This window comes from Talpa occidentalis, unplaced genomic scaffold (assembly GCF_014898055.3).
Source record: "Talpa occidentalis isolate TD23 unplaced genomic scaffold, MPIMG_talOcc4v2.1 talOcc4.14, whole genome shotgun sequence".
NCBI classification, from domain to species: domain Eukaryota; kingdom Metazoa; phylum Chordata; class Mammalia; order Eulipotyphla; family Talpidae; genus Talpa; species Talpa occidentalis.
Window position 1 is genome coordinate 45,696,125 of NW_023601433.1, and position 144,179 is coordinate 45,840,303.

General features: G+C 39.9%; 3 protein-coding genes across 6 annotated transcripts; 2 read left to right on the forward strand and 1 right to left on the reverse strand.

Moving 5' to 3' along the window:
- The first annotated feature begins 465 nt into the window (after positions 1–465).
- On the forward strand, positions 466–19,791 carry FAM89A (family with sequence similarity 89 member A). Its single transcript, XM_037510428.2, has 2 exons — positions 466–741; positions 17,363–19,791. Exons 1-2 carry the CDS (start codon positions 466–468, stop codon positions 17,624–17,626), a joined length of 540 nt encoding a protein of 179 aa, XP_037366325.1. The 3' UTR covers positions 17,627–19,791.
- Positions 19,792–28,397: 8,606 nt separating this feature from the next.
- On the reverse strand, positions 28,398–43,036 carry ARV1 (ARV1 homolog, fatty acid homeostasis modulator). Its single transcript, XM_037510429.2, has 6 exons — positions 42,800–43,036; positions 38,508–38,627; positions 36,099–36,252; positions 33,058–33,282; positions 32,168–32,314; positions 28,398–29,637 (listed from the first exon to the last, which is right to left on the reverse strand). Exons 1-5 carry the CDS (start codon positions 42,971–42,973, stop codon positions 32,172–32,174), a joined length of 816 nt encoding a protein of 271 aa, XP_037366326.1. The 5' UTR covers positions 42,974–43,036; the 3' UTR covers positions 28,398–29,637; positions 32,168–32,171.
- Positions 43,037–43,211: 175 nt separating this feature from the next.
- On the forward strand, positions 43,212–106,860 carry TTC13 (tetratricopeptide repeat domain 13). Of its 4 annotated transcripts, none has more exons than XM_037510430.2 (23): positions 43,241–43,511; positions 58,642–58,736; positions 60,391–60,466; positions 64,276–64,346; positions 73,285–73,350; positions 74,841–74,933; positions 77,536–77,652; positions 78,616–78,726; positions 84,212–84,294; positions 86,409–86,550; positions 86,981–87,155; positions 88,544–88,700; positions 92,276–92,406; positions 92,950–93,082; positions 93,667–93,759; positions 96,019–96,102; positions 96,815–96,899; positions 98,656–98,765; positions 100,414–100,549; positions 101,573–101,652; positions 104,170–104,248; positions 104,386–104,465; positions 105,914–106,860. In XM_037510430.2, the coding sequence occupies exons 1-23, from the start codon at positions 43,241–43,243 to the stop codon at positions 106,026–106,028; spliced, it is 2,583 nt and encodes an 860-aa protein (XP_037366327.1). In that variant the 3' UTR covers positions 106,029–106,860. The 4 variants fall into 4 exon arrangements, with proteins under 4 accessions (XP_037366331.1, XP_037366327.1, XP_037366328.1 ...); XM_037510431.2 differs by having other exon boundaries at positions 98,659–98,765; XM_037510434.2 differs by lacking the exons at positions 73,285–73,350; positions 74,841–74,933 and having other exon boundaries at positions 43,212–43,511; positions 98,659–98,765.
- Positions 106,861–144,179: the final 37,319 nt, after the last annotated feature.

Below are 144,179 nucleotides of genomic sequence, written 5' to 3' on the forward strand. Positions count from 1 at the left end.
CCTTACTGGTTAGCCTTTAAAGTGGGGGCCCCCTCGGTCATCGCGAGCAGCTTTGGGGTTGGTCCCTGAACCTCCCTCGCGGGGCCTGGGGCCGCAGCACAAGATCCAGACTGGCGCCGGCAGGTGAAGGGACGTGCGGGGAGGGTCTGGAGGTGGTGGAGTCGCGGGGTTGGGCACCCGAGCGGAGGGCCGGAGTGAGGGGCGGGGTTGGAACGGAGTGCGGGGCTCAGGGGTGGGCGCAGGTGGGCGGGGCGGCGGGCAGGTGGGCGTGTCCAGAGGTGAGGGGGCGCGGTTGGGGCGCCAGGGGGCTCGGGAGCCGGGCCCGAGGGGGCGCGCGCCGGGAGGCGGGGAGGCGGGGCGGCGCGGCGGGGTGGGGCGTGGGCGGGGCGCCACCGGGAACGGGGAGGGGCGCGGAGGCCGGGGCCGGGGCGGCGGCCGGGCGCGCGCGTGGCTGACCCGGGCGCGATGAGCGGGGCTGGGGCGGCGCCGGGCGCCGTCCGGGGGCTCCGCGTGGACGGGCTGCCTCCGCTGCCCAAGAGCCTGAGCGGGCTGCTGCACTCGGCGTCGGGCGGCGGCGCGTCGGGGGGCTGGCGGCACCTGGAGCGGCTGTACGCGCAGAAGTCGCGCATCCAGGACGAGTTGAGCCGCGGGGGAGCGAGCGGCGGCGGGGCCCGGGGCGCGGCGCTGCCCGCCAAGCCCCCCAACCTGGACGCCGCGCTGGCGCTCCTCCGCAAAGAGATGGTAAGGGGACTCTGCGGGCCGGGGCGCGCTGGGGGTGGGGGTTCTTTCCGGCGGGGTTCGCCTTCTGGGGAAAGTTCGCTGCAGCGCGCGCTTTGCTCCGGAAGTCTCCGCGCCCACCCGCCCCTTTCTGGGTATTTCGCGGCGCGCAAAGAGGGGGGCACGGTCCCCATTTCACTTGTCCTCTCCGTGCCTGCACGTGGACTCTCACCCAGGGAGAGGTCCCCATTCTCAAAAGGCAGCTTTGGGGAGCCCGGGCGCCCCAGTTCAGCCCCAACTGGCGGCTGGAGGTGCAGCGCGGCGTTTGCGCTGGACCCCGGGGCGGAGGCGGCTTTGTCACCTATCTGCCGAGTGGAACGGATCTCCCAGTCTGGGAGAGGCTTTCTCTGAGCCCAAGGGGTCGGGAGCGGTGTGCGATGGTGTTTTCCTGCCCCGAAGAGGACAGCATTTTGTCCACGCGAGTGCAGACAGCAGATTGGAACAGTCTGCGGCCCCCTCCCCCGCGCCCCAGGCGGCGGGTGCAGAATCCGATTACAGCCGGAGGGCTCGTGCCCACGGATGGCTGCGACCGCGAACCCTCACCCCTCAGCCCCCCAGAGCTGTAAAGCTGATTACCCAAACTCGCTGGAAAAGGAGGGGGTGGGTGGTGCCCTCCCTGTTCGGGTGAAGCCCATGTGGTTTGTCTGGGCTCCAAACAATGGGGCTTAGCTTTCCCGAGTTCTCGGGATGTACATTAAGGGGTTTGTGGACTGGACACGGAGATTTAGGGTGACCCCAGAAGCAGGGTCAGGGAAGGAACTGGGGTGGCGTCTCCAGACTTGGAGCCAGAAAAGAACAGAAAAACTTCCTCTTTTCTAACCCCTCTTGCTTGCCGCGTCTCCTCCCCCCTGGTCACCCTCTCTCTTTTTTATAATCTGGCCTTTCTTTTTCATCCACTGCAGGTTTTTTCTGTAGTATAGGAGAATACTTGATAAAGGAAATCTAACATACGAAAGCAATTTTTCCCCTAAGAATAAATTTTCCAAAAATTTTGCCATAGGAATCCTTTCAATATTCATCTAGTGCATGAAGATATTGTTTAGAAAATTCCAATTAATGCATTCATTTTTTTCCCCCAGCAGTGTATCTGTTGTGACATCTAAGACTGAATTAAATCCAGAAAAAACGGTCTTAACACTTGTTAATCAATTAGATACTGTGCCTTACTCTGTTACTGGATTAGACATTCTGATTTCCATTTCTCTCTGAATAGATTTTCCAACCTTCTTATAGAATGATTTAAATTCCAAGCCAGATGTTTTGTTTGTTAATAAGCTTTGCCACCAGCATTGCACAGCCAGTGACTGCATTTTAATTCAATAAATCTACACCTAGTGTGTTTACAGTCTGAACTGGACAGTAGCATAAATATAGGAGTGAAATAGTAAAAATTGTGCTTGGTTAAGTACCATACTTGAACAGGAGTCAGGAAAACCTCAGACTGCTCTGTTGTGAAGTTCTGGTTTCTAAACATGTGAGGGAGTCAGGCTGTGGTGACTTGGGAGTCAATGCCATTCCCGAAAGTATTTTTCCAGGTCCCTCCTGGTGTGACTAAAGTGCATTCACAACCTTATAATTATGCCTTGGACCAGAGCTGTTGCTAAGCCTAACTATTTGAAGCACAAGGAAAATAAACAGCCATCTTTGGTCTTGCTGATATTTAACTGAGATAAAGATAAGATGTGGCTACAGGCCTTGACAAGTCCCTTTCAAGAAATGTCTCAAGGTCTTTAAAAGTATTTTGGCCTTTAAAAAATAGTGCTGTAGTCTCACAGCTTTTTAAGAGAATTACTAACCATGGCAATGGGGCTCTGAATGGTCACATACAGCTGAGGCACCCACTGGGGCCATCTTGAGAGATAAGAACTAGAATTCCTGAATTATCTGCAAAATAGTCTGTGTCCATCTATTTAATTGGGAAGATTGAGGTCAAATCTGTGTCAAGGCACATAACTAGATGTTTGGCAGAATGTGGCTAATCTCTTTCTGAAAAAGTCCTATCTGAGCACTGAGGGGGGACCCCCTTCCAGCAGTGGTGGTGTGGATGGCAGGGAGGGATTATAAAATAATGAGGTTGGTCAAGGGCGCTAAGAAAGTAGCTGCAGAGTGGAGCTGAGTGGTCTAAGTAGATCAGCTGGGGAAAAGCATATTAAACTGAGAGGGAGGGTGCAGGGAAGGTGCCTGTAGGGCGTTGCCAAATGCCTTTTGTTGCAAAGGATGTAAGCAGGACAGTGGCACAGAGTTGGACTTTGAGGGATTAATTGGATAGCAAGGAGATGCTAGAGGTGAGACTGGGGGAGTCTCCAGCAGACCAGGGGCAGTGAATGTGAAAAGTCAAATGGGGGACACTTTGCTGAAGCAGAACCTGCAGGAATTGCTGATTAAATATCAGTATCAGGGTAAGGAATAGGGGTCAGAGATGACTTAAGCTTTTTTTTATGGAAAATGCAGCAAAGTGAAACAATGAAAAAATGACAGTTCCAACATCTAGAGGTAATCAGTGTTAACATTTTGATGTATCTCCTCAGTAGACACAATTTGAATGCTTTCCGTACATCATTTTAATTTAATTCTTCTATCTTTACGAGATTGATGCTCAGTCTATTTCATATATCTTTTAAAAATCACTGACAATTTCTGTAACTCTCCTGAGGTCACAAACTACCAGGTGTGTCCCACTCTGAAGTCCTGTTTAGCCATTGCACTCTCCTGCTTGCATGGGTGTGCATATGTGTGCATGGATCACATCATACATTCTGGGTACCATATATACTGCAAACGTTTTCTGGGTCAGTATACAGTTGACCCTTGAACAACATGGGTTTGAACTTTGGTTCACTTATATGCCAAATTTCTTATAAACAGACAATATAAACTTACAGTATTGATAAATACAGTGCAGTAATGTGAGTGCATTTTCTCTTCCTTATGAATTTCTTAACATTTTGTTTTCTCTAGCTTACTTTTTTGTAAGAACACATATATAATGTATGCAATATGCAAAATATATGTTCATTGACTTTATGTTATCAGTAAAGCTTCCAGTACCCAGGAGCCTATTAGTAGTTAAGTTTGGGGGGAGTCAGAGTCATATGTGGATTTTCGTCTAGGAGGTGAGCACCTCTAACCCCTGCATTGTTCAATATACAGTTCAAGCGTCAATTGTGTACTATAGTGTACTATAGTGTCTTCAATAACTACACACTATGGCATTGCATGGCAGTATCATAAGATTTTTGAACCTTGGTAATCAATCCATCATTGGAAAGTGGGCTCCACTGCAGCAATAGGGGAGTCAGAAGAAGTGGCTACTTTAGGGGAGAAGGTGGTTTGCCATTACATCAGGGGAAGCGTGTATTAAACATTTCAGAATGTAGAGCTGGAAACTGGAAGAGAGATTTTGGCCTGGAAATAACCTCTTGAAGGAAGGTGTGAGTGGAACCTGGGGGAAGTCTGAGGGGGAGCCTGTATGTGTAGAGAGTTCCCCAGGGTGACAATCTGCTTTGCGAGACATGATTTTCACTCCAAGTTTCAACTCTTCCTGTTCTAGTAACTGCTCGTGAAATTCTGTCCTGTTCCACTTCTCTATCTTCTCCCCAACAGGCCCATTTGGCAAGCTGTAGGGGCCATGCAGATGGTGATTGCTCATGCAGATTAGGTATAGACCAGAAAAAGCCCTTTAGAACAAGGAGTTGCATTTGTTGTGTGTGTTTAATTAAATATTAGACACTATTTTTGGAGCACATTCATGGGGAGATCAGTGTTAGCTATATAAAGTGCTGTGGAAGATACAGGGTGAATTAGAACTAAACTACCTAGATATTAAGGAGATTATTCCATGATTGCTGTAGTTTAGGCAATTATTTTATTTTTTTCCCCTGCATTTTGAACCTTGGCTGCTAATAGTGTATAGACTCAGTTTCACCCAAGCTGCTTAGCTCCAGTTTGTAAATAATGTGTGACAGGATGCCAGTGGGCCCAGCTTGGGTAGCCAGGGTAACCTGGGCCACCCACTAGTGACCCAGGGTGGGTGGTATTTTACTAAGTTGGTGTGACCATGTGGATGGGATGGAGAACTGGAGATTGCCCAAAGAAAGAACAGTTTGCAGAAATGGAGCAGGATACTCCCGGACAGCTAAAATGCTAGATGCCCATCACGGACTTCTTTCATTTAGAAAGAATACATAGAAATGATTTGCCCTCAAGGGTCTGCTAAGTTCACAGGCTAACTTTACTAATCTAGCTCTCAGTTGCTCTTTCAAATCCTACATGTTATTTGAAGGGTGCCCTTGACCTGGATGCCCACAGTGTTAGTGGGACCCTGGCATACTCCTTTCCTTGCACAGACTGCCTGCCCTTCCCAGTGGCTCCGTGAGATGAGTGCATCGAGCTTAGGTACCCGAGTCACATCAATGTGCAGACATAGAAAGAGAGACTTAGATGTGGGGGCAGGGGATCTTTGTGGGGCAGCATTCCTGGGGCGGGGGTCCTACGTTCTACTTCTAAAATCCATGGCAGCAACTTCTGGTAGCTCTGATTCGGAACCTCTGTGCCTCATTTTTTTTTTCCTTCAAGCTGTCAAACTTATTTTGGTCACTCACTTGTGCATGAGAAATCATCCATACAGAACTTTCGAATTCCTGAGCTGCAGTGATATAAGTGAAGAATGTAATCTGAGGGGAAAGTTTGATTTGTGAGAACAATGACACTTATCTTTCCTGCATCTTGGTTGAGACAGCTGTGCCTATGAGCTTGTCTGCGAAGCTGTATTCCAGGAGACAGCCATTAGCTTGAGGAGCCCCTATCCCAGCAGAGTTCTCATTACGTGTAACACCAGGGTCTTAGAGAGGAGCTTTTAAAAAGGCTTATGATAAAGGTCTAATCTGGAATCAAGCCTGTGAAATGCCATCTGGAATGAGAGCTTTAGCTCCCAATGCAGTGGTGTTCATGATTGATCAGAGGGCTGAGAACGTGCCATGGCCTTATATATTTTTTTGTTTTCAGTGGTCTTACCACCAGCATGGTTTATCATGGTGTTCCTCCAAAGGATGATCATACTCTTACCCCGAAACGCCTGCCCAGTCCCAGAATCCCCTAGGTGACTTGCTAAGATGAGTATTTCTAAGCTCTTTCTTATACCTATAGAATCAGAATCTGGGATATGGCAGAATCTGCACTTCTAACAAGTTCTTTAAGAGCTGGGAAGCTTAAGAGCCAGCCATCAGAAACTATATAATACAATTTAGAAAAGTCACACTGATATTTTAGGCTATAGATCCCTTACTGGAAGAAGGAGATTTAATACTACAAAAATCAGGCTGTATACAATGGTTCTTTTTTTTTTTTTTTTTTTTGGTGGGACCCTCGACCGTGGCCGGGGAGGCCCTGTATACAATGGTTCTTAAAGTCTTTAGGCCATAGTTGTCCTGTGTGGTAATTGTCTTTGCCCTGCCCCCTGTCCCCACAAGTTTCCACCCAGTGAAAGCCAAAACTAAAAGTTTGAATTTGTACATGTGAAAGCACATGTGTGTCTCTGGGCTGGGATGTGGGGCAGTAGGGGCAGACTGGGTCACTGGCCTCCTTTTGCTCACTTTTGAGCTTATGTCTAAGAGAGTTATATTTAGGTTCCCAAGATTTGAAGCTGTAAAGAACTGAAGATATTTGTTCATGTCAGTTTGAACTTTTGTCTGTTTCTCTACTGACCTGTGGACCTCCGTAGATATTTTCCCTAACCCATGCATTTCTTACAAATAACCCAAGCCTTCTACTCACTCCCCCCACCCCCCACACCAGCTTTTTGGCTAAAGACCTTCATCTGTTAAATGTCAAAAGTGCCCCAGTTGGTGGCACTTAGGTCAACTCTTCATTTACAGAGGACCTCAGATAAGAAAGTGACATTGGTACTATTCCCTCCACCCTCTACCTCCTGCCCCTTCCGGAACCCTGGAGCAGGTGTTACTATAGATCTTAGAGGTGAGGTGGGCAAGAATGTTCAGGGAGGGCTAGGACCCAAAACCTTTCATTTCCACCAAGCAGCACTTAGAAAGGTTGGTGGGTTTTTTCCTGGAATGCCAGTCTAAACTCCACAGAGACTTGAGACCCCAGTTTGAAGAGCTAAGTTTTCTACAATCTTGTGTGAATTTTTTTGTGTCTGAAAAAATTCACAGAAATTTCACAAAACCCCACAGAGAGACCACAGACTCCAGGAACAGGAAACCCTCCCTGAGACTGGCTAGGCCAGATATTTACCCCCTCTTGCCCAACATCATTCCCCACAGTCTGACCTCCTGTTCACCTCATTCTTTGCCCACATGCTCCAGATGTTTCCAGGTGATAAATATGTGGGACTCAGAAAGATTGTTTCTTTCCTGTAACTCATTATCCCACTAACGATGTTCATTCTCCTCCAGGAATTTTGGAGACAGGAAAACCCTGAAACTCCCTTATAGGAATTCGTTGACCATTAAAAAGATTTACAAAATATTATTATTCATAAAAATTTTGTTGTAAAATACATCAATATTAAAATTTTACCAATTTTAATTGCTAATAAGGTAAATATTGATAAGTATAACCCACATAAGCAAGTACTCAGAGTCTCAATGATATTAAAGAGTATGAAGGAGTCCCAAGACTGTTTGAAGATTACTGCTTTAGAACATGGAATTTGGGACCTCCCCGTTGGTGCAGCAGGTTGAGTGCAATGCTGTGAGGCTGTCCACAGCCTCTGCAGCATGAGTTGACTGCCCAGCCGGCCAGGGAGATACCCACATGGTGCGGCAGACCTCTCCTGTCTCACCCGCTCCTCCCCTCAGCAGTGTTTTCAGTAGTCTGCCTGAGCTGTTCCCCGCACTGTCTCTGGTAAATTCTTTTGCCCTCCTGTGCCTCTGGCCTGTACCCCAGTTCTTGTATAACTAAATAAATCTTTAAAAAAAAAACCAACATGAATTTGGGCTGACCCGTTCATCTGATTAGGAACCACTGGCTTTTTAATACGCTTAGGATGTTTTCTTTTCATAATTAAGAAAAAAGTAAGAGAATGCAAAAAGCCATTTCTTAAAGATAGTGGTCAATTGCTTTTCTTCTATGCCTAGTACAGAAGAGAAAATGCACTTAGCTGTACTAACATCAATAGGTTAGAGATAAACAAGAATTCTTTATGAAAATTGTGGACTTTCAGAATGGATTTTTATCAGCATGGATGCCTTCATTTTAAGCAGAAAATCCAAATCTAACTGCTTTACCAGTACAGAAGAATTTATGGGATAGTATAGAGATAGGGTGAGCTTTGGCACTAGGTTAATCTGGGGGTGCAGTTATGAAGCCTCATCTATTTTCTGAGTCTGAATCACCATGACCCAGAAGAGTTCAGTCCTCAGCTGTGTGAGGGGGTTTCTAGTGTTCACCTGAGATGAAACTGACCAAGTAGCATAAATGCATTTCCACCCAGGAGAGAATGTTGCGTAAAAGATGATACCATGGAGCAGAAGCTTGCTCAGTGAACACAGAATTACCCCCAACAGGGTTGCTCAGAGGTCCTTGAGGAGCATTTCTGTCAAGCTTGGGCAGCTGAGTTAATACCCTTCCCTGTAGATCAACACTGGTGAAGTCTTGTCTTTGGGCCTCCTTCTGTCAATACATCCTTTATTCAGAAATCAGGTTACGATCCATTAAGTCATTGCTTCCTTTATTACATTCCAGTCCTGCGGATACATAGTAGACACCTTGATTAGATTTGAGGCATTTACGAAATCGTGTCTAAAATAAAACCTGTATATGCTTATTCATTCTGTTTTAAAAGGAAGACTTTGCAAGCCTTTAAAGGTTCTTTCATGGTAAATGAGTAATATTAATGCTAGAAAATTCAGAAAAGCAAAAATAAAAATCACCCATGATTTTAGCAGTAGTCTGCGATAGCACAGTGGACACTGTGCCACCTTCCCGCCTTGTTGTCTGTGTAGGCAGTGCAGATTAATGGTCAGAGCCCCCAACCTCTGAGCTGGTGTGTTATGAACTTGGCTGCAGCCCCTGGCTTAACCACGGACTGTGTTTAGTGCTGTAGTTTCCCTACAGCATAGAATCATTGCCTACCTCACAGAACAACAATGAGGATTACTCAGTTGTATACAGCTGAGATTTTTTCCTACAGTTCCTAAAAATGAACTAGTCAGCTAGGAAAGTTATACTCTATAGTAAGATTTTTGATACATTGCCATTTTGTCTTCCAGAGGTCTTACTCGCATGCAGCATGCATCTGTTTTATACTTTATTATTACCAGTTTTTCAAATTAAGAATAACATGATTGTTAAGGGGAGAAAATTAAGCTTGTAAATACCCAATCTCACTTTCCAAGGGTTTCCAAGAGTTCTGCTGACAAATATTTTTTCTTCCAGTCATAAGCTTGCACATGTGTGTGCATGTGTGTATAAAGTAAAATCCTACGACACGTACTATTCTGTAACATCAACTTTTGTGCTTACGACAGTACAGGGACACCATAGAGATATTGCAGGCTTGGTTTCAGACCACATTAAAGTGAATATTGCTGTAAAGTCAGTCATGCCAATTCTTGGTTTTCCAATGCACATAAAAATTATGTTTGTAGTATACTGTTGTCTGTTACGCGTGCAATAGCATTATGCCTTTAAAAATGTACATACCTTAGTTTAAAAACTCTTGCTAAAAGTTACCAGCCTTTATCTGAGTCTTCCCTTAGGTGTAGTCTTTGACTGGTGGAGGGTCTTGTGTTGCTGGCTGCTGGGTGATTGGGGTGGAGGTTGCTGAAGGGGTGGCAATGATTAAAATAAGGCAACAATGAAGTTTGCAGATGATTCACTCTGTTGATTCTTTGTAGCATAAGATGGTGTTTGACAGCATTTTATTCACAGTAGAACTTCTTTCAGAATTGGAGTCAGTCCTCTTAAACTCTGCCATATCAACAACTCTGCCATATCAACAATATATGTAATATTCTAAACTTTCTGTTTTCATTTTAGTGATGTTCACTGCATTTTCACCAGGAGTAGATTCCATCTCAGGAAATAACTTTCTTTGCTCATTCAGGAGTAACTCCTTATGCATTCATGTTTTAACATGATGTTGGAGCAAGTCAACCATATATTCAGGTTCTACTTCTGATTCTAGTTTTCCTGCTTTTTCCACATCTGCTGTTACTTCCTCACTGGAGTCTTGAACCACTCCCCTCAAAGTCATCCATAAGAGTCAAAATCAGCTTCTTCCAAACTCCTGTTAATGTTGATATTTTGACCTCCTTTTGTGAGTCACACATGTTAATGACATCTGGAATGGTGATTCCTTTCCAGGTTTTCTATTGTCTGCCCTGATCCATCAGAAGAATCACTATATATGGCAGCTGTAGCCTTACAAATGTATTTCTTAAATAATACTTGTTAGTCGAAATTACTCCTTGATCTATGAGCTGCAGAAAGGATGTTGTGTTAGCAAATGTGAAAACAACTGTAATCTCCTACATCTCCGTCAGAGCTCTTTGGTTTTAAGGTGTATTGTCAATAAGCAGTAATCTTTTGAAAGGAATCTTTTTTTCTGAGCAGTAGGTCTCAACAGTGGGCTTAAACTCTTCCATAAACCATGTTGCACACAGATGTGCAGTCATCCACGCTTTGTTGTTCCATTTATAGAACACAAGCAGAGTAGATTTGGCATAATTCTTCAGGGCCCTAGGACTTTCAGAATGCGCATTGGCATTAGGTTAACATCATCAACTGCATTAGCCCCTAACAAGCGAGCCATCTTGTCCTTTGAAACCAGGCATTGACCTTCTCCAGCTATGGAAGTCCTTGATAGCTCTTCTTCCAATATTAGACTGTTTCATCTACATTGGAAATCTGTTGTTGAGTGCAGCCACCTGCATCAGTGATCTTGGAGATCTTGGTGTGACATTGGCATTTGTTGCTTCACCTTGCATTTTTTGTGTTAGGGAGAAGGCATCTATTCTTAAACTTCATGAACCAACCTCTGCAGGTTCCTCATCTCTCTTGACCTGCCTAGAATTTGAAGGAAGTTAGAATCTTGCCCTGGATTAGGCTTTCATTTAATGCTGTGTCCTGTATGACCTTCAGTCCAGACCACTGAAACTTTCTCCATTATCAGCAATAGGCTGTTCTGCTTTCTTATCATTCATGTGTTCACCGCAGCAAGACTTTTAATTTCCTTTAAGAACTTTTCTTTTGCATTTACAACTTGGCAAACCTGATGCAAAAGGCCTCATTTTCATCCTATCTTGGCTTTCAACATGCCTCCTCACCAAGCCTAATCATTTCTTGCTTTCTGATGAAAGTGAGAGGCATGCAGCTGCTTCTTCCATTCACTTGAATGCTTGGAGGCCTCAGAAGGGTTCTTCATTGGTCTGATTGCAGTATTGTTGTGTCTCGGGAATAGGGAGGTCGAGGAGAGAGAGAGAGATGGGGAAAGTGGCTAGTTGGTGGAGCAGTCTAGACACAGTCACTGATTACATTCACCATCTTATTTGGGTGTAGTTTATAGAGCAAAACAATGACAAAGTAACATCAAAGATCACTGACCACAGATTATCACTACAGATACAATAATGATGAACACATTTGAAATATTGTGAGAATGTGAAAATCTGACACTGAGACACAGAGTGAGCACTCGTTACAGGAACACCAATGCCAGATTTGCTGGATGCAGGGCTCCCACAGACCTTCAAACTGTAAAAAATGTTTTATTTGTAAAACACAATAAAGCAAAGCGTGATAAGCAAGGTTTGCTTGTAAAGCTTGGTTGCTGTTCCACTCCAGTACATACAGAAATGCTCTTTCTTTTAAAAGACTGCCTAGTTTTTGTCGACTTGCTACACTATAATTTTCTAAACCAAGTTTTTGTCATCCATTGTCTCCATCTCAGCTTTCATTGTTAACACACTTTTTCTTCGTCTGTCCCCAGATTTGGGGGCCTCCATCCCTTATGGTCCTAAATCTGTAGCTTAACTTTGGATCTGTGCATCCCTCTCAACCTAGGGAAGGGAGGGTATTTTTGGTCTGAGGTTGAGGAATTGTAGTGACAGGAGACAGTGGCTTGGGTGGCGGGGCAGGGTGTGGAGGGAGTTTGTCTTTTCAGAATGACTTACTGAGACAAACCCATTCTGGCATCCTGATCTGCTCCACCCAAAGATAGACTGCAGTGGGGAGCCAGGCACAAATAAGACCATTTCCTTTCCTGTTTGTTTTGTTTTGTACTCATTGCCTTATCTGGGAAGAAGTTGCTTTTGTTTATGTTTCTTAAACGTGCTGGTGAGATACCCCAACTTTCAGCTTCTTAAAACAGACCATTTTTCTTAAATTTTTATTCCCTCAGAATGTCTGAAAGTTTTTCATGATGCTGTGTTTTGAATCAACAAATATTTCCTTTCGAAGGTTCCTTTCATCTTCTGAGCTTGTGTCCTAATGGTGATGTTCCTATTATAATTTTTCAAGAGCTGGGAGGCACTCCCTCCCCTACTGCACCCTCTGGAGACATTCAGAACTTAGGAACTGAAACCCAGCTGGGGAGCACCACCCTGTCTGATGTATATTCCTGTAACCAGACTATTGTGAAGTCTTAAAACCATCTCAAGGGGGATGTGGTTGTTTGGCCCCCTTGTTGGAGATGCTGTGAATTGCTGAGCCACCTGTGTGTGCAGAGGGGTGCAGGGTTGCTCAGGGTCCGGGGGAAAAAGAGAAGGATCCAGAAGGAAGCAGGAAGCCTGAACAGAGAGGGGAAGCAGTTGAAAGCCAGGGAGACTAGTTGATTATTCTTAATTGCCTTGCTGAGCTAGAATAAGGGGCTGGATCTTAGAATTGTTTTTTGCTTTAACGAGCCTATCTGAATTTTTAAAAGTATGCTTTCATGAAAGAGTTGTATTTTATGAATCCAAGATTAGGATGTGAATCCCAAATTAGCTGTGAATTTGGACATCAGCAGTACTTCAGGGACATGTGGGAACACATCACAAAGACAACAGGATCCCCTGCTTGTACAAGGGGGACAGTGCTGGGGTCGCAGGCTTGCTGAGGGTGCCCTCTCCTTTTCTGAAAGTTCTTATTTGTGGGTGATTTAATCACATCCTGAAACATAACTGCACTTCAGTTTTCTTGGATGGTGCTCCTCACTTCCCTCTTCCCAGACCCTCCTCTCTTCAGTGTGGAGAGACTAATCTCTGGGTTTGACTGCTGTGAATCTCTCCCAGCTGCTGAAGGCTTGATTCTGTAACTTGCACTCAGAGAGAATGCTTGGTTTTTTGTCTTCCGTTCCTGCCAGGCAAGAGGTGAGTGTGTGTCTGAAGCCACGAGAGGACCATGTGGTGTGAGGCTTTCCTCAGGAGCCCCCTGGGCTTCGCTGGGCACAAAGCCTGCCTGTTTAGTCTTGGTGCTTCTGCGTCTGCCTGTGGGGTATAGTAGGGGCTCTGTGACCCCAGAATGACCCCACTGCCAGGCTGCCTCTGCAGCAGATATTTCTGGGAGGGTGCCTTGCTTTCTACAGTGAGTCTCTTTGCTGGCCCATGAGGAACTAAAGGGAAATGTGTCTCTGCAATACCGGCTAGTCCTACATTAGGAGAAAAAAAGCCCCCTATGCATAGTATAGTATAAGGTAGAGAATAAAAAATAGTGTTAGGAGGGGCTGAGAAGTTAGGGAAAATTAAGGAACACGGCGTGGCTCAGCCAATGGAAGTCTATTAAAGAGTGGAGAAGCTGGCGTTGGGCCAGGTGAGCAGGAGGCTTTGGTAGATGTATTGGGGACAAGCAGGGGACAGTGTGGGTGAAGCCACCTCAATCCATGAGCTATAGTTGAGGACAATAGATTCAGACCAGACTGTGGGATGTGGGTTGGTGAATGAGTTTAAGCAACCACAGCTGGAGGAGAGGTGTCTTAGCTGAGAAGCCACGTTTGTTTGCGTCACGTCACTACTTACCTCATGTCCTCCTAGTGAATTTGGAGGGTTTTTAATAAGCTAGAGGAAGTTTAGTCTAGTGCCAGAAGAAGGAGGCGTTGAGAAGCTGGGATATGTGTAGGTGTGTGCATGTGTCTGAATCCCTGTTAAATTAGTCTAAATCCTTGGCATCTGTTCGTTTGTGTAATCGGAGTGTGCTGGTCTGCACAGTGTTCTAGGCGGGTCGGACCTTCGTTTCTAGGCCAGCATTCATTCCACCTGATGACAAGGCAGCTTTGTGAGTCATCTGGCTGCTGCAATGCAGAAAGGTCCAGAACGCCATCTGATTCCCAACCTGGTGTGGATCCTAGGCAGGCCTGGGATACCTTGGAAGGGCACATTGGGAGAAGAGCCTGGAATTGTAGCATGGGGTCATAGGTCTTTGACTAGCATGGGGTCATAGGTCTTTGGGTAGCTAGGGGTCATGGAAAGTCAGAACCTCTGAAACCTGGCAGGGGTTGTACAGTCAAGGAACCCAGGCTTTGCTTTCCCCAGCTCCCATCTCCAACCCAGGAGCATACAAGTCAGACTTCTTCCTGGCTTTGTCTTTTTCCATTATTTGTTCTTGAGGTGGGAAATAGTGTTTTGGAATCACCCAACCCTACTGGTATCAGAGTGACTCAGTAAAAGTTTCTACAGGATTCTAGATGAAATCTTTTTTATGACTTTGAGCAAATATTGGTGTGACTCTGGGAAGGTGTGGCTTTGTTTAGTGAAGTTTATATTCCTTGCATTAAACCCTGAGTTTGCTGAGTCAAAATATTGTGGAGTGGTTATTGTTTTCAAATTCTATAGGAGTTTTGGAAAATAGAAGCAAGTCTAGAAGAAAGTGCTGGGTGGTTATTGGACCAAATTATTATCATGAATAGTTGGGCTCTGTCAGGCCAGATCAGCTCAGGAAACTCTCCTAAGTGCTTGCCATTCACTAAGGACAAAAGCCATCGCTCCGTGATGACCCAGCGTTGACCTGGGGGAAAAGGAATGACCTGGTTGGTGGCTGGTGGGCTCTCATCTGCAAGTTTCAGAATTCAAGACACCATCCAAAGGCAGACACAGGGCCTCCCCGGTGACCTCTCCTGCCGCCCGCTGCTCCCCTCAGCAATGTACTTCGGTCCTTCTGCCTGCTCTGCTCCCTGCTCTGGCTCTGGTGAATTCTCTCACCCTCCTGCACTTCTGACTGTACCCAGTGCTTGTATAAATCAATCAATCAATCAATCAATCAATCAATCAATCTTAAAAAAAGAAAACCAACAACAAAGGCAGACACACAAGAGAAACTAAAAGGTTTTATTTACTCAGGGTATAACGCAAAGGGACAGGGAGAGGGCATTGGAAAAGAAAATTTATTGTTTGACACATGCCCCAGCTGCTGATTATCCTAGGCCAGGTAGTATCCACTCTCCTGAGCCCAGGGTCCAAGCAGGAACCCTGAGTGGCAGGTGGGAAGCCAGCCAGGAGAACCCGCAGCCACAGGCAGGGAGCCAGCAGGAAAGCCCCAAGCTCAGCCTGCCTGTTCTGTCTTTTAAAGTCCACCAGCCAGCCCTGCTCTGTCCCTCAGGCCCAGCAACCCACCAGGAAGTCTGAGGGTGTTGCTTCCAAGATTTACTGCTTTCTTACTGAGTCACAAAGTATTTGAGCTAGCATCGGTTTATTCAGTAAATGCCTTGTTTCATAGGCCATTTGAGGGCCCTGGCTTCAACATGACCACCGAAAATGGCAGAGCTGGGCTTAGGGACCCTGTCCCCTGACTTGTTGAGGTGTGAGTTCTTTTCCTAAGAAAAGCTGCTCTTAGGGCCTTCCTGGTGGCCTAGGGGTTAAGTCTCAACACTATCACCTCTATAGCTTGAGTTCGATCCCCAGCAAGGGAGCCAACCCATGCATGGTGCGGCAGACGTCTCCTGTGTTGCTCGCTGTCCCCTCTGCAGTGTATTTCAGTCAGTCCACCTGTTCTGCTCCCCACTCTGTCTCTGGTGAATCCTCTCATCCCCTCCCCCCACCTCTGGCCTACACCCCAGTTCTTCTGCGCAATGAAAAAAATTACCCCTCTGTAAAATCAATAAAAATCTGGCTACTGTCAGAATTAACTTAAAAAAAAAAAAAAAAAAACCTGCTTTTAGGAGTTCTGGCGTAGAAGGAATTCTAGAATAAAGAGTTTTGCCACAGAAACAACAGAACTTGCCTGTCTATCTGGAGCTGCTTTAGCAAAATATGCTAAGTAAACGTGACTCTTCCCTATTTTTATGATGGTTTCAGCTGTCGCAGAGGGAGCCGGTGGTGTTGGGCAGTTTAGAGTGGTGGAAGAGTGTGAAGATTAACCTGAAACTTAATAGTTTTGTCATAAAATGAATGCTTCTTTCAGCTTTTTTGTTTCCAGCCTCTCTCATGTGAAATTTGGACTGTCTCATGTGGAAAATCTCATTGCTGGATAATTACAAAGACTGAATCCGCTAACACCTCTGTGTTTTCCTTCGTGCACATTCTCAAATATCTTCAGTGCTTTTAGCCCTGTGCTTGGTACACAAGAGACATTTGATTACTGTTTATTAAAATGGCTTGAGATTTCACTTAATCTTCCCAATCACTGTAAGAGAAATGATTCTATTTTGTCATCAGCTGAGCCTTAGCATGACAGATAACTTCCTTGAGGGTCAAGAGGCAGAAGGCAGGCCTGGCATCCTGTGCAGAACAACTCCCCTGGCCCGTCACAGCAACGTCTGCCACCCAGCACCATCACCTGTGACCCCAGACCTGCTGAGTCAGAATCTGCTCAGTGAACAAGACCTCTGGGTGATTCTTGAGTAAGAATCACCTTGCAGCTCCAGGCTGCATCTCCAAGTGGATTAACCCCTCTCTCTTGGGGTTAATGGAAATGATGCATTTCCTGTCCTGGCTGTGCTGGTTCTCTTGGATTAAGCTTGGGGGAAGGGAGGAACTTAAGATAAACAAATAACATGACTTTAAAATGTGCCTTATTCTAGCACCACTTGTGAAAATTGTTCCCCAGAGGCTCTATGGAGGCTCCGCATCTTATGAGACTGGTTCAGCCCCCCACCACAATCTCAGGGTACACTTTGCCCTGTCCCGAGGAAAGGGTCTCACTACTTCTTCTGAGAGCGTGGAGCTGAGCTGGTCAGGGGATGGGTGCTCCAGGGGGCAGCATGTGAAGGTGATCGATGAGCCCATCACAGCAAGGGGACTCTGTGGCCCCAGGGAGTCGGAGAAGGGGTGGCACATGTGGGTCTTCTCTGAATCTGATCGTGGCAAGAGGAAATGACACACTTCTGCCTTGGCATCCCGAGTGAAACCGGCTGGGGCTGACAGAATGTGCAATGCTGTTGCCTCCCAGGGTGTGCCGGGGAATAAATTCCGCAGGCTGGGGCCCGTGCCTGGCAGGTGTGCTCCTTTCCTGACGTGCTGAGCAATGTCTGAGGTGTGGGCATCACGCAATGAAGGTTTTCTCAAAACTGGAAACCCAAAGCATCTGAGTGATGCTTTGAGTCACTCACTGTATGGAAAGAATGTGCTGGCACGAGCAGATTGCTGGCTGAGTGTTCAACTAAAATTAAACTTGAGTGCTGACTTCTTGTTTTTACCTCCTCTCCCCTCCCCTTCAGGTTGGTCTCCGACAGCTGGACATGTCCTTGCTCTGCCAGCTATACAGCCTTTACGAGTCCATTCAGGAATACAAGGGAGCGTGCCAGGCAGCATCCAGCCCTGACTGCTCTTCTGCTCTGGAGAATGGCTTCTTTGATGATGAGGAGGAGTATTTCCTGCAGCAGAATGCCCTGCCTGATGTTGGGGAGCTAGACCCCCCAAGGGACCTGTCACTGTCCATCTCCCCCAACTCCAGCAGTGATTGGATTCTGGAGTCCATCTAGAGGGTCTCAGGAAGGAGGCAGCTTTAGGGGACATGCTGAGAACCGGACACACCCATGGACATTTGCTTCTTTTGTAAGAAAGCACCTCAGCTCTCCATGGTGGGCCATCCGCAGGCACGTGGCGCCAGTGCCACTGGTTTAATTTATAGGCAGGTTTAATTCGTGGCATTCTCTCTCAATGACTGGTGTTTCTGCTTGGGTGATCCAGAGGTGCTCAGCGAGGTCCTTGACACTCTAATCCTGGGGCACTTTAACCTCGGATTTGCCATGAGAACATAACGAGAAGATCCTGGAAGAGACCTTGGCTGGGATTTCATGCTAGATTTTTTGCTGGTTACAGCCTTGCAGCTAGTGGTAGATGATTTGTGCCCTCTTTGCAGAATGTGCGGTGGGAACATTTCACTGCCTGCCCTTCCTCAGTATGTTTGTTCCGCAGCCATTCTTGCTGTTTCCTGAACTTTTCAAACCTCTTGGTAGAGCTTTATTTATTTGTCAGCTGCATTACTAGCTGTCCAGGTGGCTCAGTGAAAGCTTTTTACTGAGAAAACATTTCACATCATGCCAATTAGCTGCATTCTAGTAATCCCTCAAAAAAAAAAAAACATTACAATGCTCTTTGTCCATCAGATACACGAAGAAAGAAGATAATGTGAAGATGTGTTGAGTGGTAGGGAAACAACTGGAACAAGCTAGTGTTTTGTATCATTGACTGTGAGATAGCAAATGTTTTTGTTTTTAAAGATTCTGAATGTAAACCAGTGTTAAAAAGCAACCCCCATCCTTCACTCAAAATAGTGATCACCTTAAGCCTTAATATATTTATTAAAATACTTTATGAACACTTTACACTGTGCAGGCTTAAAATGAAGATAAAATGCCAAACTGTAGTTGTGTGTTGCTTTGGTCTGAATTCAGAATCACCAACTTTTGTAACTTGTGTGTATTGAATCTAATCAAACACTGAAAGAAAATTCACTGCCCTTATGCATTTGAAAGCAGCTTTATTCCTGTTGGCTTACACTTGGAGATGTCTGAGCCTCAATAGGCCACTGCTTATGGGGCGCTTGGTGCTGTTGGCTCTGAATGCCCCAGATCCTTTTCTCCCCTTCTTTTGGTGTAACAATTCCATATTAACGGCCCTTTAGGGACAGTGAAAGGAAGTAAAATTCATCATTGCGAACCAGCCCGTGGACAACCTGTTATGTACACAACCCTGTTTCAGGAACTGGGGTGAAGTACAGAGAAGGAAGAGCCTTTCCGGCATATTTCCTGTGTTGAATATAGTGAAGTGAGGGCTGGCAATAAATTGCCTTCAACATAGGATATAACTGTTAAGTGGTGACAAGAACATTGCAGAGGGGACCAGAAAATTGCAAAAACCAGGTGACCTCTATGAGGAACCTACCCTTTTGAGGGTGGACCCCTGTCTAACGATGACGAGTGGGGCGTTTAGGTTAGCTGTTCTCAACTGTGACCATATTGGAATTGCTTGGGGGGATTTTAGAAAATTATTGAGCCTGGCTCAGTCCTTTACCTCCCACCCTCCTAATTTATTCTAATTTTTAAAAATATTTATTTATTTATGCATACAAGAGCTGGGGTGCAGGCCAGAGATGTAGGGGTTGAGAGAATTCACCAGAGACAGAGTGGGGAGCAGAACGGGCAGATTGACTGAAATACACTGCTGAGGGGAGCAGCGGGCGAGACAGGAGATGTCTGCTGTGCCATGTAGGTCACCTCCTGGCTAGGATCAAACTCATAGTGCAGTGGCTGCAGATAGCTTCACAGTGCTGCATCTCAACCCTTTGTGCCACCAGGGAGGCCCCCTCCTACTGATTTAATTAGTGAGAAGTGAGGCCTGGGCATCTCTGTGTGGTTCTAGGAATCCTCTAGATGATTCTAATGCAGATGTGGTCCATAGCTAGTGTTCAAAATATAGTCCATGGAGCAGGCATCACCAAAAACATGTTAGAGATAGAATGGAATACCCAGCCTACGTCAGGCCCTGCATCTTCACAAGATACTCCCGATGACTCCATTGTTTGGCACTTGGGAAGTGCAACTTAACATCAGCCCAGCAGATACCATTAAACAAGAGTCTGGCTGCCCTAGGTCCCAGACAAGGATGGGGAGACCAGGCCTTTTAGGAAGGGCCCACAGTGGCCAGGGAGGGGTGCTTGCAGGGGTGGGGCAGGCTTGAGGGTGCCCTCTAGCTCCGATTTCCTGCTTTCCCTGTGTCTGTCGGCTCTGGCCTCTTCTGGAACTGCAGTGATTCACCATGCCTTTGAGTTTTGGTGCTTTTGTCATTGCAGGATCATCTATCAGAGTTTGAAGTGGAATTTTAATCAAGGCAAAGCGAGGGGCTTCCCTTACTGCTTGGAAGGGCTGGTACATTCCTCACTCCTGCAGTGAAGTGGCATATATACATAAACGCAGTTTTTAATACTCTATTTGAAATAACCAAACGTTCTCTTACTTGATACATAGTGTAATGTTGTAAATACTGCTTGGCAAGGAATATTAAAATTTAGCGAACCATAAAGTGTTTTCTAATACATCTTCCTTGCGAAGGTTCCACAGATGATTAGAAAATAAATTCCCCTGTGTCCTTTATTGCTACCTGGCATAAATCTTTGCCACTAAGTTTGGAGTGGGACAGTCTTGCTACTCAGTGAACAATAGTACACCCAATGGGCGAGGCTGTCCAGCATTAGCTGATGAAAGATGAAGACTCTGTGATGTGCTGTGTGGCCACACACTGGAGGGCAACGCTCCTGTGCCTTTCTCAGGCATATGTGTGGGGAACCGAGAATTGTTGATAATTAAATTTTGCTGTTCACAAATGATAGAGTTCTCCTGTCTCCAGTGGAATTTATAGTCAGTTTACCAACATGACTCTTTGCTTTCATTGATCAGTAGCCTGGGGTGATGTCTTTCACTCGACTAACATTTATTTAGTACTTTTCTGGGGCATTTTGAGCTGGACACAGATGAATAACGGGAAGAGCCTCTGGCAGATGTAATGAGGTTAAGGATAGAGATTGGGGCAGTACTACCGAGGCCTGGGAGGGAATTCAACAAGTACTTGAGGACGTTGGCGGAGAGAAAACCTCAGCTGGCTTTGAAGGGTAAGCAAGTTAACTTCAAGAGGGAAAGTGAGGGGCCTCCCTGGTGGCACAAGGGGTTAAAACTCAACCTATGAAGCTCCTTGCAGCCACTGCAGCACAAGTTTGATCCCTGGCCAGGGAACTACCCAAATAGCGCAGCAGACCTCTGCTGACTTGCCCGCTGCTCCCCTCAGCAGTGTATTTCAGTTAGTCTGCCTGTTCTGTTCCCCTGTCTGTCTCTGGTGAATCCTCTCACCCCCCTCCCCCACCTCTGGCCTGTTACCCCAGTTCTTGTATGCATAAATAAATAAATCTTAAAAAAAAAAAAAGAGGGAATGGCATAAAACAAAGTCCCCAGAAACATGTATAGTAATGTGCTTTCTATTATCAAAACTAGTTAAGTGATTTGCCGTAGGTCAACGCTAAATAGCAGCAGAGTTGGAGTTCTCCGATGCCAGGTGTGTCCTCTATCTGTTTAAGGAACAAGGGAGAAGGGGAAACCTTTGGGGATTACCTGATACAGCCCCTTAATCTTCTATTGCTGTGCTTTATAATTTAGTGCTTTGTTGTGCAGCATTTCATATTGGATCTTGTTCTGACTTTGTTTACAGGCCTAATTTCTTTTGGAGCCTGTGATTATAAACATGCCAAGTCTATGGGAGGTGGAAAGACTAAGCAACCATCATCTCTTCACTGTGGGCAATTCAAATTCATCTTCCTGTCCAGGGAAAACTTGTTGACTATATAAGCCCAAACCTGTCCAGTCTTCTTTTCACGGAGGTTGTACTATGAGTTCAGAGAGATGAATCTGAGTTTATTCTTTATGGAGGTGGTAGAGGTTATGTCACTAAGGTTACACTTGTAGAACAGGTGACACCTGCTGGTTCAGTGTTTCTTGGGTGAAAATGCTACAGGAGCGTGTGGGTGTCCCAACCACTTAGAGTGGGCTTTGGAAAAGTGTCAGCTGCCTGCCTGATGCCTTTGTTCTCACCCGCTGGAATAAGGCTATTACCTTTCCACCTCACTTCTTCGGCTGCCGGTCAACTTAGGACAGGTCCCTAGAAACTGCCTTTCCTCGCTGGTTCTGCTCCCTGGGGAACGTGTGCAGACAAGCTTAATATCCACAGAATGTTGAGCAAACACTTTTATTAAGTACATGGACAAAGTGACATCAGCAAGATGAAAGTATGCAATAACAGTGGATAAAGAAGAGCTACAGTTCTAGAGAGGAGAGGATAAGGGCAAATGCCAACTCGAGCAGCCAGCATTGCTGATCTTAAGCAGAAGCTCAAAGACGCTCTCTCCCCGCTTCCCATTCCATCTCCAAGACACAAATTCTAAGGAAAGTCAGTGACGTAGACAGCCTGAGCACCACAAAACCATTGTTACTGGGAAGGTGATTTGGTGGGAGGAACACTTGTATTAGAAATAGATGTGGTTAGGGGCCTCCCTGGTGGTGCAAGGGGTTAAGCACCACACTATGAAGCCATCCAAAGCCTCTGCAGCACGAGTTTGATTCCCAGCCCACCTGTCTCTCCCGCTGCTCCCCTCAGCAGTGTATTTCAGTTAGTCTGCCTGTTCTGTTCCCTACTCTGTCTGGTGAATCCTCTCACCTTCCAGACCTCTGGCCTGTACCCCAGCTCTTGTATGCATAAATAAATAAATCTTAAAAAAAAAGAAATAGAGGGCCTCCCCGGTGGTGCAGCAGTTGAGCGCTGGGTTGCGAAGCTGCCCGCAGCCTCTGCAGAGCCGGTTCGATCCTCGGCTGCTCCCCGGCCACCAGAGGAGGGTCCCACATGGCACGCAGACCTCTCCTGCCGCCCGCTGCTCCCCTCAGCAGTGTACTTTGGTCCTTCTGCCTGTTCTGCTCCCTGCTCTGGCTCTGGTGAATTCTCTCACCCTCCCGTGCTTCTGGCTGTACCCAGTGCTAGTATAAATAAATAAATAAAATAAAATAAAAAATCTTTAAAAAGAAATAGACATGGTTAAAGCACAGTCACCACATGGTCTGTTCTGTAGGAGGGCACAGCCTGAGAAAGGGGCAAGATGGACCTTAGTTCACCTCAGTTCTGGGACTTAGGGACAAAAGCACCTCCTCCTCCATGCCCTTTCTTTTCCTCTTGCCTTCAGGATGATAAGCTGCCAGAGGGGCTCCAGTTTTCGAAAGGGTGAAAGGGAGGACGATTTAAAATGATCTTCAGAGCATCATTTGCGTTAGAGACAAGAAAATTCCTAAGTCCTAGGATGGTATGAAAGGCAAGGGGATCTGAGGGTGAAGGGCAGATTAGTGATACTGCCCACTTATCAGGTGCCCCTAAGTGTAGATGTCTTAGGAATCTACATAGAGATGAGTTGGGAGATGAGGAGGATGCTTGCCCACAAGACTCAACTTGCAGTTACTGTATGTCACCAACACCTGGCTGCCAGCGATACTCCCCTGGACGCTGGTCCTTGGTGTGTATGATCTGATTGCCCTTCTGGCAGAAACACCAGAGAAGGCAGGTAATGATTAAACTCAGTGCCCCTGCAGTCATATGCCATGTAACTTCTCTCAAGAAGCTTCTATCAGTCACACCCTAAAGGACTGCCTCCAAAATCAATAAATAGCTGTTCAGGCTTATCCACCCTCATCAAGGCATTTCCACTGTGCTGGGGCCTCAGATTGGACAGGCTGACATAAGACCTGGAAGCTGCAATTTATCTCCCCCTGCTGCAGAATAAAGGATAGAAGTATTGGGGTTCAGATGATGAGGTTTGGTGTGTGGGGTTCTTGGGCCCCTCTGAGAAAGAATTCAGCAGATGATCCTATTCATCAGCACACAGGAAGAAAAGAGAACAGGAAAGAGACGCCTGCATAGACATAGGCGGGCAGGAGAGTGGCATTTTGCTAGAGCAAGGGGTGTTCTTTGATGGAATTATTGTGGAAATTATCGCCTTGTGGTTAGTTGGGGTTGGTCTGCCTCCACCTCTAGCTGATAATCTTTTCTGACTCAATTGGGTTTAGTTTAGGATTCATTCATCATCCTTATCCCAACCTCTGGTGTTTGTCTTTGTAAGACCGTTCATCCTAAATTTTTCTTCTTGCAGCTTCCATCGGAAGCATACCCCACTTTCATAGACATGTACCTGGGCGTATACAATTACTGACTTTAAATGGAGTGATATGGTTTATAGACCGTGCTTTTTCCAAAAACTATTTAAGGTGGCTTTATAAACATTCACACAACGCAATGAACTGCAATTTTCTAAGAAGTGGATTTAGAAATCAGCAAATAGGGATTATAAGGGCAAGACAGAGACACTGCCACCAGATGTCAAATCAGCGCAGGAAGCATCTGCTGTGAGAAAAGACAAGTTTTATCTGCTTGCAGAACACAAATGTGGCAGATTTTACTTGGAGCTCAATTTAAGGGCATGCATAGATAGTGAATGCTCAGCTCTAGGGCAGGTATTTGTCTTGGTATTTTCCTGCCATATGTGTACAAGCAAGGTGAAGGGTAAAGAAAATGTCAGGCTTTTCTGCCCTTCCGCCATCAGGATAGATGATGGATCCTTGTCCTGAATGCATGCCTGATGGCGGGCACCTGGAATAGGGTGTGGGCAAATGTAGATGGGATTCACCTGGGCTGAGACTGGGCTTTTAAGGGCGGCGTCACGGGGACGCCAGAAACTGAGAAAGAAGCCGATGAGAGAAGCAAAGAAGCAGAAGCAGAGAACGCCAGAGAGCCCAAATAGAGTGAGGATTTGCTGGGGGCTGGGAGGACTGCCAGCCTCCCAGCCCCCCAGCACCCCTGCCTGCCATATGCCTGGTGGACCCCAATAAAAACCTGCAAAACCACTGAGGACGCTGACTCCTCCTTTACCTGGTCTGCATGGGATCAGAAAACCTGCACTCTGTCCTGTCCTGCCTTATACAAGGTGACTTCTGGAAAATATGAGGAAGTGTTAGAATGACATTCTTCAAATGTTGCCAGGCACTCTTAAGGGTCACATGTTATGGACAGTGTCACACATACCCATCCTAGAGCTTTGGCACCAGTAGTTCCAAGAACCAACCGGTCTCCATGTCTCCAGGTGCCCCTCAGAAGCTCTTTGTAGTGCCCTGAAATCTGCCTCCTTGTGATGTCAGTGAAATTAGAGATAAAGGGTTGTTTCCCAGGAGAGCCCTTCTTAGTTTGGGAGGTGTGTATACATGTGGTGGTGGTTGGAAGTGGGCTGTTATTAGTCAAATGATTTTGTGGTGGGCTGAATTATCACCCCTCAGAGATATAATCTCCAGACTTGAACACTACCTTAATGGGGAAAAGGCCTTCACAGACATGATTAAGTTAGAGTTCTTGAGATCACTGGATTAGCCTGGATTACCCAGGTGGGGTCTGAATGCGATCACCAATGTCATTCAAAGAGAGGCAAAGGCCTCTCCACACATATGGAGGAAGTGATGTGATGATGGAGGAGAGACTGGGGTGGTGTGGAACAAGCCACGGAATGGCAGCAGCCACCAAAAGCTGGAGAAGCAAGGGATGGATTCTCCCCTGGCCTCTGGAGGGAGTATGGAGCTCAGACACCTTCATCTGGGCCCAGTGAAATGCATTCTAGACCTCTTACCTCCAGAATTGTGAGAAATTAATAAATTGGTTGTTTTCAGCCACAGGAATGAATACAGATTTTCAGGCAGTTTTATGGTCTTCCCCCTTCAGCTACTTAGTTATCCATGTCAGGATGGGACGTTATAATTCCATCTGTGGGCTATTAACACTGTGGGTTAATGCTCCCGCCTTTTAAAAAAGATTTATTTATTTACTTAACTTGCGGTGTAGGCCGGAGTTGCAGGGGGGCTGGGGTAGGGGAGTGAGAGGATTCACTAGTGACAAAGTGGGGAACAGAACAAGCAGATTTATTGAAATTCACTGCTAAGGGGAGCAATGGGTGAGACGGGAGAGGTCTGCTGCACCATGTGTGGGTCAGCTACTGATACTTAACCCCTATGCCACCAGGGAAGCCCTGTGTTAACCCTTTCAACACACTGAGGATACACTTCCTGATGGCTCTTAGCATCAACAGGCACTTTCTAGAATTATGAGTTAGTTATCATAATGTCCTTAACACAACAGGACCCGGCAGAAATTGAATGTTAAATAGGAATAAAGAAATAGAGCCCTGTTTGGTGTACTAAGGTTCTTGCTGTTATGCCTTTTTGTCTCTTCAAGAATCAAAGACCATTTCAAATTTAGTCCTGGGGTAATTTTTTCTTTCAAAATATATTTCCAATTTTATAAGAAGAGGTTTTAGTTAGATGTTAGATATCAGAAAGATACAACACAACTTTTCAGGACCATGACTGTGGGAAGAATTCAGTAAATGCTCATTTTTTTTTTTTCCTAGAGCTTGGAGAATTTTTTCTATGGTTCCCTGGAAGTGCTTATATTAATCTGGGTCTAGTCTTTTGAGTTCCTTATTTAAAATCTCTTGTTCTCTATTCCTAATTGTATTTGAAAGACGGTTAATTTCCTTATCCAGGGATCCTCCATTGGACTAGATGTGGAGGCGGAGATTTTAGTCCCAGTTCTGTCACCATCTGCTTGTGTGACCTTGAGCAAAACACTTATCTATTCTAAGCTTCCTGTTTTTTATATACAAGACTTATTAAGAATTTTTAACTTTTCCAGTTGCTTATCTTATAAATATCTTTAAAGATGCCCTTTCTTTGGCTTTTATATACACCTCCATGTTTTCCTCCCAAACGAGTTCAAAGGGCTTCACACTTCAATAGAAAATCTCTTAACAAAACACTTGTCTATTTTCTATGTGCCTTACTGGTCTGTACTGTGCTCTCATAAATTGAGTACTTTCTCTTTGGTTTTTGGCTTGTTGAAAACTCCAGAGCCAGCTGGAGTGGGGTGATCACTGTGGGGTGATCCATGCTTGTGATTTTCAGGCAAGTCTTCTAGGGGGGCTTGAGTGCAAGTGCTTGTCAATAAAGGTGGCGATACCAAAAAGTGATTTAATTTTTATACTTTCAGCTACATTTTTCTATAAATAGCCTTCTTTGTTGTTAGATCATGCCTCAATATTTTCTATGCCTTGGAAAGCATAAACCTCATTTTAAAGCACTGAGCACCATCACTATCTTGCTAGTGTTAACAGTAGTTCTCTCATCTTAGCAATCATATGTAAATCAACTTTAAAAAAGTCACCAAAATTTAACAACTGCAAAATCTATGTGGTTTCACTGTACAATTCTGTCAATAGTTTCGTCTTTGAAACTTTTCATTAAAAAAAAAAATTGAAAAAATGGCAGGGCCAAAAAAAGAGGTAAGATGGAGTCCCTGGGCTGGACAGAGGGGGAGGGAGAACTAGTCTCTCTCTCCTAGTGTACCTCGTGGCCACTTAACAGGCAGCCTCTGTTTTCTTCTAGAATCTTACACTTTCTCTTTACACTCTGAAGAGTAGTGCAAAAACACTGAAGGGAGTCTAAGATGAGAGCAGGAGGGTTTCCTTCGTGGTTCTCTATACACACGCCACAGCCTGACTCACTACCACTCACAGACAACTCACTGATACCCAGGAAGCATTTCCAGTTGTTTTTTTTTTTTTTTAAAAGATTATTATTATTTTTTTAAAGATTTATTTTCTTTATACAAGAGCCGGGTACAGGCCAGATGCGCAAGAAGGTGAGAGGATTCACCAGAGACAGAGTGGGGAACAGGCAGACTGACGAAATACACTGCTGAGGGGAGCAGTGGGCGAGACAGGAGAGGTCTGCTCGCCATGTGGGGTTGCTCCGAGGCCAGCGGGGATTGAACCGACACCACAGAGGCTGCGGACCGATTCAGAGCGCTGCGCTCAACCATCTGCACCACCAAGGAGGCCCCTTTTGTTTTTTTTAAAGATTATTGACTACCTATATGGTGCTCAAGATAGACTGAGGATGTACTGAGTGTGAATTTATAAACGGGTGATGTGGTTCTCTTCATTTGTCAGCAGACTGAAGATTTGAAGTTATGACTGATGTGTTTTTTGTCATTTTCTCTAACACTTGTTTTGTTCACTCCCTCTGGTTGCATGTCATCCAACATGTTTTCCCTCTTTTTAATATTTATGGCTCCATCTGGTGGTCAACAGTCCCCTCCATCCTGTGGCTAGTCTGTGACGTTACCCCAGTTGGTTTTGTTCCTGTGTTGGTTTGACAGTCTTTGTGATAAATTACAATTCACAGGACCTTTATGTAACTTCCTAGTACAACTTTTAAAATTCCCATTGGCCACCCTGCACCTAGATGTACTGTATACTTCCAGTAACTGCACACATATTACACGTTCTCTACCCCGCTGGACTTCGCCAGCCTTCTACCAGAGACACTGGGAAGTTCTTTTATTTTCTCTTTCCCCTGGGTAGGTCTTGACTCCTGAGACTTGATTAGATGTTCCAACTCTGTTTCCCTAGGCCTTAGACTGGCCCCTTTACTGTTCTTGTCACCCTATACTGCAATTACCTACTCATTTCTAAATCTATTACAATTTAGTAAACTTTCAGAGGGTCATGTCTTATTCACCACTTTATGCAGTTTCTGATATAGAAAAAGTAGGTGCTTAGTAATTATCTGGTATAAATAATGAATGAATGAACAAATGAAACAGGGTGAGAAAAAAGGGATATTTTATCTTTTTTTTTTTAAAGATTTATTTATTTATGCATACAAGAACTGGGGTACAGGCCAGAGGTGCAGGGGGTGAGAGGATTCACCAGAGACAGACTGGGGAACAGAACAGGCACACTGACTGAAATACACTGCTGAGGGGAGCAGTGGGGCAAGACAGGAGAGGTTTGCTGTGCCATGTCGGTAGCTCCCTGGACGGCCTGGGATTGAACTCATGCTGCAGAGGCTGCAGACAGCTTCACAGTGCTGTGCTTAACCTCTTGTGCCACCAGGAAGGCCCATTATCTATTTTTTAATAAAGGCTTTATGGAGTAACAATTCACTCCTGTAAGGGAACAATTTAGTGGCTTTTAGTTATTTCTGGATCAGCTTATTTTATTTATTTTTTTTAAAAAAGATTTATTTATTTATTTATACAAGCACTGGGTACAGTCAGAAGCGCAGGAGGGTGAGAGGATTCACCAGAACCAGAGCGGGGAGCAGAGGAGGCAGAAGGACCAAAGTACACTGCTGAGGGGAGCAGCAGGCGGCAGGAGAGGTCTGCGCGCCATGTGGGACCCTCCTCTGGTGGCCGGGGAGCAGCCGGGGATCGAACCGGCTCTGCAGAGGCTGCAGGTAGCTTTGCAACCCAGCGCTCAACCGCTGCGCCACCGGGGAGGCCTCAGATCAGCCTATTTTAAAGAATAGCTGTAAGAGAGGGAAGATACTGAATTGAAAGTTTATAAAAGCTGAGATTATTTTGACTTTACTAAGAGAAAAGTGTTCCAATTGTTGTAGGAAAACAACATATTATTTAAAATACATTATTTGAAGTCAATAACTTAACATTTAAATTAAAAGCTATACAAAGGTCAAAGGAATAAAACACATCTTTATTATGTGTGAATCTAAATTCATGTTCCTCTTTCAATTCAAATGACTGAAGTTGCTAATATATAAATATTCACTTGTGGCATATACCACTCCCTGTGTTTGAGCAACATTCCCTGTGTTTGTGCAAGTGTTTCTGTAAGTGAATGTGTGTACCTGTATATGGTATCGTTGTTTCTTGCATGGGCGTGAGGGAATGGGTGGGCAGGAGTGGTAGGTTGGGGTTTCCAATGCCATAACCATTGCTTTCTTTTTCAGGAAGAGTATCCAAATCTTTGCTTCATTCTGCCCAACAGCAATGAGGAACTTGGTTTATATTTTGTCTTCTCTTTTTTGGGTACAGCTGGTCATGCCACAGGTAGTAAAGAATAAAACTGTGGACAATAAAAGATATGGCACATTAGAATGGCACATTGTGCTGAGAATCAAATCAACACACACTTATTAGGGCAGGCCCCGTATGATGGAAGACACAGAGTAGTCTCAGGCCTGGTTTCTCTTGGCAGCAAACTTTTGACCAGATTGGGAGAGTCAGGCATTTGAAGCACAAGGGGATGTTAATATAAGACACAGACAAGCATAAAAATATGAGATAAAATGAAGGAGGAGAATGGTTTTCAAATGGCTGCTCGATAGATGACTTTGTTTTTGTAATCAGAAATGATTAAGGGAGAGCCTGACCATAGAAGCACTTCTGAAGATGGGGCAAAGTATCGGGCACAGGACTGTCTGGAAGGTCCTAGACACATGACTTCTGTGGCTGAGCTGGCACTGGGAGGTCAACAGAAGTAGTGAACACTACAGACAAGTTTTTGGAAAGTCTTCATTCCATGGAGGAGGAAAGGTGAGTGTGTCTAATTAAGAGGGGGAGGGTAAAGAAGCTCCAGGCTGGGGAGAGCATAAAACATGAGATGAGGAGAGGGTTATAGTCAAGAATGTGGGTAGGAACATGCCTATGAGGAAAAAACTAGGGCCACAAGACAGAGGACCACATAAACTCTTAGGGACAGTTAAAGGATGTTCCCAGGAAGAGACTAGAAACTACTGTGTCAGCAATAACAGTGAAAAATCGGAAGGGACATCAGAAATGGCACTTTATGAAGATCTACAGGGCAACATGGGCTGTAGGCTGGTGGGGAGTTATTATAAGCATTTAGGCAGGGGACAACGAAAGCTGAGCTGGGGTCTGAGTGAGAAGATGAGTGGGGACTTTCCAGAGAAAGGTGACAGAAGGGGTTTCTGTTTGGGTGGGTAGCGGGGGATGATAGTGAGTTCAGTTTCCAAGGTGCTGCAGGGTAGTGGAAGGGCACATGGGACCAGCGGGGCAAGAGCTGGAGCTATGGGATCTGGAAGGAACAAGTCATGAGAGAGCAGTCCCAGTGGTGGCACTGCTGCACCTGAATGTTTATGCAGCAAGAGAAGGAAGAGGGTTGAGGATGATCCCTGGAACAGATGGAGAAATCAGTGAAGAAAGACCCAGCAGACAGGTAATAGGTGGTGTGTTTCAGAAGTGGGGATCTGAGTGACCAAGTGGGGGAATGGAGCAGAGATAGGGAGATAGAGGGCTCTGAGAATTTGGCAAATGGCTGTTCTCTTGATTTTTTTTTAAGAGTGCAGATTCAAAAAACTATGAGAGATTATGTTTTACAAAAAGAAAAAGTCTTGGGGAAATAGGCCAAGGTCAACTGTTCTAGAATAAAGAGCTGAGCGTGTATGATGGCACAGGGGAAGAGATACTCTAGAGGAGACAGGATAAAGAAGAGACAGTGTCTTTGAACCTGGAAAGGAAAAGGCTTAACTGAGTGGGAAGGGAGGCTGAAGAGAGGTAGAGAAGGTTTAGAGGTGCCATCAATAAGAAGTATGTATAAGTGAGGAAGCAGTGGCCAGGACTACACCTCAGCTTTCCCTCATGTGCTCAGACAAGCCTGTTTCCTTCTCTGTGTTTTCCTCACCACCTACATCCACTCACACCCCAGCTGAGCCTTCCAGAGTTGGCTCCAGGATCCTACATCCTAATATAGGCTGCAGGGAGAGATGGGCTGCGATTCAGAAACTGACTGTAACCAGAGGGAGGACATTTACAGTTTGGAAACTGTTCCAGAAAGGAAACTGAACACAACTCTGAGATAGTAGGGAGGAGAGGGGAAAGAAGACAGATGATCATAGGTGTTCTGAAATGAAAAGGGAGGAAGATCAAAGAATTTTAAGTCTTAATTCTTAGCTAAGTGAGAGCAGACATAGGAGTAAGGAGCATGAAGACCGCAGAATAGCAGCTTTACGATGATTTGATGGAAGAGGTAATGGCAGACAGAAGGAACACAGAGGTCCAGTGGTGGTTTTGTGCAAATGCAGGATGGCCTGCACCAGCAACGCTTGCCATGCTTGATGGAGGACACAGATGGTGAGGCTCACCAAACAGATCTAATGAGGCATGTCTGGTAGGTAGGGAGGAAGCTGATGGATGTCAAAGGACTGATGAAGAGTAACAGCTGCCTACAGCTTCCAAGTGTGTTTAGAAGAGTGGCGTGAGAAAACTTAAGAGGCAAGGAACTAGAGCTAAAAAAATCAATAAAAGCAGGGATGGTGGAAGGGAGGGGGGAGAATGGTTGAAAAGGGTAGGAGACAATTGTTAGTGGGACAGACTTCAGTAGGAGTGAGTTGGTAAGGAGGTGTTAGGGAAACTATGAGACAAGCAACAAAAACATTGATGTTGCTCACATGTGGATGACAAAAGAATTAAAGTGAAGGGTCCCGGGAGACATGTCCTTGAGGGAGATGGAAGTGACCTAGAAGCAATGAGATGTCAGGTAATGGGTATGGATAGCTCCTATTTGTTTTACCATGACATCTGTCCAATTTGAGGACACTTTGTCCAAATGCATGGGCACTAAGATGCTTTTGTACCTATTCAAAAGTCTTGAGATTTATAGATGCCACAGTCACTTCCAACATCCCATTCTATCCTCTGGAAGAAGTAGACCATGGTGCTTTCCAGCAGTAAGCCGCATAAGATGGCCAAAAAGGAGAGCTTTCGGCTGATGTTTAGGGTCACTGGAAAAGAAAAGGGAACTAGTAAGTTCTTAAGAGTTTAATTAAATGATGTAAATTATGTAGTAGTATGAATGAGATTGTTCCATGAAATTGTTTTCAGAAAAGTCTGTCTTAATAATTTCCTACTTTTCATCTGCAAATCTTCAGTGAATCAAAGCATCTGCTTATAACAAAAACACCAACTTCTCCTCAAATTGAAAAAGAGTCCCATGAACATTAAAAGGGAAAACAAGAATAGGTCCTAAGGTTATAAAGAGAAGAAAAATTTCTACTCAATGACAAAAAAGTATTAGACAATAGGTTCTTTTAAAATTGTACTTCTTACAATGTTTGGGGAAAATGAGGACACACAGGATGGGTTGTACACTTTCCTGGTACAGTGGGGGCTGCCTGGAGCCAGGGGCAGACACCTGGCATCCTATTCTGACTTGACAAGTGGCTAGCCATGTAACCATGGACAAGTCACCATGAGCTCATTGGTAAAATGGAGGTAAGATGACTACCCTCCTCATCCCACAGGACAGACACCAAGCATATACAAGCACTTTGAAAAGTAAAAAGTACCATTTGGATGAATGGAACAAGTACTAAATGTGTACTATGTATAAGGCACTATAGAAATGTTAAGTCTTTTTACTATTCTATGAAGAATATCAGTGTTTGACAGTTTATATAAAAACCAACACAAGGGTTTAGGTATTTTAGGTTGAAAGCTGAGAGGACAGAATAAAACACAAACATACCTCGAATTGCCTGAAAATTTGACGTGAGGACAAATAATTTAATGAGTCTGAGGCACAGGGGTGTGTAGTCGTGTTCCCAAATGACAGCTGGAATCAGCAAGAGTTTTCCGTAGCTAGATAATAACAAGGCTTTCAACAGCAAAAGGAAGTCGGATTTTTTTTTCGCTGTAAAGGATCGTTCAACCCACAGGAAAGTAAAAATGCCAATAAAAAAGGCAGTTTGTTCTAAGAAGGAAATGGAAAATAAAAATATGAATGTTCCTATCCAAACCATAGTCCCTTAAAAACAAAAAACCACAATTCCAAAATATAATTTATCAACTGACTCACAAGAAATGCTTTATGAAGATTGAATTTTCCTTTTTTCTTTTAAGAAAAAAAAAATAAGCCCCTGCCTTTGTGTCAATTTCTGCTGGTATGATTTCAGAAGCTATTAGGTTAAGGAATGGGTTCCACCTAACTACAGCTGCAGAAACAGAAATATTTTTGATGAAATATTTTATCATCCAGTGAAGAAAAACTCCATTAGAATTATAATTATCAACATTCTAATGTTCCTTCTAGGAGGTAAGATTCTAGAGATCTTGTGGCAAAAATAAAACAGGAGATTGGAGGTTTTTCTGAGAGAAAGAAGGGATGCAGGGCCTCCCTGGTGGCGCAGCGGTTGAGCGCTGGGTTGAGAAGCTGCCCGCAGCCTCTGCAGTGCCGGTTCGATCCCCGGCTGCTCCCCGGCCAATGGTGGAGGGTCCCACATAGCACGCAGACCTCTCCTGCCGCCTGCTGCTCCCCTCAGCAGTATGCTTCGGTCCTTCTGCCTGCTCTGCTCCCCGCTCTGGCTCTGGTGAATTCTCTCACCCTCCCGCGCTTCTGACTGTACCCAGTGCTTGTATAAAATAAATTAAATAAATTTAAAAAAAAAAAGAAGGGATTCATCCAAAGAATTACACATGAAGATGTTTTACTTTGTTCATTTTTCTACTATGTACCGAGTGTCTATTATACAGAAGCTTTTGAATGTTCTTACCTACATTAAAAACTTCCTTTATTCTTTTTAGAATTATTTTATTTATTTATGCATACAAGAACTGGGGTACAGGTCAGAGGTGCAGGAGTAAGAGGATTCACCAGAGACAGAGTGGGGAGCAGAACAGGCAGACTAACTGACATACACTGCTGAGGGGAGCAGCAGGTGAGAAAGGAAAGGTCTACTGTGCCATGTGGGTAGCTCCCTGGCCAGGGATGGAATGCATGCTGTGGTGGCTGGCATAGCTTGATAGAGCTGAGACTTGGATAGATAATCTAACCTGACTAGATTTCCAAATATAGGTGATTAGGATCTGTAAAAATAATTTAGGGTGGTTAACCTGCATGAAAGTTGATACATTATTCAGGAAACATACATTATCTCTCTTCAAAATAACTGGCGGACTTATCAACTGCAAGTATCTGCTCAAATAGGCAGATCTTACAACTTGGGTTTTGGATAAGCCAGTAGTAGAAGTAAAAACTGTGGTGAGTTGTCTCTGGTCCCAGGAGCTACTCTTACAGGAATTTAGAGCAAAGATTTCCTGCACTGGATAGAGGGACACGGGATAACCTCTACATCTTCCCATCTGATAACCTGGGAGAGTCATGAAAGTACACCAGCCCTCAGATTTTGCAAAACTGTCCACAAAGCACATGTTATGGCCCCTTCTACAGGTTTTCTTTGGTCAGGTGAACTCAGTAGGAGCTGCCTTCTAGTCTAGAGTGCTGCAGTGGAGAAAAAAAGCGACAGGCAACCAAGAGACAAGCCTTGGCTCAGTGCTGACACTAACAGTCTTGTGGGACTTTGCAAAAATGATTTGTCCTCCCTATTTGTTTCAACAGCTGTAGATAGGGGGGAACCCCTAACTTAACTAACAAAGAGCATAGTTGTGAACATTATGTCGATAATACTGTAAAAGCAAGTGTTTAAATTGTAACATGCTATAGTTAGGTAAGTTATTCTAGATAAGTTATTTTAGGGTTTTATAACGTAATAATTAACTTAATTATTATATTAAAACACAAAAAAATAGTAGAAAAATATTTTTGATTATTAAAATATCCACTATAGAGTAGGCACTACAGGAATGCCAAACAATTTGAACACAAGCTTGTATTTTTTAATATTAAAAATTATGGACATAAAGCAGATCATCTTCAGAAATTTTAAGAGGCTTTGTTTTAAAGCTTAAAATTATACTACATTCTAGTTCTTCGATGAGGTGATCTATTCAAGGATGTTTTAATATTATTATGTACATTTGGGAATTCGCAACATATAGATGAATTTTAAAACCATGAGACTAGATGAGAGGATCTAAGGAGTAAGGGCAGAAGAAAAGAGGTCTAGAGGATGAACGGTCCAGAAACTTGGTGTTAGAGTGGGCTGGGGACATAATGTCACTAAAATAATGTTTCACTATAATCAAAGAATTTTAGAAGCAGAGCCAGCATGAAAAAAACCAGTAAGTAATACACTATTCATAGAAATTAATTCAACATAATTTTGACCTATGTCACAAATTCAAATTCTCAAGAAAAGCAATTTTTTGAACTTAAGGAATTCTAGGGAGTAGCCAGTTCCCCTGCATGGTGTCCAATCAATAATAAGTTTTCTCTGAATACAGTGCATTAATACAGTGCAAGCAGTACAGTACATTGGATAATCTGACAACAATAAATCTCTTTTAATAAAGAGGGTACCTAGATAATCTTCCACTTGGATGAGAACTTAAAAAATTTTATCAACAATGCTATGTTTTAAAATATTTTATGAAACTCTAATCTGATAAGCATAATTACTTCCACACTATCTGTGTGATAAATTAAAAAGTAAGAAAGTAGATAATTTAGACATGCTCACCTAGCAGGTCAGTGGTCGAGTTAAAAATTCAACTTACCAATGATTAAGTCTTATCAAAACTCAGTCTTACCAATGATTAAGACTACGCATGTTACTTTCAATCAGAGTAGTAAATGTGAGTTAACTAATTGAAAGTATGGCTTGTTCCTACCTAGAGAAACAATTGCAAACATTTTATAGAAATCCCACTCCTTAGCGTATCTGATAAAGTCGTCGGGGTCACTGTTCTGGTTTGAATCTTGAAGCTGCCACCATCTCAGGTATGCCTCACAAAGCAAACAAAATATGCAGAGTTTTCCATGCATCTGGTGGTCAAAAGACATCGCCATTCAGTTAGATAAGAAACACTTAATTGTACTTAATACCCACTGGCACAGGCATAGCTACTTGTTTATGGTCTTAAAAAATGTCCCATCCAGTAATTTTTCAAATTCATAACTTCCCAATTAAACCTATAATCACACTGAGTTTGCAAACCAGTGCTTCTTTTTCTGTGCAATGTCCACTAGAACTATCACATGGGGGGGATTTTTCAAAATACAAATGTCTAGGCCTTAATAGTGACACAAAATCTTTGGAAGTAAATCCTAGATACACCTAATTTGGAACAGTCCTGGGGGAAGGAGGATTCTAATACATATCCCTTGTTAAGAATCACTTTTTTAAACAGTAAGTCTCTTTTCTTGCTATTTTCAATCCCAGTCCTATACACAAAAATCAAGAACTTTTGTGATTCATGGATGGGTGAAAGCAACAATAAGAACAGATTTACCCTAAGAAACTATTAGTCTTTGAACTAGTTGAAATTTTAAAAGCTTCTAGGCTGGATGAATATTAACTAACATACTGCAGTTGAATGGTGGTAAGCTGAAATTCTAAAAGGTATGAAATTGTGGCAAAGAGAGAGGAGACCAGGGAACATGATTTGACATTTTTCTATTTATTTTTCCTATAGGCTGACCTTTGGCAACATAAAGTGTGTGCAAGCACAAGGTAGTCCGGGGACAGGTAAGGGCATCAGCTGCTGAGGCCCTTCAGGTAGTACACTGGTTCTCAGGGCTGCACTATGGAATCACTTGGGGAGTTTTAAGAAATACAGATACCTGAATTCCATCCCCAGTGATTCTGATTTTACTAGTTCTGGGTTAGGCCTGGGCTTGGAAGATTTAACCACTGTCCTCTCCCACCCCACAAGGAAATTCTAATGTGTATCAAAGTTTGAGAATCAATGCTCTAGTAATTATAATCTACCTAAATTATTTACCTTGGGTATGGGGAGCTCAGGGATAAATAAACTGTACTGTTATTGTCCATATTAGTCCAAATTTAAGGTTGCCAAATTTAGCAAAGAATACTAGCCCCAACCAAACCAATAATACTCAGTTAAATATGAATTTTAGATAAACAACAAAAGTTTTTTTATATACATGTTGCGGGTATTTGGAACATATAAAAGTAACCATTGTTTATCTGATTTTCAAATTTACTTGGGTCAAAAGTTCACAATTCAATATGCTAAATAAATGTGTATCTTGAAAAAGCTAACTTCATTAGAACTTTTTTTTAAAAGATTATTTATTTATTTATTTATGCATACAAGAGCTGGGGTGCAGGCCAGCGGTATGGATGGGGGGAGGTGAGAGGATTCACCAGAGATAGAGTAGGGTGAACAGGTAGACCGGTAGATCAACTGAAATACATTGCAGCAGGCAAGACAGGAGAGGTCTGCTGTGCCATGTGGGTCACCTCCCTGGCCTGGGATCAAACTCATGCTGCGGTGGCTGTGGATAGCTGCATAGTGCTGAGACAACCTCCTGCGCCAACAGGGAGGCCCTAGAACGTTTTTGTTATTCTTGGGCCTCCCCTGGTGGCGCAGCGGTTGAGTGCTGGGCTGCAAAGCTGCCCGCAGCCTCTGCAGCACCGGTTTGATCCCGGCCACCAGCGAGGGTCCCACATGGCATGTAGATCTCTCCTGCTGCGCCCGCTGCTGTCTCAGCTGTGTACATCGTCACTCTGCCTGTTCTGTTCCCTGCTCTGACTCTGGTGAATTCTCTCACCCTCCTGCGCTTCTGACTGTACCCAGTGCTTGTATAAATAAATAAATAAATCTTAAAAAATAAATACATAATAAAATTAAAAAAAAAAATGTTGTTATTCTCCTCCTGCATTCCCTCAACAGCACAGTATAAAATACAAAAATTATGTTTTAAAATATTCTCTTTTAATATTTGCTTTTAGATATACTTTCTGTGCACATGTATATATTTAATTTTATTTTGTTCAAAATAATTGATGTCTGCTTTAAAAGAAGACATGTTAAAAGGTGATCCAGATTATGGCTTACAGTTTCCAGCACATTCTTAAATATTTACTAAATATTGTGCACCTTTTTAAAAACCAAAGTCAGCTATTTCTAGAAACCTCTAGAAATTATTGAGAAAAAACCCACTCATTAAAATTTTTTAATAATGATGTTCCTTAATTTTGTTCCAAAGTATTATTCTTTCATATACAAAAACATCAAGTAAAATTAGAAAATAAAATAATTACCACAACTTACATTTATTTTGGTATTGAAAAGAATATGCCTGTAGGCCTGGGCTTTACACAGAATAGCATTAATCAAGATAATGACAGGATCATACTCGATATACTTATCTACAGGTTTCTGGCATGATTTCTGAAATAAAGCAAGATAATATTAGAACAAGCAACTGAAATCTTTTTTAGCAGTAAGACTGTTTCGACATTTAAATAATCTTCTATTCAGATACAAAATGTCCATCTCTGTAAGACTTGACTTCAGAAATGACTAATACAACTTTGTAAACTTAAAATATTAATCTTGTGATCTCATATTTAATTTGATTTAAAGACTTATTTTAGGCAGTAAAGTATCCCAGAAAATTCTGTTTTCAATTTGTAGGAATTGTTGGAAGACAATTTTATAATGTACTTTCACTGATAAATTGTTGCCTGTTGGTTCCATGGCCCCTACTTCTATAGTGCATGAAATAACTGTTATCTAATGTTTTGGAGAAAAGGATTCAGAAGAGTCAGTCTGCACCGAGAGATTCTGAGAGTTACAAGCAGGTGTGGCACAATGCCAACAACTGTGGGGTGGAGATACTAACAGAAGCCTGTTTTTCCCTCCAAAATAAGAACTATGTAAGAAAAATGGTCTTTCTCTGGTACAAAAGACACTGGCAAATGCTGGACTGTGTGTAAGGAACTGGGTTGTGCCACCTGGTTCTAGGTTACCATTTTGGGGTGACCTACAGGCTCAGCTCCCTAGGTTCTCAGCAACTTTTTTTGTTTTTGGGTGGGGGCATGTTATTACAATGCTGTGAAATCCCAAAACCAACAGAACATATAAATTGCTGATAAAGTATATAAAGTCTCATTAGAACTATGTAACATTTGAAACATCACTTACAGAACTGCATCAAGGCTACTATCTACTGCATAAACTAATGGTTATGATTCAAAGTTTTTTGAAACTTTGAGAGGATAAAATAGAAAAAGTGATGGATGTGCAAACATGACAGAGTGGCCCTTTAATTACATCAAAGTGCTAGAAGAAAAATGAAGTTCGCTAAAGAATATTAACTCTGAACTCCAAGTGTAATGAAAAATTAATTTTCTTCCAATTCAAGGAGTATTTCTACTTCATGTCATTGCAAGAAATGGGTGTTTTTCCAGCCATCAAGTGAAAACAATGAAGGCAGATGTGCTATACCTCAAATTTAAATCCACCTAATAAAACTGAGGTATGAAAGCTTAATAAATTTAAATCCACCTAATAAAATTGAGGTATGAAAGCTTAATAATTTTGCTGCTTTTTACCTGAGCAAAGCCAAGGTCTAAATACAAATCACAGAATCAGAGATTTTATATTCATGAGAAAGAGCTGTTTAGATTCTAGATTCCCTGCCTGTGTTACCCATATAAGACCAATTAGGTTACTTCACTTTAAAATGAAACCACTGACGGGCTTAATGGTTTTTTCTTTGTCTTCTAGAAGGTCTCTAAGACCCATCTTCAGACAGCATCGCAAGTCTAAAACGGGATTTGCACAATTTTTAGGGGGAGGTGGGCAGAAACTAGCAGCAGGAGACACAGAAGTTAAGCTATTCTGAATGTAATCACTTGTCCAACAAATGTTTTTGGGGTGGCTATTACATTCGTAACAAGTTACCTTTACTTAGCCATTTCTATGGACCAGATACTTCCAAGGTGCTTGCTATTCATCTTGTGACACAAATCTCTATCCTCAAGGACCTTACAGTTTAGCAAGGGAAGACCAACATGGCACTAACTAGTGCTCCAATGGAATGAGCACAGGGTGACTTACACCCAAATGGAAGCGGCAGCGTCTGGATTCAGGTGAGATGCTATGCACTAGACTCTTCTCCCCTTCTTAGCATTCTCAGTATAGTGTAACCATTGACAATTCCTTCATGTTTTTTGGTTCCCTCCCTAATAACAGGCCAATTTTATCTTATTCTGCCTCTATTGTTTGCTGTTCCTTTCACCTTGAATGTAAGGAGAAAAACCATAAGAACACAAAACAAACATGGTAAAGCATTTTATTGGGAGATAGCTAAATTCAGTAGGTACATTTTCTTCTTGGGTAAAATTGTTACATTCAATATTACTTACTATTTACAATATCCTGAAAAAGAAAGCTGTCCTTTAAGAAATCCTAATAGCACAGAGACCTTCATACCTTGGGAACTCCAATACTGCTCCTCCTACCTCAATCTTTTTTTTTTTTTATTAAAGATTTATTATTTATGCATATAAGAACTGGATTGTGGGTCAGATGTGTGGGGGTGAGAGGATTTACCAGAGACAGAGTGTTGAGCAGAACAGGCAGATCTACTGAAATCCACTGTTGAGGGGAGCACATGGGTGAGACAGGAGAGGTCTGCTGCGCCATGTGGGTTAGCTCTCTGCCCGGGGATCGAACTCATGTCACAGAAGCTGGTGATAGCTTGATAGCACTGAGACTTTAACCCCTGTGCCACCAGGGAGGCCCTACCACCTCAATCTTAACATGGATTCGACATACTTTCTGCTGCTATGTTCTGCAATTCCATAAAGAATCACATGTCTTTCAGATTATAAAATGACCTGACCAACTTTTTCATGAATCTTCTTGTGTTTCTGCCTTCTTGTCATCTCCAGAACTAGGCTCTCTCCTCCAATGCCTCATACTCAAATCTGTTTTGTTTTAGCTCTACAATAAGCAAATACCTATCCCACAAATGAACTCACTAGACTTTAAGCTGCTCTAGGGCAGGGCTGTGTCTTATTCACTTTGCACCTACCATCCAGCACAGGAAACTGAATACTATAGTACTGAACAGAACAGAAACTTAGGAGAAATCTCTAAGGAGTATTGTTTTAAATTTATAAAGTATGTGAACACTTAAAAATAGACCAGGCAGTGTAGAATATTAAAAATACTATATCTTTAGGCATAATTATTAGTAAATTGTGCAAAGCTAAAGAATAGTGACTAAAAGCAAGGGGCTTTTAGTTTCCATTCAATGGAGGGAACCAGGGAAACACAGAAAAAGGAACTGGGAGGAATGGCAGGGGCTAAAAGAGGAAGAGCAAAGGGAAAGTTGTTAAGGATGAAAATACAGATAGGAGACCAGGCTATTTATACTGCTCACTTCAAATATGGCAGGGAAGTATGGGGTACCTGTTGTAACCGCCTAGAACTTTTGTTATTTTTTTTTCATAAAATATAGCCTAAAATCTAAAAGCTTTTTAATTTTTAATCTCAGGACTCAGAAAGCCTTTTAATAACTATTTTATGGTTTAACTGTAGAACCTAGAATCAATTAAATGATTTTTTTTCTGTGTGATGCTATCATTCATATCACTATGCATTAGCATAACAAAAACAAGGATATTACATAATTTCAGCAGGGAATGACTCTGTACAGCAGTGTATCCATAAAGAACTGCACAGCCATTCAATAGTCCAAAATCTAAAATCTCTCCTGGATGAGAGAAAAAAGGTGTAGCTATTTACCTAAACAGTGAGCCAATAATTATTCTGTCTTTCCATCAGAACAGGGACAGAGAAATCAGCATCTGATAATTAGAAAGGCAATTTTGGTAACTTAATGCCAAAAATTAAAAAAAAATTAATAAAAGGTTATTTTATATTACTACAGATTAACTAAAATGGATAAACAAATACTAGCTTTTCTTTGGACAAAAAGCTTATATTCACGATGACCAAGAATATGATTATCTTAAAAATCCAGAAGTGGATCATTCATTCCACATATATTTATTGGATACCTACTATGTGTCAGGCGCTTTTCTGATTGGGTCAAGCTACATTAATGAATACGCAATAATCGCTGGCCTTGGGAAGCTTATATTCCAGTGGTAGGAGACAGATCATAAATAATAAACAAATTACAAAGAATATTAGATGACAGGTGCTATGTATGGAGAAAGATCAAGAAGGGAGGGTGATAAGGAGTTCAATTTGTCTAGCAAAAGGACAATAACAATCATGAAATAGCTATGGCGTCAACTCAAATTTCAACCTAATCTGATCTTCACATTTCTTTGCAAAACCTAGCCCCACCTCTGCCCTAGGATCTGTTCGCTTAGGCTGGGTGTCACCGGTATTCCTGCAACGACCAGACAGACCCAGACCAGGAGCGTCAAGCATGGAAGGGAAGACTGCATTAGCGGGCCCTGACATTCGCTGATTTTTATCGCTCTAAAAAACTGATACAGATTGCATCCCTTCTCGCAGTCCCCACATGCCCCCCGAGCCATTTTCTCCCAAAGATCATCCCACAATGGAAAACTCACGCAGATGGTTATCTTCAGCACGCCGTGTTTATAGTCTCGGTACAATTCCTCCGCCTCTTGGTTGCATTCGATGCACCTGTACTGGCAGGATGCCGACGCAGCAGTAGGAGTCGCTGTCACCTCATCCGTGTTTCCCTTGCTAGCCCGAAGCCCAGTCCGCCCACCAGTGCCCATTTCCACGCAACTTCGGCCGCGAACTTCCGATTCTGAGGACGTTAGACGCCTGGCCGGAAAGCCTGCGCCACGCAATGCTTGCTGGGATTTGTAGTCCCAGCCCCGGAAAGAGGGCCGAGGGTGACGGAGCTGGGACTACAACTCCCAGAAGGGACTGTCCCAGTCCTTCTCCCGCCCCTCTGGCTAAGGCCCACCTGCCCGCCGCGGGTTAAGTCTGGGAGGCCGCAGCGCGCGGCGCGGGCCGCCGCACATGCGCCTTGAGGGAAGATGGCACCTGCCGGCTGCTGCTGCTGCTACTGCTGGGGCGGAGCTGTGGCCGCTGCGGGCGCCGCGGGGCGCGTCCTGGTGGTGGTGCTGCTGCTGGGGGTCCTGTCCCCCGGGTCGCGATCGGGCGCCCTGGCCACGGAACACTACTCGCCACTGTCTCTGCTCAAGCAGGAACTGCAGCACCGGCAGCAGCAGGAGGCCCCGGCGGGCGGTGGCGGCTGCAGCCCGCCGTCCGGGGACTGGGGGGACCAGTACTCGGCTGAGTGCGGCGGTGAGTGGGCGGTGACGGGCGGGCGTCCGGGGCGCCCCGGGCCTTGGGGCCAGCGGGGCCGTGGGGGCGGCGGGCCCGGGGACCGATGTGCGGTCACCTGGGCTTCGCCGCTGCCGGCCGCGACGTGCAGTCCAGGTGGAGCCGGCTTCGCGAGGTGTCACACCTGGGCCGCTTCCAGCCTCTCGTCTCGCACCCACGCCGCTGCGCGCCCTCCTCCTCCCTGGCCGCCGTGGGCACGGCTGTGGATGCAGAAGAGAGCTGACAACCTGCTCTCGGGGCCAGGGTGGCCTCACCGGAGTCCTAGCAACTGTTGAAAGGGTGTTGGATGGTCGAGGAGATGGCAGGTGGCCCGGAGTAGCCCCTGTTCCCGCTCTTTCCCTTGAGCAGGCCTAGGTAGTGAGGGAGGGACGGAAGGACTGGAGCATACTGAGGAGGATCAGGCCCTAGGGCGCTGCTTCTTGGGGCCCAGAGGAGAGGTGGGGATGTCCAGTCCGGCTTTGGTCTGGAAATCTTGTTTCCTGACCTTCCAGGTTGAGGTCTTGTTTTAAACACAGTCTAAACATTCTATCCCTGGAAGGTAAAGGAAATGAAAGAGTATGCCTGTTTTATCTGCTTGTTGATATTTTGTCTCCAGTTGTTCAAGATTGACCTGTGATCTGTCAGGTGTCTCCCTGATTGTAAAAAGAGCCCCGCAGGCAGTCCTCGAGCCTGTGTTGGTCACAGCTGTGTGCGTATTGGAACTAGGCCAGTTCATTCATTAAGATAGGGCACGATTGGCTTCAGTTTAACCAGTCATGACAGATGCCTCAGGGACAAAATACGTATGTGTTTTTTTGTTTGTTTTGACGTTCTTTAGTGGATCTTTTCATCTTTCAATCCCTTTCCTTTCTTCTGTCCCTAGGTGAGTTCCCTTAAGGCTTGCTGTTGAAACACACCTAATCACTAGGAGCTAAGGTGCATTTATGGCCTGGCAGCAGTGTTCTTTAGCATCTTGTACCTGGGAAGACAAAAAGTATTTTTTTGGCTGTTGGATGTTAATCTGATTTCTCGAGGAAGACTCACTTACTGAAGTATATGTGACTTTTTTTTTATTTTCCAGTAGACCTTGGCTAGTAACAGCATAAATTACATGGCCAGCATTACATAGTGGAAAAAGAATGGCTTTTACCTCTATCACTTTCTGTGACTTCAAACAAGTTAATAATCTGTCTTTGCAAAGTTGCCTCCTCTGTAATTTGAAGACACTGTTACCATTAACTAATTACAGGTTTTTTTTTTTTTTCTTCACAAGGGTGCTATGGGGAAAACTAGAAACAGCTAACATAAATGGAGTGCTTGTATGCCAGGTGCTGTTGTAAGAACTTTAGTTTCATTAACCTAGTCTCCTGGTCTATACCTCATCGGATGGTAGCACCTTTTCTCAGATCAGGAAATGGAGGCAGAATGAAAGTATCACTTGCCTGAGGTCCCACAGCTGTAAAGGGACAGCTGAGGTGGCAAAACTTTGTCTTAAGCTCTGTTTATAGGTCGGAAAACACATCTGTAGTATATACTAGCATATGTGTGTAAATGTTCCTCTCCCCTGCCTTTTTGTAGTCATGTGATCTCATTGGTTGAAAGACCCAGATTCTGGACAGTGGAAAATACGAATTGATTCATATTATGAGGTCCACAGATATTATTGCTTTAGATGACTCATTTTACTCTGTGACATCAGACTTATGCCAGTGTCTAAGAGTCCTAATTTGGGCCAACTCGACCTGTATTAAACTTTTTTCCGAGATAGGGATAAATATAGGTTTTTATAAACTAGGCATTTGGAGGAATCTTCCTATCCATCTACCCTTTCTCAGTGCCTCACATACGGAGACCATTATCTAATGTTCTGTCCTTCAAAGGATAAACACCATATAATGAAGGATGATTTACTTAAATGTTTGAACTTTCTTTTTATCTCCCCCATGTAGTACTTAGTGTCTTAGTTTGGAATTAAAAATGTACTACTGCCAATGAGTGGCATGAGTCTTTCAGACAGGCTCCCCTGAGCTGTCTTGAATGTCCCAGTAGCTGCCAACAGGTGCTGATGTGACTTGGGTGCTGCTGCCTTGAGCCCCAGTAAATAATTCCCAGAGCCAACTACTTATGCTATGTGGGGCTCTCTTAGATTTACTGGCCACAGTATGTGACAAAAGCCATCTCTCATTGTGGAGACTCCAGAAATGTCTCTCATTTCTCCTTCTTTCTTTGGATGACTGGGTAGAAACTGGACCCTATGAGACCTGCTCTAGCCCCTCTCAGTCCTAGGGAGAACAGTGTAGGAGCAAATTCATGATTTATAGCTAACTGTTTTGTAGCCTGAGAGGCTCATATTCTGTATCCAGAGCCCCCATGTGATTAACTCAAAGGTCTAGATAAGTGCCAGGGCCCAGAACTAATAGTTCTTCAGAATCGAACAGACTTGTCCTTACCAACTATTAATCATGTCATCACTTACTAGCTCATCCACCCACAAGCCAGCCCCTATACAGAACATGGAAACAGCAAGTACAGCCACTTTTCAAGTCTTCTCACAACTTTTGGATTCAAATGCTTGAGTTGATGTATGCTCGAGTCTACATCTGCACATCTACTGAGCTGTATATGTATCCTCTTAAGACACAACTCCCAGTGATTGCAGAACCAAAGTCTGAGGCTGGTGGCAGCCCTGCTGTCTGAATGGTGCACTGTGTGGACCACCATCAAAGGAAATCAGGCCCCCAGGGAGCAGCTCACTGAGCTGCAGCTGTATAGACCACAGCCTGGGCTTTCCCTAGGGCCTTGAGTCTCAGCCTGCACTTTCCTGTGCCACACCCCTCCCTCTGACATTTTCTTCTCCTTTACATTTTTACATCTCGCTTTTTATTTGAAAGGCGTGTTGTAATTACATAGCTCTGATCTTCCTTCTTTTTCCTGTGGTGGAAATAATTTACTCTTTTAAAAATATATAATGTACATATTTTTGAAACAAAAATAAATTTTCCTTTTCCTTACTGCTTTTGCCTGTTTTTAGCTTGGGATTATGGAAAGAGATGATGAACACAAGTTTCCCCACAATTATAGTTTATTGTTGTAAACACTATATATGTTCTTAATTAATCCTGTTGTTACTGAAATAGGTGTTGTTTTTATCCTCATTTTACCTAAGGGGAAACTGAGGTAAAGAGAAGTTAAGACAGGTGTGTAGTGAAGGGTAACTTGAACCTTCACTTGAACCTGCCCTCTTGACCATGTGTGTGTTATCTCCCCATTAATATTTGCACAGTTTATTAGTAATATTAATGATAAAGTCCTAAACCCTTAAATTTGTTGAAAGTGATATTCTTAACTTTTAGAATTTTATATTTACATGCATGCAAGGATGCTTCACTGAACCTAATATTTTGAACTTGAACTACAGTGGATCTATTCTTTTTCTGAAAAGCCATTTGTGTGCTTATTAGATGTCACTCAGTGTTTTAGACCATGGGGAAAGAGCTGGAGTAGAATTCGGGTGGGGGGAGGCGGTTGCAGGAGAAACCAGCATAGGTTAGACTGGTGATAAAGGCTTTCAAGAATAAGAGTAATGTTTTCAAGAATAAAGAGTAATGTGGGAATGCTACTCTGAGAGGTGGCCAGGTGACCACCTTTGGCAAGGTGGTATGAGCAGAGACCTGAATAGAAAAGATTTGGAGAGATCTTAGCTGTATCTTAATTTGACACTGTAATGTTACAGATCTGGTAAATTAAGATTTAGGTAAGTTATAGCCTGCCCATTGATTTAAATTTAGGACCTCGGTTCTTTCTAGCAAACCTAAACTGCGTCTCATTCTAGTGTGGTCTCTGTCTGTATTAAGTAGGTTGTTATGTGCTCTTTACAGGCAGTCTAAAGTGTATTTTAACAGTTCAAACACACACATTTTTAGAAATTATTTCAAAATTCTTTTTTTTTCCTTCTTTGAAAATGTAGTATTAATAACAACAATTGGGTTTATGAGATTTTTCCTTTTACTGCTGTCTTAGAGACTTTTTGTCTGTCTCTTAAGTCTGTACTTGATATCTTTTTGGTAGTTTGCAGATAGCTACCTTCATTAGCTGAGCACATTAGCGCTGTCCATGATTAATACCTCAGTCAGTTCAATTATTAATTTGCACCCTGAAAGAGTATTTTTAGTTTATTGAAATTAATAACCCCAGGTGTGATTTTATTTTTCCGTAGTTCTTTGTGGATTTAAGAACATTAATGTCTGTCCTGTTAGGGAGTTGTTAACTGTCAGAAAGATATAGAAATAGCTAGGAATCTTGCTCAGCAATTTTTGACAAGGTCAGTAAGACTTATGGTCATTATATATAATTTTTTCTTAATTGAGTAATCAGGCATTTAAATATATGTAGTTGATCTTAATGCACACAGCTCTTAAATCATTGCCATGCCTTCAAAGTAGAAGGCAGAAGTAGAAGAGAGAAACTTTTATAATGAGAACTATTTCTTTTTTTGTTCTGGATACAAGGAAATTGACCAAATTTTATGCTGGAGTAACAACTTTTCCCCTAGTGTTTGTTACATATATTTTTCTGGCAGACCTCTACTGATCTTTTTTTTAAGGCATCCATGAATAATTTGCCAGTGTTAAGTATCTTGCTTATTTTGATCATAGAGATGGAAGCATGGAGTGATAATGATAGCCATGTATTATTTCCTCTCAGTTCTGGCTACTCTGGATCTTTTGCTAACTGAATAGCATCTCTTAGAAAGTTCTCGGGTTCAGAATTCACATATTGTAGCATGAGCTCCATGAAGATGATAGTTTTTGGCATTTGCTTATTCAGTAGCTTTTTAATATAGCTATATTGACTTTAGAATTACATTTATTTCTTGGGCCTCCCTGGTGGCACAGGGGTTAAAGTCTCAGAACTATCAAGGTATTGAGCCCCAGCCAGGGAGCTAACCCACATGGCACAGCCGACCTCTCCTGTTTCACCTGCTGCTCCTGTTAGCAATGTATTTCAGTAGATCTGCCTGTTCTGCTTCCCACTCTGTCTCTAGTGAATTCTTTCATCCCCTGCACCTCTGATCTACACCCCAGTTCTTGTATGTATAAATAAATAAATCTTTTAAAAAAAGAATTACACTTATTTCTTAAAAGCTATGTACTGGTACTAGTGTTCAACTTTGAGTAATAGGGTTAATTTTTTTACTCTCTTGGTGAGGGCAAAAGATACATGACCTGGGTGTTAGAATCTACTCTGCATGAGCCATGACTGCATGAAGTGACAGAGTACATTCTGTATAAAGATCACTTGGTATCAGTATGCATTGGTAAATTGTTGGTCAACTGACCAACTTTTAAAACTTCCCCCCTTTCACACCATGACATTTTAAATAGGACATCTTGTTTACTTGTTTGGGTGTGTCTTGCATGTAGAATAAATTAAGAAATGATTAAAGCAGAGTTTTAATGTTTTTCACTTTGGGTGAATGAATTTTCCTTTTGTTATCTTTTTATTGCAATATGACATATATGCAGAGATATGCATGTATCATAAGTATGTATCTTGATAAATTTTCACAAGCAACGTGTGAAACCTAAAAGGGCTCCTAATCAATAACTGATATCTCTTTTTTTTTAAAGATTTATTTATTTATGCATATAAGAACTGGGATACCTGCCAGAGGTGTGGGTGGTGAGAGGATTCACCAGAGACAGAGTGGGGAGCAGAACAGGCAGATCTACTGAAATACACTGCTGAGGGGAGCAGCGGGTGAGGCAGGAGAGGTCTCCTGTGCCATGTGGGTAGCTCCCTGGCCAGCCGGGTATCAAGCTCATGCTGCAGAGGCTGCGGATAGCTTCACAGTGCTGTGCTTAACCCCTTGCGCCACCAGGGAAGCCCAATAACTGATATCTCTTTTTAAACTTCAGAATAAAATTTCATTCTGTGTCACCCTACTTTCATTTGGAAATATTTGGTCTGGTTTTAGTTTTGATTCAAGAACCAGCACTGTGCAATGGGCCTACTCTGCTTAGGGGCTGGTGTTCTTTACTTAGACCTTCAGGATGTTGACATTGGAAGGTCTAGCCTGTATTGGTCTAGCCTGCTCAGCATCTCTTTTACACAGAAGACCAGTAGGCTTCTCTTGAAAATTTTTCCTGCTTGTGTTTGGTATGTTCGAAGTGACTCAATTCTCATGCCACTGATAATTTCACATCAGTGCCCGGATGTTTTAACTCCCCCAGTAGTGGGTATTTGACAGTATGTATGAGTTTATGAGAAGCTCTTCAGATTTTAAAAGTACATGTTCCATTTTGAGCATTTGATGCATCTTCAGTCCGGCCTCTGTGGGTAAGGCCGCTGCCCAGTCTGTTGCTAAGGCACACTTTTCTGTTTGTGGATAATTTGTTTCTGGACCACTTTTTTCATTTGTGTGGCTGACCAACTCCTTTCAGTTTTCATCATTCTTTACATGTGTTCATGCTTTTATGTGGGTTAATACAGCTTTGACTAGATCACATTCATGCTTTATTAAAAAGCCATTCTGTCTCTAAAAGCTGGTTTTTGCAGATTCTTTTTCTAAAGGAGTAACTAGATGTTGACTTTATAGTCTAATTCTCATTGGGAAGCCTCTATTTTCAAGTTGTTTTATGATAATTTTAAATGTCAGGTACCAAAGAATAATATTTTCTTAGAATTAAAATATTTATTTTTAAGATTTATTTTTTATGCATACAAGAGCTGGGGTACAGGCCAGAGATGCGGGGGGGTGAGAGGTTTCACCAGAGACAGAGCGGGGAGCAGAACAGGCAGATTGACTGAAGTATACTGCTGAGCAGAGCAGGGGGCGAGTCAGGAGATATCTACCTCGCCATGTGGGTTGCTCCCTGGCTGTCTGGGAATCGAACTCATGCTGCAGAGGCTGCGGATTGCTTCACAGTGCTGTGCTTAACCCCCTGTGCCACCAGGGAGGCCCTTCTTAGAATTAAAATAAATAAATCATTCAGAGGAAAGTTTTCCCTCTTATTTTCCTGTTATTCTAAAAGAAATATACCTCTTGGGACCATCCAGTGGTCCGGTAAACTGCCCTCAACAGTGGTAGTCTTACAAATGCAGAGATTCGTAAAGGCAAAAGGCACTACACTTGATGGCTGCATAGCAGCTACTTGGCCTCAAGTTGCTGTCTGCTCTTCCCAGATACCCTATACCTAGGATAAAAAATTTTCAATACATATTGGGCACCTGATTTCCAAATTCTAGCCTGTTCATGGGGAAAAGCCCATTTATCCTTGTTTTCAGGTGACAGGCATACTAGCCATATAACTGGAGCAAGGTGGTTGGGTGATGAGTATGACCAGGCAGCTCTTGAATTCCTTATAAAAATTGTTCCTTTGGAGGTTGGCCATGGGTTTTCTGTTTGCAAACTTTTATTTGGTTTTCACTTTCAGAATGAATGTGAGACAAATATGTCCACTTCCAGTGCCACCTCCTCTTTTCACTTGGAGGCAGTAGCCTCCCTCCTCTTATATGGCTGGGAAAGAAGCAATTGAAGAGAACTTTCATGCACCCCCCCCCCCACACCCCCATCCTAACTGTCAGCCTGCCTGCAGCTGTACTGATAGCCTTTGGTCCTGTTGTGGTGAGTTGTCTGTGCTCCTTATGCAAGGGACTCCATTCTCTCTTGTCTTCCATCGGCACATTAATGGTTGTAAGAGCGCCCATCTTTATAAAACAAGCAACAAAGACAGGACCACATGTCCTTCCAGCCACACCTCATTTTTCTACTTCCTTTTGCAGCCCAGTTCCTGAAAGGAGATATTTATATTCATTGTCTCCATGTCTCCACTTCTCTTTTGAACCCTGTCAGCTTCTCATCATTTCATCAAAATTGCTCTTCTTAAAGTGAGCCTCATGAGGGATTTAAGAGGGGAGGAGAGAAGTTTGGTCACATTGCTGTATTTAAAGTTTATTATAAGGACCAAGCTGTGGCAGAGTGAGCAGTGACAAATGGACCAGGGACCTTTGTTGATTTGTCCTGCAGCACAGTTGTGGCAAGTATTGTCTTTGCTATTTCTTTGTTTTAATGACCTAAAACATGTCCTTTAATGTTGGGCTTATTTCCCTATGTGTACAATGAGTCTAAGGTATACTCTGCCTATCTCAGAAGATAGAGACCAGAAGAAGTAATGTTTGTTAAAGCATTTTTAAAGCTGTATAGTACTTTGATGACCAAAATAAACTTAGGAAGCTCAAGAACCTCCCTGCCCCGCTAGCAATTTTAGCCTATATGTATACTGACATTTAACAATCAATTTTCTGTGAACTGTGGGCATTATACCTTTCCCATTATATTAATCCTGTGAAGCATATATGAGGGCATTTGGTGGTAATTATTCCTATTTTACAAATGAGAAAACTGAGGCTAAAAGATATTGATGAACTTGGCACACAGTTAAACAGCCAGTTAGGCATCTGATCTGAATCAGTCTGGCTCATGACCTGTGCTCTGATCCACTCTATTTATTACTTTGCTTCCAAACTAATTATATTTGAAATCAGGAACAAGTAGAATTAAATGTAAGGGCTGGTTCATTGAAATTACTGATAAAGTTTAGAAAATTATCTAGCAAGACTAATGAAGAAAAAAGAGAAGAAACAAATATTTGACTTAAGGTGTGAGGGGGTATAATGAAAAATTAAAATCATTATAATCATTCTGTGTATAGCTTTATGGCAAAGATGGAGAACAGTTCAAAGAAATGGGTAGTTCTTTAGAAAAAGGTGAATTACCAACTGGAGCACCCCTTGCCCTCCCTTTAAATATCTTGTCTCCACCAGGGTCAGCTCTTTCCTTCTCATTAAATTCTAGCTTCCTACATTTTCTTAGAGATCCAGCCCACATTCCCTGCTTTATCATCCACCATAAGTTAATGATTATCAAAGTCATGTGTAGCTCTTATCTTTCTCTGGAACTTCCTAACTACAAACAAGACATTGACAATTTTGAGTCTTAATGAGCAAGTGACTTAAGCCCAAGGTTCACCCTCCACTTCCTATTAAAACCTTTCTCCCTCTTAAGCTTCCATTGTAATTCAGTCCTTTTTTTCCTACCTGCACAAATTAAACGATGGTGCCTTTTTCCTGTTTTCATTCCTAATCTTTTTCAAAACTCTGTCTTTCTTGTTTAACCTCATGTATCTCTTTAGACTATGACCCTCCATTTCAACCCAGTGGCCTCTCCCTTTGTTTGGACTTTTCCCATTTTTTAACTGACTACAGTCTCTCACTTGGCCTTCTCTCCTCAAACAGCTGTTGGTGATCTTTTTTCCTGCTTAAGGCTTTGCGGCTTCCTAGTATTAAAGGAGAAAGGGAATAAATGAACTGGAGATTAACTCTGAAAAACAAGAAGAGGCAAGAAGGGCACTTGGAAGGACTAAATAGAACAAAGCCAGAACAAATGGATTAGAAACAGAACAATAGAATTCATAAATAGTTCTAAGGGCTAGTTAAAAAAACAACAAAAAATATAAACAAACTAACACATAAATAGGACAGCAAATGTAAATGTACGTTAGAAATCAGGATATGTGCAGTTATAGAAGTGCTTAGGGTTAAGAGACAACTGTAGAAATCTCTGCTAATAAGATTAAAAATCTGAAGTAATAAAGAAATGTCTGGCAAAATCATAATAAGAAAAAGATGACATTTTGTAATATGCTTTCTGCAGTAATCACTGTTAATTTTACTTTTATGAGTTAAGCAAGGAGGAAAACAGAATTTTCTTATTTTCATGGAAATCTATACCATTTAAATACAACTGATTGGATTATTGTAAAATATTTGAAGCCATTGTACACGAGATGTTTTTAGACTGAAGGGTAAATTTAACCCTTTCTAGACAATTCTAGTTAACAACTCCTATTCTAGTTAACAAGCAATTTTCCTATCACAGACCTTACCAAATCAGTGAAAAGTGCTATTACCAGAATCTAACACAGTTTGGGGTGGCAGGAATAGAAAGGTGTAAGAGTTATAAAAATCCTAAGTAAAATATTAGTAAACTGAAGCCAGGAAGCAATTAAAAGAATAAAACAAACAAACAAACAAACAAATAAATAAAAGAAAATGGACAAATTCCATCAGCCATGAATTTCGGTGATATATACCAGAGACATGTAAATAATCTTAAATTGCAAAGAACCTCAAAAACCAGGTTCTTGAGGATGATTTAGGACTTGTTCTTCCCATGCTATTAGGACACAAACTATTATATATATCCAGAGGTTAAGTTGACTTGGAGAAGGGGATATGGAAAAAAACCTTGCAAGACTCTGGAAGTACTTCAAGAAATTATGTTAGTCTGACAGTTACTTGACTTGGTAGTCTAAATTTTTCCACTGCCTAGTAAAATGGGAAAAATTGAGAGCAACATAAGATTACAGAAAATAAAGAATCCATATTTTAATGCAAAAAAAAAAAAGAATTACCTGCCTCAATCAATTAAAATTTATTCCATAAGTACAAAGGTGGTTCAACCTTTAAAAAAATTTAATTACCTTAGTAGGTTAAAGAAGAAGAATCAAATGATTATCTTAAAACTGCAGAATCACTTGATAAAGTTCAGCCAATTTTCCTCATTAATTTTTTTTTTTTAATAAAACAAAGACTAGGAGAATACTTCTTGATAGAGTAAAACATACCACTCAACCCCTGGCCAGATAGAGCAGCTTCCTACAGAATATTTATAAATGTTAAATGAAAAATTTATCAAAAGTTGAGGAAATTTTGGGTCACTAGATGTAATATTAATGTCAGGAATAGCAGGAGTACCTTTTATCACTGTTATTAATGAATACTTTTGGGCAGGGGTAATATAAGATGCTAAATGAGAATAAATATTTCAAAAGCTTTGATAAAATCACATGCAGATGAGACAATTATCAACGGATAAATTGAGACATGAGTAACATTGTTAAGACTTCACTAATGTGGGCAGATAAACTATACAGCTCTAGCCAGTTAAGAATATGCTGTATTTCTGCCCACTCTCCTAGTCCTGCTAGCATTCTGTGGACTTCCACCTTTTAAATCCTTAACTTCCTTCAGCTCACCCTTAATCCTTTCATGTTATGAGCGAGAACTCCAGAACTGACTCCATCTCAAATGCCGCCTCTACTATTTTGCTAGAGAATGGTCACTGGCAAATTTCTGTGTTTCTCTGCCACATTTTCCTCACTGTTAAAATGGGAATTAGTAGAGTGCCTATACATCGTGACTTTATCAATATGTGCTGATGTTATTCATGCAGACAAGACCTCCCTAAGCAGGCACTTATTATGCATAGCTACTCCTTATAAGCCCTTGCTACCTTACATTTCTTTGTGTAAGTGATTACTATCCATTTCCTCCAGTGAATACAAGGCCAGTGCTCATTTCTGTTTGGATTGATCACTGAGGCTAATAGTGACTAGATGCTCAGCAAACATGTATTGAATCAATAATCAACTTTTTAAAAATTACAACAAACTTAAATGTGTAAATCCTATATAAAATTTCACCTGTTAATAAAAGACTTGAATAGACTAAATTTTGTAAGGAAGTAAATTGTTTCTCCCCTCAATCCATAATTTTAATACAATGATAATAGAAATTACAGAAGGTTTTTGTTGTTGTTGTTGTTCTGGAACCTTAACAGAAAGATTGAAACTTACCTGAAGGAAGAATGTTTATCCCAGTAGCCAAGAAATATTTGAAAAAAGGTTGATCAGGCTTTGCTTTACTAAAATATATACATTTATTGTAAGGCTACAATAATTAAAGAACTGTGATACTGAAATCTGAAGAAACCCTTACAAGGATTAGAAAGTCTTGAAATAGCACAATGCATTTTTTTTACAGAGAAGTGAAATTTTGCTTTAAAAATATTAAAAATGGTATATAAGGCCTCCCTGGTGGCACAAGGGGTTAAGACGCAACCTATGAAGCAATCCACAGCCACTGCAGCGCAAGTTTGATCCCCAGCCAGGGAGCTACCCACATGGCGCAGCAGACCTCTCCTGTCTCACCTGCTGCTCCCCTCAGCAGTGAACCTTGGTCCATCTGCCTGTTCTGCTCCCCACTCTGTCTCTGGTGAATCCTCTCACCTACCCTGGCCTATACCCCAGTTCTTGTATGCATAAATAAAAAAAATATTAAAAAAATTAAAAAAAGTGGTATATAATCTCACTGTTCATTTTTTTTTTTAACATTTATTTGTTTATGCATTCAAGAGCTTGGGTATGAGCCAGAGGTATGGGGGGTGAGTGGATTCACCAGAGACAGAGTGGGGAGCAGAACAGGCAGATCTCCTGAAATACGCTGCTGAGGGGAGCAGTGGGCAAGACAGGAGAGGTCTGCTACGCCATGTAGGTTGCTCCCTGGCCAGCCTGGGATCGAACTCTTGCTGCAGAGGCTGCGGATTGCTACATAGTGCACTTAATCCCTTGTTCCATCAGGGAGGCCCAATCTCACTAAGTTCAAATTTAAATAATATAGAAGAAATGGAATCCTCTGAGAAAGTATTTATATAGTTAAGTTAAAAAGCAGGCTACAAAACTGTGATTCTCATTCAGTTCTCACAGGTCAGTGATAATAATAGCACTAAACATTTCTTAGTTCTCCTGTGTGCCAGCAACTGTGTACCACCTGCTTTACATATATTTCCTTAGGAAATCTTACAACTACCCCATGTAGTGGATTATGATTAGGCTTGTTTTACAAATGAAATTGAAGATTAAAGAGGCTAGGTCAGTACTCGAGAGCTAGTAAGTAGTGGCAGAGAACAGGATTTTGCACTCCAGATCTTCTGGTTTCAGTATTACTACTCTTAATTACATACACCAAAATTTTCAGCCATTCTCAATGTGTGGTGATATTCTGAATTGCTTTTATTTATTGTTCGTGATTTTTCCATATTTTCTACAATGAATATGAATTATACTCCAAAGAGTAAATGTCCATGTATAGCATTGACAGTCATTTGTCACAGTTGCTGTAGAAGTTAGATTTGAATAATCTCAAAGATTCCCTTTTTAAAGATGTGTAGAAACAGACCCAGTGATACAAGGTATTATAAAGGTGGTGTTTCAAATTGATAATTTAGGACCTCCCCTGGTGGCGCAGGCAGTTGAGGGCAGTGCTGTGAAGCTGTCTGCAGCCTCTGCAGTGCTGGTAACCGGCTGGCTGCGAGGGTCCCATATGGCGCCGCAGACCTCTCCTGCCTCGTCTGCTGTTCCCCTCAGCAGTGTATTTCAGTCAGGCTGCCTGTTCTGTTCCCTGCTCTGTCTCTGGTGAATCCTCTCACCCTCCCGCGTGCATCTGGCCCGGTTCTTGTATAAGATAAATAAATCTTTAAAAACAAAAACAAAAAAACCAAATTGATAATTTAAGTGATACTGGGATAACCAGTTAACCATTTGGGCAATAGGTAATCGGATGACAGACTGACATTAATGACAGAATAGATTCAGATGATTTAAATATGAGCAAAGGCATTTACAAAAGAAGAGATGCCAATACACAGAAAGTTTACTCTTAGCTAGTACTATTTTCAGATTGGGAGCAATAAAAAGAATGGCAATATTGAGTGGAGGGAAATAGACCTTTTGTACACTGCTAATGGGAATGAAATTATTATTACATACTGGGATGAAAATGGAGTAACATTTGAATGGTTATAAAATCGTTTCCATCTTTGCCTCAGTAATTATGTTTTTTAGAATTTAATTGCCTAGTTGGGTATATTGCAAAAACAAAGGTCAAGGATACTTACTGAAACATATTAAAAAAAGAAAGGACATCCTAATTATCCAATGATAGAGGTCTGGTTAAATTCCATGCAATAGAATGTGATGTAGCTATTTAAAATTATACAATGCAATTTTATTGAAACTGACATGAATTGCACAAAGTAGAGGGATTATTAGAATACAATAAGACAACATATACTTAGTGCTTAGCGTGGTGCTTAGCATATGGGAAGTTCTCAAATATTAGCTTTTTTTAAAGGTTGGAGAAACATGTTATAGGTTAATATATTTCCAAAAAACCTTTCTTCAAATTAATCCTCCAAATACCTACCAACAACCATTATTGGTTCTTAATTCTCTTTTAGACTAAAGTATTTGTTTGGGTACAAGGCTTTCCCCAGTCTAATGACTGACTTTCCACCCTCATATTTTTATTTTCTAGCACCAATTCCCTTTTCTTGCCAGGACTATCTATTCACTGTCTGTTTGTATCTTGCTTCTGTGCTTTCGCTATTCATTTCTGGTACCCATTCTTTTTAATTGGATCATTTTTTTCTTGCACAAATTTATTCAGAACAAATATGTGTTCTGAATTCTAGAATCTGAGTGCATATTTTTAAACATTTTATCATGATTTGACTTTGTTCTCTGTGATTTTTTTTTTTTAAAGATTTATTTATTTATGTGTACAAGAGCTGGAGTACAGGCCAGAGATGCGGGGGGTGAGAGGATTCACCAGAGACAGAGTGGGGAACAGAACAGGCAGACTGACTGAAATACACTGCCAAGGGGAGCAGTGGGCAAGTCAGGAGAGATCTGCTGTGCCATGTGGGTAGCTCCCTTGCCAACTGGGGATCCAATTTGTGCTGCAGAGGCTGCAGATTGCTTCATACTGCAGTGCTTAACCCCTTGCACACCAGGGAGGCCCTCTGTGATTTTTTTTTTTAACGTGTGGTAAATGCTGCCGGATAGGATATGTCTAATAAAAGGATCTCAGCAATTCTATTAATTCCTTGTGTATAGTGAGAAGGGTATTGACTAGTACTCTTTCTGCCCTGTTGTCTTTAGAACAATTCTAACCTATCTAAACCTCATTTTACCAACCTGGGAAACTTGCCTTTGATCTTTTCCAGAATGGTTGTGAGATCACTGATGAGTGTGTAATATATTTGGAAGTTAAAATATTACACAGTTGTGATGGTAGAAGATAAGATGCTCCTTTTAGTGTTTTCTAGACTCGTCTTTATTTTGGTTATATGGATCCTTAGCATTCCAATATATAGTATAGAGCCATAAATTTAAGGTGAGGAGAATAACAAGGAATGTTTGCTTTTCAGAGTCATCCTTTTTGAACTTCCATGATCCAGATTGCGAACCCAAAGGATCGCCACCCTGTGACTCGTTGCTTTCCCTCAACACTGAAAAGATTCTGGTATGCATCTTCTGTCATGCCTTCTGTTTTTGTGACCTGAAGCACGATGACACTAACTCTAAATGTTGGAAGTCACCTCAGGTTATCAACTGAGAATTGGGTCTGATTTGGTTCACTGTGTATAAGATAAAGTTAGGTCATCTAGTATTTGCTCACATTGAATTATTATGACTTTTAAATTGTATGGTTGATCATTTAGATTCCAAAGAATAAAGGGGAGCTCATAATTAACCCATATGTCTAGAAATAGTATGTATTTGAAGTATGATAGTATAATCTTATTTTCCAACCTCTGCCTGTGTGGGTATCTTTTACATAGCTCTATTTTTTTTTTTTTTCTTTTCATCAGAACCAACTAAACTGTACAGGAGACCTTGCCATTCCAGGAATGACTATCTGACACTATGTCTGCATCTGCCAATTCATGTTAGCTAGCTGCCTCTTGAAGGATCTTCTTTTTATTTATACTTAACTTTATGAAACTGAGTTATTTTTTTCAGTACCCAAAGTTAACACATTTTTTCTCCAGGCCTTTCCTTTGACAACCACGTACATATTTTTGTGTCTTTGGTTAAAAATTTTCCTTATAAGATATTCTTTCTTTTCCAGACAATGTCTGCCTTTTCATGTAAGAATTACTGAAAATAGGTAGAAAAATCAAACTAGAGAATAATCAACTGGTTTTACCTAGTGAACCAAGTACAGTTAACTTGGAATATGGAAAAACTTTTTAATTAGACTTGTCAAAACCCAGAATGTTGTGTTGTAAAGTAGTGAGTTGATTATCATTGAAAACATTTAAGTAGAAATTGAACAATCTCCACCTCAGGTAGGCAAGTGGATTCTTAGAGTGATGAGAAACTAATTTTAAACTATTCTTACTAATAGCAATTCAAGAATTTTCCACTAGTTACATTTTTAGTTTGAAATTTTGCTATCTAGTAGCCATTGGAAGAAAGCTTATAAAACTTTTTCCATAGGTTTAAAATATGGAAGTCATTCATTCTCCAGATATTTATTTAGTACCTATTATGTGCCAGTACTGATGAAGAAAACTGGTGAACTAGATAACCTCTATCCCTGTGTGCTCTTTACTCCTACAATCACTAATCAAATAATTATTCAAGTAAACATAGAAGTACAATTGTGCAAATCATACCAGATCTTACCACCATCCACAAAAGATGTCTATACATGCAGTATTGAGAATAGGAAACATGATTTTTGCTGAGGAATTTATTTGTTCATGCTATGCTTTTCCTACTCACTTCTGTTAGAGATTTTATTTCTAACATAATAAAAACTTTTAAATCAGATATGCCCTTCAGTGTACTCTTGATGTTACTTTGGAAATGATTTCTTTTTATGGGATTTCATTTCTGTCCTCTGGCCTACATCCCATTTCTTCTACACACACAAAAAAAAGAAAATATTTACTCCTGGAAAAACAGACCTGCTAATGATAAGGGGGGAAAAGCAAATAAATTATGCCACAAACTGTGCCCTGAAGTACATAAATGTTATGACTTAAAACGAATATTTTCTTCCATATAAATCAAATGTAGCTTTAATTTTTTTAAATACAGGTTTGCATTTTAAGTTTTCACTTCATTTGTGATAAGCTGAAATGTGTGTTTATTTGTTTTTATTTCAGAGCCAGGCCAAGTCTATTGCAGAACAAAAAAGATTCCCGTTTGCTACTGATAATGACAGCACAAATGAAGAGTTAGGTGAGACTTGAACCAGGATATTCCTGTGGTATTTTCTAGAATTTATGCTTATATGCAGAGCAAGTTGGCAGGATGGTGAGGCAGAAAGAACACAGCCTTGAGCCTGCCAGTATGAGTGGCATTCAGCCCTTGTGAGAGTCCTCCTTGAGTGTATGTCATGAAGTAAAAGATTTGGATGGAATGATTGGTAGGGATTGTTCCACCTCTGCGTTCTAGTGGGAATTAATAATTATGCTGATGAGGTCTTATGAGCTGCTATCATTCATTTAAAGGGTATTTATATTTTGTCATCTATTATGAATAATATAGAAATGAAAACAATAGAATCATACCTACTTTAGATTTCTGTGTAATAAAATAGCTAGATTTAAATGAATTTTACTCATGACACCAGTCAGTTATTGGATTGGGTCAACAGAATATGGGTGTAGACAAATTGAATGATTTCACATCTGCAAATGGGTCATGCTGTTTGGCTTGTTCATGGTATGTTTTAAAAACAGGCTGATGTCACCAGTGTCTGTATGGTTTGGGTGCCTCCCTCCCTGCCTTGTCAGCTTCCATTTGAAGGCGTGAAACAACATTGGGTGTGCAGGTGGACTGACTTCATATAAGCACATGCTCCCTTGAGGGGCCTTGTCACCTAAAGCACATGCAGAAAAACGTTTCTGATTTTCAAATAATCATTTTATCCTTTCTGCAGGCATATACACTTCCCATTGAGACCAAGCTCTTCTTGTACTGACTCCTTTCCTCTTTTAGTGCAGGTAGTTAAGAATTGACCCTTTGAAAGTATGAATTACATTTTGGTGGTACTCTTTGAGTAGACATGAGACTTAATTACCTGTTAATGCATCAGATCTTGGTCTTTCCTGAAATCCTTGGATTCTGTCCAGCCACGTATTTGTGTATTAAATAATTAATTAAGGACCTGATGTGTGCCAGGCTGCCTCTACATTCTAAGAACATTTCAAATGGACACTATGATAGTTTAGACCCTGAGCTGGCTTAGGATCTTTTGTATCATAGCATTTTTTCTTAGAAAAACAACTTCTATCAACATGTATGGTGCTGGGAGATGTGGAGTAGATGTGAGTAACAATTTCTGTGAGAATTCCAGCTATACAAGTTTATTCTTTTTCTTTGAACTCTGAACAACAAAATATAGATCCAGGTCTTATTTTTATTCGCGCAACATTTGGATTAGAGCTTTTTTGAAATGGCACTGCGGGGGTTTTCTCTAAAAAATGTTTACTTTTAAATGGAAAGATTTGGGAGTGACATTTGATTTTGAGTGGAATTCAGCAACCAAAACATGGGCAATGTTCAGTATTGATCTCCTACAGCTGTTATTTCTTCCTGCATTCAGAAAGTACAAGTTTGTGTTTCATTCTCTGCTGATCTAATCATTATGGAATCCAAACCATTTTTCAGTCCAGCCCAGTGCAGAGCAGTTTTGATCCAGCCTTGATTTATTTTGGTGTGTGTTGGTTAGAAGGGTAGGACCCAGGGCCTCCCCAGTGGCGCAGCGGGTTGAACGCAGTGCTGTGAAGCTGTCCACAGCCTCTGCAGTGCAGGTTCAATTCCCCTCCTGCCAGGGAGATACCCACATGGTGTGGGCCTCTCCTGTCTCACCTGCTGCTCCCCTCAGCAGTGTCTTTGATCCATCTGCCTGTTCTCCCCGCTCTGTCTCTGATGAGTTCTCTCGCTCTCCCATGTCTCTGGCCTGATACCCCAGTTCTTGTATAAATAATTAAGTCTTGAAAAAAGAAGGGTAGGACCCAGAGCTAGGAAGCTAGGTTCCTTTGTCTCACTGAATGCATGTTGTTTTTGGACAGTTTGTTTAATTGCTGCTTCATTTCCTTATCTACAAAATGGGGATAATAATTGTAACTACCTTCTTGCAATAATGAGTTAATATGTGTAGATGATTAGGCCTGTGCCTGGCACATATTAAGAGTGCAATATCAGCCAGAAAGAAGAGGAAAAATACTGAATTGTCTCACTCATAGCAGGACTTTAGAAAACCTAAATAAGGGACCAGGAAAAAGACTAATTATAATAAAGAAAAAATCAAAATCAACAAGCAACTATAAACCAGAGACATACTACTGAGGGAGGACAGGGGAGGAGAGGAGGGATTAGGGCCAAAATAAGGGGTGGTGGGAATTATATGGGGAATATAACCAAAATGAAAATTCATACATTGTGCAAAAATGAAAAATGATGTAAGAATTATATAAAATAAAATAAAAAAATAAAAACAAAAAAAAGTGCGATACATGTAATTATTCATGTTGCTCTTTTGCTGCTAATGATTCTGGACCTTTCCAAAGATATCTCTGGTTATCTAAACAGATACACTTATCTGAATAGTGTCCATTCTTATTATTCTGAATATGCATTTGAACTTAATTTTTCTTTTTGAAGAACAAATTAGGTTAAAAACAGTCCTTTTTTTATTTTGAAGAATGCCCCCCAAAGCTCTTAGTATAATTATGATAATGAATGGTTTTGAACTTTTCCTGGGTTATTTATAGATAGTTTAAATCTCTGCATTTAGTATTTCTACTGCATTTATGTTTTAACTACTCTAATGTCAGGAAATTTAAACTCTATTGACAATAAAATTTCAGTTGCCCATCTTCAGAATACCTATTAGGGTCTAGAATTAGAGGGTTACAATAAAACTTTTTTGCAAAGAAATATGATCAAAATAGTATAATGTTGAGTGAGACATATAGTTTTTTTCAGGGTTACTTGGGGATTTAGGGAATTATGGCAAATATAGATGTAAATATGGTCTAGAGTATTAAAATTTGTTGTCAAGTGAAAAAGTCAAAATATTGCCATATTTTAAGAGGTAGTCATGACTAACTTAAAAAATACCAGTTACTTGAACAATTTGATCAAGTTATTTATTTATTTATTTTTAGTATATATTTTGAGCATTGTTTTGACTTGTTTAAATACAAGAGGTAGGGAAAGGGCTACCATTGCATTACAGTAGTGTGCATGATCTACAGTTAGGCATTATATAAATATATATATTAATTTGAACCTCTGTTTTTGTTCTTTCTAGATAATTGGCAGTAAATTCAGCAACCCCAGGAATAGAGATTTGTGGTGCTATTTGGTTATTTCTCTTAAGTTTCACAGTAAAATCACATTGCCATGTTTTGTGTATATTGTTCAGGCTTATTACTAGCTCTTTTGATATATAGTTAGGGAATATCACAAAAGATTACTTGATATTTGAAAGTGAGTGATGGGCTTAGACAAATAGAAATAGTTCTTATAGGCTTTATAGGCAGATATTTTATAGATGACTTTAATAATTTAAATCCAGATGAAGCAGAAGATTGATTAGCAAGTCCTGAGTGGTAAAAGAATTAAGTTATATCTTTTTAATTTCTAAGTTTTCTTTTTCTACTTCTGGTTGTTGGAGTTGCCTTCTATATTTAGTAAAGAAATTAGTTATTGGGCCTCCCTGGTGGCGCATGGGGTTGAGAGCAGCACATTGGGGCTATCCATGGCCTCTGTAGCACGAGTTTGATCCTCAGCCAGGGAGATGCCCACAGGGTGCAGCAGACCTCTCCTGTCTTGCCTGCTGCTCCCCTCAGCAGTGTATTTCAGTCAGTCTGCCTGTTCTGCTCCCCACTCTGTCTCTGGTGAATCCTCTCACCCCCCACACCTCTGGCCTGTACCCCAGTTCTTGTATGCATAAATAAATAAATCTTTTAAAAAGAAGTTATTGATCTCCGTCTGAGAGCCTTTTTTCTTTAATGTTTTTGTATTTTGTTTCATAGCTATTGCTTATGTGTTGATTGGCAGTGGTCTCTATGATGAAGCAATAAGACATTTTTCCACAATGCTTCAGGTAATTATTTTTCTTCATTATGTTTATTTCATGTTTACAGTTATAACAAAAATGTAGATTTTTGTATAATGTGCTGCAATAAGACATTTATTTTAAGATCGGGCAAGAAAGTGAAGGACATCAACCCTGACAGAGCACATTCTTGGTACAGGGTTATGCCATGCTCTCATTTAATCTTTTCAGTATTACTTTATTTTAAATGAGAAAATATCGAAGAGACCAAGTAATTTGCTTCATGATCTCTGACCAACATGTGTCAAAAATGGGATTCAATGCAAGTTAAAAAAAAACCCCAAATTAATTTTTGTTCACTTTTCTCTCTACCTTGTTATCTTCCATAAGTCATAGACATTAGAAATGTTGGAATTCCGGATGTTTACTTTCTGTGCAGGAGTTGATTTTTAGGGTTAACTTTTACTCTTGGATTTTTCTCACCTTAAAGTATAATTATGACAGTTTTTTAAATGGAAGCCTTTATTGATTGATGCCTGTTAAAATCTGGTTAAGATGAAATGGTTAAATAAATACACAAGTGCAAGAGTTGTGAAGAGACCCCTCATGCCGACTAATATTGTTGACATTATACCTCCCATCATTGTTGAACTATATGCTTGTTGATGCTTGACTGTTATCCATATTGATATGTTTGCCTAGTGGAGTACAGTGAAGAAAATGACTTTAGAGACACTGAAGTTCTAATGCAATCTGCTGCTTACCAGCAAATTACTAAACCTCCTGAATTATGGGACAATAATAACTAACAGAATCTTGTTAGATTTACGCTAAATGACAATAGGACCCAGTGCTGGGCGCATAATAAGTGTTCAGTAAATTTTTAGCTACTCAAAGCTACTCTGGCATATTTGTCTATGGGAGCCAAAAAATAGTTTACAATTAATAATTTTGAAATTTTTGTTCTGCTTTTTTTCCTTTTTAAAACATAGATTTAATTATGTTGATAATTCTTTGTTCTCAAAAAATTAATGGGATGTTTTTAGTTGTACTTTAAAGCCCTCAGATCCAAGTAACTGTGTGTTTGAGTGGCATAATAGTGTTCATTGGACTTTTAAGTACAAAGGGTAGATTTAAATAGGTTTAAAAATCACCTTTCTGTTTAGTATTGCAATATTAGTAAAGGTATAAAAGCACTTTTACACAGTTAACACTTGACCCTTGTTTGAAAGGGAGGTTTTGATGATTTATAGGAGTATGTGTCAGTTCATTTATGGTAACCAACAGCAGAAAATTATACAAGAGTGCAGATGTATTATCAGTTTATTTTTATTGAAAACTATTATTGATATTGTACTTGAAAGTAATATAACAATGTTAAAGAAAAACCTTGATTAACAAAGTTTCCTAATTATGCCATTTTACCATTATTAAAATTGTTTGTTTATGACCTCACAGTATGCATTTGTGTTCTATAATCTGAATTATATGTACTATTCTGTAATACTTTTTCACGTAATTTTATCCAATAAATGTCATTATTCCTCTACAATCTTATTTTGATGGTATTAATATGCCTTTGTTGTCCATTTGTTGTTGTAAAACATATTTATTGCGTAGTGGTATTTGGAACGTAGAACAGAATGTCTTTCTTTATGCCAAGAAATGGTAATATTAAAATTTGATATGTATTTTCATCAGTCTGTGATACAATGGGTTGCTTTTAAATGGGAAATTTTTCTTTGAGAATGTGTGGATTTGAAGTTGAGCTGGTTTTCTGTTGACTTGAGGTATTGATGGGGCAGGAGTATAAAGAATGGGAGAGCAGGAAAAAGTTGAAATACTGCTGGTCGAAAGAGGAAAGAACTGGGTGCTCCTTTATAACACATTTTTATGTGCAACAAGAGTGCCCTTTGGCTTTCCTGCGGGTGCTGTTTTTGGTTATGTCACTCTTTCCCTGTGTTTCAGTGTTTCCCAATCTTTTCCACATTGTGACTCCGTGGAAATTCATATTTACAAGACATACTGGCATGATAAAAAGGAGCAAATTTAGAGGCATGGTGATAGAGCTTGGTGAAAGTTTGGCACATTTTCTTTGTATTACATGACCACAATAAATACAAAGATAAATGTTAAAATTCTTTTCAAAAATTTTAATGAGAAGCTTGGTCCTGCTTTTCTGGACAGAACATTTCACTATTAAGACTTATGTTTGAAATTGATGCATCTGATTCCTATTAAAGAATTTTTTATTGATTTCTTCAAATGCTAGATAGCTGATCTTATCAAGAACCTGTGCAAATAGGTGGTAGCAAGTGTCCAATGAATAGTTATTGCTTTTCCCCAATTGACTAATACTCCTTTTTCAACGTGAATCAAAATTTTTCATACATTAATTTTATGTTGTATTTTAAACGTATTATTCTTTCAATCTGTTGGCTCTTTTATTGGCAAATGCTGTGCTATTATTTCTCACAATAATAAAATTAATCCTTATTCCAACAACACTGTTTCCTACCCAGTATTTCAGAAGAGTGGGGATGTGTTTTTGCAAGCTTGCAATGATGTCTCTCTCCTGCCTTTCACGCTTCAGGTTAAAACTGAGCTAAATATAAATATCACTGGGGAATAATTTTTTGTCAGGATGTGCTAATAGATATTAGCACCTGTTCTTTGCAGGTCCTTCCAAACATTCCCATACTCTGAATTTTTAAGCCAATAAATGTCCTTTTAAATCTGCACAGTGATGGAGACTCCCTGGTGACCCAAGGGGTTAAGTCTCAGCACTATCAAGCTATCAGCAGACACTACAGCATGAGTTCAATCCCCGGCCAGGGGCCTAACCCACATGGCACGGCAGACCTCTCCTATCTCACCTGCTGCTTTCCTCAGCAGTGTATTTCAGTCAGTCCTCCTGTTCTGCTCCCCATTCTGTCTCTGGTGAATCCTCTTACTCCCCACACCTCTGGCCTACACCCCTGTTCTTGTATGCTGTATGCATAAATAAATAAAAATAAATCTTAAAAAAAATCTGCACAGTGATGCTTGTTCCCACCCAAACCTTTTGGGTGTTTTGAGTTAACTCTTGACATAACTTTTCTTTTGGACAGTCTGGAACTCCAGTATGAAGCAGCAGAGCGTGGAATCTGATTCTGTTCTTAGGAAGCTGAAAACAAATGGCAACATGGGGGCTCAGAGTTTTCAACTAGATCAACCATTTTTATAAGATCGTTGAGTGTTAAATTTGGATCTATTCATGAGGGCTACTTAAACTCCAGAATGACCTTTTGATGTAAATCTTTTATACATTCCTGTTGTCTTAGGTGTACAGTCAGTCGACCATCTTATGAGATGGTTTCATAATCTTTGCTGTTTCAAAGTGTTTATTTGAATATTTATCCAAATATGGTTTGTTTAGTACATCTATAAAGGAAAAAAAATGTTCCTTGAGCACTAAGGTTTCTAACTGAGTACAATTTCTAGACTTGAGCCATCTGTTCATCTAAATTGTGAAAACTCCTGACTTTATATGTTTATGAGTTAGTGTTTTCTCTAAATAAGTGTTCTTCCCCATTTGTCAGTAGATCCGCATCAATGATATTATTTTTAAAAAGTAGAACCATTTCTTGATTTCTGTTTTTCTTTGGTCTTTGCCCATGCAGGGCTGGGTAACATAAATGCTGCAAAAGATGAGGTGATTAGACTTTGCTAATAATTGTGTGACCTTGAGCTCACCTGGTCCTGATCTGATTCTGGTAGAATCAAATTCATGGAAGAATTTTGTTTGTTTTACATTAGACAAAACATAAAACATTCCTCTGCACGTGATTTTGTTAACATCTTTATATAAGTATGTATGTTTGTCCACCACTTTGGCAAAATTTACTCCTCATCACATTGCTGTATAGTCACTCTTTGCCTTATTTGTCTTTGACCCAGTGTCTTTTGAGTTTTAATCAAAAAGCCAGACTTGTGGAAAAATAAATATTTGTAAAATTTAAATTCATTATATAACTAATACTGAGAATAGTATATAAGACCTTCTTGGATTTTAAAGAGCTGATAGTTTGAGAATTGAGACATCTAAGTGGATATGACTATCTTACGCTATGATTTTGTGTTTGCCTAACATAAGTAATATTGAAAGATTGAAATATTTACATTTAAAATTCTGAAAACTTTATAAAATATAAACATTAAACTTGTATTTTCAGGAACTACTTTGAAATTTGATATTCTGAGCCCAATTTGTTTTTAGAAATAGGCATTTTTATTTGAGAAAATAATTCAGTATGACATTTTATAAAGAATTTTGACATATGGTTAACATCCAAAGACAACAATCGATAAAATAATTATGTCAGTAAAAAAGTAATACAATCTGTTAAATTTAGGAACCCTTAATACTAGACTGTAATTGTGATAATGTGATAATGACCATATATATATATATATATATATGTGGCCATATATAGGCTATATATATATATATATCTCCTATGATGTTGGGAAAAAATTCTAAATGAAATTTAGAATTTAGAATTGAAAAGAGAAAAATCTTCATATTGTGTACATCTGTAAGATATTTAGGTTTTCTCTATTCATTTAACTATTTCTTTTTAGAATTCTTTTCTACTACCATATCGAGGATGTATATTTACTATGGTTGTTGCCATATCATAGTATAGTAGTATTAAGGGTTCCAAAGTTTGAATACTTTTTAAAAACAAATACACTTTTATCTATCATTGGCATTACTGGAAGTTAAGTTCCAGCTGTGTTCATGAACAGACTAGGGGATGACTTGGGGTGTGCTGGAGAGGGACCACATGTGGGACCACTCTAGTCATCACTGCTGGTGGCAGCCAAATGTAAAATCCTCAGAGCCCAAATAATGACCGAATTCAGGAAGTTGTCAGTGTTCAAATATTTCTACTGCTTTTAATTTTTGAATGGCTGTTTTAAAAAGGTTTAAACATTTTTATTGCTATTAAAATGTTATAACAAATGGCCTCCCCAGTGGCGCAGCGATTGAGCACTGGGCTACGAAGCGAAGCTGCAGATGGTACATCTGTCATACAGCTTTGCTGTACTGAACCTGAATCTCCCTTTATTCCTCCATCAGCTGCACCTCATTGTTTCTGGCCATGTCATCTTGCTTCTTCCTCTCTGAGAAGAACAGACCCTGGAGAAGAAGCCTTGATCTAATAGTCTTTAATATTCACTGCTATTTTCTTAACTGTCTAACATGTGGTCAGTATTTGTTGCAAAATAATAAATGCCATGTTTTAAGGCTCATTATGTCCCAGGCTCTGAGCTAGGTGCTACAAACCCCAAATGAAAAGACATGCCCCTGAAAATATTGTATTCCAGTGGGATGACAAATGTGCAAATGCAAAATAGCAATGGAGTAAGAGAATTTAATGAAATTATGTACATTTGGATCTCTGAAAGCCATCTTCAACTCAAAGATTCCAATTGACTACATGTTCCCCTGGTCCTTGCACATATGCCCCCCTGCAACTGAGAGACAATTCCTAGTCAAATTCCAGTGTTGCCTTAGTAAATGGCATGACCTTCCATTTGATTATAAGAGGTCTTTTGCTCCACATCTGTGTGCTACTTATTTCAGCACCAACTCTATATATCTCAAAAGTATCTACTACATGTACCTGCTTCTCCTGGCTCTGTTCAAATCATCTGTCAGAACACACAATCATCATTTCCTCGTCTTTCGTCTTATATCCTTTTCATCCAGATGCATACAACGTATGTACATGTGTATTTTAAGCATATTCTTTGCTGTTGCTTTTAGGTTAAAGATAAAAATCTTTAATAAGATCCCTGCCTATCTCTTTAGCCTCATCTTGGAACAGATGGCATGATCTTGTTTCCCTTGGGACCTTTGAACAGTCTGCTCCCCAAGCTGGACCAAGCACTCTGGCATTTCCCCATCCCCAACAGATCTTAACCTAGGTATTTCTCCCATAGGGAATCCTCTCTAACCATGTCTAGGTCTTCATGCATTTTCTCAAAGCACCATTTACTACTGCATTGAAGATGTAACTTTACATACTTCACATTTATATTTGTAATTCTTTGGCTAGGTACAAAGAAGGCAAGAAAGAACCTTTGTCTTCTGTGTTGGCTTTCACTTAATATGGTATCCCTATCACATGGATCTGGATGTGGTTAATAGTAGACTCTGAGTTGAATTTGTTGAATGTATAACTGTCATTCACATAGCAGGTAGTTAGGAACAGAAGAGAAGGAGCATATTCATTGTCCAGGGGAGTCTGGAAGGAGTTAGTGTTTGAGTTGAGACTTAAAGGTTAGAAGGACTTTCTTGGGCACAGAGGCAATGCGTGGGTGTTTTAGGTAAAGGGAATAACATTTGCAAATACAATGAGCTTTAGGAGAGCTTTCTGTATCTAGGGAACTATCAAGTCATTTAGATTATTCTAGAGTATGAATTGCAAATGAGAGTGTAGAAGACATGAGGCTGAACAGTAAGGCAGGAAAATGATTACTATTATCTGCAAAGACACTTAGATATTACCACATTGTTTCAAATTATGAGTTGCTACTCTTTAGTAGGCCCTGGAATTAATTGGTGAGTTAGGACTAGAACTTTTGAAAAATGATATATATTAAGCTAGAAAATATCAAAGTATTACTGTATGTAAGAAAGGCTAGATATGACTTAGTAAAACTCATTTCTGATGAATGTGTATATTAAGTATGTATGTGTGTGTGTGCTAGGTTACAGAACAAAATAAATTTACTATGTGTTAGAGAGTAAAAAAAGAATGTTTGAATGTTACTCTCATAGGGATTGAGGAGCCATTGCATAATTTCAGCCAGGGAAGTGACACCATCAGACTTTACTGTTAGGTAACTTGGTGCGGGTCTGGAGAATAGGTTGGAAGAAACAAGAAAATGATTAAGCAATCACAGTAGCCTAAATGAGAGAGGAAGTTTCAAATATACAGCAGTGGCTGATGGATCAGGAGGGAGAGACACCAGATATATTCAGTAAGTGAAATTGCCAGGATTTCTTTCATCTTTGGGAAGATTTCTTTTATGTGGTAATATCTAGAATAACTTTTTACTTACATATGCCTTTTTCTGACTTACCTCTTGGTCATTGGGTATAAAATTTTACTCAATTGTACGAGAAAAGCTTGGATGGTATATTTTGAGACACTAGGAATCTGAGAGTAGTTTTTCCTCTCACTAGAGAATGTTACAGGGAATGAGCTACTGCCCCCCTCCCAGCATGGTCGAGATTCTATTCTGTTCTTTTTCTATATTCTGGCAGGCATTATCCATACTGAAAAATATGAAGACAGTGTTAATGGGTAATTATTTTTCCTGCTCTGCCCCTCCCTCGTCCCCAACTCTCTCTCCCTCCAAACTACTTTCTCTGCCTTTCTTTAAGTCGGGAAAGATATTTAAATGTTGAAAGTATTATCTCTGAGTGGCAAGATTATAGGGTATACATCCCTTTTCTTGGTGCTTTTTGTTTTCTAAATTGTCCATAATTTATAATAAATTTTCTATTTATAATAAAATTTAAATAAAATTTTTAATAATACATAGACAATTTTTCCTAATTATAGATATACATGTTTGTTTTAAACAATTAAAAGGAATACAGTAGTTTATTAAGGAGACTGATAATGTATCTAGCAATTATATTCTCCAGAGAAAATTGCTGTTAGTTTTTTGGAGAGTATTTTTTGGGGCACTTCCTCACCCATACAGTCTATATGGGTATTATTTATAAGTAACTTCATTTCTCTGTGGTTCTGTAACTTGTACTTTTTTCCGTTTAACATATAGCATGAACAACATTTCATGCCAGTTACATATAACTTATAAATCACTAATCACTAACTATATGGGAGCCAGGAAGGTGACTTAAATGAGCAAAGTGAATTAACATAGTATAAAAGTGGAGAGTGGGCTTGGGGTAAGCATACTCCCCCTTCATCTCAAGGGACAGCTCTCCTTACAGTTTTGCACATGAGAAATCCAGAATGTGGTCCTTTCTTTGTAAATCTTTTAATTTTCCAAGAGAAGCTAAAAATAATATCGTTTCCTTGTTATTTTTCAGCGGCACTGAGGGACACCTTATCTCAGTTTTGAAACAGAACAATAGATTAGGCATTAAAATGTCTTGTCTGGTACAGTTCAGTTAAATTATTCAGCAGTGTCAAGACTTTCACACAGGACCCTGTAGCCAGAGGCTGTTTATCTTCTTTCTTAAATATATAGTGAAGGATTCAGAGAGGAAGTGAAAATTGCAAAGGTTAAATGTAGAGAAGAGTGATTTTACTCTGTAGGGATGACAGTTCATACCAGTGACCTGTGTGTAGGAATGAGATAGTGGGAGCAGCAGAAGCTCTGTGTCCTGGGGCCTTCAGAGGTGTTTACTTAGTCCATCTGGGGGAAGATTGTAGAAAGGATCTGAGTTTTAATTTTGACCCACTAGTATAAAAGACTATATTAATCCCTGACAGACTGTGGAGCTGACTTATTTCTCATTCCTCTTTATGCTGGCACTGAGGGGGCTTTCTTTTTCCAGATTACTGCATGGCTATATGGAAAGGGACAAACTAGGAAGAGACATTACCCAATCTTTTGCTCATATCTGTTTATTTTTGAGTCTTTATTTTTTCTGTAAGATATGATTTCTGGTGCTGCCAATCATAGAGCTGTGGAGAGGATTGCATTTTAAATAAAACAACGACGTTGAAAGAAACTAGCACAGAGCTCAGTAATATTGACTCACTATTTTTAAATGAAAAACTCATGTGTCTTAGAATATAGACTTTTGGTTGGGGACTGTGGATTGACTTATCAGTGGTGGTAGCATAAAGAAGTAGAGCTGTCACTTGTGGCTTTAACATACTTTAAGCAGAAACTGATTTTTTTTTTTTTGTTTATAGTTTTTGACGTGTCTCTGTTTTGGTCTGACTAGGAGGAGCCTGATCTGGTTAGTGCAATTTATGGCCGAGGGATAGCCTATGGAAAGAAGGGACTACATGTGAGTATTGGAATAGTTATGCTTGCCATAGTGCCTACATGACCTGACATGGACCAGGGTTCTGGTAGAAACTCTCAACTGTTCCTTGAGCTCTGATGGAACGTCCAGTGATGTTGCTTCAGTTCACGATGAGAAAATGACAATTGAGGATGTACTCAAGGTCAAATAGCTAGGGTGGTGGACTGGGAATTTCAAACCAGGTCTTCTAAAGCCAATTTGCCATACTTTCTACTCCAAACGGACAGCCTTTGCCAGGCAAAAATTTTTTGTGTGATGAACTGGACATAGACCAAGTAAAGTATGAAACTTTGACTGAATTCCTAAGACATACTCATTGGTAATGGGGAGACTAGGAATCAGTAGCACAGTAGGACTTAGATTTTGAGTTCCTTTCACAATTTTAAAGCTTGGATAAAGGAACAAAGTATTTTGTAAACTATATTTTTATTTGTTATCCTATGTTATTCTCTCTCTAGATAGGTGTATTTTTGTAGCTGTGATCAAATTATTACCCTTATTTCTCTGAGAAAGGCACGAAGATTTATTCAAACAAAGGCACCATTGTATAAAAATGAAGACTTTCCTAAGATTATATAGTAAATGATGAAATAGTCTAAGATTCAGGTACCCAATTTTTAGTACAGAACATTATTTTTAAACTTCCTGATCTTACTGTGTTTTTAAAAATACCCAATGAAATTATGCTTTGAAGGAGAAACCCCACTTTGATATCTTTGACCATTAAAAGAACTGTATTAATGGGGTCCTGCCCTATTGGGGAATTTTTATAATGTTTGTATACTTCTGAGACATAGAAGATTGAAAAGAACTCAGATTTGAAACTAAAGTAGATATTTAGGAAGAAAGCAATGTTACTTTCATCATTTATTGAAGAGCATCAATAAATGACTGAAGTTGCCCTGGTAAAAGTGAGAGAGAAGCTGTTTCTTCCTAATTCTCATCTCTTAATTTTACATCTTGACCAGAAACTTGTTTGTATTTTCAATGTGAAAGTAACATGCTCATATATTTTTAAGGTACAAATAATTGCAAATGTGAAAGAGAATTTATGTAGACCTCTTACAATGTAGAAATATGGTCTTGTGGATTTTGATAGACACAGATTTGACCCATCTTTTTTCGTGCATTATCACCAGTCAGCATCATTTCACTTGCTGGTATCCACATATCTGTCCCTTAAAATTTGTTGATTCATTGTTTAATTAGGTTAAATTTAGAAAATATCCTTTTATCTCTGGAGCTTATAATAGTAGACAGGTCCAACTTACTATTTTTGAGTAGAAAGTCTTGAGTAAACTTAATAAATAGAATATAACTTATTTAACTTGGCAGATCTCTTATACAGAAACTAAGTTCATATTTATTTCTAAAAAAGTAGTTATATCATGAGTAAGTTATTTTTTCAGAAAATCTATTCAACTTGGTTTTGAGTAACAGTATATCTCATACTAAGCTAATGCCTTTTCAAGGACATTAAGAATGCTGAGCTTGCTCTGTTTGAACTGAGCCGAGTAATTACCTTGGAACCAGATCGTCCAGAGGTATTTGAGCAGCGTGCAGAAGTGAGTTTGGTTTTCTTTTTCCCTTTGTCATTATTGGATTAGTTAAATCTCAAGATTTTTTCCTATTATTTTATTACTTGTAAATTTTAAAACTCCCTTATTCTATTGTGTGTTCCTTCATAGGTACTAAATGTCTTTAAACCTGGTTGAAATTATTAGAGTGAGACTCCTAATTTAATAGTAATATAATAGTAAGATGTAACATAACCATGATTGTCACATGTACTACTACTATCAATGTTATTGAAAAATATATCACTCATGATAGTTACTGTATGACATACTTTAGTAAATGTAACATGGCTATATGGTAAAATGCAAATCATAGACTTAAATGTGTGTATGTGTGTGTGCTTATCTGTGTATGTATGTATGTACGTGTACATATAATTCTTATGAGACATACCTATCAATATAAGGTTGACTATAACCAGAATTTGATTAAATTTATGACTTGCGGTGGAGACAGAGAGATAATGTGGTGAAAATATCAGGTCCTACTTATGAGAGTAGACACTGAGGGGAGGTACTTCTTCAGCAACAGGAAGACATGGCCTGCTGGAGTTCTAGGAGAGGTGGGTGTCGGGACTGTCTGCAGAGGCCTCACTGAGGTAATGGCAGTGTTTTGAGAGATGGGGGAAGATGAGTGTTCAGGTCAGAGAAAGGTGTGCAAATGCACTCTTATTAATGTAATGTGTTCATTTTACTATTTCCATAAAATAGTACTAAATTATCCGTATTTCATGCTGTATTTATTTTACTGCACATTTGACCATGTTAAATGCTGTAGAATTTAATGTTAATGTACTCCATTTGAATAAAACATCTTCAATCATCTAATCTGCAAGATTTCATAGTCAAACTGAAGGGAAAAAATGACATTTTTTTTTCTCTTGGGGGGAGAAAACTTGACAGTTAAAGGTAGCATTAAATGTTTTAGTGATTTAAAAACTGCATTTGTAATATTTTTGTTCCCAGAATAATAATGTGTTATAGTTCAGTTTCTTAAAGTGAATTTCATGTTACTTTGGGGATTTGGTTTTCTGAATAAAATTCTCAATTAATGATATTATCTCGTCTATTTTGGATTATAATTGTATGAGGGTTAAGTGATTGTAATTTGTTCTGCACTGCATGAGAGTGGTCTTTAATGTGAGCATTTGGTCGCTGATTTGTGATTCTCTGCACCAGGGAAGGGATGCTGACACTTTTTCCTGTATTACTTTGATGTTATATTAAAATGTTATGATACAGCATGAATTTAATTACATGTACTTAGACTTATTTAGCAGAATTTTAAAAATTGTATGTCTAACTAAAAGCTAATTGTGTATCCAAAAATGATAATGGTAATCAGAAAAGTAATTTTCAGTTGCCTTAGAAATATATAGTACTAGTCTTTTTTTTTTTTTTGACGTTACTGGGCAAAAATGTCATTATGTAAGTGATTTTTCAGCTAAATTTTAGCATCCCATGTATATATATTAGAAATTATTTTATGGGTATTCTCATTTGCATACTTTCTGAAATAGTCAATTTAATGGACATAATTTAATCTGTTTTAGTTAGCTGGGTCATCATGCATATTCTTATTGTACCCAGGGTATGATAATTCAGTTATATAACTAGGAGGTAATAACCTAGGTAGGGATGTTTTCATCCCAAAATATAATCCTGATCATATGTTTTTTGTAATTCCCAGGCATACATTTTGTTTCTTTCCTCTACTGTGTCCCAAATCCTGTCACTAGTGCTGTGCCTCCCTGAATCTTCTTTTGCTGGTTTTTCAGAGTAGGAAGCCCGTTAGTAAAATTTGATAGACATGCCCTATGTTAAAAGAAGAACTTAAACTCGAATTTAAGACATTTTTTTCAGGGTAAAATGCTTGAGCTTGATTGTGTGAATACTGATACCCATTTTGGATCCTCTTACATCTTTGTGGTGTACTGTAACAATCTGAACTGTCTTCTGTACTGTGTTGCCTGAACATAAACTGATTGCTGGGTCAGAAAAGCTTTCCAAACAGGCTTGCAGATCTTTTTTTTCCTCCTACTTTGCAGATCATGACTGATGAGTTAAGAACTGTTAATGCAAAGGACTTACAAAACACCTACAATCCTAAATATTGTCATTTAGTACTTATAACCAAGGGGAATAGCTAAGGATCATAGAGTACTCAAATCTGTGTTCAACACATTCTCTATTTTAATGATTCAAAGATTAATGGTTTCAAACTAGTTCTGCTATGCCAAGTTTTGATTTGAAAGATAAAAGATAGGTTGAGGAAAGAAAGGATCACTCTTCAAGAAAAGCAACCTCTGTTATAACCCAGAATGCGGAACAATGAAAAAGCAGTAGCTGCAGTCATAGTTCATCCATCTCTCCTTTGGCTGGACAAGAACTAGTGACCCTTCAGTTTGTTGACTTTGAGCCTCACTGCATAGTATGTGGGCGTCAAGGTTCTAGTCTGCTGAGAGTAATACTGTTATTGGAGTATAGTAAAGTGGAATTGAAGTAAAAAAAAAAAAAAAAAAAAAAACACTGGCAGTTTAGGATTGACCATTGAAATTTTTCTTCCCTAATTATATTTTTGGATTTATAGATTCTGTCTCCTCTGGGAAGAATTAATGAAGCAGTGAATGATCTCACTAAAGCTATTCAGCTTCAACCGTCAGCACGGCTATACAGACATCGGGGGACCCTCTACTTCATCTCAGAAGTGAGTTCTTTTTGCCTCATTTCCTTTCATGATAATACAGATTTCATTTTACTTTTTATTTCAGAAAGCTGCTATTGAGGCTGCTATTATTGAGGAATATGTTTGAGATACAAGACATTTACAGAAATGTTTTATTTAGATGAAACTGAATCCAGTGGAGAAATATTAATTACTGAGAACTCATTTTCTTGCTTGAATTGTAAGCGGTAACTATATCTGAACTAGAAGAGGAGACAGAGAGAGATAGAGAAGAAAAATTTGATTCTTAGATAATACTTTCACTTTTCTTGCAAATGTGGATGTAGGGGAGCAGGAGTGCATGTTAACAATGTGATTATAAAACTTAGAGGTACAATTTAAATCTCTGAGTATCACAACCCAAGAACCATATCCTGAGCTAACATGATTTCCCAGACTCTAGCTTCTCGATGTAAATGACCTAATCTAATGAGATTATCTTTTATCCTCATAGTAGTATTTATGAATGTCACAGTTATTTTTGTAGGTTTACAGTAATTTTAATAGCAATTTCCCAAGAGAAAATAAATTTTTAAAATCTTAGCACAACTCATAATTATTTTGGAAGTATTCAGGATAATACTTCTGTATTATGTGTATAATATATAATATAAAACTCTTGTTTCCAGAAAATAATTTGTCAAGCTCTCTAAATGATTGTGACTTTATTAGTGTTAAAAATAATATTCCTTTTGTAATTGAGACAATATTCTTGCATTAAACCTACGTGAGTTTTTCCTATTTTCTAATAAAATCAACTATTTCAGCAAGCAAGTATAAGCATTCAACTAATATTTATGGTCATGAAATGTTTCCTTTAAAGAAAGCCCAAAATGGCATGGAATGAATTGGTTTTTTTTTTTTTTTCTCTACCAATCAAAAGTAGGAAATGTTGAAATATCTAATGAATACTACTTCATTTTTTCCCCACTTTCCTTTTTGTAGGACTATGCAACAGCCCATGAAGATTTTCAGCAGTCCTTAGAATTGAACAAAAACCAGCCTATAGCTATGCTATACAAAGGTTTAACTTTCTTTCACAGAGGACTTTTAAAGGTGAAAGTGCTGTGTACAGTATGACTTTGCTTTCTTTTATGGGAAGAAGTTAGTGGGATTTCATTTGACATGTTTTGTCTATCTAATTGGTTTATTTAATAGCAAGTAGTTTGAATCAACACATTTATTGAGCTCCTACTAGTTGGTAGGTACTTGGAGGAAGCTACAGAAGGGGCGAGAATAAAAGCCTATAAGAAGGAGAAGTAATAATTTACACGTATAAAGGATGCAGTTTACAAAGTTTTTTCTACATAGAATTTATGGTATGGTAAATACATTAAAGAAAGTAAATAAGAGAAGTTGTTAGGAAACAGCTAAGACAGCTTCATTTAAACTATGGAGTTAGAGAACGTTCCAGAGAACAGATAGTCTTTGTTCTGCACTTTGTAGATGGAGTAGGCTTAGGTGAAGGAAGAAAGGCACTTTAGACAGAGAAGAGCACAGAAGAGATATTGAGACATGGAAATACAGCCACATTTAGAGAGTGGTAAATAGTAGGGTTTGAACCTAAGGCAGCGGGGGCTGGAGACTTGGTTGTGGGGAGGTCCTAAAATGCCTGGAGTACTGTGTTGAGCATTTTGACTTTAATTTATAGGCCCAAAGGAACTGTAGAAATCTAGATTTGGAAGGAAATACATAGTTGAGACCAAATCTGTCATTTTAGGAAGTGGATTTGACACGGCAGTGGCTGAGTAGCTTAGGGACAGAAAACCTGATGAGGAGACATTCCAGGCCAGGTGGTAAGACCTCATGTGGCTCCCCCGGAGGCTGCAGGAACAGGTTGGAGGACCTTTCTGCAATTGATTGTTTTTTACTATCACTTGAAGATTGACTGCAATTGGTAGGTGATTTGAGGGAAACTTAGAAAGGCTTGTTTAAACTATCTTAAAAGCGGGGTACAAGTGTCACCAGCTTCTCCTTTCCTCCTGCTCCTGGCCCTTGATTCTGCATTCTCTGAGCACATGTTGAGACTCTATTGTGCAGGAACTCTGTGCCAACATCGAGGGGGTTGGAAACGTTCCTGCGAGTGAAGCTCTGGGTCTCTTCTCTTGCCTTCCTGAGTGCCCCAGGCTTGGCACATACTAAGTGCTCTAGTACAGGACACATCAAAACTGCCTGACTGAAGACAGATTAAGAGCCAACACAGTTAGCCTGCAGTGGTGAGCACACTTCATTCTGATGAGGCAGTCGAGAGTCTTCAGAGCGAAGGGCGTCCTCAATCTGGACTTTGAAAGCTGTGAGGCATTTCAATAGCATGTGGCAGGGAAGGGTACTTCTGGCAGGAGGAACATGTATTTTGTCATTTCAAATACTTTGAGGAACATACATATCCACACATATATGCACCAGAGGTCGGGGGCAAGGTTTTTGGTTGAAAAAGACCGAATGTTGTAAATCCTTAGTGTTATAGACAGTGCCTATCACATAGTAGGTGCTCAATAAGTATTAATGGAATGAATGAATTTCGAGGACAGAGCATTGAATTTGGAGTTGGAAGGCCTTGGTTTGAGCTCTCCTCTCAATCATATTAATTATATATACCGTGGGACAAGTTACTTAAGCTCTTTTATCCTCTCCTTCCACATCTATCAAGTAGAGATGATTCTAACTCTGCCTCTTGAAGTGATTGGGAGCATTAAATAAAATGATGCATGTGAAAAGTACTTTGTAAGCTGTAAACGTGAATCAGGTATTAATCATTACAGATTATTTCACATGTGAAAAATTAAATGTCATAGATTCTAAAAACAACAACAACAACAACAACAACAAAACTCCCTCAAAATAATTTGCAAAATTTCCTACTCCTCACATGCATGTTGCAGGTATGTGGAGGGTAGTCCTCATAAGGGCTCTCTTTCTCTCTTCCCTCAGGATTCAGGCTGGCAGCCTCAGGCTTTGAGAGTCCATAAAATGTGCTTTTGCAGCTGCCAGATTGACTTTTCCAGTTCATTTCATATCTGCCCACTATTCCTCTCATCTTCTCTCAGGCACCTTAGATTTAAAAGAAAAAACTCAAAATCACAATATCATATTCAAATCTTATCCCTTGACCTCTACCTCATGGAGGAGAAAATATTAAAAATATAAAAAATACCAACTATTAGTGTTAAGAAGTTTGAAATATTTTTGAAGTTAACAATTGCAAACAGGTGATTTCCCTTTAAACTTTGTTACTATAAAACCAGGTTTAGGAATGTGGGCTGGGCCTGGGCTCTGCAGGTTATTTGGGAATGAGAATTTCTCTGTAACAGAGATACTAGCCACAAATTGGACAAGATTAAAATTCAGTTTGGCTCTTTAGCCCAGATCTACATGATAAGAACCTGGAAACACTGCTTTCATTCTCTGAGCATTAGAAGCTCCCCAGTGAAACGGTCATCCCAAAGTATTTGGTCCTTTCTCCTTTTCACCATGCTCATAAACACAGCATCAATGTGTGTAATAGTTGGGAACTTTTTCTTTGCATTTTTATAGATCTGCTGTCCGAGGAGGTCAGAGTGTTTACGTATTGTCTCATTCATCCCAACGGCATCCCCATGAAGTATAGAAGGAGCAGAGGGTGTCCCAGTTACACAGATTGGAAAACTGAGTCAGTGGTGACATGCCTTCATTAAATTAATGATCTTAGTTCAGTTATCTCTATTTCTCTTGTTAACTGTAGAGACAAGATATTAAATGGACCAATGAGCTTGAGCTATCTTTATATCCTAAAGGTGGTCTCTCTAGGTCAATAGCAATTTAGAAATTAAGTAGGTGATTGCTCATTTACTTTGTGGTATATACTACATTAAAATATATCAGGCAATATTATATTACAAATTTTGCAAGTGTCCAATACAGTAGATTTATCAGACATTTTTTATTTTCCTAGGAAAAAACTGCAGACACTTTTCCATGGAGTTCTGTTTTATCTGTGTTGTAAGGATATTTCAAAAATTGTATATTCTGAGCAACAGTCCATATTTTTGTCAGCCTTGACTTGAGAGTTCTGAAATTATTCTCTTAGTTACAACAAACTGCCTGAGAGTGATGGCTGCCCACCGGCTAGTAAGAAGGATGGAGACTTAAAGTGGTGACAATACATGCGCTGTGCAAATGAATTCAGAGCCAGTCATATGCTTACAGAGTGATTCAAACGTAGTTTCTTTGTTCCCAATGGCTTAAAATCTTGATTCTGCTATGTCCCCTCTTTGGCAGAATGAGGTAGAGAGCTGTGCAGTGATTAGACAGGAACCCCGAAACCAAAGACTCTTAAAAGCTGAAGAGAAATCAGAATTTGAAGAACTGTGGCGTCCAAGCATGCTGTAAGTGCAGTGGGCAGCAGATGTCTCCTGGGCATCTCCACTAGACGTCCACACACTCCAGCCTTAACAAGCCCCAACTGGACTCCTGACCTCCTCCCACCCACCCTGCAGCTGTCCTTCCTCCTGTGGTTAACGCTCTCACCACCACCCAGGCTCTTCAGCTTAAAAGCTTCCTGTCCCTTCTGCCTCACTCCCATACCCACATAGCCAGCCAGTTCTGTCTTAGTTTACCTTAGAACCGTCTCCTGAATTTGACCCTTCTTTTCTCACTTTGAGCTTTCATTATCTCTTGCCTGGATTACTGTAGCTACCTCCTACTTGGGCTCCATTTTCTCCCCTCTCCTGTCTGTCTTCTGTGTTGTTAGTGATAATATCTCCAGTAAGTTTTGTCCTCACAGCTTGTGGGCTAATGCCCAGAATGCAGAGCACGGCAGAGGCCGCGCCCTCTCTGGCCCCTGCTTACCACTCTGGCCTGGTCCCAGTCTCTTCCCTTCTCCCCCACTCCCACCCGTGTTCCCTACTCCTGTGGCTCTGTATTTCTGTCTGTTTCTGAGCCTGCTGTGCCACTGCACAGTAGCATTTCCCCTGTCCCAGAATCCCTCTTTCTTTGCCAGATTCCTTCTCATTGTCCAAGACCCCTGACTCAATTGTCATTTCCTCTGTGAAGCTTGTTCTGGTATCCCCAGGCTCAGTTAGTTGTTTCTTTCTCTTTATTCCCAGAGACTTTTACTCATATCTATATTGTAGCTTTTAGTCCGTATTCTGATAACCTGGTTCAATAATTGGCTTTCTAACTAGACTTTCTAACTAGTGAGTTCTTAGAGGACAGAGATAATGACTTGCTCACTTTTATGTCCCCTGTTCCTCACCTTGTCCCGGCACATAGTAGGTGCTCAATACATGTTTGTTGAATTAAAAATACAGTTGTAAAAATCCTGAAAGATCAAGACAGTAACAAAGCAGGAAGGCCAACTAAGAATGATCTTTAACATTTCTTAAATGTTAAAATTTAGCCATTCTTATGCTTACAATTAATAGATGTTCATTGGGATTCCTTAATAAGTGAGTGGTAGTCCCACTGTTGCCTTTGAAAGCCAGTTTCTCTTGCCCTGCTGCACTCCTCACTGAGAATATCAAGAAGTAAGGAATGAATAATTTAAAAAAACTTCTTTCGCAAAACCATTTTTTGCACCTACCAAATTCTAAATATTTATTGGGTGCCTACTATGTGCAAGGCATAGACATCTTTTGTAGTTTCCTGCTATGAAAAATTACCTAATCAGGTGTGAAACAATCTATCACACAAGTTCTAAAATCTTTCTTAGTAAAGTTATTACAGAGCATGATACTTAGTAGCTACTAAATTAAGTAAGATGCATCTTTTCCTTGGGAAATATGTAAAATGTCTTCCTAATTTTTTATTGCAGTAAATAGTCAAGTCATGATGCTACTACATTCAATACTGGTTTAAACCTAGGATGTTGATTCTAAAACAGAATAATACATCATATTAGTAGTTTTCAGCGAGAGTTCCCAGTGCACTATGTGTCCTAAGGGCTTCTCTCTAAAGCGTAGTGCCCCTGCAGACCTGGGGACGTACTGGCACAACTCTGTCCCAAGTGCCCCCGACATTTAAGGCATCTATTTTGTTTTGTTTTACCTTGCTTTTTTCTTGTAGCAATTCTTCAGTTAATGTAGGAGCCCTTTTTGCTTGTTTTTAAAACAGTTTTACATTGGGCTTGCTATTTTGTTGGTTCGATTTTAAATGCTGCTACTTATAATCATTTTGAACTATTTCACACAACTATTAGGCTTACTTTAGTTTTCTAGGGATTTTGTTAGTTAAGGAAATGTTATTAGTATGAAGTTGATATCATTAGTATTCCAAGTCCTAATGGAATAGGTAGTGAGAAACTATTTTCCCACTTTGAAAGGGAGAACGTAAGGCTCTGTCTGTTACTATTTGTAGTAATGCATTTGTTTGCTATAGAAATTAAAATCTCCTGCCTTATCTTTATTGTACATTCTACCTCTCTCTTTTAATTTTTAAGTCCTTGTATTTATAAAAGAAAAAAATCACTCAGAGATCATGTATAATACATAATTAAGTCCTTTAGTATTTTAAATGAAACTTAAAACTTATGCAAATGAAATAATTTTCTATATACTTTTTTTAGGAAGCTATTGAATCCTTCAAAGAAGCTTTGAAGCAAAAAGTTGATTTTATTGATGCATATAAAAGTTTGGGGCAGGCCTATAGGTAAGTAAAGTAATGGCTATTGGGATAGAAGTGAGGGTGTAGAGTTGGGGAGATAAGATGGCCTCATGTAATAGGGCTCTTCAAATAAATCTTTGAAGATTTATTTTATTTATTTATGCATGCAAGAGCTGGGGTATATATAGGCTAGAGATGCAGGGGATGGGGTTGAGAAGATTCATCAGAGACAGAGTAGGGGCAGAACAGGCAGATCTGCTGAAATACACTGCTGAGGGGAGCAGTGGGCGAGTCAGGAGAGGTCTGCTGTGCCATGTGGGTTAGCTCCCTGGCTGGGAATCTAATTCATGCTCAGTAGCTGCTGACAGCTTCATAGTGCCGAGACCCAACCCCTTGTGCCACCAGAGAGACCCTAACAGTGATCTTTGAAAAGATATTACATTCTGAGTGACATAGGCATGTGCATACTTGTTGAGATTCTCACTGGAATCTAGAAAGAGCTGCTTGTCAGGGGATATTCTGATGTATGTATCTTAAAACAACTTCAGTTCATTGAAGATTAGCCTTTCCAGGGTTATTGTTATCAATAGTGCCATTATAAGCTGTTGAGTTATAGATGATATTGATTTTTAGCCAGTAACTAAGGTTAATTCCCCAACCACTATGATCTGTTTGAGGAGTCCTAAAATAAAGGGATAGGAAAGTTACAATAATGATATAGCTCCTTCAGGAATGAGAAGTGCCTATTACCTGTCTTTCTGAATCTATGCATTGCCCTGACTGAAGAACTATTCTGACTTTTGACTCTAGATATTTGTTTACACTCTGACCTAAAGATGAGATGGTATGGCATGATGAAAGGGGCTCAGGATTTAGGAGTAAAGAGATTTGGTTCTAATTCTGGATTGCCTTTTCTACAATTGGGTATGCTTAGCTTCTCTGCACTTCTAAGTTCTCATTTTAAAAAGTACAATAATGTACTTCCCTGGTGGCACAGGGGTTAAAGTCTCAGTGCTATCAAGCTATCAGCAGCCACTGTGGCATGAGTTTGATCCCCGGCCAGGGAGCTAACCCACATGGTATACCAGACCTCTCCTGTCTTGCCACTTCTCCCCTTAGCAGTGTGTTTCAGTAGATCCTTACTCTGTCTCTGGTGAATCCTCTTACCCACCTTCCCTCCTGCATCTCTGGCCTACTCCCCAGTTCTTGTATGCATAAATAAATAAAAATATGTATCTAAAAAGTACAATAAAAATTAGAAAGAAAGTAACAGAAATTTCCTTCAAAACTCAGATATCTTATATGGGTAGGATTAAATTCAAGAATTTATCTGATGTAATATTTGGAGAAGCGCTTTCACTAACTTGAAGAAAGAAATGTTGGGTTTTGTTTTGAGTTTAAGGGATGTTATTTATCCTTCCTGCCCCACAGAATTGTTGAAAATATAAGTTGAAAACAGACTTGAAAGCACCTACTAAATAGTAAAGTGCTGTGTAAATGTAAGTGGGTGTTATATTTTTAAAAAATAATCATTATTATAGAATATTATCATACTTGAAAGTATTTTCAAAATATTTTATCATATTTTGAAAGCATTAATATTGTAAAAATTTAATGTAAAAGAGGGCTGGTCAGTAATAACCATTTCCACTATAAAATGATCACAATTCTAAATATGCTTCTTTTTTTAGAATTTTAAATTGCATAATGATTTCTAAATTTTAAGGAACTTAAGTGATAAAAAGTAGAATTTTAAGCCTGTGCATTTGACTCAGAATAAATATCTGTATGAATGCAACCTCCCTACTTTCTTCCAAAGGAGAAGTATATGTTTCTTTCAATTAACACAATTTTCACAGAGTTTTTAGAAACACACAATGAATTGAAAGGGATTTAATAAGCATTTGCCTATGGAAATCAATAAATTAGTTTTCCCCAAAAGAATTTCAAGAGTGCCTTGGTTATCCCATATTCTGATAAGATTAGAAAAAGTTAGTGGGATGTGATCTATCAAACATTACATAGCTGTAAGTGGTAAAATAAGAAAGAGAACACACTTATCAAAGTGTTCACATATTGAACCATAATCATGAGGATAACTTATTCTGCACATTTACTGAAATGTCAATCCTTTTTTTTCATAATTGTTAAATACCTAGAGAGCTGGGCAATTTTGAAGCAGCCACTGAGAGCTTTCAAAAGGCACTATTGCTCAACCAAAATCATGTACAGACCCTCCAACTCCGAGGAATGATGCTTTATCACCATGGCAGCTTACAGGAAGCCCTTAAAAACTTCAAGGTGAGTATCTATAAGTGAGAGGCTATAACTGAAGTTCTTGGATTATTCTTCTGCCGGGAGGGAGAAGGGAGTAGGATCAAAACAGGGGTGGGAAGAAAACAAGGGACCATGGTGATAGTTCACAGGTGAATGGGTGGTGGGAATTTCATGGGGACTATAACTGAGATGAAAATGCATACATTGTACAATAATGAAAAATGATGTGAAAAAAATATGTATACATAAAAAGTTTAGTGAAGCAAATGCTGGTGTGCGGAGGGTGGGTCAAAGAAGAAGAAACCAAAAACCATTGCCTAATTTACAGCGTATGTAATTGGTCTTAATTAAACAGAAGGGAAAACTCTTCTAATTTTAGATTAAAGAATAAAGCATTTTAAAATTTCATAAACTATGTTGATACTAATGCAATATTTTCTCCTTCCTGTCTCAGCGGTGCCTACAGCTTGAGCCTTATAACGAGGTGTGCCAGTATATGAAAGGACTTAGCCATGTTGCAATGGGACAGTTTTATGAAGGGATAAAAGCACAAACTAAAGTTATGCTGAATGATCCCCTCCCAGGTCAGAAGGCTAGCCCAGAGTATCTTAAAGTAAAATATCTGCGAGGTAAGTCAGAAAATGGCAGAATTTTTAAATTTTAATGTTCAGTGCTGTAGAAATCATAATGCTTGTCTGTCTTTTGTTCTGTAATAGATAGTTGAGTCTTGAAGAAGCCCCATAATGTGCCTGTGGTCACTCCCTGGTTAATGATATCTGGCTTAGAGGTGGCATCCTTGTCTTCTACAGACCAATGCAGTGCTTTTTCTGCCACTTCCTATGTTTTCTTTCTACAGTTAATAAAATTTTTCCTTAAGTCAAAAAACCATTTTGAAAGAAGTATGACAGTCATCTGGGTTTTGCCACATCTCATCCAAAGATAGGAATGCAGGGAAGTTACCCTTCATGAGTCACCCTTTGATCTGTCATTATTTTGTATCAGAATTTAAGTGGGGATGAAGAAGAAAGCAATCTTTTGGTTATCCATTTATTAGTCATAGTCTTACCTTTCTCTGCCATACATAAAGATATTTTTTTCATATGAGATGCCTCATCTCTCCTTTGTTGTAGTTAATTTTAATAATACATTTTATTTAATTCAGCACATCACAATATTAGTTCACCATAAATTAATATGAAAACACCATTCATTACATAGTTTACGTTCTTTTTCATACTTAAGTCTGATATTGGTATGTATTTTACACTTTCAGAACATCTCAATTTGGATGCTGAATTTTCATTGGAAATGCTTGATTCAGTTATAAATTATAAAATTTAATGTTGAAAAAAATTCATATATGTAAGCTGTTCCAAATGTATATAAGTTTTCTGCTGAATTAACCACTTTTTAAATTTAATTCAAGTTAAATAAAATAAAGTCAGTTTCTTGGTCACATTAACTACATATTAAGTACAAAATAGCCAGGGGTTAGGGTCTGCACATTGGATAGCACAGCCGTGTACTCTAAGTTACAATTCCTTTATTCCTGGTTTGGTAGGACTTGGATTTGCGATTTATAGTCTCAAGGATCGGGCACTCCACATCTTATTTCTTTCAACATTGTGTCTGTGGAGATAAACTGTAGTTGTTCAGTCAGTGGATGAAATTGTGTATACAGCCAGTGGATCTATCACTTGACAGAATCAGATTCTTTCTGACGCTGAGCTTGAATTCTCAGACTCTGGAATTGAAATGTGAGATCTTTTGTGTAGTTCATGAGATGATTAACATTTAGCCAGAGTGAAAACAGATTGACTGGCTCTGTTTGACTGTTGTAACTCAAGTTACCCTGGTTGTCATATAATATCTTATCATATAATGGTGATTTACCAAAATTGGAAGTCTCCATTATGAATTCTTAAATAACTGTTACATGTATTTGTATAGCAGTTAGTTATAAAAAATATTTCTTTAGCAGTACTTGGAAATGTCAAATCTCATTTCTTGTCTGCAGAGTATTCTCGATATCTCCATGCACACCTTGATACGCCCCTTACGGAATATAACATTGATGTGGATCTGCCTGGAAACTTTAAAGACCACTGGGCTAAAAATCTGCCTTTCCTCATAGAAGACTATGAAGAGCAGCCAGGATTGCAACCCCACATAAAGTGAGAAGATGACTTTTTTTCCTTTTTCAGGCTTGAGCTATAAATTCATCATGATATTTCTTGATCAACCAGTGACTATTCATATTTCTAATGAATTTGGTTTTGGATTTGATATGTCTGCAAATATTTAGTTTATAAAATTCCTTAAAACTTACCATTGAGTATCATTTTTCCTTCTAATCTGAATTTCCCTGCTAGCTTTGGGCCACTTTAAAACTTCAAATGTACACATACTTACTGACAGTTTTTGCTATGTGTTTTTTTTTAACCATGTTACTGTTAAGAGAAATTACGTTTGAAAGTTTGAGATCACAGTGCTGCATTACTACTGATGCAATACATTAAAATGGGTATGTCTAAAGGACTATGCCATTGAAAAACAGAATTTAAATTAATCCTGGGAGACTCAGCAATGCATTAAAAATTAGGAGACATATCTAAATATTAGCCTCTTTACTCTCTAAAAAGGAAAGAAAAGAGGGGTATTCAAACTAGAGTGGTAAATGAGAATCAAATTTAGAAGGAAGAAAATGTCCTGCATAAGTATCTAACAGCTGCTGTCATGGAGTGCCTTGAGGCACAGACAGATGAGCTTGCTGAACTTCAAAGGACTAACATGATTTCATAGTGGAGGCCTTCCTAGGATTTCAGCAGAAGCAAATCCTCCCTGTCAAGAAATTAGTGCCAATTTGGGCTCCATGTTCTCACAAACTAAGATCATTAGTGTGAGAATCAAAAAGCAAGATCACCGAAATTATGTGCAAGTATCAACAGCAAAACAAGCAATAGACTTAGACCTACAAGTCCTTCAGATATTGGAATTGTTGAATACACATTCAAAAACAACTCCAAGTGAAATTATGACGGAGTTAGAAACATGAGCAAGAAATAGGAAATTATCAAAAATGACTAGAAATTGGGCCTCCCTGGTGGTGCAGGTGGTGGAGCGCAGTACTGTGGAGCTGTCCACAGCCTCTGCAGTGCTGGTTCGATCGATCCCTGCCGGCCTCGGAGCAACCCACATGGCGAGCCAACTGCTTCTGTCTCGCCCGCTGCTCCCCTTAGCAGTTTATTTCGTCGGTCTGCCTGTTCTGTTCCCTGTTCTGTCTCTGGTGAATCCTCTCACCCTCCCTCGCATCTGGCCTATACCCCGGTTCTTGTATAAAAATAAATCTTAAAAAAAAAAAAAATGACCATAGATAAAAAAATAAAATCAAAACGTGAATATACAGAGAAATAAACAAGTATCATAGTAAGAGATTCTAATTTTTGATAACTCAAAAAAGCTAGTTAAGATTTAGTCTATTCAAACATTACAATTAAAAAACCTGACTAAATAGTCTACTATAAAACTGTGTACCCACTAATTAAAGAATACATAGTCTTTTCAAGTATACTTAGATCATTTACAAAGATTGACCACTGACTATGGATATTTCAAATATAAAGTAATTGGTGTCATATCTGACCACAGCATCTTTAAAAATATATATGGGAAAAAAGTCCGCTTTATTTGGAAATTTAGAAGTATATGTATTGAAGTATGGATTAAGAATGAAATCACAGTAGTAATTTAATGTAATACCAGTATGTGTGGAATGCATTGAAACTGATAATACAAAAAATATTAATATCCTTAAGTACTACATTGGGAATAAAGCAAATAGATAAGGTGTAAGAATTAGGAAGTAGAGAAAATAGCAAAGAAAGCAGAAAGGAGGGGAAGTAAGTATAGAGAGAAATTAATGAAAACTGAATATATGACAAATTCACCAAAGTAAAACTTTTGCCTTTTATCACTAACAGAAATTTCTAGCGAGATTGATTTTTTTTATTAAAAAAATTAAAAAATCTAAATTTAGTTAAAAAAACCTAAAAACTATAAGCAACAAAGTTAAAAGGAGATAAAACCAAAGATTAGCAGATATTAAAATGCTGAGAATGCCAAGAAAATCTGTATGCAAATAATTTTTTTTTTTTTAATAAACCAGATCAGAAATAAATGGTCTGGTTCCTAGAAAGTCACAATTTACCAAATTGATTTGAGAAGAAATAAAATATCTGAGTAATTATGTAATTCTTTAAGATGCTTATTTGGTACTTTAAAATATTCCACTTATGATCACAAGATCATAAGTGGTACTTATGTGGTACTTTATAATGTGGTATAACATATAACTTTATATGTGGTACTTTAAAATGTATTTGGTACATTTTACTGAATGTATGATCTTGTGATCATAAGTGGAATATTTTAAAGTACCAAATACATCTTAAAGTACCACATACTTTCAGTAAAATGTACCAAATACATTTTAAAAGTACCACATACATTCAGTAAAATGATATTGCAGGGTGTCCCAGCAAACTTTCAAGAGAATAGAAGGTAATATTATCAAATTATTTTGCAGGCCCAATATAATGACAATACCAAAAACAGACAAGGATTGTATAAAAAGGAAAAATAGAAGCCATTCTCACTTATAAGTATAGATGTAAGAATGTAAGTATAGATGTAAGAATACTAAATAAAATATAGCCAACCAAGTTCTTCCATGCTTAAAAAAGGTAACATCGTATCATTGAGGACTTTTTGTAGGAATAGAAACATGTTTTAACTTTAGAAAATGTATAAATATATAGTACAATCTCACTTAAAGTTGTTGATAGATTCTTGGAAACTGCTACTTTAAGCAGAACGAGGTATAATGAAACCAATTTTGCCATAGGCTAATTGATATAAAAGTTAGTTCCTCTGTTATATTTATGATAACAGAAACATCACCATACTTCTAAATAAAGACCCAAAACACTTATAATATTAAACAATCTCTTGTATTCATTCATTCATTCATTTTCTGACCTGCTTCTTCCAGTTCAGGGTCACGTGTACTAGAGCCTGTCTTGTCAGCTCAGGGCACAGGGTGGAAGCCAACACTGGGCAGGACTTGTTTCTGTTACAGGGCATACTCGCACAGGCTCACTCAGATTGCAATAGTGTAGACATGCCTGCTAACCTAACATAAAACTGGAAATCATCCCAAATGTCCATGAACACAAGAATGGATTCATGTGATACTGTGGGATATTATCTAGCAGTATAAGCAAATGACCTATATAACAGTGTGGCTTAATCTCAGAATATAACATGTAAAAGCAGCAAGTTAGTAAACTACATATCCCTAAACAATATATTCTATAGATTTTCTTATGAGCTTTATGGGAAAAGTGACATGACATTTGAGTTTACTGCCTAATGATGCCTTTCTCAGAAGGTATCCCAGATGTTCACACATGGAGAAGTTTGCAAAGCAAATATAGTCACAGGTGCCTTCTAAATTACCAACTAGTTAGCAGTGTTACCAACAAGCATGTGATGGTGGTTGTGCACATACATAAATAAATATTTGGTCTTAATTTGTGTGTGGTTGGGCGTGAAGCACTGAGGTAAATATTTAATGGTCACAGGTTTCTTGATTAATTTCCAGTGGAGAGAGTAGTTGTTTTTCAGGTGACATTGCATTGCCAGTTGTCTGATGGAGAAGTCCTGATCACATATGTAATGTTTCTTTCAGAGATGTGTTACATCAGAATTTTGAGAGTTATAAGCCTGAAGTACAAGAACTGATTTGTGTAGCTGATCGTTTGGGATCATTAATGCAATATGAAACTCCTGGTTTCCTTCCAAACAAGAGGATACACAGAGGTATTCTGCAACTCTCTGAAAATGGAAATATTTCTGGCATAAGAACAAGACTTGTTAAATCATGTTTGGATTTAAAAAAATTATTTTCTGTGCTTGCCCAAAATCTCAGTGTGATCACTTACTCTGAAAGAGGACCACATCCAGCCTGTGCTAGTGCACTGTTGCAATAGTGTAGATGTAGAATATAGTGTGGAATAGAAAATATACATCTTAAGTTACTACTGTCCTCGAGATAGCTGATCCACAGAAGCTGTTCCTTAACTTTAGAAGTGAGGGAAAATTTGAACCCCAAGTTGCTTCAGTGGGAGGCAGAGTTGGGGGAGACATCTTTGGTGGTATCTCTAGTTTCCTGTGATAGATTTTAGTTTTAGTAAGACCATCACAGCTGTAACAGTTCTCCTGGCTTATTAACTAGTCGACACTTGTGATTCTTTCTTTATGTAATGACTCTGGTGTTGTGACTGAGACTATAAAGTGAGTGAAAATTAGTCCCTCCAAATTGTACTTACAAACTCAGTTGGTTTCAATACTTTTTTCTTTTAGCCATGGGTTTGGCAGCATTGGAAGTCATGCAAGCTGTGCAACGTACATGGACCAACTCGAAGGTTCGCATGAATGGAAAAACACGACTAATGCAGTGGAGAGACATGTTCGATATCGCAGTGAAGTGGAGACGGTAACTAACTTTATATGAAAGTAAACTCTAATTCTTGTAAAGTAACATACGTCTCCTCTAGTTACAGGTTCAGTATCCTGTTTTGTTAACTAACAATAGGCCTTTTCAGTTGATGTTTCCTCTCTAAAGTTTGTCAAAAGTTGTTAGCATCATTCGACTTTGAAATACACTCAGTTAATATTTATGAAATAGGAAATATGTTTCCAAGCACATTTTTAAATGTAGCGTTTTAGCATTTTAAATGTAGTCTTTTTGAAAGAGTATCATTAACTCTGAATGAACTTGATTGAACTGATCCCTTTGAAGTGTATACCTGGCTAACCAGTCAGTTTAGAGAAGGAATCACTGATTTCATTTTCATGAGAAAAACAAAACTCTCTAGTAGACCTGTACTGACTTCTTGCCTGGCCCAATTGGGATATCTATTTGGGATTTTCAGTTGGTGTTTCATATTTTTAGATATAATGGACAAAACAATTACTTTCTCCCACCTTTGCATAGACTTCTACACATTTTATTTTGACTGCTTTGAGCATTTCTAGATTTTATAAGGTCTTCATCTTTAACACATTCTATTTTTATAGGATTGCTGACCCAGACCAGCCAGTGCTGTGGTTAGATCAAATGCCAGCACGAAGTCTGAGCAGAGGTTTCAACAACCACATTAATTTAATCAGGTATTTACCTGTGTGCATCTTTTATATTTTCATAGGAATTTATTCTAAATAGATAGGTCATGGAGACGATGAGAAACCCAGTGCTTCTTTCTTGGTGACTTTCTTGGTGACTTTCTTGGTGACAAGGGATACATAGACCAGTTTGGCCCCTGCAGGGTCCCATATGTATTCCTTTCAGCTAGCTCAGTTGCAGAAAGAAATGGAGTACTGCCATGCTCCTTCTCCAGGCTCTCCTCTTTGATGCCGAGTGCAATTGAAGGGTACATTGCCAGATTTTTGCCTAGGAAGTCAGTCTTTAAAAGGTTCTAAACATCACAGAAATTAATGAGATGGAGAACATTGCATTTTCCATAGTATCCTGATGCTGTGTCATGACTCAAAAATTCCTTGACAAATCTGTTGTGATAGGGGAGGGTCTCCTCTCTCACTCCCCACACACAAAGGGTTTGGATTAATAACACTGGGCACTTAGCTGCTGTCCTGGAAGTGCAAACCAGGTTAACTGAAGAGCTGGTTTTGTCCAGCGACTCTGCAAGTTTGGGTCGGGGTGAGGCTCTCCCTCCTCAGTCCTTTCTTCTTGTGCTTAGCTACCTTCTAAATAAACAGTTAGTATCAGAGAATATCAGCTTCAGGGGACTCACTGAATTTCATTTTACATTTTATAAATGTGCTGGTATCACATCTAAAATGTTTCTGATCCAGAAGCCTGAATTAAGAAAATATTATTCTATACAGCTTTGATATTTAAATTTAATGGAAATGTCATTTATATATTTATTTTTATTTGTAAAAATACATTTCTTTTTCCTTTTGACTTGTATATTCCTATTTCTAATAGAAATAGGACATTTGTCAATAGACTCAACTAGCTTTAATTGAGGGCCACTGTCAGTGTACTATGCTGCATCATGGTGATATAGAAGTGAAATACAGTTCCTCACTTCATGGTGTAGCAAGAGAGACCAGTGGACTTCTATATATGTGTGAAATATAATGTGGTTGTGTGTGCAGACATAAAAAATGAGTGCCTAGACCAGCCTTCAGGTGCTGCCTGTGTTATTTGGAAAGATAAGAAGCAGAGAGAGGAGGATGAGGCATGGACCTTTAAGTGAGTCAGGCATGGTCAGGAGAGGATGACTAATTCATGATGACTGATGATTAGTTTGCAATTAAGAGAGTATTAGGAGTCGAGGCTGGAAAGACAGGCAGAGACAAAAATATAAATAACTTTGTAGTCTATGCTGAAGCTGTTTTTCATCTTCCTGAAGATGATAGAGGGCTATTCAGAGGCTGTAAGCTGAAATGGACGTGAACAGATTTAATTCAGATGATCATCTTGGCTGTAGGTGGCAGATAGGTTAGAGAGGAGCAGCAACCCTGGAGGCAAGGGAAGGGGTTAGAACGTTGCATAATAATTCAGGTAAACAAGTACCAGAGATGGAAAGCTTTGTGGAAGTGAACTAGACAGGAAGAGATGGATATTGAGGAGGCAGAGTCATGAGCACCGGTGGTAGATTAGAAATAGGGGAGAGCATGAGATGACAGGGAAGCCATCCAATTGCTGCCTCACATCAATGGCTTCTCAGTAGTTCAGGTAGCAACAGGACAAAAAAATAGGTGGACATGTTTGGAGACAGGAGCTGCCGGAGAAGTGGGAGTCAATACTTCTTGGACAATATGAACATGAGGTTGGCCATGCCCTTGGGCAATCCAGGGCGTGGTGTCTAGGGAGGATCTGATGTGCACATGTTGTTAGCACATGTAAGGCAGTTAAAAGTATCTGTTAGCATAGGAAGTTTTGGGAGAGAGTTTTAAAAATGGGGGTGAGGGGTAGTGAAGCTATTTAGAGTGGGTAGAGGAGATGAAAACTGCTAGTTGGCTAGACAGTAAGAAAGAATGTTAGCAGATAATGCTGCTGAGGAACCAAGTAGGAGGGAAAGGCATGTGACCAAAAAAGTAAAGCAATCCATAGAGGAAATTAGCATAGAAGTCTGAATCTTCTTTAAGTACTTGAGGATTTTTCTTCCCACTTTGGCTTCTCTGTGGTTGAATTTGGTGCCTTTTCTATCAAAATCATCAAGAGCTGATAGTCGTGCAAAGATATTTCTTTGCTTCCGCCGTTCATTGATCACAAACAAGTGGATTTCCCAAACATTTTTCTATATTATTCTCACTTATTACTCATTTGAATGAATTTTTAAATTAGATGTTATTTGGAACATATGCCTCTGTAATTCATATTTTTTTTTTTTCTTTCAGGGGTCAGGTGATTAACATGAGATACCTGGAATATTTCGAGAAAATTCTTCATTTTATTAAAGATAGGATTCTTGTTTATCATGGGTAATCCTTCAGTTTTCTTTTTCATAGTAATGTAGAGATTTCATATATTTTATTTTAGTTATAGTTATGAAGCTTGAAAACTAGGCCTGTTGACACATTAAGCAAAATATATCAAACTTTAACAGAATGTTTAGAATCATAAAACTCTTCATAACCACTTATCAACTTTTGTTTCAGTAGCTTCACAAATTCCATGGATCTCATCTGAGTTTTTAATCTAACACACAATGTTATGACTTCTCTAGTCTCTCCTGAAAAGCAGAATGTTTTGTTGCATTTCTTTATCAGGGATTTCAACCTTAATATTCATTGTCCTATAATTCAAAGGTAGTATGACATAGATACAACATTGGTATGAAAACTTAGCAGGATACTTCTATTTGAGCAACTTTAGAAAGAAAAAAACATTGACTTCTAATCAGAATTTGTAGGGGAATCAAGGTTTTATGACTAAACCCAGACCCATCAGTGTACCACAAACGCTGGCTGTCACCTCGGTCTTTTTGTCCCTGTTTCACTTTTAGATGGGCTACTATCTATTTTTGAAATTTTCATTGATAGCCCCAAACTCATTAGGATTAAACCACCCTACTATTTAGGAACCTTAGTTGTGACCCATTTTTAATATTGAACTACTCATAATGAAGAATGATTTATAAAATAATTACTACAACTGTATTAATTTTAGTTGCTGTCTCTCTCTTTTTTAAAGAGCTAATAATCCTAAAGGATTGTTGGAAGTTAGAGAAGCTCTGGAAAAGGTACACAAAGTAGAAGACCTTCTTCCAATTATGAAGGTAAATTTGTCATCAAAATCACTGTAGTTATTTTTTTTTAGATTTATTTATTTATACAAGAACCAGGGTATAGGCCAGATGTGCGGGAGGGTAAGAGGATTCACCAGAGACAGAGCTGGGAACAGAACAGGCAGACTGACGAAATATGCTGCTGAGGGGAGCAGTGGGCGCAATAGGAGAGATGCGCCGCGCCATGTGGGATCCTCGCCAGCAGGCTGGCGTTGAACTGGCGCTGCAGAGGCTGCAGACAGCTTCACAGTACAGCCCTCAACCACCTGCGTCACCAGGGGAGGCCCACTGTAGGTATTTTTAAAGGGGATAAAAGTTACAGCACTTTAAAAAGAAAAACTCTCAATTGTTAAATACATGCTTATTAATATCATGCTGTATGTGTTTTAAAATGTGTAAGCATACTGCTTGAAAACACTAATACAAATACACTGAGTATTAACTAAAATAAAATAAAGCGCCCCCCACAACACCCCTGCCCTATGACAGAGTGACTCTTCATAAAACAAGTAAAATAAAGCAAAATAAAATAAAACAACAAAAGCAAGTCTGTAAGAAATAGCCGATTAAGAGGAAAGAAAAATCAAGGTAGGTAGGAAATGTAGGAACAACAGTGACAGGTTTCAAATATGACATTAGTAATTCTTCCTCTACTGAAAGACTGAGATCTCAGATTGGTTCTTAGAACTTTAGCTCTAGTCTATCTTTTTTTAAAAAAAGTTTATTTTATTTATGCATACAAGAGCTGGGGGATAGGCCAGAGTTGCAGTGGGGGGTTAGGGGAGAAGGAGGTGAGAGGATTCACCACAGACAGGGTGGGGAGCAGAACAGGCAGATCTACTGAAATACACTGCAGAGGGGAGCAGCGGTCGAGTCAGGAGAAGTCTGCTGCGCTATGTATGTATCTCCCTGGCTGGGGATCGAACTTGTGCTGCAGTGGCTACTGATAGCTTCATAGTGCTGAGACTTGCACCACAAGGGAGGCGCTGTATTCTATTTTAAAGGCGATACCTACAACAAAGTGATATTTCATTTGAAAGGGGAAAGAATAGCAAGCAGATCTAAGAAAGGAAAAGTAGGTGTGGCAATATTAGGAACATTTGAATTCAAAACAAGGGACACTTCAGGGGAGTTAGAATATACCTCAGCTTCCCTCCTTCTTGTCAAAAATATTTTAAACAAAGCACTGACTTCTGCAACTATGTTCCTACTCATCACTCCTGAGGGCTGTTCTTAGCTTTGTGTAGCTACTGAAACAGACTTCTCTGATCTGCAGAGTTGGAGTGTGTGCTGGTGTGAAATTCCCCAGTTGACAAATATAATTCTGAATACTTTTCAGAAGAAACATCACGCTATACTTTGAGCACTTTCAGAAACATAAGGTGCTTTGTGAGTTCCGGGATATTGGGTACAGCTCTTCTGCTAAGAACCTGAGTTGCTGCCACTTGATCTGAACATGAGAGAGAGCGCCAAAGGGAGCTCTTAAAAGCAGGCTGCTGAGGACAGCCTAGGAGCCCTTTCTGCTGAGGTTCTCCGTGGTTTCTAGCAGCGGGACAGGGAGAGGGTTGGGGTTGGCATTGGAGCATGGGCATAGACAGAGGCACCCCCATCTACTCCCCCACCCCGTGACAGAGTGACTCTGAGCCCCCTTTTCAAAACAGGGGAGGGAGTCACTGTTTAAAGTAGCTGCTGAGGGTGTTACAATGAATGATACTCCAGTAACATGAAATTTCTTTTTCCCTGAAAGCAGTTTAATACTAAAACAAAGGATGGATTTACTGTGAACACCAAAGTTCCCAGCCTCAAAGATCAAGGGAAGGAATATGATGGATTTACAATTACTATCACAGGCGACAAGTATGTATGCTTCCTGCATGTGGGTGTGAAGGGTCAGGATGTGTATGTTTCACATGTGCCCTGGGAGGGTCAGCTTTATCATGAAATGAAATCTGTCAGGATCCAGTTGTGACACTTGAAGGATGACACCAGGAGATAATATTTTCTGTCTAAATCCAAATAATTATCCAGATATTTAGTGTCCAGTGTGGTTTGTGGAATGCATTCTTCTGGGTTCTCCCAAGTTCATCATGGGGGAGATTTCTACTAATAAAATGAAAAAAAGATGAAAGATTAGGAAATTGAAAGTCATTTTAAATTTTTTACTGCAAGTTTTAATGTATTTCATGGGTAGTGCAATCTTACGATGGACTATATAAAGACTAAAAACAATTTTCTTTAGAAACTGAGATTATACTATGCATATTGTTTTCTAACCTGTTTCTTTTCTACCTTTATCATTACTTTATCTTAAACAATTTCCCATATCCTATTCTTACAAGCATTTTTAATAGCTGCATAGTATTCCCTCTGTAGGTTCTGCCGTAGGTTCTCCTGGTTTTTTTTTTTTTTTTTTCTGTTATTGACTAATTTAGGTGCTTCCCATTTTTTTCACTTTATAAATAGCGCTGCAGTGCTAGTTCAGCTGTACAGCTTATTCCTTGAGGTTACTTCCTACTTCCACATGTGGTCTCTGTCACTCCCACCCTGATTTTTAAGACCCAAGTTCAGGCTGCTTCATCCATGAAGCATTCCCTGTTTCTCCCATGTCTTCCAAATAAGATCTGGTGTCCCTTTTGAACCCAGATGAACTGTGTTATGGCCCGAAGCATGGTCTCGTAATTTGTGTCCTTGTTTCTCCCTCCCTTCCTCAATAAAGGCAGCAGCTGGGCTTTATTCTTCTTTTGTGGGTTTTAAGAACTATGCTCAGCATTTTGCTGCTGGCATCATAATAAATACCTGTTGTATCAAATGTATAGCCTCCATAGAGCCTCATGTGCAGCTAAGTATACAACAGAAGCTTAAAAAGACAAAAAATAGCAAAGTATCCAAACTTTCTCTCCATACACAGTTCTTACCTCTGATCTTCAATCATAACAGAATGGCTAATAAGATATTGATAAGGCATTTAAGGTCATTCTTTACTATGTGTTGGTTCCTTCTGTATTAGCTTAAGTTCATATAATGAGTACATATGGTTAGACTGAGAAAAATATATGTTATGAAAAAATTGCATACTTAAACATACCTCATCTGCCTTTAGAAAAGCAGGATACATTTTAGACATATCTTGTGCCACATCAGCATGCTTTTTTATAAAAGATTTATTTTTTTATGCATACAAGAACTGGGGTTTAGGCCAGAGGTGTGGGGAAAGGATTCACCAGAGACAGAATGGGGAATAGAACAGGCAGACTGACTAAAGTACACTGCTGAGTGGAGCAGCAGGTGAGTCAGGAGAGGTCTACACCATGTGGGTAGCTCCCTGGCTGACAGGGAATGGAACTCATGCTACAGAGGCTGTGGATAGCTTCACAGTGCTGTGTTTAACCCCTTGCACCACCAGGGAGGCCCACATCAGCATGCTTTTTAATTCCTTTTAACTTTCTGTGTGGGCTTCTTTGAATTGTATAATACATGCCTTTAACATGTGATCTTTTATACCTAGGGTTGGCAATATACTATTTTCTGTGGAAACTCAAACCACAGAAGAAAGAACACAATTATATCATGCTGAAATAGATGCACTTTATAAAGATCTAACAGCAAAAGGAAAAGTACTCATTCTTTCGTCAGAATTTGGGGTAGGTTTTTGTTTTTATTTTATCCATGCTTCCTATGATTCCTTTGTAAACCTTTAAAAGCCTCTACCCTTTTATTGGGACAGTACAACTTGGGCTTGAAATCAGCTTTAATTTACCTATAAATAACTCTTCTTTATATCCTTTGGAAAACAATTTCCGTTTTTAGTAAATGCGGGTTATGGGAAGTGAGGACTGCTTACGTACTGTGCTCTCTTATCATAAGTCTGGACTTTGTCAAGATTTAAGTGGAAAAGTTGGTTCATAATGAAACTGGTTTACGCTGCTCTTAGTGGCCTTTCCTGTCTGTGAGTCCTTCCTCTATTGCCCTCCTTGACTCAAGAAGTGCCCCTCTGTGGCTGCAGCTGCCATTGGGCCAATAGTATGGTGGGCACTTTATCCATCTGTGGAATGGCCCATGGCCCTTGAAATGTCACTTTATTTTTCTAGTGTTTAGTCAGTTAATACAAACACACACACACATATTTAGTGAAGCATCTAGATTTTTATACATAAGTAAGCATATTTAGCACCTATCCTTGGTTGGGAGGGTGCTTTTTGTACTTTTGGGATTGTGAGGCTTGTAGTTGGAGAAAGCAGGTTTGGTATTACAACGTGCTTTGTTTTATTGTAACTCAGTGTATATTTTGACATTTCAACTTGCATTAAAGATTAGTGAAATGTAAGTTTATCAGAAAAGGTTGTAACTTAAAAAAATATCTGGGGAGCTTCCTGCCCACCTGTAACTATGCAGGTCCCTCTCTTTTTCTTTCTCCTTTGCCTAATAAACCAGTTCTTTTAAAAATAAATAAAAAATATCTGGGGAAATGTTGCTGTAAAGTGAATTGTATAAATGCTACAAAAGCACATAAAATATTTAACAATGTAGAAAGTAATGTTTTGTAGGCAAGGAATTGAAATTATCCTTTTCCTGATAGGTTTCTTATGTGTCTTGTTACCTAACAAAAAACTAGTTTATATATAATCTGGTATTTAAGTTCATGAACTTGTGTCTTTTCTTTTTAGGAGGCTGATGCCGTTTGTAACTTAATCTTATCCTTAGTTTACTACTTTTATAATTTAATGCCACTCTCTAGAGGATCCAGGTGAGTAATATCCTATAATTTTAAAGTTTTTAGATTGAAAGACACATTTTTTTTTTTGCTTAGTCTTATGGATGTAGATTCAAAATTAATATACGCAATGGCAAGAAACACCCTTATTTTCAAAATCCCCTCCAAGATTTTCTCCTTGATCTGCCACATCTTTCAAAGAATTATGATAGTACTCATAGAATATGCTTAAATTTTACGTGGCAGGGGTTCATTCATTCAACAAAAATGTGCTGACATACAGTATGTACATTGTGCTCATTGTATTTTAATTCAGAGATGTGTGTCCAAACTGTTACCCTACCCTCTTCTACTCTGTCCCCCAATTTTTGGGCATTCATTGACGTGTAGCTCTGATGTTTTATACTTTTGAATCACCAGTTTTATACTTTTGAATCTGATACCATTTTTATTTTTTAAAATAAATTCCTGTGAAATATGCCCATCAGTTTTTTAAAGCAAGAGATTTATCTGTAGGTTTTCTCTTTATCCTCTTTTACCTAGTACTTTGCTTAGTAAATTATGTACATGGCATATGCTGTTGCTAGCCTATGTTTATTATTTTTTTAAATATTTATTTATATTTTACATCATTGTTCATTTTTGTACAATGTTTGATCCTCCTGTCAGGTGTAGTCCCTGTAAAATTCCCACCAACAAGTCACCCCTAAACCATCACCATCTTGTGTTCTTCCCACCCCTGTCTCCGATTTATGGTTGCCTGCTAGTTTTGTCTTTTTTTTTTTCCTAATCCCTTATTTGGTTCCCCTATATTCCTCTGTAAGTGAAACCATCAGATATTTTCTTGCTAGCCTATGTTTAAATTTAAGGTGTTTTGGCCAAAATAATATACTTGAATCTTAATCTTTAATACTTAGAAAGTGAACTTCCTAAATGAGGTAGTCATTTTTGTTATAATGTTAGAAAGACATTGAGACAATATAGGAATATAAATATTGTAATATCAGTTGTGCCCACTGAATATATGTTGTGCATAAGACATACGTGCACCCCCTTTTATCAACCACTTCACTCACTGTGCAAATACACTACAAGTTACCATTCATCTTCATAGCTGATCTTTGGCTCATGTGTGACATAAGAAAGAAGTACAGCCTCCAGTCATCTTCCACTTGGTCTCTGTATTTATTTTTTAAGATTTATTTATTTTTATTTATGTATATAAGAACTGGGGTCTAGGCCAGAGGTCTGGGGGTGAGAGGGCTCTCCAGAGACAGAGTGGGGAGCAGAACAGGCAGATCTACTGAAACATGTTGCTGAGGGGAGCAGCAGGCAGGATGGGAAAGGGTTAACTATCTGGCCATGTGGGTTAGCTTTCTGGCCAGGGATCTAACTCAGGCTGTAGTGACTGGTGATAACTTAATAGTGCCAGATTTAACCCCTGCGCCACCAGGGAGACCAGTCTCTATATTTATTAATTCCCAAAGTACTATTGATTCTGCCTCCTAAACCTCTATTCTCTACTTGTGCTCACAGCGACTGCCAGATTTTAGCCCCTTGTCATCTCTTACCACAGCCTTTTTAACTAGTCTCCCTACTTCCAGACTTTGCTTCTTCCCCTATCTGTGCCCTATAATTCTTTATACCAAGTGCAAACTTGATGTCATCTTGCCCAGTGCCAGTCTCTGTCCTTCTGTGGTTTACTCTGGCTTCATCACTTCTCTCTTTTATCTACCCTTTCTCTACCTCATGAAACCTTTCAGGGGTCCTCCAGTTGACCTTCTCCATCACACCTCCCTGCCTTTTATCTTTTATATCTGCACTTTTTTTCCCTCCTTGCCTTCACCGCTTCCTTTCCTTCAGCCCAGGTCTTGATGCTGCTGCACACATGTCTGTGGCCTCTGTGGGGTCTTCCCCGGTAGGTGACCCCCAGGATTGACTCAGTTTCTTTAGTGTTACTCATTGCACTTGGAAACTCTCTCTGCCAGTGCTCACGCTGTCTCTCTCCTCAGCCAGACACAAGCCTTTCTTAGCTGTCTTCGCCATGGGGTGCTTGTGTGGGGCATGCTGTCAGTGTGCAGTAACTATCAGAAGCACAAGTGAGTTATCTGTATGTTCAGACCAATCTGCTAGGACTTTCTGAGAATGTGTTCTGCTTTTCTGTTTGGGGGCCTTATAAAATTAATATGTTTCTATTTACAATATATTTTGTACATGCATTTAAAAACCAAGCCTCATGAATTTGTAGAAATACAAGTAGGCACATATCTAAGTCATATTTCACATGAATAGAAATACCAAGAGGGAAGAAAATCCCTGAAGAAACACTTTTTACCACAGAAAAAGAATATTTTTGCTCACATTTACTCAAATCAGTAAATAATTTTGCAATTAGTATATATATTTTGAAGCAAGTGAAAATATTATGTTTAATGTTCAAGATATTCCTAAAAAAGAATCATCTTTTATGCTGGAAAGTCCATGGTGAGTTTTAACATGACAACTGTGTGTAGACTTGGACTGATTGGTAATTATTCTTTATTTAAATAGTGTAATAGCTTACTCAGTGATCGTGGGAGCACTGATGGCAAGTGGAAAAGAAGTGGCAGGAAAAATTCCCAAAGGGAAGGTATGTTGCAGCTGGAGAGGTAAATGGTTGTGTGTTGAAATCCCAATCTGTGGATTAAGTGTTTGTATTAAACAGATCTCAAAGTGAGCCCTTCTCCTCCATATTTAATCACATTCCTAACTTTCTTTCCCTTTCAGTTAGTCGACTTTGAAGCTATGACAGCCCCTGGTTCAGAGGCCTTTAGCAAAATAGCTAAAAGCTGGATGAACTTGAAAAGGTAACTATTTGATGGGTTCAACAAAAGGATACTACTATTAAAGAGGGAGGAGCTACATGCTTTGTGAAGCTCCGTAAACTTGAATTGTGCACATTTTTATGAGTTGTTTTTATACAGTGCATTTAATCTGCTTTTTCAAAGTTAAAATGTTTGGGTCTTAAGAGTGAGTGTGTAGATAAAAATGAATAATGAATAAAAATTATCAGGAAACTAGTTTGTGAAAGAGAAGTTACAAATGTCTTATTTATATAAGCAGATTTTTGTTTCTTTGGGCTAATTTCCTCTTTATGCCATACTTTTATTCAGTATGCAGGAGAGAATTTTACAACTCTGAGCTGAATTCATTTTAGACTTATTCCAAGTGTTCAGCTGTGCTTTTACTGCACGCTGTACTGTGAGAAGGTGGTACTTTATTGGAATGGAGGTGAGCATTACCATGTGACTCAGTAAAATATTAGCCAGGTATGATCCTGAGTCACCTTGTGAGGGCCCCAGCACACTGCTTTGGCCTTGTTCTTGTTTCCAGACACACTACAGGGGAGTGTATAAATATGGAATGAAATTAAATTCACTGATACATAAGAGCTAGCAAAGAATAAGCAGATTGCCCTGTTTCTTCTTATTTCTTCTTGCTCCTCCTCCATGCTTTTTGTATCATAACCACCTCCAATTTTGCCTTTCACATCTATTTGACAGCCAGCCACTCTAAAGATTGCTGGGTAATTTATGCTCTGTTTAAACCTGAGAAATTTATGTCTGTAGTACACACTCTTGTTCAATTTATAAATATTCTGATAACTTTGTGTGAAATTTTCTAACAGTTATACCTTGTCTCAATATATTCTTGTTTCAGGTTGACTGGTTTGCACACATTTTGGTAATAATGACCATAAGGCCAAAGATCTTGCTTCTGACCTTACATAATTTTACAGTGTTCATCCTTCAACAATTCTTTTGCAAAGAATAACAACACTGCCCTACACGTAGAGTTACAGTTTCACAGTGTACTGTGGCATACTTACAGTTGTGGTAGTCTTGGGCTAAGAATGTGGCCCCTATTGTTATGGGTAAGGAAAGTGGGGCTTAGAGAAATGACTAAAACTAGTGAGAAGTGAGGCTAGACCTGAAATTTGTATCCTCTGTGAGTCCACGTTCAGCATGCACCCAGCAGGAAATGTGTGTGTTACAGTTACTGAGTAAGCAGCATTTTTCCTTCCCCCGCTCTGGTTGAACTTTAGAGCAACTCATCATCTGAATCTGCTGAGCTACCCGTCCCCAGCTGCAGAAGGATCTGTTATGTTCACAGCTCCTCGCAGCTTTCCTAATACAGGCTGATGTCACATATGTGGGGTGGGTAGAAAGTGGTTATAATAATAGGAATAAATGTAATGTAAGTTTGTGTTTTTTTGTAAAATTGTGTTAATTTTCTGTCTGTTTTTCCTTTTCAGTATTTCACCTTCTTATAAGACCCTTCCATCAGTGTCAGAGACGTTCCCAACGTTAAGATCGATGATCGAGGTGCTAAACACTGACTCCTCTCCACGTTGTCTTAAGAAACTCTAGTTATACTGTGGTATTTATACAAGTAAAGGGCCGGACCTCTTGCTTAAGTTATTTTTTAAACATGGAATTGTAAAAGAAATTAGGTCCTTTATTACTTTTGATACCAATTTTTGATAGGAATTGAATACTTGAATCATTTTCTTTACTTTTCTGAACCATGACAAAAATCATGAAAGAAGGTTTGTTTTTTGGTTTTTTTTTTTTCGGGGGAAAAAGCTATTTGTCTGGGAGGAAAACTGTATGTATTAGCCAATGGTCTGTTGGTTTCCACTTCACAAAGGCCTACAGTTCCTTCCTTACAGCAAAAAAGTTTACTTCAAAAACCAAAAAGTAGTAATTAAAAGGAAGAAAACCAACAGTAAAACAGGAGTGTCTTCATTCCTTGAAAGATATGGATATTTTTCAAAGACTTTCTTTTTATGTGCATTGTGATAGCGCATCTTGTTTTTCACATAACCTCCATGTGCGGATACCTTGTTGTATTTGAACTGTGGAAGGTTTGCGGGCCATGAACACATGCCACAGAGCCCACAGCCTGGAACACTGATCTTGAATGATGCTGACAGTATTTGCCAATGACCCAAACACTGAATTATTGAACCATGTTTTTTCTCTTTTTTTTTTTGAAAAAATAAACAGGAGTGATTTGTATTTGTTGGAAAAAATAAACAGGGGTGATTTCTATAAGTCACCAGTTTTTGACACTGGATTATGTATGCTTTTATTTTGTGAACTACTTGCACTTTCAGGTGTGAGAACGTACTGAGTATTATTTTTTTTTATTTTCAGACAGGGTAAATAAATGACGGTGAGCAAAATGGGTTCATTAAACTGTGGCCATTTTCAAATCATTTTCCTCTTTCCTTTGATTTTTGTTAAAGAGTCAGAACAAACTGTTCACTATTTTCTGTCATTTTGATTTTGCCTTGTAATCTTGCATAAGAGGAGAACAACAGTGTCTCACAGCGTCTGTGCTCCTGGGGGATTTAATCAACACAACATTATCTGTAGGTCTCAGTAGAACTCAACCATTTTATAAAGTGGTTCTTGCCCTTTGATCAGATGCTTCATGAGTATTGACATGTGCTTCACAATAACCACAGAGATGTGGCTCATGTCATCTCCCATGGAAACCACCAAGGACAAAGGGAGAAATGATATAAATTGTTAATCACACCTCATTTCATAATCAATTCTCACACACACAGGTCAGTTTCTCCTGAGACGAAGGCTGTGCTCACAAAAGTCCTGCATCTTCTATTGTCATTTTACAGGTTGAGGGGCTTGAGAGTCTGGTGGGTGTATGACTCTCCAGCATCAGCCAGCTGTTGAGGCCTAGATGCTAGGGTTCCAAGGTGCATTTCTGACCCTGCACCATGCCTGCCCCACTGTGGTCTCAGGGAATCAAAGATTAGAGAGGCTCAGACTCAAAGAACACTTAACACTGTGCCATGCAAAATTTCAACATATCTGTTCTGTTTCTCTGCACTCTTACCCTCATGATGATTTGACCAAACTGGTCTACCTGAGGCACGATATCCTCCTCCACCTGTGAGCTAGGATTGATGAAGGTACAGCAGGTTTCATCAATGACAACACAGACCCACCTTGCTCTGCAAGGAGATAATCTTAGGCTAGGCAATGATCCATAACAACATTAGCCAAGGTTTGAAGGGAGCCCTCGAGGTTTTTCAAGAGAGTGCCTGGTGTGAAATAAGATGCCAGCAACTTCCTTGGTGAGGTTTGTGAGAGTGACTTCATGATATTCAAAGACACCCAGGGGGGCCAGAGCAGCCCTGGTGCCAAAGATGGCAGAGACCACAAAACCCAATGCCCACCTCCACTGAGAGGGCCCAAGATGAGGGCGTGGGTGTGAGTGGAAGACCTGTACATCGGTGTGCATTAGATGAGCCAGGACACACTGGGTGACATGCCAGACATTGTCAGTATAGGGGTAGGTGCATCGACAGAGAGGTTTTTAAAAGTGGAAGTGGGATGGCCACAGACCCAAATGAAGGAAGGGGGAGCCCAGAGAGAAAGGGGACCCTGGGATCTGAGAATTATTTTTTTTTTAACATTTTAAAAATTTTTTAAATTTTTTTAAAGATTTATTTATACATACAAGAGTTGGGGTGCAGGTCAGAGGTGCGGGGGTGGTGGTGAGAGGATCCACCAGAGACAGAGCGGGAAACAGAACAGGCAGACTGACTGAAAGACACTGCCGAGGGGAGCAGCGGGTGAGCTGAGAGAGGTCTGCTGTACCATGTGAGTAGCTCCCTGGCCTGGGATTGAACTTGTGCTGCAGCAGCTGCAGATAGCTTCATAGTGCTGCGTCTTAACCCCTGGTGCCATCAGGGAGGCCCCTCTGAGAATTATCTTAACAGGGCCCCAGCTCCAGCCATTGAGAGTACCCAGTTCTCCATTTGGACTGTAGTCAAGAGTCCAGGTAAGGGGCCTCTCCTGGTGGCGCAACAGTTGGCTGCAAAGCTGCCCGCAGCCTCTGCAGCACCGGTTCGATCCCCGGCTGCCGGTGAGGGTCCCACATGGCGCGACAGACCTCTCCTGCCGTGCCCGCTGCTCCCCTTAGCAGTGTATTTCTTCGTTAGTCTGTCTGTTCTGTTCCCCGCTCTGCTCTGGTGAATTCTCTCACCCTCCTGATCTTCTGACTATACCCAGTGATTGTATAAATCAATCAATCAATCAATCTTTAAAAAAAAAAAAAAGAGTCCAGGTGAGAGGGGACACAGTCGCCCGGTGTGAGGCACTCCACTGGATGACCAACTCTGCTGCACAGTGCCACTGGTTACAGTCATTAAGGCCAGGGTGAAGAGGACAGGGTCATCAAGTGACAGAGGGACAGAGGTGGGTCTCCATAAGCGGGCAGTCTTCAGGGGAGTCATCACAGGTGTCTTGAAAAGTTGCATGTGAAGGCACCATAAGTCAGACCAGGCATGTAGGAGTGGAAGGGTGGGGTTGGGGAGTTTCACAGTGGTCTGATCTGGACTGCAGAACAGGAGTCTCAAATCCTCAAGGGGCTCACGGCTATACTGGGAAGGAGGGGCAGCAGCTTGCTGTGCAGCAGGTGCAGTTTCCTAGGCCTTAACACTTGAGTGATCAATCCAGGATTCTTGGCCTCTACCTTTATGGCGGTAGAATTGGCAAAAATTACTGTATAGGGTCCCTCCCACGAAGCCTCTAGAGAGGGAGAGAGGGGAGAGATTTAACCAGCACCAGGTCCCCTGGAGAGAAAAGTGACCGACCAGCCTTCCAAGGGCATCTTCCATTAACTGTTGCAGGGCCTGTGGGAATTTAGCCAGAACTGTTATATGCTTTACCTGGAGAGCAGTCTCAGAGTCAAACAGTAAGTCATTAGTCAAGAATGGGCACCTGTACTACCTTCCAAAGGACTCAGCCCATTTTTCTTTCTTTTTTTTTTTTTAAAGATTTATATACAAGAACTGGGGTATAGGTCAGAGGCAGGGGAGGGTGAGAGAATTCAAGAGAGAGAGTGGGGAGCAGAACAGATTGAGGGACCGAAGACACTGCTGAGGGGAGCAGCGGGTGAGGCAGGAGAGGTCTGCTGTGCCATGTGGGTAGCTCCCTAGCTGGCCATGAAGTTTTTGGGGAGTATTTTGGACCTGAACAAAGGTGATTGGCAGAAACACAGGCCATGGAGATGCCCTGAAGGCAGGGCCATTGTCCCGCTGCAGACCCAGGGGCAGCCCAAAGCAAGGGACCATTTCCATTCGCAAGGCTTTCACCACCTAAGAGGAAGGCCTCCCACCCAGTTAGTAAAGGTGGTTACCAGAAGGAGAGCTATTGATTTCCCTCAGCTTTAGGCCAACGAGTGAAATCCATCTGTCAATCCTCCCCTGGGAAGTGTTCCTGTCTTTGCTGGGGAAGGGAGGGAAGGCCTGAGGATTATTTCTGAGGCATAGCTCACAGCTACCAACCACATGCCTGACTGTCTTGGACAAGTCTTTTTTAGTGAACAACTGTTGGCCAAGTTGGCAATCCTTCCAAGGTGGAAGGATTGATGTAAATTCTTAAGATTCTTCTACTGGCCAAGGAGGGGAAGTGAAGCTTGTCCTCCTCAGTCTGGAACAAGCAGTTGGAGAGAGCATAAACCCCTGGGACAGGGCCCACTCTGGCTCGTCAGGGGGTGTAATAGGCCTATCAGCCCAGCGTGGGGGTTCCCATGTTAATGGGGCCTAGAGGGCCCTTGCTGGTTGGGGAGAACTATTAGCCATGGCTGCCCACTTGGTGGCAGCAACAGCTTGATTGTTTCCTGAACTTAGACTGCATCAGAATCTCTTTGGTGTCCAGGCAGTGTATTGCCGCCACCTCTGGTATTTAATGGGTGACCCGTTAGCTGTTAAATAATAGCTTTCTTTTCCTTCTGCATGGGTGAAGGACTAGATAAGCATACTGAGAGTCCATGTAGATGTTGGATCTTTCCCTTGCTCAGGGCCAGGGCACAGGTGAGGTCTATGAGTTCACCCAGCTGGGCACTGGTGCCAGAGGGCAAAGCTGTGCTTTCAGTGGCTTTATCTAGGTTGACTACTGCATATCCTGCCCTTTTTTTTTCCCAAGAAGTGGGGTACAGGTACAGACCAGAGTCATGGGGGGTGAGAAGATTCACCAAAGAGAGTGGGAATCGGAACAGGCAGATGTACTGAAATACACTGCTCAGGGGAGCTGAGGGGAGCAGCCGGTGAGACAGGAGAGGTCTGCGGCGCCATGTGGATCGCTCCCCAGACGGCAGGGATCGAACTCACGCCACAAAGTCCGCGGACAGCCTCACAGTGCTGCGCTCAACCCCTTGAGCCACCAGGGAGGACCCTGCATCTCCTGCCTTTTTATATCCTTGACCAACAAAAGAGCTGCCACTCGTGCAGAGGGTCCAACCCGGTGAATCAAGGGGCTTTTCCTGCAGGGCATCCTTAGCTGTGTAGGTCTGGAGCACTACATGGCCGCGATTGTTCCCTTCACCCTCCTCCTCCTGGAAGAGGAGAAAGGTGGCTGGATTGAGGGAGGAGCATGGTTTAAGCATGACAGGTGGTGGCTCCCTGAGATCTAGGTTGTTGCTGTTTTAGTCTGTTCCACTGGGGGGCGCGTTAGAGCTGAGCAGAGTAGTCTTCCCAGGGCGCCCCCCCCCCCACCCCGCTATGCTATCTCCCTTGTGATGTTTTGATGGATGGGAAAGAAAAAAAAAAACAAAAATGGAAGAAACACAAAATGGCGCAGATTGAACTGCAGTGGTGGGTGTGGGAGGATCAGCACTCTTCCAGGGCCCCTGAGATAACTGGGTAGGTGATGGGGCTCCTGAGGGCTCCTTCCACCTGAGGACTTGGGGTACCAAGAAGGCCCCGATGTGGGGAATAGCACTATGAGGCTCCCCTTGATGTCTTTCCCGCTGGTAATGTGGCCAGTTAAAAAAAAGAAAGAAAGAAAAATGTTCAACATCACTTGTAATCAGGGAAATGCAAATCAAACCACAATGAGGTACCACCTTACACCAGTGAGAATGGCACATATTAAAAAAACTAGCAACAACAAATGCTAGCGAGGATGTGGAGAAGAAGGAACTCTCCTGCATTGCTGGTGGGAATGCAAACAGGTCCAACCACTATGGAGAGCTGTGTTGATATTCCTCAGACTTCAAAAAATGGAGATACCATATGATCAGCAATTCCACTGTTAGGTAGCTACCCAAATGACACAAAAGCAATAATTCAAAAGGACACCTGCACCCCTATGTCTACTGCAGCACTATTTATAATAGGTAAGATATGGAAACAACCCAAATGCCCAAAAATAGATGAGTGGATCAAGAAGATGTGGTACATATACACAATGGAATATTACTCAGCAACAAAAAAGATAAACTCATGCCATTTGCAGCATAACGCATAGAGCTGGAAGGAATTATGCTCAATGAAATAAGCCAGAAAGAAAAAGAAAATATAGGATGGTTTCACTTATAGGTGGAATGTAGAGGAACCCAATAAGTGATCTGAAAAAAAAAGGTAATTATAATAAATTAAAAATCAAGATCAACAGGCAACTATAAATCAGAGACATTCTGCAGGGGAGGAGGAGGGAGTAGAATCAAAACAGGGGCGGGAAGAGCACAAGGGAGTATGGTGATGGGAATTTCACAGGATTACACCTGAGAGGAGAAAGCATACATTGTATAAAAATGGAGAATGATGTAAAAAAAAAAAATGACACATGAACCGTCAAGTAAGAGGGTCTGATATCTTAGGAGCCAACTGTCAGATAATCAGAGCCCCCCTTTTGTGCTTAAGAGGGAATGGGCATTATGAGGCATCAAAACTGAGAGGTCCCTTTAAAGGGTTAATATAAGGGCATCAGGGACTAGGGTAACCACTGCTGCCACTGCTCTTAGGCAAGCGGGCCACCCCCCCAGCTATGAGATCCAACTCCTTACTTAGATATCCCACTGGCTGTGGGATGGTTCCCTGAAGTGAGTTAACACCCCAAGGGCCATACCCTTTCTCTCAGTCATATAAAAGCTGAGGCTATCCGCAGTGGGCAGACTAAGGGCTGGGGCTTGTAATAGAGATTCTTTTAATTTGTGGAAGGTTTTTACTGCTTCTGGTCCCCAATTTAAAGTGCCCTGTCCAGTCTTACTGGCCTTTTGTAGAAGGTTGTAAAGAGGATATGAAATTTCCCCATATATGGGAATCCATATCTGATGATATCTGTAATGCCCAAGAAAACCTTTATTTTAAGGTGGTAGGAAGAGGGACTTTAGAGATGGGGGCTCTCCTGTCTGTACTCAAGGCGCGGGTTCCCTCATATATTATTAGACCCAGATACTTAACCGTAGGCTGACAAAGCTGAGCCTTTGATTTTTTTTTTTTAAGATTTATTTATTTATGCATACAAGAACTGGGGTACAGGCCAGAGTTGTAGGAGGTGAGAGGATTCACCAGAAACAGAGTGGGGAACAGAACAGATAGATTGACCGAAGTACACTGCTGAGGGGAACAGCTGCACCGTGTGGGTAGCTCCCTGGTCTGGGTAGCTTCCTGGTCGGGCATTGAACTCTCGCTGCAGTGGCTGCGAATAGCTTCATAGATTGCATCTTAACCCCTTGCACCACCGGGGAGGCCCTGCGTCTTAGATTTTGAAGCTTTATACCCATAAGAATCCAGGAAGTCAAGTAGCTGGGAACTGCCTTTTTGTATTTGGTCCTCAGTGTCTGAGCAGAGGAGAATGCCATCTACATATTGCAAAGCAGTGGGCCCTGGCCAGGAAAGTCAGCTAAGCCCCAGGCCAAGACCTGTCCAAACAAATGAGGACTGTCCTGGAAACCCTAGGAAGGACAGTGCAGGCTCCCTGGGAAGCAGGGCTTGATGGATCGATAAGCGCAAACAAGAACTGTGAGCCTGGGTGCAGGGGTCTATAAAAAAAAGTGTCCTTGAGGGCCTCCCTGGTGGTGCAACAGGTCAAGATGCAGCAAGATAAAGCTATCTGCAGCCACTGCAGCACGAGTTTGATCCTGGCCAGGGACGTGGCCTGCATGGTGCAGCAGAACTTTGCTGACTCGCTCACTTCTCCCCTCAGCGGTGTATTTCAGTCAATCTGCCTTTTCTGCTCCCTGCTCTGTCTCTGGTGAATCCTCTCAGCCCCACACCTCTGGCCCGTACCCCATTTCTTATATGCATAAATAAATAAATCTTTTTTTTTAAAAAAGTGTTGTTGAGTGGGCCTCCCTGGTGGCGCAGCGGTTGAGCGCTGGGCTGCAAAGCTGCCCGAAGCCTCTTCAGCGCCGGTTTGATCCCTGGCCTCCGGGCAAAGGTCCCACATGGCGTGCAGACCTCTCCTGCCGCCTGCTGCTCCCCTCAGCATTGTACTTTGTCAGTCTGCCTGTCTGTTCCCCGCTCTGACTCTGGTGAATTCTCTCACCCTCCTGTGCCTCTGACTGTACCCTGTGCTTGTATAAATAAATAAATAAATCTTAAAAAAAAAAAAAAAGTGTCCTTGAGCTCAAGGACTGTGAACCACTTGCTCCCCTCAGGAATCTGAGCCAGGAGGGGAGAGGGATTGGGAACTACAGGATGTAAAGGAATTATATCGTCATTCGCTAAGCAGAGGTCTTGGACCAACCTCTATTCCCCACTATGTTTTCTCATCCCTAAAATTGGTGTCAAGGGCTGTTGCAGGGTTTTGGAAGAACTTGGGCTTTAAAATTGTTAATTATAAGCGTGAAGCCCTGTTTGGCCTCTGGCCTGACGGGATATGGTCTCTGCCTTGGAAAACATGACGCGTTTGTGAAATGTACTTGGATAGGGAGCACCGTCAGGCCTGCCCAAATTTTCCCTGCTCAGCCCACACTGGTAGTTCTATTTCTGATTCTGTTAGGGGCAAACAGGGAGTTGGCTGGGTTGGGGCAAAAAGTATAGTGGTTCCAGGTGGGCCAGAATGTCCCCGCCCAGGAATGGAGTGGGGAAGTCAGGCATAACCAAAAAGTTATGGGAAAAGACATGGGAGTTCCAGGAGCAGCTCAGGGGCTGAATGACAGAAACTGAGAGCCTGGATGCACCCTGCACAGTGGTGTTTTTAGAGGAGCGCTGATGCCGGTGGGAGAGGACAGAGTAGGTGACCCCAGTGTCTAATAAAAAGTTGGTATCCAGTTCCTTACTCCCCAAATAACTGGAGGCTCCCGATGGCAGCGATCCTAGCAGGAATTGAGGGGAGCCCAGGGCCCCAATTGGAAGGCCTGACCTGACCCCTGAGCCCTTGACCTCAGGGAGCACTCTGATCTCCAGTCATCACTCTTGCATTCTTGGCAGGGTTTTGGGGGGCCCCGGGGTTTATTATGAGGGCAGTTTTTTTCAGCGTCTTTGCTGCCACAACCAAAACAGGCAGCTGTTGAGGGCCTCTTCAAGGATGCTGGGGTGGAAGCCTGCTGTTGCGTTGGCAACACCACACTGACAAACGGGAGTTGTGGAGCAAGCTGTAGGATGCAGGAGGCTGCCGCAAGAGCAAGATCTTGGCCTTTTTATTCTTAGGATAATCATACAGAATCAGTTGAGCGGGGAAGGAGGACAAAGAGGAAAGGGAGGGGTGAAACTAGAAAAAGTGCTCTGTCATCTATAGTATCAGGGTTGATGCGTCTGCCCCCCAGGAACTTTTCTCTGCTTGATGACTCAGCATTGAGCTTGAAATCAAACTCTAGTTCCCCAGCCATGGTTTCAGTCTTATCAAGGCATTCCACTTTTCAGCTTCTGGGGTCCCTTGTCATACATCGGTCAGTGGCCCTCTGGGCGTTCCCAGTCTTGTGGTAAGTCGGGAGTACATTTATCCGTCAAGGGCCCCTGGGTGTTCCTGGTCATCCCTCATGATGCACGCCCTTCCTGGGGTGTAAGGGACAGGAATGACACAGGGCAGGCTTTCTGATCCAGCAGGATGGGTAAAGGAGGAGTCCTGGAGCCCTCAGTGGCTGTTACAGGTTTTTAATTTAGATTTACCAGGCATATGGCAGGTAGGGGTGCTGGGGGGCCGGGAGGCTGGCAGGCCACCCAGCCCCCAGCAAGTCTCCACTCTATCTGGGCTCTCTGGCGTTCTCTGATTCTTTGCTCTTCCGTTCATTCTGCTTCTTTTCGGCTTTTGCTGGCATCCCCGTGATGCCGCCCCTAAAGGCCCAGTCTCAGCCCAGGTGAATCCCATCTACGTGTGCCCACACCCTACTCCAGGTGCCCGCCATCAGGCATGCATTCAGGACCGCAGGGTTCCGTCATCCATCCTGATGGCGGGAGGGCAGAAAAGCCTGATACTTTTACCTTACCCTACACAGGGTGATCAAGCTTTCTGATTTGAAAGGCACCTTGTAGGGTTGGGCTCCTATAACTGATGGACTGGGCAGTTCTGACCTTGTATGGGGATACAGAACTGTAGGTAACAAAAATAGTGGCTGAAAGGCTGCTTATGATTAGCAGACCCACAGCCCTTGAAGAGGCCACTGGGCAGTAACTTTATGTTGCTCTCTCATTTCCCGCAGGTGTGACTCTTCCTGATCTCGATTGCAATGGAATTGGCCACCTGTATAAGCTCCTCTAGTGTGGTTTCTTTTTTTTTTTTTAAAGATTATTTATACAAGCACTGTGTACAGTCAGAAGCGCGGGAGAGTGAGAGGATTCACCAGAGCCAGAGCAGGGAACAGAGTAGGCAGACTGACAAAGTACACTGCTGAGGGGAGCAGCGGGCAGCAGGAGAGGTCTGCGCGCATATGGGACCCTCGCCCGGTAGCCGGGGATCGAACCTGCACTGCAGAGGCTGGGGGCAGCTTCGCAACCCAGTGCTCGACCGCTGCGCCACCGGGGAGGCCCACCTCTCGTGTGGTTTCTGAGCCCAAAGCTATTTTTTTTTCCCCAAAGCTAGCTTTTGTTACATTCTCCTAATGTCAGGGGCAGATTGGGTGATGAATTTGTCTTTTAGAACTAGCTCTTTGGATGTCATGTTAGGGTGAAGAGAAGTATGCTGAAGTAAAGCCTCTCTTGGGTGTTCTCGTGTTTTAATTTTTCTCTAAGTCACAAAATTTATTCAGTCAGATCAGTAGGTTCATAGACGATTCCAAAATTTTGTCAGCAGAATTTTTGTTTTTTTTTTGTCCTAAACTTTTTAATTTTAATTTAAAAAAATTTAAATTTATTTATTTTTTTACATCATTTTTCTTTTTTTTAAAGGTTTATTTATTTATTTATACAAGCACTGGGTACAATCAGAAGCGCGGGAGGGTGAGAGAATTCACCAGAGCCAGAGTGGGGAACAGAACAGGCAGACTGACGAAATGCACTGCTGAGGGGAGCAGCGGGTGCGGCAGGAGAGGTCTGTTGCGCCATGTGGGACCCTCCCCGGTGGTCGGGGATCGAACTGGTGCTGCAGAGGCTGTGGGCAGGTTCACAGCCCAGCACTCAACCGCTGCGCCACCAGGGGAGGCCCCATTATTCATTTTTAAACAATGTTTGCTTCCCCACCCAGGTGTAGTCCCCATAGAGTTTCCTTCCCCAAGGCACCATCACCTCAGTGCCCTGTTCTCCTCCCTCCCTCCCTCTGATCCCTCTCCCTCCTCCTCCCCTGCAGGATGTCTCTGATTTATAATTGTCTGTTTTTGCTTTGTTGTGTTTTGTATTGTCATTATTTTTTTACACTGATGTCTTATTTGGTTCCCCTGTATTCCTCCTATAAATGAAACCATCCAATATTTTTCTTTTTCCTTCTGACTTATTTCTTTTGGGCGTTCTGATAGGAACATGGAAGGATTCTCATTGGCCCCTAATCTACAGCAGACAGCTTGGAATAATTGGCTTGGACTGGGTAGCCCTTAGCCCTTCAGTAACACAAATAAAGAAGTTGTTAGGTGAGGGTTTGTTTTCCTCATCCTGATAGTTCCATCCCAGATCTGTCTGGGGGGACTACCCCCTATCCCTTGGGATATCAATCATTGGTGATGTGAAGTTGGTTCCCGAACTTTACAGCCACTTCTAGCACCGAACGTTTTTCTGAGCCAGGGAGAGTCTGTTTAAGAATGAGCATTATGTCAGCCCACAACTGAAAAACCTGCCCCAGGTTTTGGAAGCCCTCTATATATTTGTCCGTGTTTGGTGAAGACCTTCCCAAATCCTCCCTAATTTGCTTGAGGTCTTTGAGGGAAGGTGGGACATGTCCTGGTGGGTCCCCAATAGCCATTGGGTACTTCTTAGACAGAGATTAGCAGCTAGAGGGCCTTGAGAGACCCAAGGATCGAGAAGACAGGAGGGGGCTGAAGACAAATACAGACCAAAGGGCTTGAGGGGGTCCCTTAGGGAGTTTTGAGGTAGATTTTGAAGCCTCTTCCAAACATATCAATCATACAGTTTTTTGATGTGATAGTTTCTCATTGTTTGCATGCCCTAGAAAGGGATTGCTGGGTAATATTATATTTCAATTTGCACCCAGGAGGCTCATTTCCAAATCTCAGGCCAGACTGAAGGGGACCCAGACACCCTAACTGTAAAGGTGAAAAATTCACCCTGCCCATTGTGTCACTCTTTCCTGCCATCTGTGTTTACAAAGACAAGGAAAGCAGACTGTTAGTGTACTCAAAAATCTTTAATTAGTATGAAGTTGAAAGGGAAGAAGAAGAAGAGAGAGAGAGAGAGGCACAAGGATTTCTAATAACATAGTCCTGGATCAAGCTCCAAAACTCACCCTCATGGGCAAATGCTCAACCAAACAGGCTGGGCGTAGAGTGGGGAAGCTGATGTCTGAAAATTGCCAGGAGTCCTAGGCATCTTCTGGAGGGAATCCACAACAAAGGGGCCAGGCAGTCCCCAGAGCGCTAGGCTATAAGGGCAGACCCAAATTTATAACGTACCATATAATCTACCATGAAGTCAAGACAATAGCGGCCATAGTTGTGCTCATCTGCCAGAGCACTAACGTCTGAAAAGCATCTGTGCATGTGTCTTTTCCTTCTCCTTCAGTCCATCTCCAATATTTATCTGCCTTGCTCCTTCCTTCTTGCCAGGTGCCCGCTCAGGAATCCTGTTCAGGCCTGCAGGGAGCTGCAGTCTAAGGAACCTGAGATCTTGTCTGCATGGAGGTAGAGATGGCGTTCATTCAGGACATCATTCACTGGTTTGGAGTTTGTGCCTCACTCTTCTGACAAATGCATTAGTCTGTCCATTAGCTGAGGAAGAAGAGCAGATTGGAAGCCGCCATATATGACTGTGGTCCCTGGGGGCCTCTTGGGGCCCTTGGCCCTGCTTCCTCTTCTACAGACTCAGGCAATTGGTTGAGGAGACCTCTCAGGGCATTTGGCTCTAAAGTTCCATAGACTGGACACACCTGTATGTGGCACAAACAGTGACTGAGTCAGGGCTTGATGGGGCTGGCATGTCACCCTCCAGCCCAGGGACTGGACTCATGAGGAAAGGCGAGACCACTTCATTTCATTCGCAGATGGAATGGAGTGCAGAAAAGACTGGGGTGCAATCTCCCATTGGCTCATCCCCAATGCATCCTGCAGTCATTGAGACAGAGACAGAGTGGGGAGCAGAACAGGTGGATCTGCTGAAATACACTGCTGAAGGGAATAGTGGGCAAGACAGGAGAGGTCTGCTGTGCCATGTGGGTCAGCTCCCTGGCTGGGGATGGAACTCATGCCGCAGTGGCTGCTGATAACTTCATAGTAATGAGACTTAGCTCCTTGTGCCACCAGGGAGACGTGGTGGTGTTTCTTTGTTTTATTTTTTTTTTAAAAACACATTCACATAAGTCGACTTCAGTGACTGTCAGCCCTGGAAGACATACCACACTTTTAGACTGGCCCTTATCCAACTTTAAGCATCCATCCCAGAAAGGGATGAGTGAGACTTTGTAGAAATAAATAGTCAGATTGCCTTTCTGTCCCTGGCTACTTCTTAAAGTAACAGATGTGTAATACACTTGTTAAAGCTGTAAATAAGCACACAAATGCATTTGCCTCTATCCCTCTCCTTCTACCACTTTCTTGTGGAAGGAGAGTTGCATACAGGGAAGTGTGTGACTGGATGAAGGCCCAGAAATCTGGAAAGTGTATTATGTGGGATCCCCATGGAGAAACTCTTGGCTGCCAGCGAAGCTGGCTCTCGTTCTCCACACACCATCAGTCTGATGCCTGGCAGCCCCTGTTCGCCTCACCCTGCCTCAAGCAGAGAGCAGATATAGCACAAATATTTTGTCTCACATGGCAGTAGCCCAGGCATTTGAGGAAAGGAAGAAAAGGAGAAAAGAAGCACTGTGAGGGTTGGGAAAAATAACTCTCTAACAGTCTGTACAACTCCATTTTATTGTCAGATTTATTTTAGCAGCTTCAATATGGGTATTTGGACGTCAGTAGGGGGAAGAGAAACCAGAGTTGATTCATGGTGGAAGGGCTGACATCTCAATCTGCCTTCAGGAACCATTTCACAGTAGAAGGAAGTAAGAATTCAGGTGTTCTCTTAAGGGTGGGTCTAGGAAGTGCTACTTTGCAAGTGAGAACAGGAGCTAAGTCTTTCACTAAGCCCCTATGGATCTGATTTACACCGTTTTTACAGAACAGGAGACCAAGAAGAAAGTCAAGTCAACTGTGAAAATTAAGTCAACTGTGAAAATTACACAAGTATTACCAGGACCTGTAACATACTGACTAGGCATCCTTGTTAAGATAAAATGAATGGGGCCTCCCCTGGTGGTGCAGCAGTTGAGCGCTGGGCTGCGAAGCTGCCCGCAGCCTCTGCAGCGCCAGTTTGATCTCTGGCCCCCAGCGAGGGTCCCACATGGCACGCAGACCTCTCCTGCTGTGCCCGCTGCTCTCCTCAGCAGAGTATTCCGTCAGTCTGCCTGTTCGCTCCCTGCTCTGGCTCTGGTGAATTCTCTCACCCTCCCGCGCTTTTCTGACTGTACCTAGTGCTTGTATAAATAAATAAATAAATCTTAAAAAAAAAAGTTAAAATGAATGTATTTACTTAGACCTCTGAAGCTGACTTGAAATTATCAACAATGAAATAAGGAAAACATTATTTCTTTTTTTTTAAAATAAATTTTATTTTTATATTCCCCATACAATTGCAACCCCCTTATTTTGACCCAAATCCCTCCCTCCCCACCCCCTATCACCCATAGAGTGTCTCTGGCTCATAGTTTTTTGTTGATTTTGATTTTCACTTTCTTATAGTTATTCATTTTCCTGGTCCCTTATTTAAGTTTTCTAGATTCCTGCTATGAGTGAGACCATCCGGTATTTTTCTTTTTCTTTCTGGCTTATTTCACTGAGCATGATCCCTTCCAGCGCCATCCATGTTGCTGCAAATTGCATGTGTTTATCTTTTTTGAATGCGAAGTAATATTCCATGGTGTATATGTACCACATCTTGATCCAGTCATCTATTTTTGGGCATTTGGGCTGTTTCCAAAGCTTAGCTATTGTAAATAGAGCTGCTATAAACATAGGGGTGCAGGTGTTCTTTGGAATTGATGTTTCTGTGTCCTTTGGGTAAATGCCTAGGAGTGCAATTGCTGGATCATATGGAAGCTCTATGTTTAGTAGGTCCAGAAATCTCCACACAGCTCTCCATAGTGGTTGGACCAGTTTGCACTCCCACCAACAGTGCAGGAGAGTTCCTTTTTCTCCACATCCTCGCCAACATTTGTTGTTGCTAGTTTTTTTAATATGTGCCATTCTCACTGATGTAAGATGGTATCTCATGGTAGTTTTGATTTGCATTTCCCTGATTACTAGTGATGTTGAACATTTTTTCATATGCCTGTTGGCCATTTGCATTTCCTCTTCAGAGAAGTTTCTTTTTAGCTCTTCTGCCCATTTTTTGACAGGATTATTTTCTTTGTTGTTATTGAGTCTCCATCAGCTCTTTGCAGATTTTTGTGAAGAAAACATTATTTCTTTAGAGAGAATTTCCTCAGACTATTTGAAAAGATTATGCTTCTGATTTTTTTTCTCATATTACACTGTATGTTTGTATCTTTTTCACTATGGCTAGAACAGTCACAGGAAAAAAGTTGGGTGATGACTCAGAGTTCTTGAGGATGTCTAAACTCACTCCCACTTGCTTCAACTTTGTCATTAACAACAAACACACTTAATGTATATACCTTTTTTTTTTTTTTAAAGATTTACTTATTTATTTATACAAGCACTGGGTACAGTCAGAAGCGCGGGAGGGTAAGAGAATTCACCAGAGCCAGAGCGGGGAACAGAACAGGCAGACTGACGATGTACACTGCTGAGGGGAGCAGCAGGTGTGGCAGGAGAGGTCTGTAACCCATGTGGGACCCTCACCGGCGGCCGGGGATCGAACCAGTGCTGCAGAGGCTGCGGGCAGCTTCGCAGCCCAGCACTTAACCGCTGTGCCACCGGGGAGTCCCTATACCTTTTTTTTTTTTTAAAAAAGATTTATTCATCCATGCATACAAGAACTGGGGTACAGGCCAGAGATGCAGGGGGTGAGAGGATTCACCAGAGACAGAGTGGGGAACAGGACAGGCAGATTGACTGAAATACACTGAAATACACTTGCAGCAGGCAAGTCAGGAGAGGTCTGCTGCGCCATGTGGGTAGCTCCCTGGCCAGCTGGGGATCGAACTCGTACTGCAGAGACTGTGGATTGCTTCATAGTACTGTGCTTAACCCCTTGCACCACCAGGGAGGCCCTGTATTTACTTTTTTTAAAAGAGGGAGAGACTTGAACTTGCTTGATCAGTTTTTTTGTTTTTTAATTTCTGGTGTAAGGTGTGAGACCTGACTCATACTTGACTAGTGAGTAGAATGACCTATCAATTACAATGTGTGCAAGTTAAAATAATAAGAAAATTTGTAATAAATGCCAGACTCTTCTAATAATGAAAATATTGTTCATTTTCCTTTACTTAAACGTGTGTGCTATGTCAGAGAATCAAAAAATTTTCAGTGATGACAAAAAATACACACTAACATAGATTTGTCCCTGAAAAAAAGATCTCATTTGTATGTTCAAATATATTTTTTTTACTTAAACACTTAAATTTGAGCTTTCTGGATGCAGTGTTCTATTCTGAAAACATTGTGACATCCAGTCCAGAATTCTCATTTTTCTGTGAAGGTGAACTCTATCTTCTACTTTGGAGACTAAATTTTTGTTGATAGAGTTGGGTAAAATTTCATTGTTAACAGAAATCAGCTTTATCCAGCCGTGGTTATTTAGTATCTCCTGAGGTTAGGGGGATTGCAATGCCTGACAAACATAAATTCTCAACACTCAGAGCTCACAGGCTTTGGTTTCCAAGAATATTCCAGGTTTATTAGACTTCAGGTTTGCAGTGCTGTATGCATAGGAGCTTTAAAACTGGCAGTTGATCTGGAACTAATGAAAGTGTAAGAATAACACATAGCAGGAATTGAGTCACTGATTTTGAGGTTTCCTTTATCCCAAGGAAATGAGCAATATTATTACAAAAAAGTTAGCAGTATTCGCTTTTGAAAAATTATAAAAATCTTATCTTCTAAATCTATATGCATAAAATGGGAATGAAAATCAGTTCAATTTTAAAGGGATGAAAGTCATGGTAAGCAGGTTAAACAAGGCTGACTGTAAACAGTAAACTTGCTTTATTTCTTTGATAACGATATATTAACATGATAGTTTATAATGCTTTATACTGAAACAGTCACAGTTGAAATGTTTTGCCTTGATCAACTACACAGTGAAACATTATTTAATTATTTATTGTCAAAGGATCAAGGAGATTAGTGGTTCAAAAGTAATAGAGTTTTACTTACCCCAGTAAAATTATTATGGCTTCTCCATTAAACCTTAATTTGCTACCTTCTTTCCCTCTATCTTTTTCAAAATCTATGTCTCTATAATACATTGTCACATCACATTAATTTTCTTCATTATTTACTAGTCAAGAAATAGTATATTTGAAACTTAACTCAAAGATTTATACTCTACCTCATTAGACCTGCTGGAGTTTGCACAAGTCAAATTTGCTTTCTGACACCACCCTTTCCCTTTGCAGTCTGCAATCAGATTTCTAAGGCTTAGTTTGTTCCTTTTTTTTTAATATTCCACTTCTCAGAAAAATCATCCAGTATTTGTCTTTGATTTGTATTTAAATAGTTTTCTCTGGAGATTTTGTTGAGACATAGTGGTATGATTTAACCTATCACTAGGTCAGTAGAAAAATATGATCTTTTCCATAAATGTTAAACTATTTGATGGATAGTTCTTCAAAACATATTTAAGCTAAAAATTTCCCCAAACGTCATCTCAAATGTACCTGCTAATCAGTGAAGTCTGGACTCTTCCTGTAGAAGAAATTGATTTCTATTAATGGCCTTAGTATAAAACAATTGTGAATTTTTCTGAAAGTATTTGAGGAGAAAGTATATTTAGTAATTATTTAAGCTATTAGTTTTATTTTAAGTACTCTTAGAATTACTGAAGTTTCCATACACAAGTATGGATAAAGTATGTTGTGGGTGCTGTGTAAAAGGGACTGTGAATATACACTCACATTTATTAGATATAATCATGTCTTACCATTGGTTTTATTCTCTACTTTGAGTATAAAGTGTTTCTTATAAAATGTTATATATTCCACTGTCACTTCAAATACCTTCTTCACTGTGAACCAGAATGAACATACATTTTTAATAAAGAAATCTCAGCTGAATTTAGGAAATGTTGGGGACTTCCTTGAAAAGCTAGGCTTTAGTTGTCTGTTATTCAGACTGTGCTTTTCTGGGGAACCACATCAGTCTTGTGGGGGGAACTCTGTTTCTGCTTTGTTCCACATGGTGTCACTCTGTCCCTGCAAACTATACAATTATCTCCACTTAAGTTTCTAAATTTCTTCCAAAAGAGTAAGGAAAACTTACATTTATTTATAAAAATTGAAAAATACCATTTTTATTGTAAGATAGTGTGGTAAAATTTCCCAGTTTCCCCTCATTTCTTTTAATCTTGAAATTAAATAACATATTGTAACTTAAAGAGGATGTATATTATTTTATCTTCCCAGGCAAGTCACCAAATTAATAGACTTAAAGAGTAATATTTCCAAAATAAACTGCAATAATTTTATTAAATAACACTCCATCTTTGCCATCTCTTAGTGTATTTATTTAAATATGATTTTATATTTAAAATATACTTTTGTAATTAAAATATAGTTATAATTTAAAATATGCATTTTATACTTACATGTAAAATATATTACTGAGTGATTTAGTAGTTTCTTAAAAATGCAAAAATAATGTAAGACAGAGTTTAATTGAATTAGAATTTACAAAAATGATATGTGCCACATGACAGTAGTATGTTGTCTAGTAGAGTTTGTCAGAATAATTTTTTTGATAATGTTCACCTGAGCTTTGTAGGATAGACACAAATCCCCTGGTATATTTTGACCATCTCAAAGAGAAAACAATCTATAGACTTGTCATAGTGATGATATTAGTGGACAAATATTCATAGCGTGGTATAACACGGTGACAATATATCACATGGAAGAACTCTGTAGCTAAATATTCTGGTCTCAAATTTTATTTTAATAGCTACACACTATGATCTTATACAACTTACTTTACCTCTTGGTATCTTAGTTTCTTCCTCTGTAATATGGGGATAATAATAGTACCTATTTAAAAACATAATTTATACCAATGCCAAGAACTAATATATTAATATCTAATATGAATATTTACATTAATATACTAATATCTAGTATTATAATTCCAAAATACATAATGTTATATATAATTTTTATTTTATATACAATATCTACTATGATTCTAAGGATTATACTAGTATCTATTATTTATATTACAATATCATATAGCATATATAACATAACATTGTATTAATATATATTAATTTTCAATACATTATAATAACATATATCAATACACATTAACATTATATAACATTATATTAATATCTAATTTATATTTATATTTAAAATAAATTTATATTTGTGATTATATTATATGTACTATATAATGTAATGTAATATATTTTATTAATATCGATATCATATGTTAATATACATTATATTAATATATAATATTCATAGTTAACATTATATTATATAAATATCTAATATTATAATTTTATAGTATCTAATATTGCATATAATCCATATACTCTTATTTTAATATTTAGTATTATAATTTTATTGTATATAACAGATATCTGTAAGATATATAACATTGTATATTATCTCTATATTATATATTATCTATAACATCTAATATTATATGTTATGTATATTAAATTAGGGACCAATAAAAGATTTTGATGACTGGGATGAAAAGATCAGAGTCTAAGAAGAAACATTTTATTGTGGAGCTACATAACTTGTACATGGTTCCAAAAGTCTAAGCCCATAAACTGTCTAATCATTTTGTCATTAAATTAGGAATTTTTAGTAAAAAGAGAAAATTCAGAAGTTATAAAATTTTCATCTTCAGGTATTCACTGATCAATAGGTATTGAACTTTATTTTGACATTGTGATTGGAAACCATAAGGAGTTGGTACAAACTGGTAAAATCTTGAGAAGCACTGAGTTACCATGACAGGAGATGTTCATGCCTGAAAATGTGACCACTTGGTGACAATGTTGAAGCAGACATTCAGTCAAACAATGGTTTTCTCTTTAAAGTTTTAAAGTTCTTTTAGCTCTTTTAAAATATAGGATTCTATGCTCCCTTCTCTCTATATACATGTATATATTATTGGCAGAGGATATTAGTGCAGGGAAGGGAGAAGAATGGGAGGGGCATTAAAACACATAAACTCCAACCTTCAAATATATTACAGAATAATATACAGTCCCTGAATATGTGGGAACAAAAACTGAAGTAAATATGTACGTTAGTGTTTATTACACATATTAAAATGCATTGTGTAAGTATATTATATATTAATATTTATACTTTAATATATACTATTAAGAAGAATTAATAGGGCCTCCCAGGTGGCGCAAAGGTTGAGCGCTGGGTTGCGAAGCTGCCTGCAGCCTCTGCAGCGCCAGTTCGATCCCCAGCCGCCAGCAAGTGTCCCACATGGCGCGCAGACCCCTCCTGCCACCCGCTGCTCCCCTCAGCAGTGTATTTCGTTCCTCTGCCTGTTCTGTTCCCCGCTCTGGAGAATTCTCTCACCCTCCCGCACTTCTGACTGTACCCAGTGCTTATATAAATAAATAAATAAATAAATAAATAAATCCTTTTAAAAAAAAAAGAACAATAACAACAAAAATTTAAATACTATATCAAGAACAATTATAAAACCATCCATGTTGCATTGGTACCTAATCAAATGATAACAACATACTAGGAACTGAATACAGAATTGTTGAGTATCATTTTTAAAATCAAATAAAGTTCACATCAGCAGCATAAAATAATGAGCTATAAGAGGAAGAACTAAAGAAAAACAATTACATTTACATTTTATTTTATTTATTTTAATTAAGTGCAAGGAGAAAATGTAACAAAAGAGGTGAAGGACTTGTAAATGAAAACTGTAAGAGACATTGTTAAAATAGATGGAAGAAGACACAGCAAAATGGAAAGATCCTCCTTGCTCCATGGATTGGTAAAATTAACACTATCAAAATGGCCACTTTACCCAAAGCAATATATAGATACAATGGAATCCATATGAAAGTTTCAGTGGCATTCTTCCGAGAAGTAAAACAAACACTACTGAAATTCATGTGGAACCATAAAAGACCCTGTGGAAGATTATGGGTGAAATACACCTGAAGAGTGTAATCTTATATCTCTAAATCATATAGGCTGTTTTTTTGAGGAAAAACTCAAAAGAAAAAGAAACAAACAAAACCCATGAATTCCAGCACAAAGCCACTTCAGAAAGGGATATACAAAAGCACCTGAAATTCCAGGAGCTATACAATCTATGCAAATATGATAAAATTGAGAGTTATACTTTGAATCTGTTTTATGTGATTGATTGAATTATACAGGGACTTATGAATTAATATACTTTATTTTAAATATTGCTCTTTAGAGACTTTAATTATTTTACTAGTAGTAGGTGTGTATTACTAGTGCAAGTATATGTTTGCTAAAAAGTTTTTATTGCAAGACAGTAGGTCACACTCTGTATTTGGCTGCACCTTTACTTTCTTATCACTCTTTATTACTTATTAAATAAACAGTTTAATAAAGCCTCTCTAATGTCATGTTAATTGTGCAGCACAATGGACACGAATGAATGAGAATGAATGAATAGGACTATGGTATGAAAGGATGAGTGAGCTGGTAATATTGGCTGTACAGATACCTATGGCACAAGTGAACGATCTTGCCTTTGGTTATTAGAAATATTGTTTTGGAGGAGGTCATGACTAGGTCAACATTAAAAATGGAAAGAGTGACCCAAGAAAGAGAGGGTAAAGGCATTACCAAAGAGAAAATGCAATATGTAAAAATAAAAATAAAATAAAAACAAAGGTATGGCATGCTAAGCAGTTATTTTAAAAAAAGATTTATTTATTTATGCAAACAAGAGCTAGGGTACAGGCCAGAGGTGTGGGGGGTGAGAGGATTCACCGGAGACAGAGTGGGGAGCAGAACAGGGGGATTTACTGAAATACACTGCTGAGGGGAGCAGCAGGTGAGTCAGGAGAGGTCTGCTGCACCATGTGGGTATCTCCCTCGCCGGGGATCGAACTTGTGCTGCAGTGGCTGCGGATAGCTTCACAGGCTGCGTCTTAACCCTTTGCGCCACCAGGGAGGCCCGGCACACTAAAGAGTTACAGAGAATGTGCGGAGAAGCTAACAAGTGAGCACAGGCCGGACCATGAAATGACAGTTCCCTGCTTAGGGTGACCTGAGAACATTCAAGTCACTGAAGACTTTTGTCAGGAAGTGACATCATCCAAAATTTTACCCTTTGGAAATGTGAAGTTGGTTGCAATTTGGAGCATGGCCCGACAGTGCTGCATTTATGGTTCTATTTAGGTAGTGGATATAGTTCCCTATATATAACGTTACCTAAACTCAGTTAAAGAAGAATAGCATGGCTAGAGGTAGAGAGATTTGTGGCAAACTGGAAGATTGGGAGGGAAGAGAAAAGAAAGTCATGTATCCGGCAGGGGGTCAAACTGAAGAACAATTGAAATGATGTAACCATCCAGTGAAATGTTAGCAGATTTAGCCTTCCTTTATTCTAATTTTCCAGATGTCCGTGTTGTCATAACATCCACCTACGTGGGTGTTCGAACTAGTGAGTGAGAGTGACTTTAGGTCACATTTCTTCTTAAGTTTTATAAAAAAATTTAAAAAAGGGAAGGAAAGGAGGGAGGCAGACACTGAGTATACAAGACAGGAAGGAGTGAAAAAGAAAAGATAAAGAATGAAAGCATTATAAAGCATATAATTAGGCTTAAAATTAAAAAAAGTCAAAATATCAATTCAGTAGAATTTCTTGTATACACCCAACTTCCAATTAAAGTTTTCAAAGGCAAAAAAGCCCCAAAAAACAAAAAACAAAAAAACCACCCAAAAAAACCAATTTTTTTTTTTTTTCTTTCATAAAAAACCTCATTTAGTTTTAGATGAATAGGAGCATGATTGCAGGCCTGGCCTTGCTGGCACTCTCACAGTGAGATGCCCTTTGCCTGTGGATGTTTTTGAGTGGCAGTCTTGACCTATTTACTAAAAGTATGCATTTCTGGGCCTCCCCGGTGGCGCAGCGGTTGAGTGCTGGGTTGTGAAGCTGCCCGCAGCCTCTGCAGTGTCGGTTCGATCCCCGGCTGCTCCCCGGCCACCAGAGGAGGGTCCCACATGGCGCGCAGACCTCTCCTGCCGCCCGCTGCTCCCCTCAGCAGTGTACTTCGGTCCTTTTGCCTGCTCTGCTCCCCGCTCTGGCTCTGGTGAATTCTCTCACCCTCCCGCGCTTCTGACTGTACCCAGTGCTTGTATAAATAAATAAATAAATCTTTAAAAAAAAAAAAAAAAGTATGCATTTCTATCCCTCTTCACAATAAAACCACCAAGATTCCATCCAGCAGATCAAAGCTTTTAGAAATAATAGGAGTAGTGGCTTCCCACCTGAATTTGCATCAAACACAGCTCTCTCGCAGGGTAACATCTGATGCCAGTTCTTCTACAGGTGGAAAAGGACCTTTTGCACTGTGTAGTCAACAAATACAGGTTGTCAAATCCAAGGGTCCTAAATATTAGAGGGTGAAAAAGTACAAGAAATGAGTAATGAAAGAATTTTAAGAACTTTGTGAAACCTCTGGAATGCTGTGATCCTGGTATCATTTAAACTTCTAAAAAAAATTTAGGACTATGTGTAATTAAAATCCTAATACTAATTCACTCAGAAACTAAAGTCGTTGCAACACATTTCTTAACACATTATATGATAACTGACAAATAATAACCAAGTAAAAGTGTATTCTTCTAAAACTACTATGGGGTCAAAAATCACAGAAACTCAGAAGATCAATGTATTACTTATCAAATAATTCATTTGGTTTAAAAGCCTATTATGCCATCATCATAGTGGAGACAATTTTATGGTTATGCTATGCTCATATTTCAAACAACTGTGTTGTAAAGGAGACAAAGAATTACTATTAAATTCATTGGAATTTGTTTTTCTGTATCAGTATATATGAATAAGAATGGTATTGTAGAAAATGTGATGTAACAGAAGAGAAATAGATGTGCTTAGCATTAATTTTTTGATATTGAATATAGAATTTTGAGATTGGTTTCTGACCAGTGTACCTTTATCCAAATTATTCATGATATTTTAATACATAAAACTCATACTTAACATTAAATTTTTGATATTGAATATGGAATTTTGAGGTTGGTTTCTGACTAGTATTATCTTCATCCAAATTTTTCATATTTTAATACATAAAACCCACCAAATGGAACAAAAATACCAACTTAAATTAAAAAATAGAAATATCAACTTATATATGCTGTTTCAAATTAATTTTTCTGAGGAATTTATCTGAAAAATTGCATGAACATGGGAGATAAGTCATGTTTCATTCAAATAAGATGAAATAGTTTGTAGGACATGATTTTACCTTTTTTGTTTTATTTTTGTTTTTCAAACAATTGTCCTACTTTACTGATATTTAAGCACAGAAACAGACAACTCTAGACTGCATAAAGATTATTCCTTGAATTTTGTTACAGGAACTTTATAATTCGCTATTTTTTCTTCTCCTGAAATTGAAGGATACTAACTATTAAGAAAAGGTAAACTTATGAAAGCTGGTAGCTCATAAATGTCAGTAAAAAGTCTTATATTTTATTTCATAGTAAATAAAATTACTTCATACTGTATCAAAAGTGTTTCCAAATGGAAAGCCAAAATCTACATAAATTCTGTTTTGCCAAGAAATTTTCTGCCGTGGTTGTTGATATGGAATATAAATGAAGGCCTCAGATGAAGAGGGAAAGTGCATCTTTACACCCAGCCATCTTGGCAACAGAAGAAAGTGCTATATTGTTCTTCACACAAACCATCACCATTAGAGCGCAAGATGTTCTTTTCCTTCTAATCCTCATTTGTACCCCTTAGCCATTTGTTTAGAATTAAATTAACTGCAATTTGGAAAATGTGGATGAAAGGTAGTGCATTGAGTAGATATCACATGTTTCCTGAATGGTGCCTGGTCGACCTCTTTCACGGCCATTCATTGTGCTTGAAAGGGTGTAGTGTGTGAATTGTTGGACTGTCACTCTGCAGAGAAATCTGGCAGCCAGTATTACCATGGAAACAGCAGGAAAAAGACAATTAACAAAATGGCTTTGATTTTTTTCCTATTTCTCTTTCTTCTCTTTAGATTTAGGAAGGATATTCCCCCTTAAAACACATACACATTCATATATGTGCACGTATACCCATGATTAAAAAAAAAGTATTTAAAATTCTACCTATAATTGGATTCCTCCGTTGATGTTATTAGTGATTTTTAAAAATCATACTTTTAATATGAAATATTTATAAATGGTTCTCTCAACTTGTCCCCCGCCCCTTTCAATTTCTGTTCTTTTCAGACATTGAAAGAATTCTTTGGAAATATCCTTAGGTAAACGACAGTTAATGAGCAGAGTCTGTGATTTTAACCCTGGCACATTCACTGGACTTTTAATTAGTCCCTCTTACCATCACTTCTGTGACAGAAACACAATGTAGGCCCAAGAGCTTAAATCAAAGGAGGCTCTTTTTAGATTTGTCAACCTTAGTTTAAGTTAGAACATCAGGAAAAGTGAGTTATATATGGCCATTATGGCTAAAATTTGTGACTGAAGGGTTAACAGAGCTAACAAGTAGATGTTTGATGTCACCACTAATGTGAAAAATGCATTGCACCCCAAACTTTGTCAGACATTGATTTCCTTTGAAAAGGCTATTTATAAATAAAGGGAAGCATTGTACCTAGTAAGCATAATAATTAAAGTAAAATATGAGTGGGAGACCTATTGAGTCTATGTGTCAAATATCCCATTGAAATGAAACATTATACTTTGCAGATAATCACTGTAAGAACAAGGAGATACTTGGGAGAACAAGAATGAAAGTTTCCTTTGCATACTGTATTCGAGAATCTGCTCTGATGGAAGGTAATTCTATAGGAGCTCTAAGTCCAACAAAGACATTGAGCTTTCTCTGTCTGAATTTCATATAGATTTTAATTTTTTTTCTACTAGAATGAGATTAAATACCTTCAATTTTATAAACCATCCATTGACATCTCTAAAATTCTAGTCAAGCCTCCAGAAAATATTCTTAAAATTTTCAAACCAAGAAAGGATCAACCAACCAGAGCTGAATTATGTATTCTTTTACTTTCTCCAACATTATTTGTTTCTTCCATTTGATAATATTTACTTCTAATTGCCAAAAAAAAAGGGTCACTTAGACATATGATTCCAGAAAAAAATATTTTCAGGCAGGAAGTAGTATGCTTTTCCAAATTTCAGAATTTTTAAATAAAAATCATTCCATAGGGGAATAAGTCAGAAGGAGAATGACATATACCAGATGGTGTCACTTACATATGGAATATAGAGAAACCAAAGGAAGGGTCAGATAGAGCCAAACTAACAACAAACTCTAGAAACCTAACTACAGAACTGAGACTCACAGAGCGAGAGGGGAGCAGGAGTGAAAACAAAGTTGGGAAGGAATGGACTGTGGGTATTTTTTGGGTGGTGGATGTGGTGTGGTAACAACATCTGAAGAGGGAGATCCTATACCTCTAAAACACAAACAACAATGTGAACCAATGTTATATAAAAAAAATTACTTTCTGCTAAAGTCATTAGGTTATACTTTAATGCGACTGTACAGATAATACTCTTTATGAAGTAGCTCCTTAGAAAACAGGAATGTGTTTTAGACTTGGATATTGCCATATATTTGAAAGATATTAGTCATTTATATCATGAAAATAAACTAAAGAAAGTATTGACATATAACAAGGTGGTTAAAATATATGTGAAATTTTTGAAAATTTTGAGAAAAATATCATGGATTTTGAAAAATGTGTACCCTGTTGAGTTAGATTCAAGGAAAACTTACCATTTTTTAAAGGAGGAAATCACATATGGAATAGTAACTTTCAAATTCTGTCATCTTATGCAGGTCTGTTAGTTCTATTTTGCCTATTGTAAATTTATCATTGAGATGGACATAAAGCTCTAGGGAACTATTTATTCATGAGGTGTATGAGAAGATAACTATTTTTAATTCAAAGTGTAGGATTGAAAGTTAAAAATTTAAGACCTAAAGTCTTAAAGTGAAATAATGAAGTGGCTACTATTATGACATGGTTCATTCATAGACACTCATATAGCATCAGTCATGTGCCGGAGAGGTATAAATTGACAAATATAAGTAATGGTAAATAATGAGACTCATGAGATTCACAGAGATATTAGTTTTATCAAAGCATTTATAATCATCTCAGGGACTTAGTTCTACTTACTGTTCTGCCCCCATGTCTAGACAACTGACTGACATGAGCTGTAAACCTCAAAACATGTTTGCTAGTAAATTAATCTCCCTATGTCACTAAAACAAATCAAGGGGTTCTAACCCATTTTTCAGTCCACACGGTCTTTTATATGCATAATTTCTTATGCTATATTTAATATATGAACCTAATAAATTAGGTTGAAAAATGTGTATCATGTTAAATTGGAGTCAAAGAAAACTTACCATTTTTAACAGGAGGAAATCACATATGGAATAATAACCTAATTAATTAGGTTCATATAAGGCTACTAGGTTATGAATTTTCACATCTCTGGAACTAATCTAACATATATTTAAAAATTTTTATCCATTATATTTTCTCAAGCTCTTCATATTTATATATATACACATAAATATATGACACAACACTAAGTTATAACTAGTAAACCTAGTTATAGACAGAAAAATAACTAAAGTATGCTAACATCATTTACTCTTGTATTTTCCATTTTAAAGGTAACCTTATGTTTGTACCACATACTATTTGACCTCAAATACAAGAAAAAAGATACCTTAAGAAGAAAAGGAAATGTAGAAGAGACGCAAAGGAAACAGAAGAAGAATGGAGAAAATGAAAGAAAGAAATGAAATCAGAGCAAGACAGAGAAATAAAATATATGGGTATTCCCTGGTGGTTCAGGGGTTAAAGACAGTGCTATCAAGCTATCACCAGTCACTGCAGCACGAGCTTGATTCCCAGCCTGGGAGCTACCCACATGGCGCTACCTCTCCTGTCTTGCCTGCTGCTCCCCTCAGCAGTGTACTTCGGTCCATCTGCCTGTTCTACTGTTCTGCTGGGATTATCATACCTAGGATATTCTTGAAAGTGATCTATATATTTTTACTGTTGCTACACTGGAAAATATATTGGGTTCTAACATAAATATGCAGTTTTTCCTCCTATTTATTGTTTCTTTCATATTTATATATCAATGTGTGTAAGTGTATGTGTATGGAAATACATGGTTTATTTTGACTATTTGGAAAAATAGTGAGAAGATTAAAAATATGTAAAGTCACTCATAGGATCTTCATAAAATCACATAACCAATTTGCTCTTCATTTTTTCATTAATTTTCTGTGACTAATATTTCGATAATGAAAGAAAATTTGGTACACACTCGAGATGTGTATATTCTAATAAATTAGATCATTAGTCACACATGACTCTAGAAATTAATTGAAATTAAAAAAATCAGTTCCTCTCTCCTGCACTGCTGGTGGGAGTGCAAACTGGTCCAACCACTATGGAAAGCTGTGTGGAAATTCCTCAACCTGCTAAAGATGGATTTTCCATATGATCCAGCAATTCCACTCCTAGGTATTTACCCAAAGGACACAGAAACATTAATTCAAAAGGGCACCTGCACCCTATGTTTATAGCAGCACTATTTATAATAGCTAAGCTATGGAAACCACCCATATGCCCCAAAATAGATGACCGAATCAAGAAGATGTGGTACATATACACAATGGAATATTACTCAGCAATCAAAAAGAAAAACTCATGCAATTTGCAGCAACATGGATGGAACTGGAAGGGATCATGCTCAGTGAAATAAGCCAGAGAGAAAAAGAAATATACTGGATGGTCTCACTCATAGCAAGAATTTAGAAAACCTAAATAAGGGACCAGGAAAAAGACTAATTATAATAAAGTAAAAATCAAAATCAACAGCAACTATAAGCCAGAGACACACTATGGGGTGGGGGGATGGGTAGGAGGGATTACAGTCAAAAGAAGGGTACTGGGAATTGTATGGGGACTATAACCAAGATGAAAAGGCATACATTGTGCAAAAATTAAAAATGATGTAAAAATATATAAAAGAAAAAGAAAAAAATCAGTTCCTCAATCACACTGGCTACATTATTAATTGTTCAGTTGCTGCATGTGACTGGTGACTGCCGTGTTGAGTAACGCAGAGGATGGAATTTTTCCATCATCAGAGAAAGTTTTTGTGGGCATTGTAGCTCTAGGACCACTCCCTACAATGGTGTCTTGTTACTTGAAAGTGTACCAAGTGACTTTTCTTATGATATTAAATATACCTATTATTAAATAAGGAGTTAATATTTTTATTAATTGAGGCAACATTGGTTTATAGCATGATATATGATTCAGAGGTGGAGGATCAAACCTTGGCAGATGTATGTTAACACACTGTGCCCAACACTGAGGCATATATAGTCCTCTCCAAAGGTCTACACTCTCTACACTTGAAACTCCACCCTTTGCCTGACCCTATGGTAGCTTCAACACAGACTTCTAGGATTTGTTATTGGTTTGGCTATGATTTGTTTGTTTGTCCCATAAATTCTAGAAGATTATGTCCTCATGTCATTTCTCTCAAGTTATTTTTAAATTTCTTCTTTGATTTCGTCTTAACCCAATGGTCATTATGGACTATATTGTTCAGTCTCCATATATTAGAGGTTTATCCTGCTTACTTTTTATGATTGACTTCAAATTTGATACCATTGTGGTCAGAGAAGATGCTTGGTATAATTTCAGCCTTCATGAATGTATTGTATATTTTTAATATCCCCACATGTGATCAATCCTGGAGACTGTCTCATGTATACTTGAAAAGAATGTATATTCATCTTTTTTTGGGTGCAATGTCTTCTATATATCTGCTTTAAATTTATTGTGTCCCTATTTATTTTCTGTCTCATGGATCTGCCTATTGGTGAAGGCACAGTATTGAATACTCAACCACCTATGTGTTTTTCCCATTGCTTTTTTTCAGATTGGGTAGTAACTACCTTATACATTTTGATGCGCCTTTATTTTTTGTGTAATATTGATGTCTTCCTGAAATATTATTTCCTTAATTATCATATAGTGTTAATTCCTGTCTCTTGTTAAATTTTTAGCTGGTTATCTTTTTATCTGATATAAGTATGGTTGACACTGCCTTCCTTTGGACCCATATGTTTGTAAAATTGTTTTACAGCCCTTTATCCTGAGCCTTTATCTATCTTTGGAGCTCAGGTGTGTCTCCTGGAAATAGCAGAAAGTTGGATTCTGTTTTCTGATCTAACCAGCCACTCTGTGTCTTTTAATTGGTGAGTCCTTTTATAGTGATTATAGATATATGAAATTTGCTACTATCATTTTGTCCTTAATATTTTGGTTCTATCTATTTATTTTTTCAGTTCTTTGTGGATATTCTTCTCTTTAGTGTAGATGTAAGTGTTCCTTTCAACATTTCTTGAAGGTGTGGTCTAGTGTTTGCAAACTTTCATCTTCTGTTTGTCTGAGAAGGCCTTTATTTCCCCCTCATATCTGAAAGAGAGCATTGGATATTAGAGTATTATTGCCTGGCCATTTTTATCTTTAATTATTTTAATCAGATCACTCCATTCTCTCCTTGCCTATAGTATTTCTTCAGAGAAGTCAGATGTAAACCTGATTTGGGTTCCTTTATATGTTATCTGCTTCTTCTCTCTAGTCAGCATCAATATTCTTTCTCTTGATTTCTTGGAAGTTTCACTACTGTGTGTCTTAGTGTAACTATCATTTGCATCTAAATATCCTAGTGTTCTATTAGTTTGATGGACTTGTGCATTTAGCTCCTTCTCCAGATTTGGAATGTTCCTGCTACTATTTTTTTTTTTAAATAATATCTCTGTTCCCTTTTCCTATTCACTGTCTGACATACTCATTTTTCTTATATAATCTTTCCTCATGAAGTTAGGTAATTATCACAGTTTTTCCTTCATTTTCTTCTTCTTATCTCTCTTCTTCCACCTGGATTATTTGTGCATTGTTATCTTTGAGGTCACTAATTTGGTCTTCAGTATAGTCTATTCTACTTCCATTGCTGTCCCCAGACTTTTTTTTAATTTCCTCTATTGATCTTTTTAGATCCTGGTATTTTCATAGCAAAATTTTTAATTTTGATCTTCTGCTTGTTCAATTTATTTCTCAGGACAGGTATTTGTTTTTCTGAATTTTCTTGTATGTCTTTGATCTATTTTTTCTGTTTTCTTCCATCTCTTAGAATTTCTGTGTCAAGAACTCTGTTTTTTTGAACTCTGTGTCTGATAGGAAAGAGAGATCTTCCATTTCCTTGTTGTTGAGTTCTCTGTAGCATAGTATTCCCCTTAATTCTCAGGTTGCCTTTTGTTGAATTTTTTTTCTTCTCCCCGCTATTTGTTTTGGGATATTATGGGTGTAGAACTTCCACTCTTTTCCAGTAGATGGTGCTGTATATTAGGGAGAATTAATGTGTACCTGACTGTCTTAGTTGTGTAGGTAGGAGCTTGTTACCTCCTGAGTGTGTTATGTTCTGCCTGGCTTCTGCCTGTACCAACCATACATCCTTGTCTCTGAGCCTTAGATCGGTTTCCCTGCAGTTGTCAGGGTGGGGCATCAACACAAAACAGATGTGTTCCAACCTCCCTTCACTTTACCTACTCAGTCCCTCTATCTGCCCATCCATAGGAAAATGGATGCTGGGACCATGACTTTTTGAGTTTTGTTTTCATCACTGAGCACTCCAGCATTTCCATGCAGCCCTGACACATTCCAACTGAGCTTCTTTTATGTTGGTTTGACCCCCTATCTGTCCACTCCCAGGTGATGTGGGTACTGGAAAAGTCTTTCTGGTTTTTGTCTTCCTTACTGGAAAGTGTGAAAGTGTCTGCCTGTGTCACCACCCCATGCTCGCATGGCTAGATCTGCAATAACCAGTCTTTCCTGCTGAGGTTTGAACCATCATTTTTGACTCAGTGGCAGTGGTTGCTCCCTTTTCTCGCACTCACAGTTTTCCTCTCCAATTAAACTTCCTCCATATTTCTTCTCTCTCTCAATTGGCATTTATCCTGGTGATTGTGATGTACCAGTTTGCACCACATTATGGGATCCTGAGTTCAGTCTGGACTTCTCAGTTTGCTCTCCTAGGAACAAAACATCTTCTTTTCTAAAAATCTAGCATTCTCCATACAGATACACACACACACACACACACACACACACACACACACACACATACACACGTAAAATCACACCATATTTTTTTGTACTCAGAATGTTCTTGAAAATGCCATGATTTATTATGTCCTTGTCAACTTTGTCAAATTCAACAAGGTTAACTCCATTCTCTAAAGTATAGTAGCTTAATCTAGATAGTAACAATCTCCCTCTCAGAGCACTTTGAATTCCAAGAGTTGGCTTTTAAATATGGGGCCTCCATTTTCTTTTTTTTTTTTTTTTGGTGTTCCCAAAAGTGTCAGATAGGTTTTATTTTTTTTTTTTTTTTATAAATTTTATTGTTATATTCCCCATACAATTGCAGCCCCCCATTCTGACCCCAATCCCTCCCCTCCCGCCCCCGCCCCGCTAAAAGTGTCTCTGGTTCATAGTTTTTTGTTGATTTTGATTTTCACTTTCTTATAGTTTTTCATTTTCCTGGTCCATTATTTAAGTTTTCTAGATTCCTGCTATGAGTGAGACCATCCGGTATTTTTCTTTTTCTTTTTGGCTTATTTCGCTGAGCATGATCCCTTCCAGCGTCATCCATGTTGCAGCAAATTGCATGTGTTTATCTTTTTTGAATGCTGAGTAATATTCCATGGTATATATGTACCACATCTTCTTGATCCAGTCATCTATTTTTGGGCATTTGGGTTGTTTCCAAAGCTTAGCTATTGTAAACAGTGCTGCTATAAACATAGGGGTGCAGGTGTTCTTTGGAATTGATGTTTCTGTGTCCTTTGGGTAAATACCTAGGAGTGGAATTGCTGGGTCATATGGAAGCTCTATGTTTAGTAGGTCCAGAAATCTCCACACAGCTTTCCACAGTGGTTGGACCAGTTTGCACTCCCACCAACAGTGCAGAAGAGTTCCTTTTTCTCCACACCCTCGCCAACATTTGTTGTTGCTAGTTTTTTTAATATGTGCCATTCTCACTGGTGTAAGATGGTATCTCATGGTAGTTTTGATTTGCATTTCCCTGATGACAAGTGATGTTGAACATTTTTTCATATGCCTGTTGGCCATTTGCATTTCCTCTTCAGAGAAGTTTCTTTTAAGCTCTTCTGCCCATTTTTTGACTGGATTATTTTCTTTGTTGTTGTTGAGTCTCATCAGCTCTTTGCAGATTTTTGTGATCAGTCCTTTATCATTAGTGTTGGGTGCAAAAATGTTCTCCCAGTTGGTGGGGTTTCTCTTTGTTTTTGTTATTGTCTCTTTTGCTGTGCAAAAGCTCTTTAATTTGATATAGTCCCAGCTGTTTATCTTTGCCTTCACTATCACTGCTTTGGGTGATGTGTCTGTAAAGATGTCTTTGATGTGCAAATCACGTAGTGTTTCGCCTATATTTCCTTCTATATATTTTATGGTTTCAGGTCTTATGTCTAGTTCTTTAATCCATTTTGAGTTGATTTTTGTGTATGGTGTGAGGTGGTGGTCAAGCTTCATTCTTTTGCATGTAGCGACCCAGTTTTCCCAGCACCATTTATTGAACAAACTTTCTTTGCTCCAATGCATAGTCTTTGGGGCCTCCATTTTCTTAAGGGAGTTTTGTGCCACTGACAGTTGCAGTGTTCATGGCAATTTTGAACACTGTATCTCGTAGGAAGTAAAGATCTCCCATGTCTCTGTGATGGGTTTCTGGAGATTTGTTCTCTCTCTGAAGACTCAATGTGCCATTTATTGTGTTTTTCCATCTCCCCATTATCGATTTCTGTCTTTTTTTCAGGTTCAATTATGTGTTCGAGGCTTAAGAGTGCAGGCTTCCACTTTTCCAGTAGATGGTGCTGTATGTCAGGGAGAACTAATCTATAGCTTACTCTTCTTGGGATAGAAGGGCCTGGAGGGTCATCACCAGTAAACAGCGTGGGGGCAGGGGAGAGGTCAAGCCTGTGGCACCCCTGATAACCTGCCTTTCTGGATTTCCCACCCTTAACTCTGCAGTCTTCCAGCAGAGCTAACCATGCAACTTTACCACTATGCTTTCAGGTGTCTGAAATTTCAGTTTCACTACAATTGGCTCAAGCCCTGATGGATGTAGGGAGGGAATCATGCTTTTCTGTGCTTTGTCTTCTTTAAAGGGGGCCCTATCCCCCTGGCTCACCCTAGAACTTTTGCATATATCTCCCCATGGTAAGGTCCATACTAAGCTCCTCTGCTCTCCCCAGTACATGGGAGTAGGGTATGAACCACGATTTTCTGCCCCAGCTGGTCTGCCTCTTACCACCCACCTTTGTTGTCTAGATTTGAATTTTCTCAGCCTCTCTGTCACACATGGCTCATATTAGTGTCTGATGTTCAGGAGGTACTCTGGTTTCACCCCATATCATTGGGGTGAACACGGAGTTCTGTGACCACCTGGACCACCCCAGGTTCATTCTCCCACATGTGAAGCAAGGGGCGTCCTCTGATGCCACCTTCCTTCTTTCTGTTTCTCCTTCTTTTCTCCTTCTCTTTAATGGGAAATCATGATCCTGCTTCCAATGTGCAAATGTTAAAAAGACCAAAAAACAGTAAAAACTTATAGTTCAGAATCTACCATTTTGAAAACACTACCTCTACAACACAGGAATATCAGCTAATATCAGATTGAACAAATAATCTCAGAACCCAAAGATCGTCTGGAGTCTGTCTTCACTTTAAAAATTGAGAAACAGTCCTCCCTGGTGGCAAAGGCGGTTGAGCGCAGCGCTGTGAAGCTGTCCGCAGCCTCTGCAGTGCTGGTGTAATCCCAGCCGGCCTCCGAGCAACCCACATGATGAGCAGACCTCTCCTGTCTCACCTGCTGCCCCCCTCAGCAGCGTATTTCGTCAGTCTGCCTGTTCTGTTCTCCACTCTGTCTCTGGTGAATCCTCTCACCCTCCCCAGCCTCTGGCCTGTACCCTGGCTCTTGTGTAAATAAATAATAAATCTTTAAAAAATAATAATAAAAAATAAAAAATAAAAAGAGAAACTCTCAGGAGACATGATTTGAACAAGGGTGACTAAAGAGAGATTAGAAGAGTTTTAACACCTAGAATTTTCTTCAAACTTATCAAATATATTTTAGTTAAGATACCTTATGCTTATTTTATAATTTCTTTTGCAGTATTTGGTTTCATAGAAAAATTATTCAAAACTTGAGAATAATGGAAAAGGGAGTGAGAAATGTATTTTGCAATGTTATGTTCAGGAATTATTTAACAGGATGATAAAAGGATTATTAAGCTATCTAGTAGATTTTGATTAGAGCCTGGAAACTGAGAAATTACATATTAATTTATAGATTTCTGTTAAGTAAAAAGATAATTGCATAAGTTATGGTTCTTTGTCTCTGCATAAAGTTTTTTAAATCTAATCTATTAATCTCATTTCAAAATTATGTTTTAAAAAAATGATAATGAATTATTTCCTCACAGGCTTTTGATCCTAGGTTTACTATCTCACTGTGTAATCAATGAGTGAAATGCATTTGTGGCATGCATTAATTTAATTTAATAAGAAATGAACTTTAAGCATTTTAAAAATTATGCGTATTTTTTTCTTACAGAGTTTTTTCACCAGAATACACAGGCAGGCTCCCTGCCAAAGCCAAATAAACTTTGCTATCCAAGAAGTGTGCCTTATATCCACGTTTTAAGAGATTTCCTTGCTTTCCTTTGATTTCTAGTTTCATACCTTTATATTCTGAGAAGATGCTGGGTATGATTTCAATCCTCATGTAATTATTGATACGTTTGTATCCCAAAATGTGGTCTATTCTGGAGAATGGCCCATGTGTGCTTGAGAAAAATGTGTATTCTGCTTTTATTTCTGGAGTGCAGTGCCCAGTATGTATCTATGAGGTACAAAAGGTTTAATTCTCTCTTTAAGGATATTGTATCCATGTTTATTTTCTGTCTATTTGATCTGTCTATTGGTGAGAGTGGATGTTGAAGTAATCTACCACAAATGCATTTTTTCAAAATATTGATATGAAAGATATTCAAAGAACTCATAAAACTTTACAAAAACAAAACAAATAACCCAATCAAAAAATGGGCAAAATAAATGAACAGTCACCTCTCCAAAGAAGATAAAAGAACAGCCAACAGGCACATGAAAAAATGCTCACAATCACTTATTAAAGAAATTCAATCAAGACCACAAAGAGATACCACCTCACACTTCTAGGAATGGCCCATATTGGAAAGACCAGACACAAGTGCTGGTGAGAATGTGGAGAAAAGGGAACCCTCCTGCACTGCTGGTGGGAATGCAAACCAGTCCAGCTCTTATGGAAAGAAGTACGGAGGTATCTCAAAACAGTAAACATGGATTACCATTTTACCCAGTAATTCCACTCTTAGACATCTATCCCAAAAATTCAAAAACACTAATTTGAAAGAAAACTTGCACTCCCATGTTTATTGCAGTGCTATTTACTATAGATAAATTATGGAAACAACCTAAGTTCTCCAGAACGGATGAGTGGATCAAGAAGATATGGTATATATACAGAATGGACTACTACTCAGGGACCAAAAAAAGATAAACTCAGGCCATTTGTGACAACATAGATGGAGCTTGAAAGGAGAGTGCTAGTGAAATATGTCAGAAGGAAAAAGATAAATACCGGATGGTGTCACAAATGTGCAATATAAAGTAACTAAACTAATAGATAAAGACAAGCTAAAAAACTAACCCTCAATAGCTGACTGCAGAACTGAGACAACAAAGGGGGAGGGGTGGGAAAGGGAAAAGAACAGGGAGACATAATGATCTATGGTGGTGGATGCACTGTGGTGGTAATACCTGATGGGGATACCCCAATGTTACCTTTTACCTTGTTAAAAATAAATTAATTATGGCCTCCCCAGTGGTGCAGCTGCTTGAGCACAGTACTGTGAAGCCGTCTGCAGCCTCTGCAGCACCGGTTTGATTCCGGCTGGCCAGGGAGATTCCCACATGGCCAGGCAGACTTCTCCTGTCTCGTCCTCTGCTCCCCTCAATAGTGTACTTCGGTCCTTCTGCCTATTCTGCTCCCTGCTCTGTCTCTGGTGAATTCTCTCACCCTCCCACACCTCTGGCCTGTACCCCAGTTCTTGTATAAATAAATAAAATCTTTTAAAAAAATTAATTAAAAAAAATAAAAGACTTTTCTGTAAGACCTCAAATCATGAAACACTTAGAGGGAAACAAAGGCAACAAATCAGTGAGATCAGCTTTGTGGCTTTGTCTCCAAAATCAAGAGAAAGAAAAATTAAGAGAATATAAGCAAAGGGAAATACATCAAACTAAAATACTTATGTACTGTGAAAGAATCACAGTACACAAATGGAAAAGCAGACGACTACATGGAAGAACATATTTGCAGAACATCATAGAAGGTTTTAATACCCAAAATACATAAGCAACTCATACAATTCACTACCAAAAGTAGGGCCTCCCCGGTGGCGCAGGCGGTTGGGCGTCGCGCTGTGAAGCTGTCCGCAGCCTCTGCAGCATGGGTTTGATCCCGGCCGGCTGGAGAGAATCCCACATGGCGCAGCAGACCTCTCCTGTCTCCCTGGCTGCTCCCCTCAGCAGGGTATTTCAGTCCATCTGCCTGTTCTGTTCCCTGCTCTGT

Excerpts from the sequence above, each read along its gene's own strand:
- FAM89A (XM_037510428.2), top strand. The coding sequence starts at position 466 with ATGAGCGGGGCTGGGGCGGCGCCGGGCGCCGTCCGGGGGCTCCGCGTG. Across the intron at positions 742-17,362 it reads CGCTCCTCCGCAAAGAGATG|GTTGGTCTCCGACAGCTGGA; the intron begins GTAAGGGGACTC and ends CCTCCCCTTCAG.
- ARV1 (XM_037510429.2), bottom strand. The coding sequence starts at position 42,973 with ATGGGCACTGGTGGGCGGACTGGGCTTCGGGCTAGCAAGGGAAACACG. Across the intron at positions 36,253-38,507 it reads TTTTCAATACCAAAATAAAT|ATGCATGGAAAACTCTGCAT; the intron begins GTAAGTTGTGGT and ends TTTGACCACCAG. Across the intron at positions 33,283-36,098 it reads GTTTGCAATTGTTTCTCTAG|AACAAACTGCCTTTTTTATT; the intron begins GTAGGAACAAGC and ends TTTCCTTCTTAG.
- TTC13 (XM_037510430.2), top strand. The coding sequence starts at position 43,241 with ATGGCACCTGCCGGCTGCTGCTGCTGCTACTGCTGGGGCGGAGCTGTG. Across the intron at positions 60,467-64,275 it reads CAGCACAAATGAAGAGTTAG|CTATTGCTTATGTGTTGATT; the intron begins GTGAGACTTGAA and ends TTTGTTTCATAG. Across the intron at positions 104,249-104,385 it reads GAAAAATTCCCAAAGGGAAG|TTAGTCGACTTTGAAGCTAT; the intron begins GTATGTTGCAGC and ends TTTCCCTTTCAG.